The following is a 142,326-nucleotide window of genomic DNA, read 5'->3' on the forward strand; positions in this document are numbered from 1 at the left end:
AACCGGGTCTCATAGAGGAAAGAGGGGCCGTGAAGTGCACAAGCGGGTTTTCGGTGCTGCAGGGACCGCAGGGGCTGGAGCGGAGCCCGCAGAGAACCGCTTGGCCTGCGGAGCGCGGGCCCGGGTCCCCTCCCCACTGTTCCGCGGGGCCGCGCGCCGGGGTCGGGCGCCCTCTGGCGGCGCCCCGCGCGCGGTTCGGACCCAGGAGGAGCCGGATGGTGGACGTGCTGGGAACGGCAGGACTGAGCCCAGGCCGACTGAGCCCAGTTCTACTGGCATCAGAAGAAACAGGAAGCTTACAGGAGGAAAATATTTTAGCAAATCACTTTGGTATATTTGTCTCTAGACTAACGCTCTAAAGAAAGCTGAGCGTGGAAGAACTGATGCTTTTGAACTGTGGTGTTGGAGAAGACTCCTTGAGAGTCCCTTGGACTGCAAGGAGATCCAACCAGTCCATCCTAAAGGAAATCAGTCCTGAATATTCATTGGAAGGACTAATGCTGAAGCTGAAGCTCCAATACTTTGGCCACCTGATGCAAAGAAATGACTCACTAGAAAAGATGCTGATGCTGGGAAAGATTGAAGGTGGGAGAAGGGGACAACAGAGGATGAGTTGGTTGGATGGCATCTCAGACTCGATGGACATGGGTTTGAGCAAGCTCCAGGAGTTGGTGATGGACAGGGAGGCCTGGCGTGCTGCAGTCCATGGGGTCACAAAGAGTCGGACACGACTGAGCGACTGAACTGAACTGATATTAACTCAGTTTTAAAATACTTTTAATTTATGATGAAGAAATATTTACATATTGAGGTTTGGGGAAGTCATTCTGGCATATACACGACTTATTAACAACTTGAAATGTATGCTGTCTTGGCTCTCTCTCTCTTGAGTTAACCTGATCAACTCCCCCCTTCCCCACTCCCGGGTCCTCCTGTTTCTGGTGCTCCCTGAGTGCCAGCAGGAAAGACCCAGTGTGGACATGTGTGTCCAGACACCCCACCTCATTCCTCAGCACTTAAAAGAAAGTGAGCTCTGGGACTTCCCTGCAGGTCTAGTGGTTAAGACTTCGCGATTTCACTGCAGAGGGCACAGGTTTGATCCCTGGTCTGGGAACTAAGATCTCACATGACTCACTGCCAAAAATTAAACAATAAATTTTTTTTTTTAAAAGAAAAGCCAATAGATACAGGAGATCCTCCTGTCTTCCTGAAGTCAAGGAGAAGTGCTCTGAGCTTCCCAGAATCCCTTTTCCTTAGTGGTTCGGTGCACAGATATAGTAAGGAGTGAAGGTGAAAGATTTCTCCGACTCCCTAAGGTTCCTGGGATCCCGAAGTTCCCGCAGAGCGGATTTGGTTGAACTACAGGAGCACAGAGCTTTGGGAAGATTCTGGGTCCCAGGACAGACCTTCGAGGGGTCTTGTTTCTGATATTCGGAATTAGTTCCAAGAAGGAAGCTATGCAGAGGAAGTGAATCCTTGAGGAGCACGGGAATGTTACAGAAAGCACTGAGCCTTCCTTCCCCCTTAGAGATGGGGAGACTGAGGCAGGGAAGAGGCGAAGAGATGTGGCCAAACCACGCAGCCCAGTTCTGCAAAAATTTACCCAGAGCTGACCAGTCGAAGCACAGAGCCGCCTAAGCAAGGCCAGCCTTGGCATCCCTCAGGAAGAGGGGCGAAGACGTGAGGGCAGAGCCCGGCTCACAGCGACTCCGGGCCGCCTGGCTCCTGACTTGGTGTTACAGACACAGAAATAAGGACCAAAGGAGTCCCGCACAATCCCCACCACCCTCCGCCCCTCACCCGTTGGACAGTCCTCGCTTTGGATCTTCTGTAAACGGGGTGAGGATGCAGCCTTCCAGGGTGTGATGTCTGTCCTGAGCCGGCCCTGTTCTGGGGTGAAGTCCAAAGTCTGGTAGTCGAGGCTCTTCTTAACCCTCCCGGCAAACTTCAGCTGCAGTCAGAATGAGCAGGGCCTCGTGGGGCCACCTGACAAGGGCCTGGAGGAACAAATCTGTGGCCCCTTGCTTAAAACCCAACCCCAGCTCTCTGGCGATTCTGCTGTCTCCATGGATGCCGGGCGGAGAAAAACCGAAAACCAGCAAGTGGGTCCAAGGCCAGCTTGGGAGCCCGTACTGGGTCCAGAGAGGCCCCAGGACCTCCAGTCCAGCTGATGGGAAAGCCACATGCAGCCGGTCAGTCCTGTTTCCAAGTAAAGTCAGAAATACAGATTTTTAAATATTTATTTGTTGCTGCCTGTGGGCTTTCTCTAGTTGCAGGGAGGGGGCCACCCTCTAGCTGCGGTGCTCGGGCTGCTTCCCGAGGTGGCTTCCCGTGTTGCAGCGCATGGGCTGTAGGTGCACAGGCTTCCGGAGTTCAGCACGTGGACTCAGTACTGGTGGCACACGGGCTGAGTGGCCCTGAGGCTTGTGGGGCCTTAGTTCCTCAACCAGGGATCAAACCCACACCCCCCACATGGGAAGGCGGACTCCTGAACACTGGACCACCACGCAAGTCCCGCTCAGTATTATCATTTTGAGCTCTATCCATGGAGTTCCATGTGTTGAGTTTGTTCCTTTTAACTGCCGAGCGGTATCCTATCATCAGTTCAGTTGAGTTGCTCAGTTGTGTCTGGCTCTTTGCAACCCCATGGACTGCAGCACGCCAGGCCTCCCTGTCCATCACCAACTCCCAGAGTTTGCTCACACTCATGTCCATTGAGTCAGTGATGCCATCCAACCGTCTCATCCTCTGCCATCCCCTTCTCCCCTTGCCCTCAATCTTTCCCAGCATCTGAGTCTTTTCAAATAAGTCAGCTCTTCACATCAGGTGGCCAAAGTATTGGAGTTTCTGCTTCAGCATCAGTCCTTCCAGTGAATATTCAGGACTGATCTCCTTTAGGATGGACTGGTTGGATCTCCTTACAGTCCAAGGGACTCTCAAGAGTCTTCTCCAACACCACAGTTCAAAAGCATCAGTTCTGAAGGAAGCACTAAATTCCATCAGAACGGTGGACAGTTTGTTGTCCAGTTCACCTGTGGTGGACACTGGATTGTTCTCCCTTTTGTTCTCTTGTTGTTGAGTCACTCAGTTCTGTCTGACTCTTTTAGGCCCTGTGGACTCCAGCACACCAGGCCTCCCTGTCCATCCCCAACTCCCAGAGCTTGCTCAAACTCATGTCCATTGAGTCGGTGGCGCCATCCAACCATCTCACCCTCTGCCGCCCCCTTCTCCTCCTGCCCTCGATCTTTCCCAGCGTCAGGGTCTTTTGTTTCCTTATCTGTTACATGAAGCGTCCTTGAACATCCATGTACACGTCTCTGTATGTCTGTGAGGTTTTGTTTCTCTTGGGTAAATCCTAGGAGTGGAATGGTTGGGTCATGTGGAAGGCTTATGTTTAACTTCTTAAGGGACGCCCATTGTTTTCCAAAGTGCATGTATGTTTACCATCCCACCAGCCATGTATGAGGGTTCCTATTTATCCATATCCCTGACAACAATTGGGATGATCAGTTGTCTTTTTTTTTTAAGGGAGTCTTTGGTATTTATCTTCTTGATTTTTAGGTGTTTGGCTGTGCTGGGTCTTGGCTGTTTCACAGCTAACACAAGATCTTTAGCTGTGGCATATGAACTCAGTTGCAGCAGACGGGATCTAGTTTCCTGGCCAGGGATCGAACCCAGGACCCATGAAGTCTTAACCACTGGACCACCAGGGAAATCCCCAGATGGTCGGTCTTTAGTTTTGGCCACGCAGACACGGGTGCAATGCTGCTTCATCGTGAGAACTCATTCCCTAGGCACTCATGTGGCTGTACTTCTCCTCATGGGCTCCTTTGTCATCCCCGCATATTCTTTGGTGAAAGCTTTATTCGAATCTTTTGCCCGTTAAGTGAAAATTGGGTTGTCTGTCTTCTTACTCTCTAGCCATAAGGGTTCTTTTTATATTCGAGATCACACAGTTTCAATGGAGGCAGTATTGCCCCCGAGGGGGTGAAAATTGGTTTTGAGGACGTGAAGAAAATCATACTCTTTTAATGTGGAAAGCATGAACATATGTACAGTACAGAAGCCGTATCTGTGCTATTAAAATTTCATGGGAGCAGTTAGGGGGGTGAAATGCCTGAAAAGGCTCCGTGGAGGAGAGAGGGGTGAAAAAGGCTGAGAAACATTGTTGGAGGTACTTTGTTGGATATTTTGCAAAGAGGAACATTTTTAAATTTGGAATAAGTCCAATTTATCGTTGTGTTTTCTGTGTACTATTCTAGGGCTTCCCAGGTGGCGCTAGTGGTAAAGAATCCGCCTGCCAATGCCAAGGCAATAGAGTGTACTATTCTGTAACAGAAATGTTTGCCTTAGTCACTCAAGGTCACTAAGATTTTCTCCTATGTTTTCTCCTAGAAGTTTCATAGCTTTAACTATTCCATTTAGGTCTATGAACCATCTCATAGACCTAAATAGATTAAATTTTGTATATTGTGTGAGATCAAAATAAAAAAAAAAAAAAAATTCTTGGCATCTGGACGTCCAAACTGATCCAACAGTGTTTGTTGAAGCACTTTTCTGTTGCCGCTGAATTGCTTTGCTTTTCAACCTCTGTCAAGAATCAGTTGGCCAGGATGTCCGTGGTGGCTCAGTGGTAAAGAAGCCACCTGCCAAGGCAGGAGACACAGGTTCGATCCCTGATCCGGGAGGATCCCACGTGCTTCGGAGCAACTAGGCCGTGTGCCACAACTATTGCCCCAGTGCTCTAGAGCCGGGAGCCGCAGCTACTGACGCCTCTGTGCCCTAGAGCCTGTGCTCCACGAGAGAGTCGCCCCACTCTCTGTCGCTAGAGAACAGCCAGCAGAGCCAAAAATAAATAAGTAAATGATTTTTTTTAAAAATCAATTGACTGTAGACGTGTGGGTCTATTTCTGGACTTTCAGTTCTGTTCCAACTAACCAAAATATCTTTAATATACTGTGCAGACCAAAGAGAAGCCGGTCTTCGGTCGGCCTGCTGTGGGCCCTGCCCGTCTCTCTCTGTCTCCCACGCAGACCTCCTTGGCTGCCTCAGCCAGGCACCTTCTGACGCAGCGCCGCAGTTGCACCTGCGTCCTGGCCCCGCACCCTCTACCCTGAGATGACTCCCTCGTTCGTGTCTCCTTCTCTGAGAGGGAGGCCCCTGCTCACAGGCAGCCCTGGCCCCTCTCCGTGGCCTCGCACTGTTGGTTTGGTTTTAGGAAAGCTCAGTGACATCTGCAGGCTTCCTTGGTAGCTCAGCTGGTAAGGAATCCACCTGCAACGCAGGAGACCCTGGTTCGATTCCTGGGTCGGGAAGATCTGCTGGAGAAAGGATAGGCTCCCCATTCCAGTGTTCTTGGACTTCCCTTGTGGCTCAGCTGGTAAAGAATCCGCCTGCAATGAGGGAGACCTGGGTTTGATCCCTGGGTTGGAAGACCCCCTGGAGAAGGGAAAGGCTACCCACTCCAGTATTCTGGCCTGGAGAATTCACGGAAGTAGGAGTGGCAGAATCAGACCTCAATTTTGGGAACCCCGCTTGGGGTGCTTTGTGGAGGTGGTCTGAAGGGAGCAGTGTGGAGGCCCCGGCCAGCACACGGACCCCGCCAGCGATGGTCCCGCCGTCAGAGCCAGCAAGAGCAGCGCCCGCAAGGAGGAAGGGAGCTCTGGTCACCCTCCGTCCTGGCTCTCGGGTGGTGAGCATCGGGGAAGGTAGGAGGTGGGTGTCCTGAGGAGGGGTGCTGGGTGGCTAGTGACCCCCAACGCCCGCTGGAGTAGCAGCACTCCCGAGGCGCTCCCTTGGGGTCAGGCCCTTTGGCCATCAGCTCCCCTCTGGCCAGCAGGGGTCGCAAACTCCTCTGATGATGGCACAGTGGCTCATCCCCAGCCTGGTCCACCCCTGCGTCTACCGACTCCGTGTGTGTTTATTGAGCACCTATAAATCGCCGGCTCGAGGCCAGGTGCTGGGGCGATGCCAGCATCTGACGGTGGGCAGACGTCTCTGCTCTCAGGGCCCCAGGCTGGTGGGGGAGTGAGACAGCAGTCAAGGAGGCACCCCCTGAATGGGTCGCTGTGAGCTGGGGGGTGCTCCGAAGGACAGGATAGGGCAGGGCAGACACAGGGGTCCCAGAGATCAGATGGGACAAGACTTGGACCTGCTTCGGGGACTCCTGGGGGCTTTCCTGGGGACTGATGGCTGGACTGCATGGGAAGGTGCAAAGAAGTTCCAGCAAAAGGCAGACCCGTAGGTCCCGCGGAGGGAAGGAGGAGGGCTCCTGGGGGGCTCTGAAGGGCTGATGAGGGAGGCACAGTGGGATCCCGAGAGCTGGAGAAGGGAGAGGCCTCGGGGTGAGGGCAGGCGCTCCAGCCACACCTTCCCCGGGCCACCAAGCCCTGCACATCGACCTCTTCATGACCTTCGGACTCTGTCTTCTCTCCTTCCTCATTCCCACGGGACAGCCCCAGCCCAGGGCTCCCGCAGCAGCCTCCTTCCCCTCACCGGCCTCCCTGACTCCGGTCCCCGCTGGGTCTTGGTGGCCCTTCTTGCACGCTCACAGCTGAGGTCACACGCTTGCCTGGGACTCCCTGGGCTCTCGGGGCAGCTCTGGGAGGGCAGGAATGATGTGCGACCCACTGGTTCCTGGGTCCTAGGAGAGCGCTGGGGACAAAGTTGCAGATACTATCGTGGTTTGCGACAATAAAGAGGTGATTTTTTTCCCCAAGTCCACAGACCTCCTGAATTCTATCTACCAACCCCAGGATAAAGGGCTTGAGCTCCGTCTGTAATGAGGCATGAATTGGCGCGCTCTGAGCGGAGGGAGCAGCCTCACCGAGAAAGAAGAACGGGCGCCCTGGCCACACTTTCAGCAGGGCCACCTGGAGGGCAGGACAACAGACCAGGCCAGGAAGACAGCTTCACTGACAGCCAGCCGGCCCGGAAGAGCCAGAGGACTGGAGCTTCAGCTTCAGCATCAGTCCTTCCAATGAACACCCAGGACTGATTTCCTTTAGGATGGACTGGTTGGATCTCCTTGCAGTCCAAGGGACTCTCAAGAGTCTTCTCCAACACCACAGTTCAAAAACATCAATTCTTCGGCGCTCAGCTTTCTTTATAGCCCAACTCTCACATCGATACATGACTACTCGAAAAACCATAGCTTTGACTAGATGGACTTTTGTCGGCAAAATAATGTCTCTGCTTTTTAATATGCTGTCTAGGTTGGTCAAAGCTTTTCTTCCAAGGAGCAAGCGTCTTTTACCTTCACCATCTGCAGTGATTTTGGAGCCCAAGAAAATAAAGTCTCTCACTGTTTCCCCATCTATTTGCCATAAAGTGACGGGACCAGATGCCATGATCTTAGTTTTCTGAATGTTGAGTTTTAAGCCAACATTTTTTTACTCTCCTCTTTCACTTTCATCAAGAGGGTCTTTAGTTCTTCTTCACTCTCTGCCATAAGGGTGGTGTCATCAGCATATCTGAGGTTATTGATATTTCTCCTGGCAATCTTGATTCCAGCTTGTGCTTCTTCCAGCCCAGCGTTTCTCATGATGTACTCTGCATAGAAGTTAAATAAGCAGGGTGACAATATACAGCCTGGACATACTCCTTTTCCTATTTGGAACCAGTCTGTTGTTCCATGTCCAGTTCTAGCTGTTGCTTCCTGACCTGCATATAGGTTTCTCAAGAGGCAGGTCAGGTGGTCTGGTATGCCCATCTCTTTCAGAATTTTCCACAGTTGATTGTGATCCACAGAGTCAAAGGCTTTGGCATAATCAATAAAGCAGAAATAGATGATTTTTGGAACTCTTTTGCTTTTTTGATGATCCAGCAGATGTTGGCAATTTGATCTCTGGTTCCTCTGCCTTTTCTAAATCCAGCTTGAACATCTGGAAGTTTTCAGTTCACATACTGTTGAAGCCTGGCTTGGAGAATTTTGAGCATTACTTTGCTGGTGTGTGAGATAAATGCAATTGTGTGATCCTTTGACCATTCTTTGGCATTGCCTTTCTTTGGGATTGGAATGAAAACTGACCTTTTCCAGTCCTGTGACCACTGCTGAGTTTTCCAAATTTGCTGGCATATTGAGTGCAGCACTTTCACAGCATCATATTTTAGGATTTGAAATAGCTCAACTGGAATGCCATCACCTCCACTAGCTTTGTTTGTAGTGATGCTTCTTAAGGCCCACTTGACTTCTCATTCCAGGATGTCTGGCTCTGGGTGAGTGATCACACCAATGTGATTATCTGGGTTGTGAAGATCTTTTTTGTACAATTCTTCTGTGTATTCTTGCCACCGCTTCTTAATATCTTCTGCTTCTGTTAGGTCCTTATAATTTCTGTCCTTTATTGTGCCCATCTTTGCATGAAATGTTCCCTTGGTACCTTGTATTTTCTTGAAGACATCTCTAGTCTTTCCCATTCTGTTGTTTTCCTCTATTTCTTTGCTTTGATCACTGAGGAAGGCTTTCTTATCTCTCCTTGCTATTCTTTGGAACTCTGCATACAAATGGGTATATCTTCTCCTTTGCTTTTCTCTTCTCTTCTTTTCTCAGCTATTTGTAAGCCCTCCTCAGACAACCATTTTGCCTTTCTTTTTCTTGGGGATGGTCTTGATCACTCCCTCCTACACAATGTCATGAATCTCCATCCATAGTTCTTCAGGCACTCTATGAGATCTAATCCCTTGAATCTATTTGTCACTTCCACTGTATAATGGTAAGGGATTTGATTTAGGTCATACCTGAATGGTATAGTGGTTTTCCCTATTTTCTGCTATTTAAGTCTGAATTTGGCAATAAGGAGTTCATGATCTGAGCCACAGTCAGCTCCTGGTCTTGTTTTTACTGACTGTATAGAGCTTTTCCATCTTTGGCTGCAAAGAATATAATAAATCTGATTTTGGTATTGACCAGGCAGTTTGGCACCACCAAAAAAAAAAAAAAAAAGCAGTGTCCCTTCTCCTTCCTCCATCCCAGTCTCCACCCCCAGTGGACCACGACCCATGCTGCGGGTCATCTGGGAGGACAGGGCCATTTGCAGGCATTTGTTGGCCTCAGTGTAATTCTTGCTTTTGGAGGCTCTGTCCACACGGTCCCAAACATGAAGGTAGCCTTATAAAATGTAATCTTTTTTCAAAAACAGATTCTGAAAGGATTTTCTATAATTTTTCATTTGAATTGACTTGGTTCCTTGCCCCTGCCTTTGATGACCTTGGAGCAGATACTTAACCTCTTTGGGCCTCCTGGCTCCTCCCTGAAAGAGCAATAATGGTGTTCCTGAGTCACAGGGTCCAATGTCAACATTTGTAAAATCATAAAACAGTGCCCCGCACGTAGCAGACCTGCAGGCACGTCGGCTAAATAAGATAAAATACCAGCAAGTTTTCATTTCTGATTTCTCATCAATGACCGAATTCTCAGGACTCTTGTTACTTGAGAGTTTTCAATGTAATGAAACTAGCAAAACTTTCATAATTACCGAATCAAAAATAATGATGACATAATGTCACATTCTATAGGTATTTGTTGTTTTTCAGTCGCTCAGTCGTGTCCGACTCTTTGCGACCGCATGGACTGCAGCACGCCAGGCTTCCCTGTCCATCACCAGCTCCCAGAGCTTGTTCAAAGTCGTGTCCACTGAGTCAGTGATGCCATCCACCACCTCATCCTCTGTCACTCCCTTCTCCTCCTTCTCTCAATCTTTCCCAACATCGGGATCTTTTCCAGTGAGTCGACTCTTTGCCTGTAGGCATTTAGTGAAGCATTATTTATTTATTTGGCTGCGCTGGGTCTTCGTTGCAATGCCTGGGTTTAGTTGCCCTCAGGCATGGGGGATCTTAGTTCCCTGACCAGGCATCAGACTTGTGTCCCCTGCATTGGAAGGCAGATTCTTAACCAGTGGACCACCAGGGAAGTCCCAGTAAAGCATCTTTTAAATGTCACCTTTTTTTTTTTTTCCATTTGCAGTAGTACACAATGTTGGTTGTTAATACCAGTTCTATCACCCCAAGGGACAAAGGCTGCATTCATGGGCAAGGGAAGTGACCTCCAGGCAGGAGCTCTGAGAGCCTGGAAGAGGGGGAAAAGCAGGGCAGGCTCTCTAGCTGTCTGCCGGGCTCACCTGACCTGTCCTCCTATCATGTCCGGGCTGGATAGGCCCCAGGGGACATGTAGTTCAGCCTCCATGGACAGACAGGAGCCCGGGGCTCTGGAGCAGAAGGGACTTGCGCAAGTACAAAGTGTGTGGTCCCAGGTCTCCCTCCCAGTGAACGAATTTCTTTCCCTATTTCAATCCTGTCCACATCCAGCACAGCCCACGACCCCTCCCACATCCTTATCCCGGGTACAGTTGTTCTTCCCAGGAACAACCGGCTGCCCGGCAGTTCCAAGAAGAAAGGCTTCTCCTTTCCAAACCTGTCATCAAACGTGCATTCTCCAAGAGGCCTTCCTGCCCCAAACCAGAAAAAAAGGACTCACTAATGCCAGATGGTGTGTGGGTTGCTGTCTCTCCCTTCCTGGCTCCAGGGTTCCAATCCAGACTCCAGGTCCACCTTGCTGTGTGATTTTAAGCGTGACTCAGCCTCTCTGGGTTTCACATGTCTGACTTAGCACAGAAGAGAACACCAGTTGCCTTTCGGGGCTCAGGATAATCCATGTCCACATCCATGAAGCTGCTGACATCAGGCGGCTTCTCAAGTGATGTAGTTAGGTATCTCCCCAACCCCCAACCCTTTCCGGCACTTCCTCTTTCAAAATCGCTGAATTTCTTTCTTCTCCCCAACGTGTCGTCAGCGCCTAATAATAATTTTAAGGTTATCCCTTCTGGGGGAATTTTAACAGAGATCTATTTTTAAAAAGTGGAGTGCTAAAGTTGGAGTTTCTGCCAACAGATGAGGATGAGAAACTATTTCGTGTGTCAGGCGGATGGTGGAAAAGGGGCCAGAGGATGGGAGAGGAGGTGGTTGGACCTTTCCAGGTAGTTCCTCTGTCTTGGTAGCAGGTGAGAAGCACCCCGTGTTGGAGGAGCTGTTGCAGTCTTGATCTGAGGACGGTTGGGTTTGAATTTCCTGATGAAAAAAAAAAAGGCTGAGGAACCGGAATTCCAAGAACCTGAGTCACAAGAAGGGAGAAGTCAGGCTAGGAAGCTGCTGACAACACACTCACATGACTGAAAAAAATCTTAACAGATTCTCAAGGGTGACTGAGAGAGCCTTTGAACCTGCCCCTTGGGCCTTCTGCTCATCCACCCAAGGAGAGGTTATTTATTCCTGATCTACCTACAGAAATTAATTGTCTTTTCTTCTTGGGGACTAAGCAGAAAGGACGAACAATTGGTTTCAACTAGTGAAGAAGAACTAAAGAGCCTCTTGATGAAAGTGAAGGAGGAGAGTAAAAAAAGTTGGCTTAAAGCTCAACATTCAGAAAACTAAGATCATGGCATCCGGTCCCATCACTTCATGGCAAATAGATGGGGAAACAGGGGAAACAGTGGCTAACTCTATTTTTTGGGGCTCCAAAATCACTGCAGATGGTGATTGAAGCCATGAAATTAAAACATGCCTGCTTCTTGGAAGAAAAGCTATGACCAACCTAGCCAGCATATTTAAAAGCAGAGACATTGCTTTGTCAACAAAGGTTCATCTAGTCAAGGCTATGGTTTTTCCAGTAGTCATGTATGGATGTGAGAGTTGGACTATAAAGAAAGCTGAGTGCCAAAGAATTGATGCTTTTGAACTGTGGTGCTGGAGAAGACTCTTGAGAGTCCCTTGGACTGCAAGGAGAGCCAACCAGTCCATCCTAAAGGAAATCAGTCCTGGAAGGACTGATGCTGAAGCTGAAACTCCAATATTTTGGCCTCCTGATGCGAAGAGCTGACTCATTTGAAAAGACCCTGACGCTGGGAAAGACTGAGGGCAGGAGGAGAAGGGGATGACAGAGGATGAGATGGTTGGATGGCATCACTGACTCAATGGACATGAGTTTGTGTAAACTCCGGGAGTTGGTAATGGACAGGGAGGCCTGGCGTGCTGCGGTTCATGGGGTCGCAAAGAGTCGGACACGACTGAGCGACTGAACTGAACTGATAGACTCACAGAACATTGGAAGTCCAGGAGGGTGCTTAGAGATCACCCGGTCCCATGGGCCATTATATGGAGAGTAAACAATGCTCAGAGAACAGGAGGTTGGTGGCCAGGGGCCAGCATCAGGACTGTGGGCTTCTCTGACGACCAGTCCGTGTGAGAAGAGTTCTCTGGGAGCGTTTGTTCCTAACACGGACAGGCTCTTTGAATAAGATCAGCCCCAAATATTGAGAGAGAAAAACATGAACCACCAATGCTATTGTCCCTTGTACACACAAGGATGGTGTTCAGGTCTGCGGGGCACAGATGTCAGGGAACGAAGCAACTGACCTGTGAAAGCAGACTGCCTGTGGTTCATTTTCCTCTGCACTTTGCCTGATCGCTGCTCTAATGTTGTTTGCAAAATAAACCTTGGGGAAAGAAGGGCTTGAGTAGAAAGTTTATATGATTCCCTTCATCTCAGGTTTGCTCACTGCATTGGTTTTCTGTGGCTAACAACAAACTACAGGTTAGAAGTAAGACTGGGGGTGGTGGGGAGGAGACGGGTTAAAATCAAGGTGCAGGGAAGGCTGTGCTCTTTTCTGGAGTCTCTGGCAGAGAATCTGTCTCCTGGCCTTTTCCAGCTTTTAGAAGCTGCCTGCATCCCTTGACTCGTGGCCCCTTCCTTAACCTTCAAGACCAGCAGCACCGCATTCATCTGATCACTTTCCTGTTGTCATCTCTATGACTAGAGCCAGGAAACCTCCAATTTTAGGAACATTTGTGGGGACTTCTCCGGTGGTCCAGTGGCTAAGACTCTTAATGCAGGAGACCTGGGCTCAATCCCTGATCAGGGAACTAGAGAGATCTTGCTGCAACTAAGAGTTCAATTGCCACAACTAAAAGGTCCCATCTGCCACAACTAAGACCCAGCACAGCCAAATAAATGAACAAGAATAAATATATATATATAAGAATGTGTGTGATTGCATTGGGTAAACATGGTTAATTCAGGATACTTTCTCCATCTCAAGATCCTTAACCTAATCACATTTGGGAAGGGTCTCTTACCATGTAGGGCTTCCTGATAGCTCAGTTGGTAAAGAATCTGCCTGCAATGCAGGAGATCCCAGTTTGATTCCTGGGTCGGGAAGATCCGCTGGAGAGGGGATAGGCTACTCACTCCAGTATTCTTCGGCTTCCCTTGTGGCTCAGCTGGTAAAGAATCCACCTGCAATGCAGGAGACCTGGGTTCGATCCCTGGGTTGGGAAGATCCCCCGAAGAAGGGAAAGGCTACCCACTCCAGTATTCTGGCCTGGAGAATGCCATGGACTAGTCCATGGGGTCCCAAAGAGTTGGACACAACTGAGCAACTTTCACTTCACTCCACTTTTACCATATAAAGTAATATATACTCACAAATTCCAGGGATTGGGGTTGGGCATCTTTGGGGACCACTGTTCTGCCTACATATTCTTTTTCCCCTTCAGTGGTCTCTCTAAAAATACATTCAATTCTTTGCAGGAAAGAACATTTCATTGTCATGGGAAATACGGGTACACCAGAATTCTTTCAAGGACTTTAAGTCTTTCTATCTTTAATTCTATTTTACATTCTGCACATATACAGAAAAGTGCATAACTCATCAAGTTACAGTCTGAGTTTTATAAACAGACCACACCAATGTAACCAGCATCCACACCAAGAAACAGGACACGCCCTGGGACCCCAGAAATCCAGTTCATGCCTGCTTCAAGTCCAGGGTATTAGTCAACATTTGTTGACATTAAAAAATTTCCTATGTGGGCAATACTTGGAGTATGATTGAATAAAAAGGAAAGAACCCAAGGGCTGTTCATTTCTTTATTCGATGAGCATTTTCTGGCACCTCTCCTGGGCTGGATGCCAGGGAAAATGGGATGAGCTCATTGGACGAGGGTCGTATGGCACAGAAGCAATAGAGGCAATTGCATGTGTGTGTGTGGTGGGGGGTGAGGGGGTGGGAAGGGAGTTTGAGAAAGAGATAAAAATACAAACGCATTGGCCGGGCCTAAACAGAAGCCTTCCCATAGAATGTAGGCCCTGAAGGTGATCACACAGAGGAGAAGAAAGGATTTCCAGCAAAGGGGTGTCAGCGGGGCAGGTGGGGTCAGGTGGAGTTAGGGGAAACAAAGAAAGAGATGACCATTGGACTTGCCAGCCTGTGAGCCCTTGCTCAGTCATTCCTGTGTCCCATTTCATTTTCTTTTTTAAAAATTTTCTCATAAACATTTTATTTATTATTTTGGCTGCATGGGGTCTGCATTGGTTGTGGTGCTCAGGGGGCTTCTCTTGTTGCAGAACACGGGCCCTAAAACATGGGATCAGTATTTGCGACACATGGGCATAGTTGCCCTGTGGCGTGTGAGATCTTAGGTCCCCCCCATTTCCCATTTTACCAGCCCCAAATCCCAGCAGTCTGGACTCAGAACCAGAACCGTAGCCCTCAGGCCAGTGTCGTCCTTTCAAAGATGGGGAAGCAGCCCCAGGGGAGAAGATAGATATATATATATATACACACACACACACACACACACACACACACACACACACACACACACACACACACACACAGAGCAGATCACTGGCTACATCAATTCTCTTCCTCCACACGCCTCTACAGACCCTCCTGAACCCCACCCTCCCCATGCCTGGTGCGGGCACACAGGGGTCAGACCCCCACCCTGCCACGAGGTGCTCAGGGTGGCACAAACCAGCCGTGAGGCCTGAAGCAGGATCCAGACCATCTACTTCCTCCAGTGCTGTTCCCGCACCCCGCGGTCCCTCACTGCCTCCTCCACCCCCTGCTTCCCACCAGGCCTCTCAGTCATTCTTCATGTGCTCAATTCACGGGGCATCTACTTCGTGGTGGGCCGCGTTCCAGGCACAGGGATACAGTGGTGCAGAAGACAGGCCCCTCCCTCAGCGGGGACATCAGACAATAAACAGAACACAGAGCTCTATAAGGTAGTGTCAGCAGAGGTAAGTGATGTGTGTGAAGAAAAATAAAGACCACCCCGGTGGTCTAGTGGCTGAGACTCTCAGCTCCCAATGCAGGGGACCTGGGTTCGATCCCTGGTCAGGGAACTAGATCCCACATGCGGCAACTAAGAGTTCGAACGCCCCAACGAAAGATACTGCAAGCTGCAACAAAGACTGAAGATCCCACGTGCCGCAGCTAAGACCCGGGGAAGCCAAATAAATAAAGAAAAAATCCAAACAGGATAAAGGGCTTGAGGGGAGGGAAGGTGGTCTTTGAAGTTAGGTGGTTGGGGAGGCTCTTTGAGGAGGTGACACTGGGACCCAAATAAGATGAAGAAGCTTGAGTTGCAAGGGTGGGGGAGAAACTTGATGGGTGTGTGGGCAGAGGCTGGTGTGATGGCAGGGGTATGGAGATGTAGTGAGTGGGATTTAGTGAGTGAGTTTCTCCCTCTCCATGTCCATCTCCCTGCTCCGTAGAAATGGGTCACCAGGGGTGAGGTCAGGGAAGGGCCTCTAGCTGCTTCCTTCCCAGATCTTCCTCTCTCAGTGTAGGCCAGCACAGGGATGGATGCCCACTGGACCTTGGCCTTTATCAGGATCACATGTCCAGCTGATCTCAACTCCCTGCCCCCCCAACTCCCTCAGTTCAGTTCAGTTCGGTTGCTCACTCGTGTCCGACTCTTTGCGACCCCACGGACTGCAGCACGCCAGGCCTCCCTATCCTTCACCAACTCCCGGAGTTTACCCAAACTCATGTCCATTGAGTCGGTGATGCCATCCAACCATCTCATCCTCTGTCATCCCCTTCTCCTCCCGCCTTCAATCTTTCCCAGCATCAGGGTCTTTTCCAATGAGTCAGCTCTTCGCATCAGGTGGCCAAAGTATTGGAGTTTCAGCTTCAGCATCAGTCCTTCCAGTGAACACCCAGGACTGATCTCTTCTAGGATGGACTGGTTGGATTTCCTTGCAGTCTAAGGGACTCTCAAGTCTTCTCCGGCCCCCTTGTACCTAGTTAACACTCAGAGGGAGACCCCATCGCCCCGCTGAGGAAGCAGGCGCCGAGCCTTTCTCAGCACCCGGCACTGTGGCGGGCGGAGGCTGCGGCGGCGGCAGGAAGGGGTTTTCCACCGTCCCCCACCCCCCCTCACCCCGTGAGACCTGTTTATGGGGGAGGGGTGACCTCTTTCTGGGTTCTGAAGAGGAAGTTCCTAGCGGAAACCGGTCCTGAAAACAACTTGACTGAGGAGAGAAGGGTGACAACGGGGAGGGCAAGTGACAAACTCAGTCCCTAGTGGGTGGAGCCGGCCGGGTAGGTCCCCCGCAGCAGGTCACAGGCGGGTGATCCGGGGCGTGGCCTGAGGCGGGGGGCGTGATCTGGGCGAGTCAGGGGTGGGGCCCGGGCTCCAGAGGCGGGGCCTCGGTGGTCAGGGGCGGGGCCTGGAGGATGGTGGCAGGATCTGGGTGGCTGGGGTGTGGCCTGAGGGCGGGCAGGGGCGGTGCTGGGGGAGGGACCCGGGCGGCCTGGGGGCGGGGCCGGGCGGGGCCGGGCGTGGCCGGCGGCTGCCTGGAGGCGCGCAGGCGGTGTGTCAGCGACGCGGAGGTGCGCTGGTCTCGCCGGGCTCGGCGGGCGGCGACGGCGGCGGCGACGCGCACAAAGGCGGATTGTGGCTTCTCTGGTGCTGGCGGCGGGCGGCGCCGGGGCGGGGTCGGCGGGGCGCGCCCGGGGCCCCCGCGGGCACCGCGGCGCGGGCGATGAGTCGGGGCCCGGCATGGCCTCCGCGCGGCCGCCGGGCCGGGCCTGCGCCGCGGTGCCCGCGCCCGCGGGGCTCCGGGCCGGGCCGCCCGCCCTCCCCGCCGCCGTCGCCGTTTCCCCCGAGCCTGCGGGCGGCGCGGAGGCCGAGGAGCGCTCGTTGCAGCACATGCTGCGCGCAATAGCCGAGGAGCGCGGCCGCGTCAGCCTGCGCCGCGAGGTCTGCGGCCTCGGTGAGTGGGGCCGGGCGGGGGCGAGGCCGGGGCCGCGGCGGCGCCGGAGTGTCCGCGCGCGTCTCCGTCTCTGCGCTTGTCTCTGAGTCTCTGCGCGTCTGTCCCCGCGTGCGTCTCGGGGGGGCCCCCTGCGTGTCGTCCCCAGGTCCTCGCGTCCTGGTCGTTCCCGCGCCCCCGCGTCTCTGTCTCTGATTCTGGCCCACGGAGCGGTCCGGCACGCTCGCGTGCCTGCGTGTCTGTCCCCCTCTGGCCGCCCATCCGGGGGTCGGCCCGTCTTTTCCCTCCCTCTCCTCTCCGTGGCTCCGCCGGGCCTCTTCCGTCTCCGAGAAGCCGTCTCCAGGGCCTCCGTGCCGCAGCCAGCAGTGTAGACAGGGCAGGTCTCCGGTGCCCGAAGCCCTCCCCGGGGCCTCCGAGCGGCGGCCGGCAGTGTAGACAGGGCAGGTCCCCGGCGCCCAAGCCCTTCCCGGGGCCTCCGTGCCGCGGCCGGCAGTGTGGACAGGGAAGGTCCCGGGCGCCAGAAGCCCACCCCAGGGCCTCCGTGCGGCGGCCGACAGTGTAGACAGGGCAGGTTCCCGGCGTCCGAAGCCCTTCCCGGGGCCTCCGTCCGGCGGCCGGCGGTGTGGACAGGGCAGGTCCCCAGCGCCCGAAACCCTCCCCGGAGCTTCCATGCCGCGGCCGGCAGTGTGGACAGGGCAGGTCCCCGGCGCCCGAAGCCTTTGTCTCCCCGCGCGGCTCTGCGCCTTCGCTCTGACTGGGGACCTGTTGGACCGTGGGCCCCGAACCCACCCCTGGGCAGAGGGAGGGTGCGGTCGCCCCTCGGGCTGTGACTGTTCTCTGCGGAGGCCCGAGTCCTAGATCGGCCGGTGAGTGGGGGCAGGGGTGTCCCGTATTGTCTACACGGAGCCGGGGGTGGGGGGCTGCAGGCAGGGGTGGGGTCTCCCGGCGCGGCTGGGTGTGAGGTAATGGCTCCTGGTGGATCGTGTTCGGACTGAAGCGCGAGGAGCCCCCCACCCCCACCCCACCCCACCCCACCCCGTAGGGTGGGTTTTGCGGTTTTCTCTCAGCGAAGACCCCTCCCTTCCTCCTGCGGGAATGACTTCATTACCACGTTGTCACCCACCCCCACTCCCCAGTCTGGGCTGGGGATTTCTGAGGGGGCCACGGCAGCTTTTGGAGAAGGGACTGTCCACCTTGGAGATTCTACGGCCCCGCCTTCATACACCGTTGGGGAAACTGGGGCCCAAAGAACCGATATATCCCCCACCCCCAACCCACCTGAGGTCATAAGGCTTCCAGACCCCCTCAGCAGGCCACGCCCTGGAGGCCGGGATGAGGGCGGGGATCAATTTGCATCCTCCTTTTTGTGGGAGGCAGGCTGCCCTGGAATGAAGCTTTGCTCACAGGTGGGGCTGAGGGTAGTGGGGGTGAGGGTGAGGGTATCTACCATGCAGAGCTGGATGAAGACATAGGTTTCTGTGGTCTCTTCTGAAAAGGTGTCACTAGTGAGTTCTGAGTAGAAACGGAAGGATCCTCATTCCTCCATTCAGCAAACATTCGTTGAGCACCTACTCTGTGCCAGGCTGCATGCCCGCCCGGCAGGCTGCCTGTCACCTGGCACGGAGTGAAATGGAAGGGGTCTGAGCGCCCATCTGCTCCAGGCCCCTCCGCCCTGTTTGCTCAGCCGCTCCTGCACCCCTCCCCACTCCCCTGCCCGCCAGTTCCTACGTCCTCTGAGCGTCCTCTGCCCTGTTAGACGGTCCCTGCCCCGAAGGGCCTGCAGCGCTGCCCCATACGAACAGTAATCGTTTGCCCTGGCACCTGGCGTTCACTGAGCACTCAGTATGTGCCAGGCGCTTTGTGCAGGTGCCTTCCATCTGATCCTGACTCCCCGAGAGGAGTGTGATCTCTGTTTGACCGACGAGGAGCCTGAGGTCCAGAGAGGCAAGGGACGAGCCCAGGGACAGCCTGCGAGGAAGTCATACAGCTGGGGTTGACCGTGGTCAGGGCGACCCTGGTGCCTGCCCCCGCCCCCCGATAATCCCAACCGGGCCTCGTTGCACCTGCCGTTGTGCTGCATCTGGGGAGGAGAATCGCGTGTGCGAGGCCAGGGGCACTGGCTGATGGTCACACTTCTCACCTCTAGTTCCCCTTCACACACAAGGTCTCCCCATCCTACCACCCGCAGCCCCTCAGAACTCAGTCCCTGTGCTCCGGTGCTCTGCGCTTTTATCCCTGCTGTTTTCTGCTCCCGGGGCCACCTGCCCCGCACACTCACCAGCCCTATAGACAGCTGCAGGTCTGGCTTTGGTCCTCAGCGCTGATGCTGCCACCCAGGGGCCCTTCCTCCGCCCCTGTCCCGCTGCCTGGACGCTCTTTGTACCAGACTCATGTCCCGTGGGTCATTGGACTGCTGTGGCTCTGTGATGCTGTCTCCTCAGTTAGCAGGTGACCCCTCCAGGGCCTTGCCCACATCTGGGTCCCCCCCCACCCCCAGTGCCCAGCATGTGCAGAGCAGGTGCCCGGTGCTCGTTCAGCAAATGAAGGAAAGGATTACTTTCTGGACTGGGGAGTGAAGGGCGTGGGTGGCAAGGAAGTTAGGATCTTCAACTTGTAGAAGGGCTCATGTTGCCCATCTCTTGCAGCTTTCAGATGAGAGGTGTGATGTTCAGAGAGGGGCAAGCTAAACAGTGACTTCATGCCCAAGCAGAGCTAGGACGGAACGACTGGCCTGAGCACCTGGGCGTGAGCCCAGAACGCCCTCCCCAAAGCACTTTGTTCATCCGGTTGCTCGAATCATCCTCTCATTTCCACTTGCAGCTGGGACAACCTGTTACAGTTATGAATTAACTTAAATCTCCCAGATTGTTGTTGACTCAATGCGTAGGCTGTTCAGAACCATGCCATGCCTTCTGAGGTTGTTTTGAAGGTATGCAGAGCCTCTGGGGGAGACCCTTGAACTTGGATGAGATATTATTGTTTCTGAGTCAGTGTCTGTTTATGAGATGGGAGAAATTGACTACCCTCCCCACCCCAAGCCCCGCCCTGGTCACTCTTCACATCATTGCTTGGCTGCTATGATGAAAGGCACCTTGGAGACCCAAACAAGATTTCTGAATCTTGTCCACTGTATCCTCTGCAGCGGAAGCATTTTTCTGAACACTCGCTCTGTGCCAGATGGGGGGATCAGCTTGGATCCCTCCCGCATGGGGCAGGGGACAGGTGAGTGGGGAAAGAGAGCCAGGTACTCAGGTGAACTCTGTGGAATCAGCCAGGCCTCTGGTCACTCTGAGCGGGGCTCTGGTCTTTTATCTGCAGGGAACTGCCGGTGCTTCCAGGGGACAGGTGAGCCAAGCTGGCGGTCAGGGTAGCTTGTGCAGGGACCAAGAATCTCTGAGCTGGGAAGAGTGAGGTGGTCCAGTGCCCAGATGTTGTGTGATGCTGACATCTGGACCAACGGTGGAGATAGCCTGATGCTTCCTCTCGGGGCTTGGGCCTTCTAATGGGCCCTGGATGTCAGCCCACGCACGCTGTGTGGACAGGCTCCCTTTAACATGGGCATCATGCCACTGGCATGTGGTCAAGTCATACGGACACAACCTGGGTGTGAGTTGTGGAGGGGTGCTGTGAGGGGAGGGGCCTCCTCACACTGCTTTTTTTTGGTGCCCTGCCTAGGCTGAGCATTATGTATTTTTTTAATCTATTTTATTTTATTGGCTTTTTTTTTTTTTAAATGGCCGAAGCCAGCCTGTGGGATCTTAATTCCCCAGCCAGGAGTTGAACCCGCACCCTCGGCAGTGAAAGTGCAGAGTCCTAACCCCTGGACCACGAGGAAGTTCCCAGGGCTGAGCATTTTGGAGCTGCTTGTTCCTGGGCTCTCAGCACCGTTTTGGTGGCCTAGGGAGTTTTCTCTTTCTCTGGAGTGCTGCGCGACCAAACGGAGTCTTTCCCTTTCATCATGTCCTTTTATCCTCAAAATAATTCTCTTAAGGTTCAGTTCAGTTCAGTTGCTCAGTCGTGTCCGACTCTTTGCGACCCCATGAATCTCAGCACGCCAGGCCTCCCTGTCCATCACAAACTCCCGGAGTTTACTCAAACTCATGCCCATCGAGTTGGTGATGCCATCCAGCCATCTCATCCTCTGTCGTCCCCTTCTCCTCCTGCCCGCAATCCCTCCCAGCATCAGGGTCTTTTCCAACGAGTCAACTCTTCGCATGAGGTGGCCAAAGTATTGGAGTTTCAGCTTCAGCATCAGTCCTTGCAATGAACACCCAGGACTTATGTCCTTTAGGATGGACTGATTGGATCTCCTTGCAGTCCAAGGGACTCTCAAGAGTCTTCTCCAACACCATAGTTCAAAAGCATCAATTCTTTGGCACTCAGCTTTCTTCACAGTCCAACTCTCACATCCATACATGACCACTGGAAAGACCATAGCCTTGACTAGACGGACCTTTGTTGGCAAAGTAATGTCTCTGCTTTGTAATATGCTGTCTAGTTTGATCATAACTTTCCTTCCAAGGAGTACGCGTCTTTTAACTTCATGGTTGCAGTCACCATCTGCAGTGGGGATTATCAAACTCCTCTTTGTCCTGGTGGAGAAACACAGGTGCAGAGGTGAAGTAACGTGCCCCAGTCTCGTGGTCAGTAAGCGGCAGAAGAATCTGCCTGAACCCCAGCTCTTAGCGGAGGTGAAGGCCCACACCTGTCCTTAGGTGCACGTGACCCGAGGTAGGCGTGCATAGCTGCCTGCCGCCTGGTGGCCTAGGGGCGGGCCCAGGTCGATGTGGGAGAGGTGGTGAGGGTCACAAAGAAGGTACCCCCCTCCGCTGATGGGGGCGGGGCCTCTGAGAGGGGGGCCTGAGGCGGGCAGGACTTGCCAGGCCGGAGTGGGAATGCTTGAAGGGCGGCCGCGGGAGTTGAGGCCAGAGCTGCGTTTGGGGATCCGGATGCCTGGCTGGGACTCGGGTGTTCCCGGGGCTGGCCTCAGGCCACTCTGTGGGTGTTTGACTTGAGGACCAGCCGGCACTTAGAGAAGCTGTTAGTCCTGGGGGTGGGGACTCAGCTCGTCTGCCGTGTGCCAGCCCCGCTGGGCCTTCACTTCTGTCTCCTGTGGAGGCAGCTTCTGCTGTTACCCCACTTGACAGAGGAGGAAATCAGGCTTCAGAGAGGAAAGTGACTGACTCCCCCAGGGTCACGCAGCTGGGAGCTAGCAGAGCTGGGGTTCTCGGGGTTCCAGCCAAGCCCAGTCAGGCGCCAGGAGCCATCCTGCAGAGAGTTGGTGGCATGGGGCCGTCAGAGGGCCCAGGGGGCAGCTGCCTTCCCGCGGGCCTCACCTCTGCGCCAGACACCTGCACCCACCACCGCCCCGTCGGGAGGGTCCTCGCACGCTCCGCTGGGTCTCTGTCTGGCCGGTGCTGTCGTGTCAGGCAGGGGATGTCCGTGGGAGGTGTGGCTGGAGGGGAAGACGGTGGGGCCTGTGCCTGCCACCCCTTGGGGCCTCTGTGTCCTCATCCGTGGAGTGGGGCCGGCAGGGTCTGGAGGGTCGAGGGAATCGTCTGGGAAAGGATGGGAGGCGTGGGGCCCCTAGGAGCTGCGGCAGGACTGGGCCCCACGCCGCCCCGGCACAGGCTGGCCCTCGTGGCACAGACCTCTGGCTGTGGAGTTGGGGCGGGACCTGAGCTCCGCAGTTGATGGCTTTGCCGTGGCCGTGGCTGGTTTCCCCAGGGGTCCCTGGGTGCCACCCCCAGCGCCAGGGTTGGCTGAGTGCCTGGGGAGGAAGTGTGGCCGTTGGAATGGGAGGGGGCCTCTCCCGGTTCCTGCGCCTATTTTTAAGGCCTGTGGGTTCCGGCCTCCACCGTTTCTGGAGCTGGAGTGGCCCCGGGCGGCTGCCGGTGGGTCCTCTGTCAAGGTCGGGACGCTGCCTCCTTTCAGAGAACCCCGAAGATGCGGGCCTTCACTCTCTAAGGAGACTGAGGCTCAGGGCTGCAGAGATTCTTGGCAGAGCCAGAGGGCGGTCAGCTGTGTTGGCACCCACCGCCCTCCCCTGCCCGGGGCGGGAGTGCCTGCTCTGCCCCTGCCCCGAGGCCTCTCACGCGGTGCACCCTCTCCTTGAGGCACTGACTCCTTATTTACATCTGCCTTGATACCAGCCAAGCCACCAGGCTGCTGAAGAGAAGCCCCGGGTGGGACACTTGTTAAAAAAAAAAGCAAAAAACAGCCTCAGAAACCCCCAAACAAAAATTTTTTTTCCAATTAAAAAACGTTACATGCACAATATAGAAACTGGAAAATATAAGAGAATGGAAAAAAAAAATCACTCTTAGTTCCAGTTACACAGAGACATGTGGCATCACCGGCTCAGTGGACGTGAGTGTGAGCGAGCTCTGGGAGTTGGTGGTGGACAGGGCAGCCTGGCGTGCTGCAGGCCATGGCGTCGCAAAGTTGGACCCGACTGAGCCGCTGAACTGAACTGGACTGACACTATTAACTGCAAAGTCTCCATTTCCAAGCTTTTTAAAGCCCCTTAACGGATGCTTGACATTCTACACATAAAGTTTCTTCATCATGCTTTCTCACTTAGAATTCCTAAAACATGTTCCATGTTGTTCAGACTCGAAGCATTATTTAAATGACTGCAGGGTAATTGAGTGGATGTGCCATAATTTACTTAATTGGTCTTGTCTTGTGGGAAACTTAGTTTGGATCCAGTTTTTCACTTCTATAAACAGCTTGCCACAAGCCTCTTCATCTGTGCGGAGCTTTCTGCAAGCGGAGGATTTCTTTAGGCCTCCAACATGGGAGGCCGTTTCTTGGAGGTTGCCCTGACCCCCGAGGGCCAGCCTGAGGACATGTGTGGATAGGCAGGTGGCAGACAGACGTTTACCAAACTCATGGAGGACTTTCTGAATTGCTGGGGCCGAGCGCTTCCGGGGCAGATGGTAGTGGCAGGTGGGCAGAGGGTGACAGTTTGTGCTGTCCCCGCGTCCCGTCCAGCCCCTTCCCAGACCAGACCCTCGCTGGGTCCCCAGCCCCCAGTGCCGACTGTCCTCGGCCATCGGACATGGTCTCCCCACCAGAGACCTGCCACTCAGCCTGGCCAGGCCTGGGCGGGGGTCAGCCCTTCCCCGCCCCCGCCCCGGGCCATCCCTCACCCCCGCCTCAGGTCCCGGCTGGGCTGCACTGCGTCCCAGTGGCTGCCACCCCTGACCACGTCTGCCGCTCACACCCTGAAAGACTCCTCGGGGCAGCCAAGTCAGAGTGCAAGACCCTTTGTGACCTGGGCCCGCTTGCAGCTGCACCCCCGGCTGTGTGAATCTCCTGGGGGCAGGGGGCTCCTCATGGGGAGCCTCACCTCTCACTTCCTGCCCTTTCCCGACCTCTGGAGGGGTCGGCTGCCCCTCTCCCCACCCTGTTCTTGGCACCTGTGGGGATGTCCGCCCCCGGGCCTGTGATGCAGTCTTCTGTGTGGCCGCTTCCCTCACCTCCCCTGCAGGGCCACTGGGCTGGCTCCGGGGCCCCTGTGCCAGCTCATGGCAGAGCAGGCCCAGGGCAGGGGGCTGGGGGCAGTGAGAGGGCGGGGTGGGTGTGGGGGAGGGGAAGGCGGGGGAGGGGTGTGCATGTATCTAGTGTATCTCGCAGTGGGGGAGGGGTTGGTGGCTTGGTGTCTGTTGAGTGAAGACAGGGGTCATTCTTAGGAAGCAGCCCTTGTGTAGGGCAGTCAAGGTGTGGGGCGTCCTCCCCGGGCAGAGACAGAGCAGAGAAGGTTGAAGGGTTGAATGCTGTGTCACTTTGGGGAGGTCACCACTGTTCTCCGATCCCCCGGAGGAGTAGGACTGCTTACTGCCCTGCGCCCACCTCAGGCAGACGTTGGCCTGCAGACCTGGAGCACAGAGAGGGTCACTGAGGCCTCTCGGGGCAGGTTTCGGCCCCGGTCAAGTCCAGGGGGCCCCGTGGGACTTGCTGTGGGAGGGCCCGTCCCCCACCCAGCCCTCGCTTTCCTCTTGGGTAAAACGGGGAGGGGGGGTGGACTGGACCACTGTCGACAGCCCGTGGTTCTGGGACACTTGGTCACCAGTGCACACGCCTCTAAAACCGAGCCACTGGCGGAAGCAGGCCGGTCCCCCCGTGCTTTGGGGCGCAGCGTGCCGCTGTGGTTCAGGATGAGGGAAATGAGATTGGGAGAAGCAGACGCAGGAGGAGCCACGCAGCCCACCCCAAGCTGGATGTAAGAACCAGGCTGCCCCACCACCCAGGGCTGCCGCTCCGAGCCTCCCAGCTCAGCCTGCAGGTCCGTCCTTCTTATCCCCGTCATGTGGAGGCTGGTGCTGCCTCGGGTGGTCCCCAAGGCTGTGCCCCTTCCAGGAGCTGGGGCCCTGGGTTTCAGGCTCCCCCTTGACCTGCGGAGTGGGGCTGGTCAGCTCCTGGGAGTCCTCGTCCCACCCCGGCTCCCTGCAGCAGACCCCGAAGAGTCAGGGGTCAGCCTAGAGGCTGACCGGAGAGTCTGTGCAGGGAGCAGGGGTCGTCCCAGCGGGGCTCTGTGTCAGGAGCCCCTCTCCAAGTCTGGGGAGGCCGCTTCCCTCCCCAGAGCAGCCACTGCTCCGTCACTGCGACCCAGCCCTGGGTTGTCCCCATAGCAGCCCCCTGGCGAAGGGGGTGTCACCCCTGCTGGCGGACGAAGGTGGTGGGGCTCAGAGAGGCCCTTGGTCAGGGTCCCAAGTAGTCCATGTGGGTTCTGCACCCAGGCCTCCTGGAGGCTGTGTCTGTGCCTGTCACACGTGGACATCCGTTTCTCCAAAGGCATTTGTGCCTTTTCTTCCCCGTGGCCCCACCCTGGTCTAGTGTATGAAGAAGAACCCTGGCCGCTGCTTTTCACAGTGAAGGACCTCTTAGAAGAAGTGAGAGTGAAGGAGGGAAATGAAAGGGGAGGACGGCCTGGGAGGGGCGTTCCTGGGGAGGAAGCCGGGGCTGAGGGCTGGCTGGAATTGCACAAGGCGCCCGTCTCCCCAGACCCTGGGAAGGAGGAGAAATGAGAGGCGCCGCCCCTGGGGGGGGGGAGATGTGTTTGGCGGGGGAACTCTGTGGGCGACATTGAAGGTAGAACATCTGAAGCGCCCGTGTCTGTTGACTCTGCCCAGGGCCTGGAAGGGGGAGGTGGGCAGGCCTCCAGTCCTAGCTTCTCCCAGCGGGTCATCAGCTTTGCATCCTAACACGTTGGAAGCGCTTAGTCAACCTCAGCCTGCACCCTGAAGCCTGCAGGAGCGGCTGCTGGGGCGCGGCCGTGAGCAGGGCAGGCCTTCTGCTGGGCTCCCTGGGTGCGCTGGCCCAGCTGAGCCGGCTCCCCAGCCCCGAGCCTGGTTTGTGGGCGGGGGTGGGCTCCCACATGGCCTGGGGTTGCTGGGTGGCACCACTGCTGGGGCACAGGTGTGAGCCTCTTGCAGGGCTGGCCTGGGCTTCTGGGATCCCGCCATGTGCCTCGTGCTGTGTGATGCGGTGGGACGGGGGTGGGAGGAGGTGGGATGGTGACCAGGGCAGGTCCCAGGTGACCTCCAGCCGGGCGGGCGGGCGGGAGCTGGGGCAGCCGGGCCACAGCCCATGTCTGGGCTGGGCACCGTGCATGGGTGTCCACGGAAGGTCACTCAGGAGAACGGCCCCTCCTCGTCCTGGAGACCGGTTCATGTGCTGGACAAAGCAGTAAGTCGGGAGTTGGCTTAAGGCCACGTCGGTGCTGGCGATGTGGGGTTTGCACGGGGAGCTACAGTTTTGGCCCGATGAGCGCGCAGGCAGGCTCGAAGCCATTTGGGAGCAGTTAGTGGGGAGCGAGCTGGCCGCAGTCCCCTGACGGTGGCCGCAGGACTGCGGGGTTTGCACGCACTGCTGTTTGGGAGAATCCAGAGGAGTGCTTTTGGGAACTGTGGGGGCTGTGGGAACTCGAGTCCCCCCCGTGAAAGTGACCTTGAGGTCAGGCCTGGGTTTCTCCTCACTGCACCCGGGCCTCAGGTGATGCCCAGCACGGGGCAGGTCCGGGTGGGGGTCGAACCCCACCTGGAGCTGGCCAGTGGGGATTGGGGCCTCCCTGGGGGGGCCCGGGGGTGTAGGAGCCCTTGGAGGATTTCTCAGCACTGCACACCCTGTGGGAAGGGACGGTGGCCTTGGGCTGGGTTTCAAAGCCGACGTGGTGGTGTCCGAGTGAGCCGGAAGCCGGAGTGTGTCACAGCCACACGGCCGCTGGCTCAGCGTGGCTGACTCCCTGTCCGGGCCCTGCCCTGCGCTGGGGGCTCGGCCACTCTGCCAGCGAGCTGCCGGCTCGCGGTGCGGGGACACACACGGGTGTTAGTGTGACGCGGTCCTACCCAGGGCTGAGCGCACGGCTGAGCGCTGGGCTGTGGTTGGCCCTGCCCCTGCCAGCAGGGTGACCTCAGACAGGGGAGTCACACCCGCAGCCTCCACCTCCTCCTCAGCGGAGTGAAGACACCAACAGGGGCTTTAACTGAGTGTTAGTAGCTGAACCGGCCAAGACACATACGCTCTGAGCTTCTGATGACTTTCCAACGCCTCCAGTGTACACACGTATGTAGGATGCTCCCGTCACCTGCCTGGTGAAAACCTGATACTGAAGCCGCAGCTGAGCCCAGAGCCAGCACTTGCTCCTGGCGGCTGCCCGTCTCTCCTCACCGTCTCCTTTTGCACAACATCTGGGTAGAAATCCGGCTCTGACTTCTGCTCCTCGTCTTCTGGGGTCCATTCCTCAGCATGCTAAGTTTTCCCCCTTGTTTTGTTTGTATTTTTTTTCGTTGGTGTGGGGGCATTTGTTATATCTTTCTTTTGTATGTGATTTGCAATGATGTGCTTGCCCAGCTAAGCCTTGAATTGCACTTTAAAAATAAATACTTGTAACAGTGAAAACATTTTTTGATCTTTTGAAGATCACGTGCAGTAAAGTGGCTTACGTGGGTCAGGGGAGGTGCATGGTGGGGGATGCAGATGGTAGGGACAGGCCCCCCGGAGGTGATGGCGAGCTGACCTGCATAAGCCAGGTTGGACTGGGCTCCAGAAGACACTCCATGGTGAGGAGAGCGGTGGCCTGGGCATGCGTAGGGTGTTCAGTCAGGGAAGAAGGTGCGGGGGGCGGCTGGAGCGTGGGGGACCACACCACCCTCTGGAAGGGGTTCTCTGGACGGCCTGGCTCCTCTGGGAGGGCGGCTAGACTTTCCCTGGGTAAGCGAGGAGCCAGGCAGGGGATAGCTCTCCTAGTAAGGCCCCTGAGCATCGCTGAAGCCCCGAGCTTCCTTCGGGCTGCAGCAGAGGACCGGCCGGCCCGTGGGGTGGCTCACGTGGGGCCCGTCTGACCAGCTCTCCATCCAAGTGCCTCATCAGGGCAGCCCCGGCCTCCCAGCCCCGGGCCTCCCGGGGCAGCTGCTTTGTCTTCTCTGCCCCCGGGGAGGGAGCACGGAGAGCCATGCGTTGATGAAAGGCCTATTGAGGGGCCACAGAAGCCTATTCATGCTGCCCTGGCTGCCGGGGGCAGACGCAGCCCAGGGCTGCCCTGGACTCTCCCCAAAGAGGCCAGTTGACCCCCCAGCCTTTGGGAGGGGCCGGGCTGAGCTGGGGCCACCCCCAAGCCAGGCAGCTCTCAGGAGGCCTCATGCGGGGCCCTTGGGCAGGCTGGACCCCCGGCATCCACAGGCGCGGGTCACACCTCCGCCCCTTCCTCCTCTCCACGACAGGGAGGCTCCATCTCAGACCCTTCGGGGCCCCCAGTCCTCTGAGGATCAGCACAGAGCCCCACCCTGCCAGCGGTCGTGTGAGGTCACATCCTCCCCAGCCCTGGCTCCCACCAGCCTCCCGGCCCTTGGCCCCTTCCCCTGTCCCATCCTCTCTCCAGGAGGGCCTTGAATGCTGTTCCCCACCCCCCAAACCTCCCCTCCTCAGGGCCCGCTCCTGACGCCCTGGCCGGGTGCAGCTCTGCGGTGCAGGCTCGGGGAGCTCGGCCTGCCCTCCCCACCCTCCTGACACCGCTGTCCTGAAAGCGACAGGCGTCCCTTCACGGGAGCGCCGAGGTGCTCCAGGGCCGTGGTCCTGTGTCTCAGTGCGGAGGAGAATTCAGAGTGCAGAGTGGCTGATAAGAACGGGTTTACTGGGATAGGACACTTGTGAGGCTTGTGAGTGGGTGGGTGAGAAATGCCAGACCCTGAGAACGCAGTGGGCTACACCTGCCTGTGAAGTGTCAGTCCCTCAGTCTGTCCGACTCTCTGCGACCCCCTGGACTGTAACCCGCCAGGCTCCTCTGTCCATGGGATCCTCCAGGCAGGAACACTGGAGTGGACTGCCATTCCCTTCTCCAGGGGATCTTCCCGACCCAGGGACTGAACCCAGGTCTCCCGCATTGCAGGCAGATTCTTTACCATCTGAACCACTAGGGAAGCCCCACAGTTCTGTCATCAAAGGAGAAAGTGGGGAGGGGGAGAAGACCTTCTATGTCTTTCTTGCGTAGACGTCATGCTTCCATTACCAGCTCCTCCTCCAGGCTGGGCAGGGGAGTTTCCTTGTCCCTACATGGTCAAGCCAGGTCCACAAATGGTTGTTTTTCACGTGTGCGGAGAGCATGTCCTTGGGATCCTTAACTCACTGAGCTCATCGGACAGGATGTAGGTCTCGCGCCACCTCTGTTTCATTGTTCTGGGTCTTGTCGCATGCTTCTGCCGCGTGGTTTGGTTGCTAGGCAAGCCTGCTTGGTTCTGTGGTTAAGCGAGCGTGCTTTCTCAAGTAATGATTAACTTCCAGAGGTCTCCCATATTTTTTCTACTTACAGTCAGTCCCGTATTGGGACTGACTGTTTAATCACCTATTTTGTCCCTTCATTCTGTCCCTATGATTGCCCCCTCCGGGTGTTTTATCCTTTATGCTTAAAAGGGGGTGAGGGTGACGGTCCCTCAGTCATTAGCTACTTCCCGCTGAGATGGGGCAGAGGCCTGCCTGGGGAAGGAGCAAACGGCTGACTTACTGTCCCGTCTCTGCTGGGAGAACTGCCGGTCGGCGTCATTCTGTTAGCATCATCCTTCTCGCTCTCTCAGAAGTTAAGCATTGGAGAATGAGCCTACAAAAAGATGTATATGAGAAGAAATACAGCAATAAACATCAGAAAAGTCATTAAAAAATATTATAATCATGATTTTGAAGATCCAAACCATTTTTTAACCCCGATAGTTTCCAAATCCGGAAGGGGGTCACTTAAGGCCTCAATTTGTTTTTACTTAGGCCCAGAATCTCAGTGTTTTATATTTCAGAGTCTGTTGAGTGTTTTATTTCAGTTATAGGCTTAATCTGTTCCTTTTTTTTTTTTCCTGTTAATAACATTTGGTGATGAGGGTAGCTTTCTTGTCCCTTGAGAGCGTGACCTCTAATTTAGTAAACAAGTAAGTTCCTTTTGTTGAAGAAATAGGACAATCAGGCACACACAGAAAGCAGTGTAGAAACAACCGGCGTTGCTGTTACAGAAAAGGGGTCCCAGGAAAGTGTGCCCCTGTCTCTCCTCAGACTTCCGTTTCATGTTTCCTACAGCTGTTCAGGTTTTCTCTCATTTGGGTTGAAACCAAGGAGGCTGCGCCAGTGTGTATAAGAAATTCTGTCAAGTGGCCCCCCGTTTCTGTGACCAGCGAGGCTCAGCCTCAGTTACACAGATGTGGTCTCTGGGCGGAGCCACTTCTGGCCTTGGGCCCCGTCCGTCTTCTGATTGTGAAACTGCCGATGACCGAGGCGTTCCCTCTGTCGGTGCCCTGCCGACCCCTGGTCAGGGAACTAGGTCCCCTGAGCCGCAACTAAAGATGCCGTTGCCACAGCGAGGACCGGAGACCCCACGGGCTGCAGCTGAGACCTGCCACAGCCACATAAATAAATATATTTTTAAAAAGCCATTTATATCTCCCTTTGCCTTTCCATTCTGTTTGATTTTATTCTGCATCATATGAAACTTACTTGTTAAAAAAAAAAAAGAAAGAAAGAAACTTACTTGTTAAGAAAATTAACCCTCATTTACGAGCTCCGGTGATTTTTCCAGCGTGGTGTTTGTCTTGCCTTTATTTATGGTGTGTAGGACTTTTTGTTTTCTATAGAAATTTTTTATGTAGTTTGACCTATCTATCATTTTTAAAAATTCTTCTTCTTTTTTTTTTTACTATCGTTCTTTTCTTTGACAGCCTTTGTGTTCTGCTTACAAGGGCTTTTCTCTTTCCAAGAGAATCAAAAAACCTCATGCATGGTTTATTTCATTTTCTTATGATTTCACTTTTAGCATCAGAAGTGTTTCTATTTCCAAAATTGGTTTTGGCCTGAGCAGGGGCCCAGCCTCATTCTCTTTCCTCAGCTGGCCAGTCTTTCCAAGGCCGTCTGTTGAAGAACCAGCTTTATCCTACTGACTGAAAGGACAAATCTTTATGTGAACTAAATTACGGTGTGTTTTCATTCTGGTTTTGTGCTTTCTCTTCTGTTCTGTTGATCATTCTAATTGTGCACCAGCACCACCTTGCTTTCCTTAATCACTCAGTTCATCTCCTTCACTTAATTAGCCAATATTTATTGCTTCCTACAAGTCAAATACTGTTCTAGGAGCTGAGTGTACAGCAGTGAACAAAACAAGGAGGGGAGGTGCTCCGTTAAGACCAGATCGGTCCTAGTAAGGCAGGTGCTGGCACTCGAGGGCCCCAGGCCAGCTCCGGCCTGCTGCCCGTTGTTGTGAGGGAACTTCTTGGCACGTCGCCGTGCCCATTTCTTTATGTAGTGCCGTGGGTGATCTTGTAGTTGAGACAGGACCATATGGTGTGCAGAGCCTAAACTATTTTCTGTCTGGACCTTAATAGAAAAAGGTTACTCGCTGCTGTGCTTGGGAAGGACCGAAAGCAAAGGAAACAGATAAAATAGATATGATGCTATACAGTAGGAGTACAGGTGGTTCGGGAAGGCCTCCCTGAGAAGGTAGGCGTTTGAGTAAAGAGCTAAGGGAGGGACTTCCTTGCTGGTCCAGTGGCTAAGACTCCACGCTCCCAATGCCCTCCCTGGTCAGGGAACTAGATCCCACACGCCACAACTGAGTTAGCCTGCTGAGATTAAAAGGTCATTTGAAAAGACCCTGATGCTGGGAAAGACTGAAGGCGGGAGGAGAAGGGGACAACAGAGGATGAGATGGTTGGGTGGCATCACCGACTCAATGGACATGAGTTTGGGTAAACTCCGGGAGTTGGTGATGGACAGGGAGGCCTGGTGTGCTGCAGTCCATGGGGTCGCAAAGGGTTGGACACGACTGAGCGACTGAACTGAACTGAACTGAACTGAACTGACATGCCTCGAAGATCCTGCATGCTGCAAGTAAGAACCGGGGAGGCGAGGAAGGAAGCCTCGAGGAGGATTTTGAGCAGGAAAGTGACAAGAACTGTTTCAAGTCTGGGGACCATTTAGGAAGCTCGGACAGTCACACAGGCAGGAGATGGTGGTGCTTGGCCCTGGCTGGAAGAGTGGTTTGTGGGAAGCAGTTGGATTCCGGATACATTTAAAGATAGGATCAATGAAATGATGCAGAGATGAAGTCAGAGAGTTCTGCAGGAAAACAAAAGACAAACCCACCAAACAATGGTAGAATTGAACAACTTTGTCAGTTAACATGTCTGTCCCAGTAAGAGAGGACTGAAAAGTTTCTGTTGGAATCAGCATCTGGTGAGACAATAGCTAGAGCTGTTTGGGGGTTAAGAGAGGGTTCGGGGTTTTTCTTTAACTTGGGTAATTCTTGAGTATTTTTTTGGGGGGGGATATCTTTTGGTTAGAAGTGAAGAAACTTATCCATGGTAGCTTAGAAAGGGAAAATAAATCTGAAAAAGAATATATTATGTATAGGTATTGGAGAAGGAAATGGCAACCCACTCCAGTACTCCTGCCTGGAAAATTCCATGGATGAAGGAACCTGGCAGGCTATAGTCCATGGGGTCGAAAAGAGTCAGACACGACTGGATGACTTCACTGTCTTTCTTTCTATAGTTCCTTTTGGAGAAGGAAATGGCAACCCACTCCAGTGTTCTTGTCTGGAGAATCCCATGGACAGAGAGGCCTGGTGGGCTACAGTCTGTGGGGTCGCAAAGAGTCGGACACGACTAAGCAACTAATGCACACACACATATATAGGTATCTGAATTACATGTATTTATATAACTGAGTCACTTTACTGTGGACCTGAAATGCTATGTTATAAATCAGCTGTCTTCAGTAGGGACTTCCCTGGTGGTCCAGTGACTGAGACTCTGCCCTCCCGATGCAGGGGGCCCCGGGTTCCATGCCTGGTCAGAGAACTAGATCCCAGGTGTCCCAACTAAAAGTTCACATGCCACAACTAAGATCCCATGCAACCAAATAAGGGCTGGCGCTAGTGGTAAAGAACCTGCCTGCCGGTGCAGGAGACATAGAGATGCTAGTTTGGTCCCTGAGTCAGGAAGGTGCCCTGGAGGAGGGCATGGCAACCCACTCCAGTATTCTTCCCTAGAGAATTCCACTGACAGAGGAGCCAGGCGGGCTACAGTCCATAGGGTTGCAAAGAGTTGGACATGACTCAAGTGACTTAGCATGCATGCACACAGCCAAATAAATATTAAAAAGAAAAGAACACTATACTTCAATTTAAGAAAGTAAAAATAGAAATTTGTTGGCTAACAATCTGTAGAATATTGAAATCTAAGCCTCTGGAAGACTAGGAAAGCCCAACACTAAGAACTTGAGTGGATCTCCTCTCTCTCTCTCTGCGATCTCTCGTCTCTGGCTGTTTCCTCTCTGTCAAGTCCGCCTTCTCCACGTGGCAGGACAGGCATTGTATGATTTGGGTTGATGGTGACGTAAAGGTTTAGTTCTCCTAGTATGTTTCCATATCTGATAGGATTCATGGCCCCACGTCACTTTTTCTGCATTTTCCTGGCTGTTCTTATTTTGAAACATTCTTCTTGGCATTTTCTCTTGGGTCATGTTAAATTAATAGATCAAACTAGGTAGAATTGCCGCCTCTGTGATTTGAATATTCTATTATGATTATGTTTGTTCTGGTGGTCTATGATCAGTGATCTTCCATGTTAACACTGTAAAAAGATTGTGACTTACTGCAGACTCAGATGACGGTTAGCATTTATCTGAAATAAAGGATTTTTAAATGGAGGTATGTTTTCGCTTTCTCAGACATAATGCTATTGTGCACTTGCTAGCCTACAGAATAGTATACACGTAACTTTTAATTCACTGGGAAACCAAACAGTGTGTGATTCGGTTTATTGTGATATTTGCTTTTATTGCCTTGGTCTGGAACCAAACTCCCAACATCTTAAAGGTCTATCTGTAATAGTGTGTTGTGATGATACTGGACAGTTAGAACTAGACATGGAACAACAGACTGGTTCTAATAGGAAAAGGAGTACGTCAAGGCTGTATATTGTCACCCTGCTTATTTAACTTACATGCAGAGTACATCATGAGGAACGCTGGGCTGGAGGAAGCACAAGCTGGAATCAAGATTGCTGGGAGAAATATCAATAACCTCAGATATGCAGATGACACCACCCTGTGGCAGAAAGTGAAGAGGAACTAAAAAGCCTCTTGATGAAAGTGAAAGAGGAGAGTGAAAAACCTGGCTTAAACCTCAACATTCAGAAAACTAAGATCATGGCATCTGGTCTCATCACTTCATGGGAAACAGATGGAGAAACAGTGGAAACAGTGGCTGACTTTATTTTTTTGGGCTCCAAAATCACTGCAGATTGTGACTGCAGCCATGAAATTAAAAGATGCTTACTCCTTGGAAGGAAAGTTATGACCAACCTAGAAAGCATATTACAAAGCAGAGACATTACTTTGCCAACAAAGGTCCGTCTAGTCAAGGCTATGGTTTTTCCAGTGGTCATGTATGGATGTGAGAGTTGGACTGTGAAGAAAGCTGAGTGCCGAAGAACTGATGCTTTTGAACTGTGGTGTTGGAGAAGACTCTTAAGAGTCCCTTGGACTGCAAGGAGATCTAACCAGTCCATCCTAAAGGAGATCAGTCCGGGGTGTTCATTGGAAGGACTGATGCTGAAGCTGAAACTGCAATACTTTGGCCTCCTGATGTGAAGAGCTGACTCATTGGAAAAGACCCTGATGCTGGGAAAGATTGAGGGCAGGAGGAGAAGGGGAAGATAGAGGATGAGATGGTTGGATGGCATCACCGACTCAATGGCCATGAGTTTGAGCAAGCTCCAGGAGTTGGTGATGGACAGGGAGGCCTGGCGTGCTGTGGTTCATGGGGTCGCAAAGAGTCGGACAGGACTGAGCGACTGAACTGTACTGATGTTACTTAGTCTGTCTCTAACTTTTTCTTTTTTAAATATTTATATATTGTCTGTACAGGGTCTTAGTTGCAGCACGTGGGATCTTTGCCCTTCCTTTCGGCCTGCAGCATCTGTAGTTGTAGCGTGTAGAGTCTGCTAGTGCTCCCCTGACCAGGGATTGAACCTGGGCCTCCTGTATTGGGAGCTTGGAGTCTTAGCCACTGGACCACCAGGGAAATCCCCATTTCTAGTTTTTTCTCGTTGAGATACATATCATGTTTAAGGAAGTATTTATTTATTCCTATTTTATAGGAATTTTTAAAAAAATCAAGAATGGGTATTTAATCTTATTGAATGTTCTCCCAGTATCTGTGGATACGATCATGTGTTATTTCTCATTTGAACTATAACTTTATCATGAATATATAAATAGATTTCCTAATATTAGACCATTCTTATATTTCTAAGTTAAATTCTTCTTGGCATACTTTTAACAGATGGCTGGATTCTATTAAATATATTATTTAAGATTTTTATGTTTATGTGGTGAGTTCAGTTAGCCCATAATTTTCTCTCTGTGTTGTTTTTTTTGAGGGGGGGTCAAGGCTGTGCCTCCTTGTTAAAAAGAATTTGCAAGTTTCTCAGGCTCTAAAACCTTGTACGTAGCATTTGAGCTGTCTTTTCTTGAAGATCTGGTAGTGAGTGAGTGATAGTTGTTCATTCATGCCCGACTCTTTGCAACCCCATGGACTGTCTCCTGCCAGGCTCCTCCATCCATGGAATTCTCCAGTCGAGATTACTGGAGTGGGTTGCCATTTCCTTCTCCAGGGGCTCTTCCCGACCCAGGGATCCTGCATTGCAGGAGAGTCTACCATCTGAGCCACCAGGGAAGCCTGTTTTAAGAGACATTTCTAAGTATGAAGACAGGTCAACTGAAAAAGTATCAGCAGGTACATGCTTGACTTTATCTTATAATCTATAAACAATACATTAGAATATGTAGTGAATGCATACAACTTTTCCAAAGGAATACCCAAGACAGAAGTAGAAGATCTGGTAACATCTTTTCAAAAACGTCTCTTGACTCCAGCGCGCTTGTTTAGGGAGTAGCTCTGGGGCAGTTTTCTTTATTGTAATACATGCCCATGATTTCTTTCTTTTTTGGGCTTGCCATGCAGCTTGCAGGATCTTAGTTCCCCGACCAGGGATTGAACCTGTGCTTCCCTGCAGTGGAAGCGAGGAGTCCCAACCACTGGACCACCATGACCATCATTTTTAATGGCTGTAAACTGTTTTAAGTACGAAGTTACCATAGCTTGCTTCACCTATGTGGTTTACTGGTCTGGAGAAGGATTGGGGTTGTTTTCAAGGAATGCCTCTTAAAATCCAGTTCATGACTATTCCAAAACTCTGGTTAGTGAGAGATAGTTCCAAGTTGTTAACAGTAGCAACAGCATGTTCGTCCATTGAGTGTTGAGGAGGCACCTGTTACCATTCTGAGCACCTGGAATTAGCTCCAATCTCCAGGGAGACTGTAGGACAGAGCTCCTGGGGGCTCAGATGTGCAGTGGGAGGGTTTGGAAGCCTGAGTTGGTTTCTTGCTTGCTCACCAGTGACCCTTCAGCGTCCTCATTATATAGTGGCTGGAAAACCCCAGTACTTAAAGAGTAGGAGAGGCTGGGTTTGAGCCTCAGAAGCTCTTGAGCTACTGGATTCCCAGGCTTCTGTGGCCTTATCTTTAAACTGAAGCCTGAGGACTTTTTAAGCTCAGGTTATCCCACCTTATCAGTTAGAAGCAACAGTTAGAACTGGACATGGAACAACAGACTGGCTTCAAATAGGAAAAGGAGTATGTCAAGGCTGTTTATTGTCACTCTGGTTATTTAACTTGTATGCAGAGTACATCATGAGAAATGCTGGGCTGGATGAAGCACAAGCTGGAATCAAGATTGTTGGAAGAAATATCATTAACCTCAGATATGCAGATGACACCACCCTGGTGGCAAAAAGCGAAGAAGAATTAAAGAGCCTCTTGATGAAAGTGAAAGGGGGAAAAAAATAAGTGAAAGGGGAGAGTGAAAAAGTTGGCTTAAAGCTCAACATTCAGAAAATTAAGATCATGGCATCCAGCCCCATTACTTCATGGCAGATAGATGGGGAAACAGTGACAGACTTTATCTTTGGGGGCTGCAAAATCACTGCAGATGGTGACTGCAACCATGAAATTAAAAGACGCTTACCCTTTGGAAGGAAACTTATGACCGACCTAGACAGCATATTACGAAGCAGAGACATTATTTTGCCAACAAAGGTCCATCTAGTCAAGGCTATGATTTTTCCAGTAGTCATGTATAGATATGAGAGTTGGACTATAAAGAAAGCTGAGCACCAAAGAATTGATGCTTTTGAACTGTGGTGTTGGAGAAGACTCTTGAGAGTCCCTTGGACTGCAAGGCGAACTAACCAGTCCATCCTTAAGGAGATCAGTCTTGAATATTCGTTGGAAGGACTGATGTTGAAGCTGAAACTCCAATACTTTGACCACCTGATACGAAGAGCTGACTCATTGGAAAAGACCCTGATGCTGGGAAAGATTGAAGGTGGGAGGAAGGGGATGACAGAGGATGAGATGGTTGGCTGGCATCACTGACTCAATGGACACAAGTTTGAGTAAACTATGGGAGTTGGTGATGGACAGGGAGGCCTGGTGCGCTGCAGTCCATGGGGTCACAAAGAGTCGGACACGACTGACTGACTGAACTGAACTGATCCCACCTTATCAAGTTGCCATGGCGATCTGGAGAGGTCACAGGTGAAAGGACTTTATAAACCGTAATGTGTGCTAAGTCCCTTCAGTCGTTCCCAACTCTGCGACCCCATGGAGCCCGCCAGGCTCCTCTGTCCATGGCATTCTCCAGGCAGGAGTACTGGAGTGGTTTGCCATTCCCTCCTCCAGGGGATTTTCCTGACCCAGGGATCGAACCCTCATGTGTTACGTCTCCCGCATTGGCAGGCGGGTTCTTTACCGCTGGTGCCACCTGGAAGCCCCATAAACTGTAGGGCCCCATAAAGTGCAGGGCAAGCATGAGCCGTCGTCACTGTCAGTACTGTTGAGCTGTTGGCATGGTTACGTACCCCATTCAGTGTCCTGCTGAATGAAGTGGACAATCCGTGGCCAGGCGGCGGGAGAGCATGGAGCTGGGCCTGGGCGGCTCCAGTTCAGTCCTTGCACAGCGGCGTGTCTTCTTCCATGCCCACCCAAAGCCACTAGTCTATAAAGGACTCTCCAGACCTGAAGTTCAAAGACGGTGACTTATGAAAGCAGGTCACTTACTGCAGGCCGTGGGGGAGGCTGGATCCCATAGTCCCATTTGGAGCTGGCAGATTCCAGACTTTGTGATACGGCTCTTCCTCCTTATTCTCTGATTCTGTATTTATGGGTTTAGCTACTCACCTAAATTTCCATCACCACACAGCAGTACCGTGGGTGCCTTGTGGTTAACTGCAGATGTGTGCAAAGCCATGGGAAACTTTGAGTCACCGGGGTGCATGGTCACAGCTGAGGCTGAACAAGGCGACGCCTGCCTCCTTGTCTCAGCTCATCCTTTCTGCGGTCTCTTTGGTTGTTGTTCAGCCGCTCAGTCGTGGCTGCTTCTTTGCGACCCTGTGGATGCAGCACGCCCGGCTTCCCCATCCACCACTGTCTCCCGGAGTTTGCTCACACTCGTGTCCATTGAGTTGGTGATGCCATACGATCGTCTCATCCTCTGGGTCTATTTAGTGCCACGGACTTGCATGTTGTGCTTTTCGGTGGTGATTTTGCTATTTGAAGTGGCCCCCGAGCGTGACGCTGAAGTGTCTAGTCCTGAGCAAAAGAAAGCTGTGAAGGGCCTTATGGAGAACATACATGTTAGATGAGCTTCATCCAGGCACGAGTTAGCGTGCTGGTGGCCTGGAGATCAGTGTTAATGACCCAACTGTATATTACGGTGTTTTTAAACAGAAACACACATACCACAAGATAATGTATAGATCATTTGATGAAAACGCAACCAGAGGCTTGCAGGAGCCCAACCCTGTATTTCTGTAGGAGCAGCGGCTGCATATTTGCCAAGTCAGCGTCTGTGGCCACCTGATAGACGAGAGCTATTAGGAGATTAGGGGAACAGGCGGGAGGACCCCCGCGGGGAAGGCGCCAGCGGGCGCGGAGCTGTCCGTGGTGCTGCTCCATGGACCATGGTCCGCTGCTGCATCTGTGGCTGAGCGGATTCAGGGTCCGGAAGCCTGCTGACCTTGGGCCGGACAGAGCCCTGGAGTTGAGGGAGCTCTGCTGGCCTGGTGGCTCCCAGGGCTTCTGATCCAGGGCACGTCTCGGTGGACAAGCCTTGGGACAGGATGCAGCGAGAAGGGGGCTCACCCGTGAGAGAAAGAGCCAGCACTGATTCCACAGGCCACGCGGGGGGGCAGCCACCCTGTGTCTGTCCACACGGTTAGCACATCGTGGGGTTCAGGGACACTGGCCGGTTGGGGAGTCGTCACCTCATCCGAGCAAGCCACGCTCTGGACAGATACGCAGGGCTGCAGTGCAGAGGCCCCACAGATTCACACGTGGCCAGAACTTTACAGCGTGCAGAGGACTTTCCGTATTGGCCCCCTCCCCACCCCCGACCTCACCACTGGTTCCGGGGCAGTGGCAGGTTAGACCCCTCTGACAGAGGGACTCCCTGGGGTCCCCAGGGGTTCCGAGAACCGGCCACCCGGATGGGGAGGAGCAGAGAGCCAGGACCTGAGCTCAGGTCATCTGGCTGCACAGCCTAACACTGCACTGCGCCTCCCACAGTCTGAGCCCTCACCCTGACCTTGACCTTCCTAGCTCCAGACTTGGACTGTCTCCCCTCCCTCCCTCTTCTCCCTCTGAAGATGATGGGGAGCCCCTTCTCCACCCCCTTCTCCCTCTCTCTCTAATGCACTCTATGACACTCATCAGAAGTCATACATTCCTGGGCAAAAGTGGTGTCACCTTACTATTAAAAATATTAAAAGTGAAAAAAAGTAAGAAGCAAGCATATGTCCTGTGAGGCTCAGCAGCTCCTGCCGCTCAGGCGCACGCGTCCCCGTCAGGCGTGTGTGTCCAGGGCCCCGTGTGCAGGTGTGGTCAGTGTGTGTGCAGCCTTAATTTCTGCTCTTTAACCAGACGTTGTGTTACATGCCTGTCCACGTGTCTACTCATCTTCACAGGCATCCTTTTAACAGCATGATGGCGATCCGGTTTAGTACATACAGCACAGTCTACCTAGATTAAATGTGAGTGATTACCGAATATTAGTTTCTTCTTCTTACTGTTATGACTGCTGCTATGTTATTTGCTGTCATCAGTACATATGGAATGTCTTTGTGCATAAGGCACTTCTTTATTTCCGTTTTTTTCTTTTCCACAAGATAGAGTCACAGAAGAGGGAAGATGCTCGTTTACCTTTCCACAGAGGACACCGTGAGTTTTGTTCTCTCACGACACACGAGAGCTCCCAGTTCAGTGTGATCTTGCCAGCTTTGGCTGTCATAGGTTTTTACCAACTCTACCGGAGTGTGGTGTATGTCAAATAAACTGTCCATGTCAAATAAGCAGGTGGATGAGTTCTGACGGCTGTGAAGGCACCAGCGTCAACACGCGGAACGTTTGGGGCGACTACCAGTCTGCTTTCTGTGCCTTTTCTGGAGCATCCTGTGAATGTGGTCTTTCAGGATGTAGCTTTTTTTTTTCCTTGTATCTGACTTCTCTCGCTCGGCATGGTGGTTCTGAGATTCACCCTCCGTGCTGTGTCGGTCAGTAGTTTGTTCTCCTTGCCGCTAACAGGCCGCTGAGTGGCTGTGTCACATTTCGGATGTGTCTCCCCCTGGTTTCCAGTTTGGGTTTATTCAGGAACAAAGCGTCCGTGACTGTTTGTGCACCAGTGTCTGTGCAGACACGCGCTTTGTGTCTCTTGGGCAAGTACCTGGAAGTGGCTGAATCACTGGGAAACACATATTTAGCTTTACCAAATCTGCCGGTTTTCCTAAGTGATTGTTTTTTCTTTTCTTTCTTTCTGTTTTTGGCCGTGTTGGGTCTTCGTTGCCGTGCGAGAGCTTCCCCTGGTGCGCCAGGCAGGTTCCTCGGTCGTTGCAGGCGCAGGTTTCTCCTTGCAGAGCACGGGCTGCGGCTCGCGGGCTTGCTGGGGTCTTAGTTCCGGGCCGGGACTGACCCCGTGTCCCCTGCATTCACAGGCGGAATTTTAACCACTGGACCACCAGGGAAGTCCCCTGGTATTTTTATAAAAAGCAAATTTGCTTCTTAGAAATGACAACTTGTTCTCTCAGTGTGATTTTTTTTTTAATTGCTAGTGAGATTAATATTTTCCCACATCTTGCCAAGGGGGTATGTTTCTTTTTTGGTAGTGACCTGTTTGGGTATTTTACCCATTTATCTATTGGGGTCTTACATGCATTTTCTTTCTTGACTTGTTATGCTGTGAATTCTTTATATACAGACACTTACTTACTGTGACTTGCCCTGCCCTGGTGTTCATGTTCCCTTTGATTTCAGCTGTGCCTGTCTTGCGCACAAGGGGAATTTTGAGTGTTCAGGGTGGTGGGTGGGTCTTGACTTTTGCGATTTCTCTTCTTGCTTTATACCGAGTGTTCCTGGTCTGGCCTCTGCCTGACTGTCCCACTGTCTGTCCTGCCCGCGTCTGGGTGTGGCGCCCACGGCCACTCTTGGCAATGGTTCTGGCGTCTCACGGGTGAGAGGCGGGGTATGAGGGGCCCCCCGACAGAGTAGTTTTCTTCCTCCTGAGTTTGTCATCGGTCCTGAAATAGTTACGCTGGTGATAACATCTGTGTGATGTCCCAGCCCCTTGCGCCTTTTGGAGGTTAGCGCTGGGTCTCCCCACCCGCACCTGCGGGGCAGGCAGGGGCTGCAGGTGCGCAGGCAGACAGGTGGGGAGGGGAGGGCCCTGTCTGGGTGCCCAGGTGCCTTCTCAGCAGGCCTGGCTGGCGCACCCGCCCGTGGAGTCACCGCTTTGAGCCCTGGGCGAGCTGAGCCAGGGGAGCCTCGGCCCTTGTGTTGTGTGTGGTGGTGGGGCCTCTTGGAAGGTTTTTCTAGGGTCAGGGCCCTGTGACTTAAAGAAAAGGACATGTTCGCATCCTGTGTCCTGCGTGGGGCACCCAGGCCTCGGGTGGACGGCGGCTGGGCCGCATCCATGCTGTGGGCACCTGGGCAAGGCACCCACCTCCCGGAGCTCGTCTCCTGTTGGGACAATCCATTTATTCACGCAGCAGTTATTGAGTGCCTGTTGTGTGCCTGGCTCTGTTCTGGGCACTGCACTCGATGGTCATCCGGGCAGGTCCCTCCTCTTGGGAGGCGTTTGTGTGGTGGGGGACAGTCGTGAAACCCCAGACGTACTTACGGCAGTAAAACACGGTGAGGAGGAAGGGGAGCGCCTCCAGCACGTGTAATGTGGGGCCTGGAGTGGCTCCCTGAAGACGGGAGAGCCCTCTGAGTCGCAGCAGGAATGGCAGGAAGGAGCTGCCTGTGCAAAGGCCCCGGGGCAGGGGGGCGGCATCCCCGGGAGGCCAGCAGGGCTGGTGGGCGGCGAGGGGGGCGCTGTCACGGGGAGTGTTCTCAGAACTTTGGCTTTCATCCTGAATTCCATGGGAAGATTTTAAGGGGGATAGGAGACGACTTTAAATACAGACCCTGTAGCTGTGGTGTGGGGGGCGGACAGGGGGTGGGAGTGGACGGGGCAGTGGACGCATTCCAGGGGAGCTGCCCCTGTCCCCCACCCCGGGAGGGGAAGAACCTGGGTGTGGTGCCCGCCAGGCTCTCTGCTGGGAGTTGCTGGGAGAAGCATCCTGGCCGCGGGCCGGTGGTTCGGGAGCGGCCCGTTGAGGATGGGGGCCCCGGCAAAGGGTGACCTTCGGGCTGGACCCCAGGAGCCCCTGTGTCAGGAGGGAACACGGGCAGGCAGTGTGCTGCTGCCTCCTTCAGTAACAGGGCCGGTGGGCTGTGAAGAAAGCGATCTCTCGGCGTTTACAGCAGGGAAGTGGGACCCCTTGTGCAGACCTGCTGGGCCAGGTCTGGCGGCACCTGGAACCCTGGAGACCACGTTGGCACGTATCTTGTGCCGCCTCCAGCACTCCACTCCTGCACGCAGCCCCCCACCCCACCACCCCCAAACCCAAGGACCCCTCCCTCGTCAGATCCCGGGGCTGTCAGCTGCCTGCTGAGCGCTTTGCATTCATTATCCGGGTCCATCACATTGCATTTTCTGAGAACCTGAGTGTGTGTGCGTGTGTGTGCGTGTGTGTATGTGTGTGTGTGTGTGTGTGTGTGTGTGTGTGTGTGTGTGTGTGTGTGTGTGTGTGTGCGCATGGTCTGACAGGTCTAAGGACTCAGCAGTTTCTAGCTCTGGGATCTTGGGCCCCTTTTTTGACTCCTGAGAGTCAGTTTCTTCTCTTGTGAAACCGGGCAGCAGCAGTAACAGGCTGCGGGCAAAGTTCAGTGAGACAGTCTGCAGGGCTCTGCCTGGGGCTCAATGTGGCAAATGCAGGAAGAACCGTGGCCGTCCACCTGGTGCCGTGGGCACCACCAGGCTCCTTCTGCTTGCAGAGTCAAGAGATCGCCCCGGGGGTATAGCGCTTGAGCCTGACGCGGATGGTGAACTTGACTCACTGCGGCAGGTGGTGGGGTTTGGAGCCCAGACCCACTGCGTGTGGAGACCACAGCGGCTGCCGTAGGCCCCCCGAGGGACCAGGAAGCGGTGGGCGCAGGCAGTCTTGGGGCGTTGAGTCTAGAAGGCGTTCTGCTGGGCGGGGGGCTCAGAAGGAGCTCAGAGTCAACTGCCCCAGGAGCGTTCTTGTTTTCTTAGGAAGAACGTGGCCCCCAGCGTGATTTTGTGCAGGGGGCTGTGGGCTGTGAGGGGCTGCTGCCTGTTGTCACCGTGGCAGGAAGTCTGTCAGTCCGGGGGCCTCTCCTGGCCTTTGCCCCCGAAGCTGACCAGTGACCTTTGTCTTGATCAGGCTCGCCGGCCTGGGCCCCTTGACTCATCAGACTCCCCTCTGTTTTCCTTCCTTGGGAACCAGACAGGGTGTGGGCCTGGGTGGGCTGCGGACCGCGTGGGCGCAGAGGGCGGGAGCCTGTGTCGGAGAACTGATGTAAACAGGCCCAGGGTGTCCAGTCCTCCAGGGCCTGAGCGCTGGGCACCGCCCACCCCCCGGAGGAGCGGGTGTGGGTGCAGGCCAGGGGATCTGACCACCTGTGAGGACATGGGCAGCCCCGTATCCACCCCGAGGGTCCCGTCTCCACGCGTTCCAGAAGACAAGTGTGAGGACTTGGTCACGGTGATGAAGTCGCTTTGGGAGAAGAGGGAAAGAAACCAGCAACAGTTTAGTATCTCGGGTTTCTAAGCAGTAGCTCTGCAGCACATCTTGTGGCTTCATCAGGTCTGTCCAGACGCCCACCTTTTTTAGGTCCCGCGGGCCAGCCACGTCCGCGCTGTCAGTCTGCGTTCACCCCTAGGAAGCTGGGGATCAGAGAGGTCCCCGGGCTGGCCCGCTGTCACACAGCCAAGTGCAGAGCTGGAATGGAAACCCTCAGCCTTCCTACCAGAGCCTGTGGGCTTTTTTCCTCCTTGCGTGAGAAAGAGGACCATAACGATCTAGGTATCAGGAAGAAATATTATCCGTAGTAAGAAGCAGAGTCAGCTCAGCGTGCTGGAAGGCTGCCTGCCTCCTGCCTGCAGCTGAGCCTGGCTGGCAGAGGGGCAGCTGGCCCTTTAAGTCGGGTTCCCGGGGTGGGGGTGGGGAGGGAGGTGCTGGCTGGATGGATCTCCCCTCCTGAGCCCTCGGGGCTCCCCGCCAGACAGCCTGCCCGCGCCTTCCCTCCGAGCTAGGCTTCCCTTCCCCGCGAGATGCTGCTGATTCATCCTCGGGCTGGAGTCCCCGGTGGTGCGGGGCTCCAGGCCGCGCCGCTGGGTGGGGGGCTCGGGGCCTCCTGGGGAGGTGCCCTTGGGCCTCTGCGGGTGCCCCGTGGGGGCTGGGGCGTTAGGGGAAGGGGGCTCCGCACGTCATAGAGGTCTGCAGGGGGCAGGGAAGGGGGGCCAGGGCTCGACCCAGGCCCCTCACAGGTGCCCCCCGCCCTCTGGCTTCCCTGCGCAGGGTGCTTCAAGGACGACCGCATTGTCTTCTGGACCTGGATGTTCTCCACCTATTTCATGGAGAAATGGGCCCCGCGCCAGGACGACATGCTCTTCTACGTGCGCCGGAAGCTGGCGTTCGCGGGCAGCGAGGGCGCCCTGGACGGGCGGAAGGTGAGCGCCCCGCGGGCCACCCCCTCCCTGGGGTCCGCAGGCTTGTGGGGGGGCCTGCAGCCCCCCTCGTGCATGCTGAGAGGGGAATGCGGTGTTCATTCAGCGCCCGCCGGGTGTCAGGAGCTGGGTGGGGGCAGTCACTCAGGTGTCCGGTGGTGGGATGCGCGGGCCTCATGTGGGTATTATTACCAAGCTTCCCCACGACCCCGGAAGGCAGCGATGAGTCTCGCTACAGTGCCTTGGAGGAGACATGTCCAGAGGCTGGGTGGTCTGGCCGGCATCTCATCCTTAGTAAGTAAATGGTAGAGCAAAGACGTTGACCCCGGAGGCTGGGTCCAGCCTGGCCGTGGGCAGGTGACCCGGCTTGGTGATGGTGGTGATGGTGGTGATGCCTGCCAACCCCCGAGCCCTCACCTCACCCACGACACGGGGCTCAGCCTCCTGCCTCTCCATCTCCCATGTCTTCCCAGCAACTGGACAGGGCAGGGGTTATCATCGCCTTTTTACAGAAGAGACAGAAGGCTCGCAGGTGACATGAGTCACCTCAGGTGTTTAACCCACTAAGTTTCAGTGTCAACAAGTTAATAGAACAAGCTTTGCATGTCTTTCAGAAGCTTTATTATTTTGTAAAATGTTGAAACTACCTGTATGCCAAACATGCAAAGTTGTTGTTTTCATTTAAACACAAAAACGCTGCGGGCAGTGGAGACAGGTCTTTGTAGCGTACCTGCCTCAGCGCTTGTGACCCCGGGCTGGGGCTTGGTGGCCGGGGCTTGTGACTTCCCTGCCCTGTACCTGCTCTTTGAGTCTGATCGTGCAAGATGGGTTTTCTGCAAACAGACAGGCCTGGTGCCTGCTGCAAAGGAAACATAGTGACCTGCGTGTCTGCAGCCAAATGGCTGGTCCGGTTGGGCTGTGTGACAGGCGGGAAGACCTGGGGGTGGGCCAGGGTGCTCTGTGACCATCTGGAGTGTGCAGCGGCTGGCCATGTGACCGGGTTGTCACTGGGGCCGGTGGATGCTGGGACCCAGAATTGCATCATGTGGAGCCAACACGGTGTGGGCCACTATTGTGACCAGAGGGAGGGGCGTGGTCAGCGGAGGCCACCGGAGTGAGGCGGGCCTGGAAGGAAGGGAAGGGATGGTCCCGGTGGAGGGGCCGGTGGCCGAGCGGTGGGCCTGATCGTCTGCTGAGGTTTACGTTGCAGATGCCATGTGTTCGTGTGTGTGTGTGCAAAATCTTGGTGGTGGTTTGCGGGCAGTGTGTTGAGACCAGAGGACTGAGTCCACGTGAGATGCGGTCGTGCCTTGAATGTTGGTGTCTGGAGGGGCCCCGGTTCTGGTCAGGGGGGGTTTTCTTAGCCGATCTGGCCTTGACTGCGCCAGTGCGCAGGTGGGGCTGAGGAGGGGTCAGCTCTGCAGGTTCCCCGAGCCTCCAGGCAGGGAGGTGAAAGGAAGCGGCAAGTGCTGGCTCGCTCTCGGGGGGGAGAACCCTGGACTCAGGCCTGAGCGGTTTCGGAGCTGGAGGCCTGAGGCTGTGTGTGAGGGCCTCTGAAGGCTGGGGGGGTGGGCAGCGGTGAGGTCAGTGAGGGGAGCCTGAGTTTGGGAGCGTGTGGCCGTCTCGCTGTGCGCGTGCTGGAACGTTCCATCGCACCCCTGCCCTGAGCCCTCTGCAGGCCCTTCTCTCCCAGCACTGGGAGCACGAGATGACTCAGCCTTGGCCGGGTCCTCAGGGAGCACGCGGCCACCCCGCTGCCCCTGGCCCCGCATAGCCAGTGGCACGTGGAGCGGCTGGTGCTGTGATGGTGGGAGGAATGGGGTGCTGGGGGCCCACAGAGGCAGCGGCGTCTGGCCGCAATGTCCGTCAGAGCGAGGGGATGACGGTGGACAGAGGACATTTGCGGGGAGGGGCCAGCCAGCACACGCACGACAGGCCCCGCCGGGGTGGGTCTGCGGTGTCTGGAAGGCAGCAGGCGGGCCGCGCGCAGGGGAGACCCCACGGGTCTGGAGGTGCGAGGTGGCCGGGGCGGGGGAGGAGGGAGACCACACAGGGGTTCCCGGGCGGCCTCCCTGCCCGCCTCTGCTCGGAAGAGCAGAAAGGAAAGCCCCTGGCCGGCGTGCCGTGGGCGCTGCTGCAGGGCCTGCGCACTGCGGGCTCGCTGCGGCAAGCCAGGCCGCCTCCCGCCCCCTCCTCATCCGGGCCGCGGAGCTGGCACCCGGTTGCCGTGGCAACCCGAGGGCCTCTTGCGCGCTCAGCCGGTGCAGAGGGTGGCTGGCTGGACGGGTGGACGGGCCGCCTGTGGGCTGGGCCAGGATGCTGGGATCCCCCCGCCCTGCTGCGGGGCCCAAGGGACGAACTCGGTGGGAGGCTGGCTTCTTGATGAACCCAGGGTGTGGGGGGGTCGGGTGGCCAGAGAACCCAGGAGGGAGATTGGAGCCCACGCCTGCGTGGGAGGGGCCAGGGAGGAGAAGATGCCCCCACTCGGGGGCGGGGAGGGCAGTGAGGGCCGGGACTCACCTCTGCCTTGGGCCTCGCAGCTGGTGGAGGCCGAGCCGGAGGTAGAGGTGGAGGTGTACCGGCGGGACTCCAAGAAGCTCCCGGGCCTCGGAGACCCCGACATCGACTGGGAGGAGAGCGTCTGCCTGAACCTCATCCTGCAGAAGGTACGGGGCGCCCAGGGCAGGGCTCCTGGCGGTGGGGGCAGGGTGCTCGGAAGGCCCCGGGGAACAGCGAACCCCCGCACTCCCTGTCCCACGTCCCTTCCAGCTGGACTACATGGTGACCTGTGCTGTGTGCACGCGGGCCGACGGCGGCGACATCCACATCCACAGGAAGAGGTCCCAGGTGAGCCCTCGGGGGCCCAGGGCTCATGGGGGCGAGTACCCCTCCCGCTGCCCGGCCCGAGGGGAGGCTGACTCCAGAATTTCCCTGCAGCCCCGGGGGCCTGTGGAGCCCCCCAAACCAGGTCCTCCCTCCCAACGGCTCCTTCCCCAGCGGCTCCTGTGACCCTGTGACCCTGTGACCCGTGCCTTACAACACACCCCACCGCAGTGCGTGGCTCCAGGCCCGGTGTGGGGCACGGTGGGGTCTGACTCGGCCCCCTCCAATCTGCTTTCTTCTAGCAAGTGTTTGCGTCCCCCAGTAAGCACCCCATGGACAGCAAAGGGGAGGAATCCAAGATCAGCTACCCCAACATCTTCTTCATGATCGACAGCTTCGAGGAGGTGGGGGCCCTGTCTCGGTCTGGCTCCCTGAATCAGGGGATGTGACACCCCCAGCCCCTGGCCCCACCCCCCAGGCCTCACACACCTTCAGGAAGGAGGCGGGGGCAGGGCTGGGCTCCCACTCTCCCTGTTTCCTTGACTCAGGGCAAATGAGTTCACCAGGCTGGAGCCTCAGTGTTCTCATCTGTAAAATGGGCGTCAGGGTTGAAAGATCAGAGAGCTCACGCGTGGGAGGAGGCGTCATCAAGTCTTGCAGAGTACCGCCCAGGCAGGAGGGATGGTTATTACCACCCTTGAACCCTAAGTAAGGCCTCCACACCTTGGGGTCCTAGGATGTCCACGATGGGTGGGGCTCCAAAAGTTACAAAACTGGGGCCCCGGGCAGCTCACTCGACTGGGAAATGCATGGTGCTGGGAAGCCAGCTGCGCCCCCTGGCGACCCTGCCGGCTCCTGTCCAGCCACCCTCCTGTTGAGGTCTGGGCCGAGGAGCTATTCTCCCCACCACCCGCAGCGAGGGCCCGGGGGGGGGGGGGGGTGCCCTGGAGGACTCAGGAAGGATGGGGCGTGGGTTGCAGGTCGCTTCTCAGTTTGGTTGGTGTCTTGAGCATCTCAGGTCAGGGGGCTGAGCGCCCTCTTCAGGCTCACACTGCTGGTCCGCCGCAGAGCTGAGATCGAAGCCGGAGTCCGGGCGACCTCAGAGCTCAGCCCGCACAGGCCCCCCACCCCCGCCCCGTGCGCAGTGACTCTCGGGGGCGGCTGTCCAGTCCCCCGCAGGCCATCGCCCCCCGCAGGCAGGCAGGCAGTCTGTCCGTGCGGCTTCTGAGCTGGTGCCCACACACAGGCCGTGACGCCGGGGGCAGGGCTGGGGCGGGGGGACTGTGCACCCGGAGCCGGCAGCCCCCGTGAACTGTTCGACTTCCTGGCGTCCCTCCAGTGGACGCTGGGGTGGGGCGCATCCTCTTCCGGTCCTGGAGTCACTTACGATCTCAGCCCCTTGTAGACGCTGCCCCTGCCCGCGGGTGGGCTGCCCCCTTGCTGTGAGGGTCCCTGTTGAGTGGTGGCAGGCCTGGGGGCCTTGGGCAAAAACCTTTACATCTGTGGCTCAGCGTTCTCACCTGTAAAGGGGGAGTTTCCAAGCAGCCCTCCCTGAGTCAAGGAGTGGGGCGGGGGACTGGGAGCCGGCCGTGCTGGGGGCGGGGGGCAGCCGACCGATGCCATCCCCGCGTCCGCCTCGCGCCCCTCCACCCCAGGTGTTCAGTGACATGACCGTGGGGGAAGGGGAGATGGTCTGCGTGGAGCTGGTGGCCAGTGACAAGACCAACACGTTCCAGGGGGTCATCTTCCAGGGCTCCATCCGCTACGAGGCGCTCAAAAAGGTGTACGACAACCGCGTGAGTGCGGGGTGGGCCGGGCCCGGGGGGTGAGCACCCCACAGCCCCCCTCCGTTCTTGCCCAGCTCCTGCAGCGCCCCCAACGCCCCTTCTAGGCGGCTGGGGCCTGGGTCACGTGGTGATCGTTCCAGGGAAACCCTCCTGGGATTGGTCAGGGCCTGACCGATGGGCCGAGGGGAGGGGAGTCCAGGTGGACGGGTGCCCTCCTGCCGCTGAGCACCGCCCCAGGTGTCCTCTCTCTGGACCCTGGGGCAAGGGACGGGGCGTGGTCTTCAGGCCGAGAGGGCATCAGACAGGGAAGCAAGGGTCCCGGCACCGCCCCGCCTCGTGGGCGAGCCCGGGTCAGCTGGGGCTGGGTCTCTCCGGAGGGGGGCCGTTGGCCCTCGGGCTTCTTGAGGGAGGGTCCCCCTGGCTGCTGGAGTGCCCGGGAGTGGGCACCCCCGCCTGCCTGACTCCGCGTCCCCCGCCCGCCTGCCCGCAGGTGAGCGTGGCAGCCCGCATGGCCCAGAAGATGTCGTTCGGCTTCTACAAGTACAGCAACATGGAGTTTGTGCGCATGAAGGGGCCCCAGGGCAAGGGCCACGCCGAGATGGCGGTCAGCCGTGTGTCCACTGGCGACACGTCCCCCTGTGGGACGGAAGAGGACTCTAGCCCGGCCTCGCCCATGCACGAGCGGGTAAGGCTACACTGCTCGGGGAGGGCCTCGCCCCTCCCTGAGGCCCGCCTTCCCCGCCTCCCCATCCTTCCCGCCCCCGCCCCCAGGCGAGGTAGGTGTCATGGTCCCCACCCCTCTGGGGAGCAGGCCGAGGTTCAGAGAGGGCAGGTGACTGGCCCGGGGTCACACAGCAGGTTAGTGCCTGGGCCCCGAGTGGCCACGGCAGCGGGGCTCAGCCGGCGGGGTCCCAGTGCCCGCCTTGGTGGACCTGCTGGGCGAGGGTGAGCACCCGAGCAGCCTTCCCCGGGGGCGAGATGGGACGACGACCAGCCGGCCGCCCATCCTGCTCCAGGAGGGTCGGCTGGGGCCCCCGGCTCGTCTCTGCCGGGGCCGCTTGCCAACCAGGCTCTGGGCACCGGAACTGCTGACGGCCACCGCAGCTGTGGACGCGTTTGGGCCTTCCTGTCTGCAGACCTGGGCAGCGCCAGGCCTGCCGGGTTCCTTGTGCTGCCCTCTGCCGTGTGGCTCACGTGACAGCACTGGGCCTCTGAGCCCTTTCTAGGCCGCTGTCCTTCCCTGGGGCCGGGAAGCGGAGCTCAGTGGCAGCCTTATTCCCAGAGCCTCTGGGGTTGTGGGCGGGCGGCAGGGCTCAGGCAGGAGAAAATACCCAGCCCATCGGCTGCTTTGCCCCCATTGGGGGCTCCAGAGGAGACTGGGGGCCTTGAAGGAGGAGCGCGCCCTGCCAGGCGTCTCCAGGAGGGGCTGCGGGGTGAGCCGCGGTCCCGGCGCTGCTGCCCGCGTGAGCTGGGGCAGGTCTCTCCTCTCTGAGCCTCAGTTTGCTTGCCCAGAAATGGGGTGAACACACCCGCCTCCTGAGGTATTGGGGACTCAGGAGCCAGGGCATCAGGGGCCCTGCCGGGGGTGGGGCCAGCCGGGGCATCTGCCTGGAGAAGCGGCCCCGAGCGTGTCGGTCCCGCATCCCCGCTGGTGCGCCCGAGGTCAGGGATCTGTAGGATCACCCTCAGCACACACAGCTCCAGGGAGTCAGGTGGCAGTTTTCTTTCTCTTGTTATGTTTTTCTTTTTTTTCCACTTTGAGTTTCCTGCAGTGAATGTGTTTTGTAAGCAGAGCAGAAACAACAAACGCTCTCTTTCTGTGATGATGGGTGAGAATTCTGGGCAGAGGCCTCTGTTGTCTTGGGGACAGAGGTGGCTCATCTCTGCGATAAGGAGCCTGACTCCCACTCGGTCCTCAGGTGCCCACTGAGGCTAATGACCGTGTGCGTGACAGTCCTCATGAAGATGTGGCCTGGGCCTGGGCCTTGGCTGGACAAACCTGGGTGCCACTTCTGGCCTCGTGTTTGCCCAGTGACCACAGAGGGGTTACTGGACCAGCCCGGGCCTTCATCTTTCCGTCTATCAAAGGGGGTGCTGGTCTTTCTCTCCAGGGTGGCCGCGGGGGGCGAAAGAGACAGTGCCTGGGAAAGCCCCTGGCCCGCAGCAGCAGGGGGAGCCTAGGGTCAAGGGGAGGGGCCTGCCAGGGTCACGCGGCTGTCAGCGGCAAAAGCCCTGACCTCCCGGCTCTGCCCGGGGCCCCCCGCCTCTGTGCTCACCCCCCCTTTCCCAGAGGGGTCGTTTGTAACCAGCGCGTGACAAATGCAGACTCTGTGTGTATTATGGTTTCTGGTGTTTTGTTTTTTTATCTTCTAAAAACCTTCCCCGGCTTGTGGGAGGACCGTCTGGAGCCCAGCGGCCGCCGGGACTTGTGGACGTCAGAGCCGTGACGAGGAGGCTGACGGGGCTCCCGAAGTCTCAGTCCCAGCTCGCCTGGTTCCTCAGATTCTTGTTTGCGTGGGGAGGAGGGAGGAGATGGGCCACGTTCCCTCTGCCTGGAACGCCCTTCCCCCCCTTCTTCACCTAGCTAACTCCTACTCGTCCTTCAAGACCCAGCTCAAGCGGCGTCTCCTCCGGGAAGCCTTTCGTGATTTCCCAGGCTGTTGATTCCTTTTGCCTCTGTGCTCCCCTGTATCCTCTGCTTCCTTTTTTTTTTTTTTTTCCTGTCTTTAATAACCAACATTCGGCCTGTGGTTGTCAACTTTTGGGTCTCTCACCCCACCCCGGCAGACTGTGAGCTCCTTGAGGGCAGGGACCCAGGTCATGTGCTTCCCTGAGTGGGTGTGAAGAATGGTTGGTGATGGGCAGTGTGGTTAGAAGAGGAGAGGAGGAGATGGAGGGGTGGACCGCTTGACCACTGCACTTCTGTGGAAGGATGCTGGGGGAGAGGGGACAGGAGAAGAAATTAGAGGGAGAAGACCTGGGGTGCAGCCCTAGCATGGCCACCGTCCGCTGCGTGACCCTGGCCCTGCCAGGGTGGCTGTCCCGCCCCAGCCGGCTCTCACGTCGAGGGTGATCGGGACTGTTCGGTGGATTCGGCGCCTGGAGGGTGCTCGACCCGTGTCAGCAGCCAGGCTTGCTCTGTGCCCCAGTGACCCCTGCCCGGCGGCTGAGGCCCCAGGAGGGCAGCAGGGTTCTTCCCGGGGCGGAGCTGGTGGCCAGCGCCCGCTGAGCCCCAGGCCGGCCGCGCTCTGCAGGCGGGAGATGGGTGGGCACCGGGCCACCCTGGTGACACGCTTCTTGTTCCCAGGTGACCTCCTTCAGCACACCCCCCACCCCCGAGCGGAACAACCGGCCTGCCTTCTTCTCCCCATCCCTCAAGAGGAAGGGGCCCCGGAACCGGATCGCGGAGATGAAGAAGTCTCACTCGGCCAACGACAGCGAGGAGTTCTTCCGGGAGGACGACGGGGGAGGTGACCCTGCTCCCCGATTCCCCCCACCCCCGCGGGGCCTCCTCACTCCCTTCTGCACATTCAGAGAGCCAGGGGGCCGTGTGCCAGCCCGTCCTGGGCGGGGGTGGAGCTCTGGACAGACAGACAGCAGACGGCCACGGAGGGGAGACCCCAGCCGTGGGCGCAGCGTGGCGGGCAGTTGGCACCTGATTTCAGGGGCTCAGAGGGGAGGGCTCTGGTGCATGCACGCGTGTGCTGCGTCCCCTTCTTCTGCGAGGTGCCCTGCGGCCCTGCCGCCCCCAGCGGGGTGTCCCTCAGGGCTCGCCTGCCCTCTGCCCCGAGCCTGGGGGCCCGTCTGTCCGGCGGCCTCCTGGGCGTCTCCGCGGTCCTTGATCTCACCCACTCAGTCCTCAGGGCCTCCCTGCTCCCCTCTCTGCTCCACGTGGGCCCCACCATGGGAGCGGTACCACGGGAGGGCGGGGCCATGTTTATCAGAGGAGCAGCGGGAAGTCGTTCGAGGAGCTTAGAGGGTCCTGATTGGCAGGACCGAGGCAGAGGGCCTGCTGGACGAGACCCTGGCCAGGGCCGGAGACCCTAGCCCCAGCCTTGACCTGCTCTCAAGTGGGCTTGGGCAGCGCCGCCCTCCTGGGCTCTCCAGACCAGCGGGAAGGCGTCCATAGAACCCACCTGCCTCCCCGGGCAGCCCACCGGCTGGGTGATGGTGCTGGGTCATTCCAACCGTACCCCCGCGCCCCTCCAGGGAGAGGACCGGAGCGGGGCAGCCACAGGGCCCGGCACAGCGACGGGCTAGGGCCCCCAGGGGAGGTGCTCCAGGACTGGGGTGGGATCAGGCGGGAAGGCAGAAGGGGGCTGGGCGTCGCGGGCCAGGGAGGGGTCACCTGGGTGGGCGGTGTCCTCCCCGCGTCCCCCGCACCGTGGCCCGGGCCTGACCTGCCTTCTCCGCTGCAGCCGACCTGCACAATGCCACCAACCTGAGGTCTCGCTCCCTGTCGGGCACGGGGCGCTCCCTGGTCGGGTCCTGGCTGAAGCTGAACAGAGCAGACGGGAACTTCCTTCTCTATGCACACCTAACCTACGTCACTTTGCCGCTGCATCGGATTTTAACAGGTGACTCTGACTTTGGGGTGGGACCCCTGGGGGAACCACGGGCCCCTAAACAGTGCTCCTGTGGGCAGTGCTTGGGCACCCACGCCGCCCCCCGGGGAGGGCTTCAGACCCTCGGCACGAGCCTGCTGCTCGAGGGGCAGGCGGCGTTCCTGCTGACGGGCCCGCGGGGCCGTGACTCCAGAGTCAGGCCGCCCGCGTGAGCCCCAAGCCCCGAGTCCTTGCCCGGCGGTGCAGCCGCTCCAGGCGCGCTCGTTGCCCTGTTCCTGTCCGGAGGGAGGGTGAGCCCAGCACCGCAGGTCCCCCAGGGCTGGAAGAGTGCCTTGGGGGCGTCCCTCACAAACGGAGCACCGGGAAGGTCCCCGTGCTCCCTCTGCGAGCCCACAGGGTCACCCCTCCCTGTCTCCTCCATGCCCCCTCCTGCGGCCCTAGACATCCTGGAAGTTCGGCAGAAGCCCATCCTGATGACCTAGCCGTGTGCGGAGCCCGCGCGGAGCCCCCAGCCCTGCCCAGTCCTGGGAGTGCTGCCAAGTGCCTACCTGCCCACCGCCACTGGGGTCTTCCGGGACCACCCAGCGCCGGAGCCGGAGCCAGGCGGGGCCGCCCGACTCCCGGGGCCAGGGCCGACTCCACGAACACCAGCCCAAACTGAAGTGCCTCTTCCTCGTCCCTGCTGGCCCTGCTCCGGCCCCCGCGCCCGCCCACCCGCCACCCTCAGCCTGTCTCTGGGGGAACCCTCTGCACCCCGAGGAGCAGACTCGCCAGGAGGCCGTAGGAGTGAGGGAGCGGCCGGTGGCCAGCCCGCGGACCCGCCCTCACCTCACGGCAGACAGCAGGGAGACCGCCTGGCTGGAGCCACGCCACGTGTCTAGCGCTCGAGGAGAACCGGTTTAAGATGTGGTGACCCTGACCGGATGAGTCAGTCCTTATCGTCTATTCTCCCCAGCTTGCCCCGCCGTCGTCTAGATGGGTTTCCACAGGGAGCACGGCCGTCTGCTGGCTCTGCCCTGGGCTGGGAATACCTCACCCCGCACCCGGCTCCAGACCGGCCCTTGTCCCGCCAGAATGGCCTTTGCTTCCAGCCAAAGAGCATCACCCACATACACACACCTCCAACCTGGAGACGGCCCGTGTGCACCTCGGCTGGCGTGACCGGCACGATTGGGGTCCTGAGGGCAGGAAGGGAGGGGTCGTACCGACAGGAGAAGGGTGGGGTCTCCTGCCGGAAGGGTGGATGGTGCGCCGTGGGGTCGACGGTGCGCCGTGGGGTCGACGTCCTCCCAGGAAGGTTCCAGGCCGAGCCTCTGTCCTCTGGGGCCAGGGCAGGGGCTGGAGCGGCTCGTCTTCCCTGCTTCCCTGGAGCTCGTGTTTCCTTTGACTGGGTGTGCGGGTCCCACCTCTCAGGCCAGTCACTGAGGCAAAGAGGCACTGGCTTTCCGGCTGGTCAGGGCTCCTTCCAGCTCGGACGGAAGGTTTCCACCTGCGGGGATGCGCCGTGCTCCTCTCAGAACCACGAGCCTCCCTGGGAGCGGAAACACCGCTCCTGCCATTCCCCACGGGGTGAGCCGTCAGCGGGGTGTCTGCTGCTCTCTGCGCGTCCTCAGGGGTATCTGAAGGGTCCCTGGGGTGCGGGTGGCGATCCCCCTGGGGGAGGAGGGGGGAAGGAGGAGGGGCTCGCGCTCCAAGGGTTTGCTTCGAGCTCCGGGAAACAGGGGGACTCCTTTGGGGCTTCTCTAGATTTTGTATGCTGTTATTAAAAGCGAGCTACTGCATTTCATTCTGCCTCAGTTTGCCCACCTGTGAATGGGGCTGATACCACCTACCTCACTGAAGTCTCCAGGGTTCCAGCGCACGACCAGGTCAGGGTGAGATGGCCAGTCATTCCGCATAGCTCAGCTCAGGTGTCGGGTCATAGGAATGCTTTTCTGCCCCCCTGCCCCCGCCCACCCCAACCCCATCACCTAGGCCAAGACGGGGAGCAGAGGGGTCAGGGCGAACATTCTCGCCTTCTCTGACAGTGCCCAGCTCACCCACATTTGGCCGCATCTCAGCTCCTTGCATGATTTGACGATCTGACGTCCCAAAGCTGCGTCTTCCAGCCCCAGAGCGCTGGAGTAGAGCTTCAGGGAGCCGGGAGCCGGGCCCAGGGTCCTGAGACGGGGGTTGAGTGTTCCTGGGCGCCTCTCCTTCCTGGTCTTCTGGGGTCTGAAGGCTCTCGGCCCCGACCTTGGGAGAAATGCAGTCCTGACGCATCTCCCGGGGAAGGATGAGGTCGTTCAGCACATGTGCAAGTGCAGGGCCCTCTCCGTTGTCAACGGCGAGGACCCCGAGGAGGGGCCTCCCGCTGGGGCCGGGAGCCATGCCTCGTGGGGTAACTGAGGGCCAACTGCAGGAAGGTTGTGTGCGTGCTGGAGTTAGCGATCACACCTCACCCGTAAAGCACATGAACAGACGCACAGCATGGTTTGGCCGTTTCATATCCAGCGTTGAGATAGTCCCTGGCATACGCAGGCACTGTGCTAGACATGTAGAGACCATCATCACCCCCACCTTAGAGATGAGGAGGCAGCCACAGAGAGGTTAGGGGAACTGCCCGAGACCGAACAGCGAGAGGACCAGCACAGCCCAGGCGCCCGGCCCCCGTGGACGCTGAGCCGCGGCCCCCGCCGCCCCAGGACGGACACAGGAGCCGAGCTTTCTCAGTCTTAAACCCTCCCCAGGGTACTTCTGACACTTGATCCAAACACGCATAGAGGCGTTTGGTCACTAGGCAGTAAGCCGTTACTCTGAGTTTTGCTTTTTTCAGGCCCAAAGGACATCAGTAACAGAGTCACAGAAAGGCCTGTGACAGCTGGAACCGGCCGCCAACGTCCCCGGGCGTCTCGGTGTTGCCACACCTCACTTCCTATAAGGCCATCTTTCATTTTCCAGGAACATGCCTGACTTACGTAACATGGAGGCGGCCAGGGCGTGTGGACATCTCTTAAATGGGAACTGGAATTCAAGTCCGGGGTTCCCTTGAAGAAACCTGTAACCTCTAGGCTTTCTAAGGACGTTATGTCTTGGTCCTGCAGTCAGACCAGGCCGCTGTCTCTGCATCTCCCAGCACCTGAGGGGTCAGGCAGCGTTTAGTCTCCATTCCAGTGTCTGACAGAAGGAATTTTCAGTTGTCTGTGAAAACAACTGAGGCTTCTTACTTCAAACGGATATTATTTAAAACAAATATCATTTAAAACATTAGGTAACAGAGAAGTTGTCCAAGAGAAGCAAAGTATTCTATAGCCAGTCAACTTGGAGATAGCATGGGTTTTCTGGTGAGTCAGAGCCTTGCTAACATTTGGGCTTTTCAAGGACTGTGAGCAAAGCATCAGAAATCAACTAGGTTTCTACCAAAGATGCTAATGACAGAAAGGCATGTTCCTGATGTGATTTTTTCTCCTCCAAAGACTCTAGCTAGAATCAAACCAGGATCTGTTTTTGCTGTTTTAATCACATAAACGAGTCAGTAAACATTTTTGAAGAATGATGTGAAAACATCATTATTTTTTTCTGTTAAATGACATTCCAGAGGAAGTCCCTAAGTAGTTAGTATTGTCTAATGACTGACATTTGAAAAACATTTGACATTATCACAATACAGGCACTTTAAATTGCTGCCCAAATTTTTAAGATTTACAGATAAAACTGTCAACTTTTTAATACACCTTGGTAACAGGTTCCACTCTGAGAATTCTGTTCAGTTTTCCAGTGTAGCTGGAATTTAGTTTCAAAAGCCAAGTGTCTTTTGACAGTACATGGATTATTCCTGTTCAGGCCTTTTCTCTCCTGAGTATCAGAAAGCAGAGCTGTTTCTCTTTGAAAGGTATCCGCCCTAGTGGGACAGACTCCAGCAGGGATGCTATGCTAGCCCCAGAGCTGGAGTGAAGTGGCTTCCGGGGGCATCAGCTGTCCTTCGGGCAGGGCTCCTCTCCGGCCAGAGTCCCGCCCCATCCTCTTGGGAGCTGGGTGCCGGGGGCACCGCGGCTTCTTGCCCTTGTCCTTGCTCACGGGCTGACTGGGCGCTGACGTGGCCCCTGGATGGAAAGGAGCCCTGCGGCCCTTCCTTCGTCTGAGCCCCGGGGAGAGACAGCCCCGGAGGACCCCTGGGGCACCACGCAGAAGCCAAATCACTTGAGCACCGAGTGGCCTGGGGCTGGGTTCAGAGTCCACAGCGGGTAGAGCCTCCAAAGTGGAGGCAGCCGGCCTTTTGGAGGCGTTTGTGTTTACAGTTTTCTACCCTACCCGAGGCAGGCGGGCATCTTTGCGGCTGCGGCTCCAGCCCTGAGCTCAGCAGATCAAACCCACAGCGATGCTCCAGCTCCGCTGTGGGTAACCAGTCTCTCGTTTCCCCACTTCCTGAAGGTTGGGTGATTTAGGTGTAAATAGTAATCTTTTATGGTCTCCAAACGAATTCTATGTGTGACGATATGTAAACCTGCAAAGAAAATCCGTGGAGGTTTTTCACGACTTTGAGGCTCAAATAAAATGATTTCTACAAAATATATTTTAGCAGAAACACCATGACGGCATATTTTGACTGTATTAGGATCTGTCGGTGGTATTCGGGATTAACCATCTTCCACATACAATAGGAATAATTTCTAAGCAGTAATTGTGGTTGGCTGTTAGCTGTGCTTTATGACTTTGCATTTCTTCTGAAAGTTGATTTGCATGTTGGGTATTATTTATTTCTTCTCTATTGAATCTGTACCGTTATTTTTTTTCTCTAAAGGGTGTTTCGGATTAAATATGGATACTACTGCAATGTGTTAACTTACTGATTGAATCTTAATTTTTTCCCCCAGAGATGTCTTAACCTCTGTAGCTTTCATACAAGTTACTCTATTGAATGACAAGAAGGCATGCCCTGGCTTTGGCGGGCCTGGGAGTTAGCCGGGAGGTCTGGAGGCCAGCAGGTGGAATGTGCTCAGATGCTGTATTTGCAGAATGAAATCATAGATATGCTGCAGGTTCGGCTTTCGGCCCCTATACAGCAAAATATAGTCTTTCAGCTATACTGTAAAATTCCCCAAGCTTTTGCTAGAGAACTTCTTAAAAGGCCCTCAGAGAAGTGGGAAAAAGACTGGAATAAAAGTCAGGAGTCTCAAGTTCAAATGCTGGCAGGTTCCCAACAAGCTACTGGTCTTACGGAAGATGGTTTTTGGCTCTGTTGCCTCCTAGCCTGTAGCTGTCAGGTCGACACTGAGAACGTTCACAGCCCCCGCAGGCCAACTCCGCCAGCAGGGTCTGCAGAAGGAAACCGCTCAGGTGGTGGGCTGTTTCCATGGGTAGGTGATCTTCGATGTCATCAGGTGATGGGCAGAAGGTCCAAGACACCACAGAAAGTTACAACAAAAGGTGGGGTGTGGGGGGGGGGGGGGGTCGGGAGGAACACATACAATCAGGAAATGGGATCATCACTTCAAATGACATCTCGCGTAAGGTCATTGCATTAGAAACACGAGCCAGGATCCTCAGAACTGGCGTCACCAAGGGCAGCCTGTACCTAGGAAGATGTGCAGATGGTGCTTGAGGAGGCGGCAGTTTAGTAGGTAAGAGGTGACTTCCTTTTCATCCAGTCAGCCCCCTTTTCTTGTTGACTTTCTTGAGAAAGTCTGTACCCTGGAAGCTGGTAGCTGCATCCGTCCTGCCTGCTCTCGAAGGCTACCTCTCTCCGTTCTCATGCTGACGTAGACGCACTTTAGGAACCGCTGTCACGCCCTGGCTTAGAAAAAGAAAGTTGACTGGAAGGGAAAACCTTGAGGAATTTTCTACCGGGAGGAGGGGTACATGTATAATAATCCATACAGTACCACGGTTCATTGTATATATACACGTTGAATGTGTGAACACGCTGTACTCTGCACTCGATTGTTAAAATGACAGGATGGTTGGAAAACTTGTATGAGGAAGGAAAGTATGTGTTTTGGGGATGATCAGACAAAAGATGTCTTTTCCTTTGCTTACTGCTTCATTCAGTTCTCTCCTGACTTGGCCTCCACGTAAGCCAACAGGCTTATTAACAAGACATTTCTTTCCTGTTTGTGGCTTAAGGAACCTGACTTTAATAAAACAATTAGACTGCTCCATTTGAAACATCATGGTTTTTAGTAAACTAGCGATATTTTTAAAATTAATTTTTATTGGAGTATACTTGCTTTATGGTGTTGTATTTCTGCTGTAAAGAGAATCAGTTGACACGTGCACATATCTACGCTTCATAGATTTCCTTTCCCATTTAGGTCACCACCCATCATTGTAGGGTTCCCTGTGCTAAACAGTAGGTTCTCGTTAGTTACCTATTTTATACGTTGATTATATTGTCAATAAACCACTTTGTTAAAAATATTTTAGACAGTTTCAGAAACCCTTGAAGCTTAGTCCTTTAACGGGCACACACATACCTTCAAGTCACACTGCGCAGGGAGCCCCACGTGGCTGTTCCATCAACAAGCTCCCATCTTCTTGGGGTTTTCTGACCTGTGAAGAACCGCCACCTACCTTCGCAGACGCAGTGAGCTGGACTGAGACATGTACAAAGGCTGGTGTAGTTCCAGGCAACTATGAGGATCACTGTGCCAAAAGGGCATTTTATAGGTTATCTTGAAACAGTCATACAGGAACACAGATGTAGCCCACTGGTCCTCAAATTTGATGTGAGTCTGAAACAGCTGTGAAAATCCAGACGGCTGGTGATAAAATATTCTGGAATTATTGCTAACAGTTGTGATGGGCGTACAGTTCGGTGCATAGACGAAAAACAGCTGGACTGTACACGTTAAAAAGGAGAATTCTCTAAGTATGTGAACGACACCTGCCTCTGCTTCGGCAGGTGCAGGGTGGGTCCCTGAGCGTGATTCTGTCAGGGACCTGGGTGTTGCTGCCGCGGCTCCTGGGCCCACCCTGCAGAACCACTGCTCCAGCCCAGCCATTCAGCTGAGCGCCTCAAACGGCCAGCGTGGCTGCAACGCACTCTTCCTCTTTAGAGTACCTGCACTCTCAGCGTCTTCAGTAGTTTCCATATGTTGCCAGCTCAAGAAAAATATTTTGATGGATAACTTAGTCTTTGTAATAGTTTTCTTTACCAGAGACACCTCTTATAAATAAACTAAGTGAATAACTCAGGAATGTTTTAAAAATATGAACCTTACTCTAAATTACAGTTTACTGTGTTAATGCCTTAGTAGTGATTTCCTAAGTCACCAAAAACAAGGTTACATAGACTCAAAATACATTTTTTTCCTTGATCATTTTGACCCTTAAGTTTCACAATGTTCTCCTGGACACAGATTCCCAAATCCACTTACTTTCTGGAAGAAACCTCACCAAACTCGTTTCTTTGGAAAGTCCACCCAGGAGCCCATGTCTGGAAGGTTTGCTGCAAGCACTGAACAAGGGAATATGTTAAAAGCTTCTAGCACAATGCTTCTCACAATAGCCAATGAAAGGTCCGTTATTCCCCGTCTAACCTGTAAAAACAGGAATCCAACAGAAAGTCCTAAATGGCCTGGAATGGGTCTCATCCAGCACAAGTGATCCCAGGCACCTAGGGATCCAATGACAGGTGGGTCTGGGTCTCTCACCTCCCAGCCAACCCTCCTGCTAGGGGGGCTTCCAGGCATATTTCACATGGCTCCTCCCGCTCCAGCAGGCTGGACGTGCCCTAACACCAGGTGCAGCAGAGGAACATAAAGTGTCAAACACTGATTCTGTTTACTTTCTGTTTATTCACATTTCATGGATTGATACACTTGCTCAAAGGGATCATTCAAAAACTAATACACACCGAGATTACATTGTCTGACAATTCAAGTATTTTAGCTTTAGAAAACAGTTTCCTATGTAAAATAGAAAGCAAACAATTGATCCATTTGATATGCTAACAAGTTTCCCGTCTCAGCTACAACTGGGCCTGCCACACCAGCCACACACACGCGCACACACACACACGTCTGCCACACCAGCGACACACAGAGGCCTTGTGCTCAGAGCACCACACGGGAAGGAGTTGAGACAGGTCCCTCCCTGTCTTCTACTGGTGCTACAGGACAAAGCGGTTTGTACTCAGAGACCTCACTTCCAGAATGAGGATGACTACCAGGGGTTTGGGAGTGAGTCGCTTAGTTTGTAAAAATGCACTGCACTTTCATTTGGATTGTTCGGAACTGTTCTGAAACAGAATAACTGACAAATGCTCAGAAACAATTTGTCAGGCAATTCGCTGACCTTTAAAACTAAACCAAAAAAGCCTTCTCTAAACTTTTAACAGTAAGGTAGAATATTAGTTTTTTCCCCTCTACCCCAGAACAGGTAGATATTTTTTGGCATGCAGCATATCAAAAATATGATTTAGAATTCAAACTGTAAAACAATAATCCTTTTTAAAGAAAACTAGTCCATAAACAGACCTGTTCTTTCATGAAAAACACAATCTAAAGTTTGAAAACTGGACACACATTTTCAGCCTGTAACCTAATAATGAAAACAGCATAATACTCTATTTTTTTTGCTTAATGGGAATGCTCAAAAGGAAGAGATGAACACACAGCAGTTAAAAAAAGGCCATTGGGATATTCAGTATTTGTCAAGATACAACACAATCTGATTTAAAGATATATACACCCTTTAGGCCACATTTATGACACTCACTCTATAGATTCTCAAACCAAAGATAAAAACTTCATCCATATTCAACATTTTAAAGCCTAATTTCTAATAACTTGTTAAAAAATAAATCTAACTAAACCCAAGGGGTAGAATTGAGCTGTTAAACAGTGGGGACAAAAAGGCAAGCCCTCCAGGGGCCCAGGCGCCCCTCCCCCAGTAACATACATGGACTTAAGATTTTACAGTGAAATCAACATACACTTATTAGGCTCTTTTACACTCAGATATAATTAAAGTGGAGACCGGCAAGTTCCTAAAGTACAAGAGTGATTTTAAGACAATACCACTTTTTGACTTACGGTATACATACCACATGTCCCCCTTGTAATTTCCACTTTAACAGTACAGTCTTAGCAAGAATTTGCTGGGAATGTTAGAAAAAAAGAAAGCCACACACACCCAGTAATTTAAAAAGACAAACTTTTTAGGATGGTGGTGGGGAAGAGTTAATCCAATCATGACTTTCATGCCATTTTTGGTGACCATTCCACATCACATGCAAAGGCAAACAAAATAATGCACCAGAGTTCCTATAGATAAAGAAGTCTGTGAGCCTGACTTTCTGGTGGGACAAGGAGCATGTGTGGCTAAGCTAGGACATACTGATGAGGTTTGTTCCCCTAATTTCCTCGTTCTTGTAACAGCTGGATAAACCTGGTGTGAACAGGGCAGGGCCAGTATTAAGTTATCAACCACTTGTTAACTAAAACTCATCTACAACGAACACTCATGAACATTCTCATTTCTAAAAAGTAAAAGAAAGAACAATTGCCACTTCCTCCCCAGGCCTCATGATACAGCTGATTTCAATCACATTCCCTAATAGTGCATGTTATCTACCCAAAGTCACACATGGGGCCAAAGTCTCCCCACAGAATCAGAAAGGTGAGAATGCAGTAGTACAAGAATTTCATGATCAGTGTTGGCCCAACTACTTTACCTCAAGTATTAAAGAGAAATGTATCATAAAATGGTTTCCCTCCTCCCTTTACATCTAAAAATTGTAGTTTTTTTTTTTTATAAAAGCAACTGTACTATCTACAGTAATTTTGACTATCTTTTATGTTCTGAAGAACAGAATATACAAGTGTGAGCCCTCAGGCACAGACCCTGAGCCTATCTGGTACCAGCATTAAATGACTCATGAGGAATGAAAGTGGACATTTAGAACATTAAACCTGACATCTAGTTCGTGTGACCAGAGTCGTCAAAGAACGCTAGTGCTAGTTACCCAAAAGCTATGGAGAAGTAACATGGCTACCTTGGGTGCAACCATGGCTCCATTCCACACGGACATACGGAACATCTTACCCTTAAAAAGTAAATGGAAATTTCAGTATCAAATGTAGAATACACTGGTGTCTAAAAGTTAAAGGCAACGTTTACAAACACAACGTCCTCTTCCATTACCTTATTGCATGTTTCCTGCTTAGTTCACATGGCTCATGTGTAATAAAAGCTCCTATGACTTAAGTTTAGAGTTTAGATCCATAGGATTCATCACGGTACAATTAACTAAGAGCATATTCTTTCCCTTTTGTTGTACGGTTTAACCCTTTTTTCTATAAGCGTTGTGACCACTGTCTGTGGTCTACAAACTACCAAATTTGTGCTTTTAAACCTCTTTCCTGGCAACCCCCCATCCCTTTGTTCTCTAGGGGGATACAGAAGTAAGAGCACCTCAAGAAGGAACCTACAAAACCAAAGAACAAGCTATTCATTCCCTCTTAAAATGAAAGAGCAGCTCTGGAATCCTAGAAGAGCAGCCTGTGGGGTTAAAGGCCAGCGTCCACACGGAAACAGCTGAGATCCCACTGCCGAAGGCAAGCATCCCAGCTGTAAAGTAACGTGGTAAAACAAAGCACAGAGGAACATCTCTGCCCCAGCGCGGCAGCACGGCTCACCCAGACACCAGTCAGCCAAGCCTGCCAGAAGGCCCCTCAGGCAAGCTCCCCTCGGACGCACAGCCGTGAAGCTATGCAGATGGTGGCAGCAGACCCCAAGCCCTGGATCAGAAAAGCCTTTGGGAAATCTAATCGATACCCTGATTTCAGTCCATTAAGAAATCACTTGTGGTTAGTTTAATAAATGAACGTTAAAAATCTTGCAAAATTTTTCTTTCAAATGTATTGTACACATTAGACAGTTCTTAAGAAGGGAGAATGCAGTTTCTTAACACTTATCATTACAGGTTTTATTGGCCTTTTAATATTAATCTTCCTCACAAAAGTTTTAAGTTATCTCTAAGTCCTAGAAGGTCAAAGTAAGAGGAGAAGGAAACTGACTAAGTTCGGGGCGCTGGGGGAAGCAGCGGCTTGGCGACAGCTACTCAGCCGGGCATGCTCAGGCATCCTTCTTCTCCAGCAGAATTTTGTGCAGCTCATCCGCGTCCTCGCTTGTTTTCACCCGAATCAACATGGGAACTGGGGTGGCGGCGTTCTTTTCATCAATGGGCGGGTTTGGAACGCAGACGATGAGCACGTTGTTCTTCCCTGTGCGGGTGCAAGGCATGCTGGGTGCAATCAGGATGTTGAGCAGTATGTTGCCTGCATTTAAACAAAGGGGAAAAGTGCATCAAAATAAATTATTTTCCATGAAACTACACCTTTAATAGGCTAAACATTAAACACTGATGCAACACATACTTAACGGAGCCAAAGGAATGTCACAAAAAGGGCCTGGTTCCCTGACAGACTCCCTGACAGTACGGGGTCCCTGAGAGAGGACCGTGGGGCCTCTGGCAGCATGTGGACTTGGCCCCACTGAGGAAGCCTTCTCCCCAAAGAGTGGTCCAGCTGAGAAACGGCTCTGTCACAGGGGCCAGCACACTCACGGGCAAGAGTGAGAACGCTGTGACTGCACCGCAGGTCAGCCGAGCCCACAGGAAAGGCGCTTCACAGGAGTCTGTTTCAGGGACACAGTCTGGTGTCGCCTGGCACCCACGATCACTTCCCCTCAGACCCCCCACCCAGGCACTACCCCCTCCTTTCAGAGGACTGTTAATGGTAAAGCTGGAGGGTGGACAACAACGAGTTAATGATTCTTTGCTACATAAAAAGGATTCCTTTACAAGGTTAACTCCCCTTGAGAGTCAACTAAACCGTCCGATTCACCTCCAGTTTCTCAGTCACATTTCTAGCACGAAGGAAAATGGAAACACTTCTCTACCTCCTCAGTAGCTTTTTAATACGACGAGGTTTCCTTACGCACTATTACCCCAGCGTTCAACTAAATCTGTAAGTGCTGAGTCAGTACAGGATGAACAATCTCTATTCTATTCCAAAAACACATCAACATACTTGAAAATCTCAAAGACTAAAACCAGCAAAGTAGAGAGCTTTAATATACTATGTAATCATGATTATTTTGTGCCACCTGAAGAAAAAGGTACTCACCTAAATTGGTGTCTGCCCGCACTAACAGCTGCGTCTTCTGATTCGCTGTAGGTTTTAAATGCAGAGTGCCCACACCCTTCTCTTTAAATTCATTTTCTTTCTTGTAAAACAGTTTACACCTAAGGAGGAAAAGAATCAGTATGATCACTCAGTGACATGTCATGAAAGCCACACGATTCTCCAACAGGCCCTGCTCATGCTTGTGTGGAAGCCAGTCAGTAAGTACAGCAGAGGGAGCTTGGAAGAGTCTTCTGTTGACCCAAATCAGGTCTGCCTTACACAAGGCAGGTAAGAGAATCTGATTAGACAGTCTACAGTCTCTCCTTCCTTCTAACTATTACACAGCAGGCCTGATACAATTCTTTACAATGGTTTCTGAAACTATCCTTTCTCGGGTCAGTAAAAAATCACTGCCAAGCACCTTACACCTCCCTGATGTATCATTGGTCCTGAGCTCAAGAGCTGCTCCTGGTGCTTAAAGAACAGGAACATACAGGACAAACACTCTGCCCCTCACCCTCACCTTTTTCCTATTTCTTATTTTTGAATTTTCTTCAGGACTCTTTCATCTCTGTAGGTTATTAATAAACAAGTCAAAACTACTGTGTTCCTTTGATTCACTATGGTTAGAAAAAAAATCTTGGGTTAGAGTCTCTGTGGTCCAGTGGTTAGGACTTGGCACTTTCACTGATGGGGCCAGAGTTCAGTCCCTGGTCAGGAAATTAAGATCCCACAAGCCTTGAGGAGTCGGAAAAAAAAAAACCAATCAACAAAAAAACCTCATTCAAAACAAGCAAAAAATCCCCTAAGTCAGGGTCATTCCCTTACACCATCTGTGTAATTACATTTTAAAACAGGCAAAAGGAATTGGTCTCTTTTTAAAAGTTCTCAAAAATAAACATTTGAAATCCCATGGGATTTGGTGATTTATACTATGAAAACTGCTGACTTACTAAGTCTGAAATTTTTATATTAGAAAAACATATCCAAGGGAAGCTTTAAGGGCACAAATGCTTTTCAGTAAAATCTTTGTTAAAAAGCACAAATTTCATTTAACTGAGAACTAAAAATTTCCCTTCAGCCTTTTTCTGAAAGCAGCAACTCTCATTAAACAAAATCCACCCACATGCCAAACCAGTTTGCATCCCAGGGGGAAGACAGAGTAAAGTAAAGCCAAATCTAGAATCACTGACTTAGATGACTATCTTTGTAGGGAAACGAGGGGAAAAAAGGAAGGAGAAAAAGGGAGAGAACGATGAGGTAGGAGATGAGGACAAGAAAAGAGTTTCTAAAGCATCTGAAAAGCAGCAAGAGCTAAACTAACATGAAAGAGCAAGCTTCACCCAGCAGGAAATTTTTACATCATATTATTTTTAAATAAACAGGCCCAGAATTCTTCCTTGTCCCAATTCTGGGAGCAGGCAGAGCCTGACCCCAGGAGGGGTGCCTGGTAAACTCTGCAGGGACGATGTTGCCCATGGGCTCCAGCCAGAGGCCTGTTTCCACGTCTCTGAAAATAAATTCATCAAGTGGGTTGCCGTGACCACTACTTACTTTTTGGAGTAAAAAGCATCGTCTTCTTTCACTTCAGTAACTACTACTTTCGGTGGCTCATCATTCTCTTCTTCATCTCCACCTTTTGTAAAAACACCACCAATGAGATTCAGAACAAGAGCCTGAAAATGCGATAAAAGAAGTTTGCCCCCCTGCCCCTCACATGAACCTAAAAATTACATGTAAGCTGATACAGAAACTGAAAGCACAATCTAACTGTGTCGGGGGGTCAAGGTGAGGAGGTACTTGCTGGATTTTTGTAGAAAGTCTTAGAACAAAAGTGTCCATGCTTGTATGCAGAGTGCAGGCAGTTACACAGAAAAAGTCAACACTCAGGTGCCCGGTTATACTCAGGTTGCCCACGAAAAGAAAAATCTCACACAGGCTTCTAGCACATGAAATTTCACCCCCCAAATATTCCTGTAACCATTTCTGCATCATGCCAAAGAACGAAGGATCGCAATGGCCAAAGACAGAGAAAATAAGCATTTTACAGGGCACGTTGTCAGAGAAATGAGTCCCAAGCCAAGTGTAAGTAACTGAAGCTGTGTCTGCATCACCACGCATCTGGGCATGCTGGTACAGGGGGTGCCCTCCCGGTCTGAGCCCAAAGCACTATCCTTGACCCCAATGCCCCAATCATAAGGGAGAGTAAAGTCACTGGTGGACACAAATTACGATCCCCTTAAAGAGAAAGCAACTGTATAAAACACAGTGATGAGCAACTAAGAAAAAGAATTTTGCTGCTCAAACAATTCAGGTCACAAGATTTAAATTTTAAGATGGTATGCCTGAGTTAGGCCCTGGGCATTTTGTTATTTTAACAAGTTCTCCAAGTCTTTTCGTGCATAACATGTGATAACCACAGGGTGAGGAATAAGTGCTTTATGGAGGGGTGCCCTGCTGAGATGGAGACTATTTCAATTCAGCATCCTTTCTACAAACAGCAGAGTCCCTGTGACTGTGACACACTCTCTGTCTGTCTTATTTAAGACAGACAAAGGGAAGCTCTTTATTCTCTGCTTTGCCCTGGAGGGCTCTTGCTTGAGGATACAGCTGAAGGCAGGGCAAAGCAACAGGAGGAGGTTTCCCTCCAGGAAGAAAAACAGTATTTATGGCCCACTGGCAACTGCAGTTTTCTTTCTCAAAACTCAATATGCTAATACCTGGGGAATGCACTTTTAACTGCTTTTAAGCCTCTATACAGACACTACTTGTTCATGACCACCATGGGGTGAAGAGGGATAATGACACAACCCCTATTTGGAGATGTTCAAGCTGGATTTAGAAAAGGCAGAGGAACCAGAGATCAAATTGCCAAGATCAGTTGGATCATCGAAAAAGCAAGAGAGTTCCAGAAAAACATCTACTCCTGCTTTATTGACTATGCCAAAGCCTTTGACTGTGTGGATCACAACAAACTGTGGAAAATTCTTAAAGAGATGGGAATACCAGACCTCTTGACCTACCTCCTGAGAAATCTGGATGCAGGTCAAGAAGCAAGAGTTAGAACTGGACATGGAACAACAGACTGGTCCCAAACTGGGAAAGGAGAATGTCAAGGCTGTATATTGTCACTCTGCTTATTTATGTTATATGCAGAGTACATCATGAGAAATGGACTGGATGATGCACAAGCTGGAATCAAGATTGCCGGGAGAAATATCAATAAACTCAATACGCAGGTGACACCACCCTTATGGCAGAAAGCGAAGAATTAAAGAGCCTCTTGATGAAAGTGAAAGAGGAGAGCGAAAAAGTTGGCTTAAAGCTCAACATTCAGAAAACTAAGATCATGGCATCCAGTCCCATCACTTCATGGGGAAGTGGGGAATAGTGAAATAGATGGGGAAACAGTGAAAATAGTGACAGACTTTATTTTCTTGGGCTCCAAAATCACTGCAGATGGTGACTGCAGTCATAAAATTAAAAGACACATACTCCTTGGAAGAAAAGTTATGACCAACTCAGACAGCATATTAAAAAGCAGAGACATTACTTTGCCAGCAAAGGTCCGTCTAGTTAAAGCTATGGTTTTTCAAGCGGTCATGTATGGACGTGAGAGTTGGACTATAAATAAAGCTGAGCGCCGAAGAACTGATGCTTTTGAACTGTGGTGTTGGAGAAGACTCTTGAGAGTCCCTTGGACAGCAAGGCGATCCAACCAGTCCATGCTAAAGGAAATCAGTCCCGAATATTCATTGGAAGGACTGATGCTGAAGCTGAAGCTCCAATACTTTGGCCACATGATGGGAAGAACTGATTCATCTGAAAAGACCCTGATGCTGGGAAAGATTGAAGGTGGGAGGAGAAGGGGACGACAGAGGATGAATTGGTTGAATGGCATCACCGACTCAATGAAACGGAGTTTGAGTAAACTCCAGCAGTTGGTGATGGACAGGGAAGCCTGCCTGGCGTGCTGCAGTCCGTGGGGTTGCAAAGAGTCGGATGCAACTGAACTGACTGAAGAACAATGGAGAGAGTGGAGGGGCTGGGATGACGGCCTGGTCTGGGGCACTAACAAGACAGACCACGAACACTTGTAGAAAGGCGGCTACAACCCAGACGTGTCAGTTTGTTCCACAAGGTTATGAAGTCTGTTGTTGCTGTTGTCCTTCAGTCACCAAATCGCATCCAGCCCTTTGCCACCTCACAGACTGAAGCACGCCAGGCCTTCCCGCCCCTCACCATCTCCTGGAGTTCGTCCAAGTTCATGTCTAGGAAGTCTACCTATTTTATTTATAGTAATGTTTTGCTATGTGAATTTATAAGCAAATCTCTTAAAACAATTCAGTGAACATCCATGATGAGTTTTTTTCAATAAAATAAATTTTCAAAAAATCTTGTTTTTTTTCTTAATGTAAAGGCATGTATTTGATGGGTTTTCAAAGTTCCTGTGCCAGATGTTTTTCTATTATTTTTATACTCATAATCCTTATAATAATCCTATAAAATAGGTCTTACTCCATTTTATGAATAAGCAATCAGAGAAATTAACCAGCTCTACCCAGGATCACACATGCATCTAGGCACTAATGGAGTCTGGACATGAATCCAGACCCATCTTACTCACAAGACTACACTTTTCCCACTAAACACAAAACTCACATGAACCTAAAACAGACCTCAAGCACTGAACTGTTTACCTTTGCATTCGTTGCCGCCACTTTCTGCTTGGCTCTCCGATGTTTTAGTGGAAAATGGTGAAGAAACTGGTTTACTCTGGGTAGTATCTTTGCCAAATAAACTGGAATTTCCAGAAGAAAATGAAAATCCAGTCAAGGGGCCCGAATTTAAGGAGCCCAAAACAGAACTATCAATTTTCTTGCCAAAATTAAACGAGGCACTTGTGGCTCCTAGTGATGGGTCCTTGCTCTTTTCAGACACAGTTTCCACCTTCTGTTCAGACGTATCCTCCGTTTTGTTGACATGAAACAAAAATGGTGACTCTGGTTGTAATTTTGTTGAACCAAATAGAGAAGGAGGCTGTGCGTCAACTGATATTTTGCTGGCTTCACTTTCAGAATCACTGTTGCCGCTGCTCCCGTGCTGCTGTTCGATGCTTGCCAAGTACTTCTCGTAGTCTTTGAAGATCGGTGTGAGGTCGCAGAGCGGGTTTGTGTCCACGTGCTTCACGATCCAATCCCGCACAGAGCGGTTTAAGGCTGCCAGCTGCTTGTGATAGGCATTCCCATGGCGGGCAGCACCAGAGGAGGGAGGCTGCTGACTGTCACCGGTAGTTTTAGGAGTTGCAATCTTTTTATCGACCAAGGAGGTAGGGCCGTTTATAGCAGTAGATCCTATGGGAAATTACATGTTTAAGAATTTATTCAGAAGCTGATTTAATTAAGCCATTCAGATTTTCGTACTGCTCTGCCTTCCCATTTTCTTTTATCGTATCCCATTTTTGTTACAGTTCAAGATGCGTACATATAGTATTCAAAAACTAGTTATTACAAAAATCAAATCAAACATTTTACATGTATACATGAATGTGTGTGTGTGTATATATATATATATACACACACATTTTTTTCACATGCTTGCATTAAACCTGTCATTTTAAAATAATCTTTTCCTTCAAAAGGATGCCCATTTCACCTAAAACTGTCAAAATAGTTAGTATAAAACTTAACCCCCAAGATTGTAGGAACATATATTAATGCAGTTAAAATCTTAACAGGAAGTGCTTATTTTAATCACACTAAACACTGCCTAATTTAAATGAAACAGTATACACTCTTAGAATAATTTGCTAAGTATGATTCAATGAGTCAGGATCACTTCCAAGAATCAAAGATTTTAACCCACAAGTCCATTCTCTGTTGCTAATTCCAAGATTCTTGAGTAATTTCCTCAAAGCAGGATGAGGCAGTCAACATGTCCTGGGCAAACTAAACCACTCCTGGGAATGTAGGTGTGTGATACAGAGGAAATTCTTGGTACATTATAATGAATGAGGTGGAGGGATGGGAGGCCTTCACCTAGGGTCCACTAAGCTTCTCTTTCTCTTCTGATCCTTATGTCAATTCTGAGGTCATATTCATTTCACAGCTGAAGGAAGATTTGGAAGCTCAAAGGTTAAGGAACTTTACCAAGGTCACACAGAGCTGGTAGGTAACTGGCAGAACTGAGAACAGAACCCAGGCTGTTTTGGCCTGAGCTCTGCTCACTCTGTAATTAGCCAAAAGCTCCCTAATTTCCGTCCCTTTCATCATTACCATGTTCTTGCTCCTACAGCCGCAGAACCCAGAGAAAAGCTCTTCCCTCCCAAAATTGCAAAGTTAGTTTTTATAGATTATCCTTCCACAGTAAGACGGGGAAGAAGTGCCTACTCACCGAAGGTGGCCTTGGTCTCAGTTGCTGCCCTTGTGCTGGAGAAGGAAGGGGCACTAGTTATGCTGTTTCCGTTCGACAGTCCTTCCAGAGGCTTCCCTCCAGCACCATTACCAAATCCAGAAAACCCTCCTCCTCCAGAAGATGCAACCAAACCTTTAAATCCTTTAAAGGCCCCTCCACCATCAGACTGAAAAATAAGGAAAGAGCACACACTAGATAACTCTTTTTGTTTCCAAATAAGCAAGCAAATGGCAGTATTCTCTTGGCTAAATAGTACCAACAACCCTCATGCAACCAGCATGAAAGGAACTGCCAGAACAAGCAGAGACAACATGGATTTTACTCATGATCAGAGATTTGCAATCTGAAACTGCCTTCCTATAACAGGAAGGATAGATGGAATCAGAATGAAATACTTTTTTAAAACCTATTTATGATATAAAAGGTTAAAAAGACTAATTCAAATAAATTAATGGACTCACCAGCAGCTACAGAACTATAAATAAAACATTCTCAACACAACCAAACCCCAAATGAAAGACTTTTCACATACTATTCAAAGACCAAGTGCCTAAGGAAGTTATAGAAACATCAAGCTAGGTTCACTAAAAGTATTTTACCCATTACTTACAATTTCCTAGGAACTTCTGGAGCTTTCAACCTGTGTTCAAGGTACCGAACGCTGATGCTTTGGGCATGTCTGGCGCGCTTCACGAAACCCCGAAGCTGCTCTCTGCACTGAGGGCCGCACCGGTTCCGCCTCTTCACTGTCACCCGCACACAACGGCTGGCCTGCCCCTCCTCGAGCCTATCTGCCCAGGCACCTCGTCCTCCTCACAAGTTCCCGCTCTCAGGCCTCTTGCCAGTAGCCTGCATGGCTTCGACCTCCTGGACGGGAAACTTACCAGAGCTGCACCCTTCTCCCGATTCCTGTTCTGAGTGGCCAACCAGAATACCTAGCGGTCTCCTAGAGAACTCCATGTGGATGTACCACAGGCCCTGAAATACTTTTCCTAAGACAAAATCAATAACTTCCTCATGAAGTCCCTTCCCCCCTATATCTTCTCCATGAAAGAGCTATCAACTATTACTTGGCTCAAGACCTACATCCTACCAGTCACCAGTCTTAAGAATGACAGTAGGCCAGAAAAGAACTCAGAATAAAGAAAAACTGAACAAAGCCACCATAGAACATGCAGCCAAGTAAATTTATTCCAAGGATGCCACCCAGACTGTTCAAACAAGCCTCTCCTGCCTGACAAGAGACGTCCAGGTCACCAAGACAGGACTCACGGGTCTGGGATATATTCGAGGGATGAAGAGCTGTTAAACATGGAGTGACTGCTGACTATGGAGACGTGATGTCAGTTCATGAATTATAACTCATATTTTATCTTTTTGAACACAAGAATGAAACATTTTGCCAGGAAACAGCTATGACAAACCTAGACAGCATATTAAAAAACAGAGACATTACTTTGCCAACAAAGGTATGTCTAGTCAAAGCTATGGTTTTTCCAGTAGTCATGTATGGATGTGAGAGTTGGACCATAAAGAAGGCTGAAAGCCAAAGAATTGATGCTTCTGAACTGTGGTGTTAGAGAAGACTCTTGACAGTCCCTTAAACTGCAAGGAGATCAAACCAGTCAACCGTAAAGGAAATCAATTCTGAATATTCATTAGAAGGACTGTTGCTGAAGTTGAAGCTCTAATACTCTGGCCACCTGATACAAAGACCCTGATGCTGGGAAAGACTGAAGGCAGGAGGAGAAGGGGATGACAGAGGACGAGATGGTTGGATGGCATCACTGACTCAATGGACATAAGTTTGAGCAAGCTGTGGAAGATGGGGGAAGGACAGGGAAGTCTGGTATGTTGCAGTCCATGGGATCGCAGAGTCGGACACAACTGAGCAACTGAACAACAACAAACACTAGAAGGAACACCAAAATGGGAAACGCTTTTGTTATTCTCAAACGTATTACCCCACCCACACCTCAATCCTAGGAAACAGGTAAGACTTTGAGAATATCTTACATTTTCCTGTCTTATCCCAACACCCACTTCCCTTGTTTTCCAATTACTATATTCATTTTTCCACTTCATACTATAATACAACTTGAATTTGTCTACATCTACCTCTTATTTCCCCAACTGGATAAGCTCCCTTTAAGGTACAGATGTCACATTTATTATCTTTTATATCTCCCATGGTCTTCACCAAGGGTATGCAAAAGTGAACTAGGCATTTTAAAAAGCATTTATTAAGAACTCAATCAAAAAACGGACAAAAGGTCTAAACAGACATCGCCCCAAAGAAGATATACAGATGATCCAACAGGCATGTAAAAAAATGTTCAACATCGCTAATTATTACAGAAACACAAATCAAAACTACGGTGAGGTATCACTTCACACAGGTCAGAATGGCTACCATCAAAAAGTCTACAATTAATAAATGCTGAAGACATGGAGAAAAACGTGCCTTCCTACACTGCTGGCAGGAATGTAAATGGGTACAGCCACTAAAGGAGAAAAGTATGAATGTTCCTTTAAAAAAGAAAAAAAAACAAAACCAAACAGAACTACCATACAATTTAGTGATCCCACTCCTGGGCATTTATCCAGACAAAATTATAATTCAAAGATACATGCACCCCAAAATTCACTGCAGCACTATTTACAATAGTCAACACGTGGAAGCAACCAAAATGCCCACTGACAGATGAACGGATAAAGATGATGATGTGCTGTGTGCTCTGTCTCGCTGACTCTTTGTGACCCCATGGACTGTAGCCCATCAGGCTCCCCTGTCCATGGAATTCTCCAGGCAAGAATACTGGAGTGGGTTGCCATTTCCTTCTCCAATGATAAACCATTATATATTTTTAAAAGCCATTCTTGATAGATTACATAAAAGATATATTTTTTTAAAAAAGCACTTATTGATCTGATTGCTCCCAGAGGTGGAAATACTCTACAACTCAGAAATCAAATTAGTGTTTAGAACCAGAAGCTGTAAGGAAACACTCACTTCGAATCCAACATTTCTACGCTTTGCTTTCTTTATGGCTCTATTCTTCAAGACCTCCTCACTGGCCACCGAAAATGTTCCCACCTGCAGGAGTATACAAATTAAAGAGCAATAAGAAAAGGGCAAAAAGGTAAAATGCTGAATTTCTAAAAAGCTAGACCAAGACAAACTGATCAATAACATCTGGGTTCTAAGTACTGTTAATACTGATAACACAAATTATGGAGAGCATATATTAAACTAAAGTTTATGTCTCTTATCTGTCTTATGAATTTCATTGCTAGTCAGGTGAATCAGAAATGTTTCAGAAACTACAAATCCAGACTTTGAACCACAATTCAGAGAGAAGAGTGTATACATCAACTTTCTAAGAAGACTAAGACCATCAAAACCTTGGCACAAAACTGTTCACGATCAATTCTTTAAATATTTCAAATATATTCAAAGACATTACCCAGATGCCAAAGCTAGCATCTTACTACTATGGTTTTCAAAAACTAAGTTCATAATACACATTATTTTAAAGAACAGCTCTGCCCATTTGCCCATGATCCAGAAGACCTCTGAGGGACCTGGGACTCTAAGTGACCTGTTGGAAATTTGCCGAAAATGTTTGGCTTTACTTTACCCTTTCTTTTACCTTGGAGAAATGGCATAGAATACTTGCTGTAAAAAGTTCTCTTATATACTTATTTCAGATAATGTTAAACTGTGGAATCTCTGTACCCACAAAAGGGATCATCTGACTACGCCTGACTCAAATGTAATGTCCTTCCACACACGTTTCATTAGAATCTATATCCAAATGCAAGTTCTTTCATTTCTGAAATATTTTAATGTCAGAACAAATCATTATGTGGTAGGCCCGGAATGTGACTGTAGCCTAAAACATGGAAAAAACTGAGTTACCAAAGACATGCTTAAAAAGTACCAAGTCAGTCAGAGTTGTTCAAAACACTTCTTTATAAGCCCATACTTGTGATTTTGGTTTCCTTAAAAATATTAGTACATATATTTGTAAAGGAAAAATATTAGTACTAGAAAATAGATTGAGAAAGAAAGAAAACAGCAATCGAAGAATCATCTTGGAAATGCTTTTGCAAACTATTTAAAATATATATGTATATTTTTTAACTTAGCACACTTCTTTTAACTTGAAAGGCTAACTTGGTTCAGGCTTGCTCAGTGAACTGGCCTGGGAGTATCAAACTGCTGATGAGGCATTTCAGAAATGCAGCTGTGTTTTATTCTTTTTAAGAGAAAAATTAAAAGGTTTCCTCAGGGAAGACCATTTTTATTTTCTTAGGAAAGAAACCAGGCCATCTAAATTCTATTCCTGTTAACCCAGCTGGGGGTGGAGAGTGTCTCAGATCTTCAATATGAAATAAAACAGGACTCTTAGAAGCAGTACAGTAAGGGAGGCAAACTCAATCTTCTAAAATCTAAAACTGCTGAGTACGCCAAGCTAAGACAGTGCTGGTAAAACACTTTTCAAGTTTAGTTTATAACTAGATCATTTACTCAGCCTTCAATCTGGACTAAAACCATGGGCTGAGCGTGCTCAATGAAATGCTATATGAAATTCAGGAGGAAGATGATTCTACAAAGGAGTATTGAAGGAACAGTTGCTAATCAAAAAGCACACCCATCAATTTCTATACTTAGCATAGATCATAAGAAACCATATCATTTCCAGTTCAGGATGCTCTGAAAAAGGCCTTTTATTTTTACCACAGTCTTCACGAGGAATCACAAAACAAATTTAAATTTGGAAGCAGCAGGAAATCATTCTTAGGGAAAGCACTTTTTACCTCTTCGGCTTCGTCTTCTTGATCCCAATTCCTATCTGTCAATTCCTTCTCGGCGATTCTTTTGGCCATTTTTTTGAACCTAAAAGTAAAAAGATTAGAAGTAGTAAGCTTTTGTTGTTGTTAAGTCGCTCAGTAGTGTCCAACTCTTTGCAACCTCTTGGACAATAGCCTGCCAGGTTCCTCTGTCCATGGGATTTCCCAGGCAAGAATACAGGAGAGGGGTGCCATTTCCTTCTCTAGAGGATCCCAACCTAGGGTCAAACGTCAAACCCATGTCTCCTGCACTGGCAAGCGGGTTCCTTACCAATGAGCCACCAGGCAGCCAGTAATAAGTCTGCTTTTCCAAAACATGATTTAACTCTTACAACGAATTTTAAAAATTTACTTTAGCATGAAATGAGATAAAAACATCCCTGATACCAGTGGGCACTTCTTTAATGAGAACGGTATAACACTGGTTAGGCTCCCAGTGTCACAAATCCAACAAAAATTACAGGAGAAGGCAGCGAGGTCTTCTAAGACACAGTGAAAAACAATAAAACAACTCCATTTGGGAAAAAAATGCTAATGAAACACTGATTTTTTAAAAATCAGAAATCTACAGAACTGCCTAATAATCAACAAATGCTCAATTAACTCCATGCAAATTACATTTATACATAGCCTGGCTATAGGCAAGACATTTTTAGTATTTACAATTCTCTTAAGGATATTTAGTAAAGTTTGACCTTAGTTAAGAATGTGAATGAGGCATTATGTTCACAAGATGGTCTCTGACTTCAAGGGTTCATCTTGCGAGTTTTCAAGTTTACGATGGCGGGAAAGCAACACTCGTTAAGTAGACACCTTCCTTTAGATTTTGACTTTTTCTCAGGCCAGCAATATGAGGTATGATATTCTCCTGTGATCCCAGGCAGTGGCAACAAGCCACAGCTCCCAGCCAGCCAGCCAAGCCACCACAATCAAGGATACACTTACAACCATTCTGTACCCATATAACTATTCTGGTTTTCATTTTCCGTATAGTATTCAAAAAATTACATGAGATACCCAACACTACTATAAAACAGTCTTTGTGTCAGTTGATTCTGCCCAACGGTAGGCTAATGTCTGAGCACTTTTAAGGTAGGCTGGGCTATGATCTTCAGTAGGTTTGACGTACTAAATGCATTTTCGACTTACAGTATTTTCAACTTATCATGGGTTTATTGTGACATAATCCCAACATACATTGATGAAGATAGTTCAAAATATGATTAACATGAATGTTAACATTCTTGGAATTCTTAATTCTTCAAAAACAAGCCATCAGCAGCAGAAACCAACGTAACATTGTAAAGCAATTGGCATCCAATTAAAAAATAAATTTAAAACAAACTAACAAAAAAATCGCAAAAAAAGAAAAAGACACCATCAGCTCAACTTCTATTCAAGGCTTGTTATTTAGTTGCTAAGCTGTGTCTGACTCCATGTATTCATCCCTTAAAATTTCCAATTTATTTTCTGACCCTAAGATGTGTATCTGTTGCTATTAAAAACAGAAACAATCAATGGAAAGCGCCACTGTGACCGCTGTGCTTGGCTCTTCCCTAACTTACCAATTAAATAGGCCGCATATCTCCTTACCTTGCCCAGACCAATTAGCCTGGAACACTAGCCAGGGTTCCTGAAAACCAGCCTAGCTTCCTTCCTAGTCCTTCCCCACTCTTATTTGCCCTCAAGACCACAACCCACCAGAGAAGTTTCTAGAAGCTCATGGTCATTAAGACACAAACTTATACATCACTCACCGGGCACAGTAAGATCTGTAAAATAAAACTCAAAGCCAGCATTCCAAAGTCCTCCAAAATCCTATCCCCTGGTAGGATAATCCCATAGAAATTTTCAGCTTTTAATAAGCTTCTAATAATCTCTGAATTTTTCTTTTACCAAGTGCTTTTTTCTGATTACAGAATAAATGGCTTTAAAGTCCCAGATTCTAAAACATACATGAGAATTAACATAATTTTGTCATTACTTGAAAATCTTTCTTAATGCCTTCGTCCCAAACACTTGGTCAAGTTTTGCTATTAATCTTGTCATTCAGAAAACAAACAAGGTACCCTTCAGCATAAATTCTTAGTAAACTTGAACTGTTCAGAGGCCAGGCCTGTGTGTGGCTTCTTTTGGGCCATTTTCCCATTCAGTAACTAACACCTCCACCAGAGGGCAGAAGAGAGGAGAAACTTAAACAGTCATTTTTTTGCTATTAACTTAATAACCTAACTAGTTATTAACAGGCAAAAAGGAGTGGAGCTGAAAGTGCAAAAACTTTATTAAGTGTTAAAATTGTAACACCTAACCCACAGCCACTACTAAAGACAACTGGCATAGTCAAATAACCTAAATTAATATACCAATTCACTTCCTATCCATATTTATCCAATCTCCATTTTTATCAAATCAACGAATAATCAGAGGGCAGGTATCTTTGTTTCACTCATTCAGGTACCTCAAAACCCGCCCCCCTCCACATGATAGATGGTCTAGAATCAGAGATCTGAGACACTGCAAGTTTGAGAAAAATACCACAAAATGCTAGCATCCAGTTTTGCCATGTTGTTGTTGAAGACCTTGGGCAAATTATTTCATTTTTGTGCCTCAATTTATTTACTTCACAACAGGGAAGTGCTGTGAGATAAACGAAAAGCTTAGCTTAGAACGGTGCCTGAACAGAGGAAGGACTCAATATATCTTATCGAAGAGAAAAGTTCTGTCAGAAACAAAGGCTTTCCCTCCCTAACTTAAAGGCTGTAGTGGGGAAAAACAAAATTAACTTGAATTATGAATCGGGCTCTAAATAATACTTTACCAAATCCATATTTTATTTCAAAGCATGGTACTTCAGACAGTAACATTTCTTTGAAAAAGGAAAAAAGTGCCGGTAAAGTACTTAGAACAAAGTCTAGCACCTAGTCTTTAAGTGTTAAGAACTAAGAACGTAAAAAAAAGGTGGGCGTGTGGTTTAGAAAGCACCAAATCATGAAATGATTACGAGGTATGAAGCATACCTTGAGACAGGAAAATCGAAAACTTTCGGTAATTGGGGGAAACTTTATTTGTGCCGGATACAGGGAATTCTGTGATCTCTGCCACCGGGGGCTGCCCCGACCTTGGGGTGTAACTTCAGTCCACGTCGGTTTACTCCAAGACGGAAACAGATTGGAACATACTTGACAGCGTGGTCCCCCGAGGAAAAACGGAACATGGGGCCGGCCCTCGGAGACTGAAACGCTCGAGGAAAACGAAAATCTCGAACATTGCTTCTTAATCGAACAGAGTCAAGTGATCAGTGGGCTGTGGCTGCAGTACCGGAGGAGGGTAGTGGAGGGAGCGGAGAGAGACGAGTACCGGGAGGAACCGCGAGGAAATACACCCAGGACGCCTCGCCAGGACGGCCCCTTCCCTCTCCGGCTCCCGCCTCCGCCGGGGCCGCAGGGGCCCCGCGCCCGGGCCCAGCCTTCCCCAAGTCGGACACCGCAGCCCCGACAGGCCGGCCCCGAGCCCGGCCTCACAAACACCCCGCCGGGTTGCGTCGCGGCTGACACCGCGCCCCACCCTCCTCCGCTCCCTCAAGCGCCCGGTCCCCATCCGGCGCCCCGCACCCCGCTCCACCCTCCTCGGGCTCCCCGTTTCAGGCCCGGGTCCGGCACCCGGGGCCCGGCTTCCTTCTTTACCCGGCGCCCGCCCCTTCCGTGCCGCCCAGTCAGCCCGCCCCTCACCTCTCCGGTGGCTGCAGCGGCCCTCGCTGGGATGTGAGCGCGGCGATGCCGGGGTGCGCAGCGGAGAGCAGGTGCGAGGTCGCGGCCGCGGCACTCGGGTCTGAAGCGGCGCGCGGTCGTTTCTTCTGTGCTGAGAGCCTCGAAGGATTCGGTGATCAGCAACCCCTGAGTCTCAAACACCATGTCCTTCGGGGGGGGAGGGTCTCGTTTCTCTGCGTTGAGCAGTGAGGGGAGGTAAGCCGTCCGTTCAGCAGGAGACGGCTAACAGAACAGCGCCCAACACACCTAAGGCCGCCATTTTGTAACTCGAATCGAGCCTTCACGACTAATTCGAAAAAAAAAGGGAGGAAAGAAACGCCCGCGTCCAGCTACTGCGCAAGCGCGCCGGAGCCTCGGTTGGCAGCACCACCCACGGCGGCGGCCGGGCCTCTCGCTGCGCATGCGCCTAACTGCTTTGAAAAAACCGTCGACGTAGGCGCGTCTCTCGTTTCACGCATGCGCGCGCAAGCGCACGTCCCATGCTCTGGCTCCGGCGGAAGTCGGCGCCGGGGGGCGGGGCTTGTGCGCGTCGGCCGCGTGTGGGACGCCGTCCGCGTAGGAGGCGGTCGTGCGCGGTTGGCTGCTGGTTGTGGGCGCAGCCGGGGTTCCGGAGGCCGGTGGGAGAGCGGAGTCTGTAGGGAAGCGTGGCGGGCGCTCGTGGTGTCGGGATCTGGTGCTGGAGGGCGGAGAAGGGAGCGGTCGTGACCTCCGGAGGCTTGAGTGAACTCGGGTAGCGTCACGTCAGGAGCTCGGTACCTCAGCCGTGGAAGAGAGCTGCCCCGTGGGCCGGCCACTTGCCTGCGACGCGCCGGCCGCGGATGCTCGGAAGGCCTTGGACTCAAGGAACCCGGGAGGGAAGGTCGCGGGCGTGGATGAGAGAAGCGGACCGTCCACTGTTCCGTGGCTAGCTGTATTTCCTTTCCGCGGTGCGTGCCATAGAGGCGAAGTCACTTGCCATTTTGCATATATAGTCGGTATCAACGAAGATGAAGTCTGCAAACGCGTTTTTTAAACTGTGGGACGAATACGAATGTCCAGGGTCAGTATGTGTATTCGTGTGCTTTTGCTTGAGTACTGTAGCATAGCATCTCAAGATACCACGTACAGTAATGAAGTGAAAGTCGCTCAGTCGTGTCCAACTCTTTGCGACCCCTTGGACGGTACGGTCCATGGAACTCTACAGGCTAGAATACTGGAGTGTGTAGCCTTTCCCTTCTCCAGGGGATCTTCCCAAGCCAGGGATCGAACCCAGGTCTCCTGCATTGCAGGCAGATTCTTTACCAGCTGAGCCACAAGGGAAGCCCAAGAATGCTGGAGTGGGTAGTTTCCCTTCTCCAGCAGATCTTCCCGACCCAGGAATCGAAATGGGGTCTCCTGCATTGCAGGCGGATTCTTTACCAGCAGACCCAATAGACGGCAGCGCACCAGGCTCCTGCGTCCCTGGGATTCTTCAGGCAAGAATACTGGAGTGGGTTGCCATTACCTTTCCAGACAGAGCTATGAGAGAATGAATAAAGCTGTACAAAGCAATTTAAACGCTCCTTGCCTTACAGTTAATAGGTCGCTGTGGGAATTAGATCCGTTACTAATTAGCAAAAATTGCTTCAGAAAAGGAACGTTCTTAGAGCAACGGTTCTTAACCTTTTTTTTTTTTTTTTCCTCCAGGCAGGGTTTATGATTATACTTGTGTGAAATGCCGGCTTCCTTGGTAGCTCAGCTGGTAAAGAATCTGCCTGCAATGCGGGAGACCCCAGTTGGATTCGCGGGTCGGGAAGATCCCCTGGAGAAGGGATAGGCTACCCACTCCAGTATTCTGGCCTGGAGAATTCCATGGACTGGGGAATCACAGAGAGTTGGACACAAAATGTGTGAAATGAAAATATCTCCTGCGTTTTTGATAAACAGGAACTGTAAGAAACGAAGTGAATGAGAAACAGGATTGGTTCCAGATGGCTGAGGTGCATATGAAAGGAGTGAATTCAGTGATACCTGGTCTTTGATGTTCAGACTGCCTGATCCCTTTGTTGCAAACTTGTGTATAGCCTGACTTTCCCTTCTGCCTCTTTGGAGCAGTTTTCTCAGAGCTACTGAGATGCTGTCTTCTGGACTGGGAGTCCAAAATATTCCCACCAAATAAAATAACTCTCTGCTTTCAGGGTGTGGCTATATTTTTTTAGTCCACACTTGGAAGTGCAAAGAAAGTTTGCGTACATTCATGCAGAATCAGAAGGGTGGGAACATTCTTGGTGGCCAGTGAGGAAGTCTTGAAGAATAGAGCCATAAAGAAAGCAAAGCTGTAGAAATGTTGGGTTTGAATTGAAGTGTTTTCTTATAGTTTCTGGTACTAAACACTAATATGATTTCTGAGTTGTAGAGTATTTCCACCTCTGGGAGCAATCAGATCAATAAATGCTTAAAAAAAAATTGTCCTTTTATGTAATCTATCAGGAATGCTTTTTAAATGTATGTATACAGTAAGTTCTTGGTTGGTTATCTCTTGTATATAGTAGTGTTGTGTATATGTTAATCACAAACTCCTAACTTACGCCCCCGCCTCCACATTTCCCCTTCCTAACCCTTGTTTGTTTCCTATGTCTGTGAGTCTATTTCTGTTTCTGTTTGTATCATTTTTGTAGATTCCATATATCAGCAATATCATATTTGTTTTAGCTGGCTTACCTCAGTATGATCATTTCTAGGTCCATCCATGTTGCTGCACATGGCATTATTTCATTCTTTTTTTTTTTTTTTTTCTTTTTCTTTTTGTGAAGTCGCTCAGTCATGCCCGACTCCTAGCGACCCCATGGACTGTAGCCTACCAGGCTCCTCCATTCATGGGATTTTCCAGGCAAGAGTACTGGAGTGGGTTGCCATTGCCTTCTCCCTTTTTTTTTTTTTTAGTTCTACCACTTTATTGCTACCAACCCATTTCCCTCCACCCTTGTGCACACATGCTCAGTCATGTAATCCCATGGACTTCAGCCCGCCAGACTCCTCTGTCCATGGACTTTTCCAGGCAAGAATACTGGAGTGGGTTGCCATTTCCTTCTCCCTATTTCATTCCTTTTTATGGCTGAGTAATATTCCATGGTGTGTGTGTGTGTGTGTGTGTACACCACATCTTTATCCGTGTCTTCCCTAGTGGCTCAGAGGTAAAGAATCCACCTGCAATGCAGGAGATGTGGGTTCTATCCTTGGGTCGGAAAGATCCCCTGGAGAAGGAAATGGCAACCCACTCCAGTATACTTGTGTGGAAAAATCCCATGAACAGAGGAGCCTGGCAGGGTACAGTCGGTAAGGTTGCAAAGAGTTGGACATTGAGCTTGCAAGAACATCATGTAGGGAACCAATTTGCATATAATTTTAGGATGTTTATGAACCATCCCTAAAAGCCTATTCATGGACTGGTGTGTAAAGACTGCTTATCTAGATACAAGGATTACACGTTCAGTTCAGTTGCTCAGTCATGTCCAACTCTGTGACCCCATGGACTGCAGCACACCAGGCCTCCCTGTCCCATCACCAACTACCGGAGTTTGCTCAGACTCACGTCCATTGAGTTGGTGATGCCATCCAACCATCTCATCCTCTGTCATCCCCTTCTCCTCCCGCCTTCCATCTTTCCCAGCATCAGGGGCTTTTCCAGGTGAGTCAGTTCTTAACATCAGGTGGCCAAAGTATTAGAGTTTCAGCTTCAGCATCAGTCCTTCCAATGAATATTCAGGACTGATTTCCTTAGTATGGACTGGTTGGATCTCCTTGCTGTCCAAGGGACTCTCAGGAGTCTTCAACACCACAGTTCAAAAACATCAATTCCTTGGCGCTCAGCTTTCTTTATAGTCCAACTCTCACATCCATACATGACTGCTGGAAAAACCATAGCTTTGACTACACAGACCTTTGTTGGCAAAGTAATGTCTCTGCTTTTTAATATGCTGTCTGGGTTGGTCATAATTTTCCTTCCAAGGAGTAAGCATCTTTTAATTTCATGGCTGCAGTCAGCACCTGCAGTGATTTTGGAGTCCAAAAACAAAGTCTGTCACTGTTTACCCATCTATTTGCCGTGAAGTGATGGGACCACATGTCATGATCTTAGTTTTCTGAATATTGAGTTTTAAGCCAATTTTTTTCAGTCTCCTCTTTCACTTTCATCAAGAGGCTCTTTAGTTCTTCACTTTCTGCCATTAGTGTGGTGTCATCTGCATATCTGAGGTTATTGATATTTCTCCCGGCAATCTTGATTCCAACTTGTTCTTCATCCAGTCCAGCATTTCTCATGATGTACTCTGCATATAAGTTAAATAAGCAGGGTGACAATATACAGCCTTGACATGCTCCTTTCCCTATTTGGAACCAGTCTGTTGTTCCATATCCAGTTCTAACTGTTGCTTCTTGACCTGCATATAGGTTTCTCAAGAGTCAGGTGGTCTGGTATTCCCATCTCTTGAAGAATTTTCCACAGTTTGTTGTGATCCCCACAGTCAAAGGCTTTGGCATAGTCAGTAAAGCAGAGGTAGATGTTTTTATGGAACTCTTGCTTTTTCAGTGATCCAATGGATGTTGACAATTTGATCTCTGGTTCCTCTGCCTTTCCTAAATCCAGCTTGAACATGTGAAATTTCATGATTCACATACTGTTGAAGCCTGGCTTGGAGAATTTTGAGCATTACTTTGCTAGCGTGTGAGATGAGTGCAATTGTGTGGTAGTTTGAACATTCTTTGGCATTGCCTTTCTTTGGGATTGGAATGAAAACTGACCTTGTCCAGTCCTGTGGCCACTGCTGAGTTTTCCAAATTTGCTGGCATATTGAGTGCAGCACTTTCACAGCATCATCTTTTAGAATTTGAAATAGCTCAACTGGAATTTCATCACCTCCTTTAGCTTTGTTCGTAGTGATGCTTCCTAAGGCTCACCTGACTTCACACTCCAGGATGTCTATATCTAGGTGAGTGATCACACCATCGTGATTATCTGGTTTGTGAAGATCTTTTTGTACAGTTCTTCTGTGTATTCTTGCCATCTCTTCTTAATATCTTCTGCTTCTGTTAGGTCCATACAGTTTCTGTCCTTTATTGCGCCCATCTTTGCATGAAATGTTCCCATGCTATCTCTAATTTTCTTGAAGAAATCTCTAGTCTTTCCCATTCTATTGTTTTCCTCTATTTCTTTGCATTGATCACTGAGGAAGGCGTTCTTATCTCTCCTTGCTATTCTCTGGAACTCTGCATTCAAATGGGTATATCTTTCCTTTTCTCCTTTGCCTTTAGCGTCTCTTCTTTTCACAGCTATTTGTAAGGCCTCTTCAGACAACCATTTTGCCTTTTTGCATTTCTTTTTCTTGGGGATGGTCTTAATCCCTGCCTCCTGTACAGTGTCATGAACCTCCGTCCATAGTTTTTCAGGCACTCTGTCTATCAGATCTAGTTCCTTAAATCTATTTGTCACTTCCACTTTATAATGATAAGGGGTTTGATTTAGGTCATACCTGATTGGTCTAGTGGTTTTCCCTATTTTCTTCAATTCAAGTCTGAATTTGGCAATAAGGAGTTCGTGATCTGAGCCACAGTCAGCTTCCAGTCTTGGCATTTGCTGACTGTATAGAGCGTCTCCATCTTTGGCTGCAAAGAATATAATCAATCTGATTTCAGTATTGACCATCTGGTGACGTCCACATGTAGAGTCTTGTGTTGTTGGAAAAGGGTGTTTGCTATGACCAGTGCGTTCTCTTGGCAAAACTACTAGCCTTTGCCCTGCTTCATTTTGTATTCCAAGGCCAAATTTGCTGTTACTACAGGTTTTTTTTGACTTCCTACTTTGCATTCCAGTCTCCTATAATGAAAAGGGCACCTTTTTGGGGTTAATTCTAGAAGGTCTTATAGGTCTTCATAGAACCGTTCAACTTCAGCTTCTTCAGCATTACTGGTCGGGGCATAGACTTGGATTTTTGTGATACTGAATGATTTGCCTTGGAAGCGAACAGATCATTCTGATGTTTTTGAAATTGCATCCAAGTACTGCATTTTGGACTATTGTTGACTTTGATGGCTACTCCATTTCTTCTAAAGGATTCTTGCCCACAGTAGTAGATATGATGGTCATCTGAGTTAAATTCACCCATTCCAGTCCATTTTAGTTAGCTGATTGCTAAAATGTCAATGTTCACTCTTGACCACTTCTAATTTGCCTTGATTCATGGACCTAACATTCCAGGTTCCTATGCAATACTGCTCTTTACAGCATTGGACTTTACTTTTTTTTTTTTTGGACTTTACTTCTATCACCAGTTGCATCCCCAACTAGGTGCTGTTTTTGCTTTGGCTCCATCCCTTCATTCGTTCTTGAGTTATTTCTCCACTGATCTCCAGTAGCATATTGGGCACCTACTGACCTGGGGAGTTCATCTTTTAGTGTCCTATCTTTTTGCCTTTTCATACTGTTCATGGGGTTCTCAAGGCAAGAATGCTGAAATGGATTGCCATTCCCTTCTCCAGTGGACGACATTTTGTCAGAACTCTCCACCGTGACCTTTTCATCTCAGGTGGCCCTACACAGCATGGCTCATAGCTTTATTGAGTTAGACAAGGCTGTGCTCCATGTGATCAGATTGGTTAGTTTTCTGCAATTGTGGTTTTCAGTCTGCCCTCTGATGGAGAAGGATAAGAGGCTTATGGAAGCTTCCTGATGGGAGAGACTGACTGAGGGGGAAACTGGGTCTTGTTCTGATGGGCGGGGCCATGCTCAGTAAACCTTTAACCTAATTTTCTGTTGATGGGTGGAGCTGTGTACCCTCCCTGTTGTTTACCTGGGTTAAACTCTGGTGGAGGTAATGAAGATCATGGCGGCCTCCGTCAAAAGGTCCCAGGCAGGCACTGCCGCACCCAGTGCCCCTGACCTCGCAGCAGGCCACCACCAACCCACGCCTCCCCCAGAGACTCCTGCCCCCCGCCCCCGGGCCTGTCTGGGTCAGTCTCTCGCGGGGTCACTGCCCCTTTCTCCTGGGTCCTGGTGCACGAGGTTCTGTTTGTGCCTTCAAAGAGTCTATTTTCCCAGTCCTGTGTGAGTTCTGGCAGCTCCATGGTGGGGTTAATGGCGACCTCCTTGAAGAGGGCTTATGCCTTACCCAGGTCTGCTGCACCCAGCGCCCCTGCCCCTGAGGCAGGCCACTGCTGACCCGTACCTCCACAGGAGACACTCAAACACAGTTCTGTTTCCATCTCCAGAGGCATGCTCTTTAAGTGTTTTTATGAACAAAAAGAGAACTTATAATACAGACCCTTTAGGATGCTACATGACTAGGCAAAGCCATCCAGTTGGTTAGCGGCAGAGCTAGGGCCACAGCCCAGGTCTCCTTTCCAGCCCAGCGTGCCTTTTCACCTGTCCTTTCAGCGGTCACTGAACGCCTACTGCCAGAAATGCCACAGATATTACAAGTGGCTCTTCATCTCTTCCAGCTGTCTCAGGTCAGCTTTCCTGCTCATCATAGCTGCCGCTGCTGCTGCTGCTAAGTCACTTCACTCATGTCTGACTATGTGACCCCATAGACGGCAGCCCAGCAGGCTCCCCTGTCCCTGGGATTCTCCAGGCAAGAACACTGGAGTGGGTTGCCATTTCCTTCTCCAGTGCATGAAAGGAAAAGGAAAAGTGGAGTTGCTGAGTCGTGTCTGACTCTTAGTGACTCCATGGGCTGCAGCCCACCAGGCTCCTCCGTCCATGGGATTCTCCAGGCTCATCATAGTGGCTCTTCTAAATCCTTATCACTTAAACCTCTAGCCACATGTTTTCCTATTCAGCCTTCCTATCTCCAGCCTCCCCTCCTGCCTAACCATCCTTAGCACGTAATATGCACACAACAATAAGTGAGTGTGTGTATATTACCAAGTGAGTGAACCCTTCTTTTTCTTCATTGAGAGAAACATTATACTGGAGATTTCTGGGTCCTTTCTGACTATTAGCTTGTGAATTTTCCTGTTTGATTCTGTCTGTGAAGCTCATTCATTCCAAACTTTCTAGTGCCTTAGAAATTGAATGGTAATTTTCTTCACATGAAAGTATAATTACTAGTCAACTTGCTGTATGTAATATTTTCATCCTTACCATATAGAGGCTCCAGCTTAGGTAGTACTCTGCTTTCTTGCAGTCAGCACTGAAATGTGGCTAGTTAAAATCACAACTTTTATTCTTGCTGTAATCCCAGTGTTTATCTTGTAAGGCTAAGCAGACTGGTACATTTACTTCTTAATTACACATTATAGTATGAGGTAATTGACGCATTTTAATGTAAATAACAAAGATTCATGCATATAATAGCGCGACAGTGCTTTAGCTGACTTGCACATTACCACGGTGGATTTGAGTGCTTAGTAGAATGACAGCTTTAAACGGGCTGTGATTCCGGAGGAGACTGGAGACAGTCTGTATGCAACCCCTACCTTCACTGAATCTGGATATATCCATTTGTCTCTCATTTTATAAAACAGTCTTCCAAAAGCATTAGCTAGTTTTTTTTCTGGAATCTACCTCTCAAAAATCTCTTTGCATTTGCTTAACCTCTGAGAATTTTTGTGGTTGCCAGGTTAGATCACTTTCATCTTTATGTTAAGTAAATAAGTAACCAGATACATTGGTTTACCTTTACCTAATTCAAAATGACAGTGTAGTCATGCATTATTTTCTGCTGCTTAAGTTCCATGGTGGAAAGCAGCATTGAGTCAGCTTTGCCACCGTGATCAAGTTGTAAATGTCTCAGATAATTCAAGCCTAGAAAATTGCAAGATAATATCTGTTGATTTCAGGCTGTGTTCTGGCCTCTGTTTTAGGTTGAAAACCTTGAGATTAGAATCATTGTCTGGACTCACCAGAAAACATTCAACAATAGGAAGCAAACAGGACCAAATACACCGTGCTCCTAAGAGTAAGGAATTGTAAAAGGAAGCATCTGTCGATCATCAGCCCGGCAGAGGGGCTACTGGCAGGCAGAGGTATTGCTGAAGACCCCAACCAATAGAAACGGGCCCCTGCTTTATGCCTGAAGTGACCTCTTTGAATCCAGAAATGCATTTGCACCTTCCTCCTTGTTTTGGATCATTCATTGACTAGTATCTGTGCTCTGTCCTGGACTATCTTTTTACCTCAAGAATAGGAAAAAAAAAAAAAAAAGGACAGATGGGCAGATAGCATCAGTCAGTTCAGTCGCTCAATCGTGTCCGACTCTTTGCGACCCCATGGACTGCAGCACACCAGGTCTCCCTGTCCATCACCAACTTACTCAAACTCATGTCCATTGAGTCGGTGATGCCATCCAACCATCTCATCCTCTGTCGTCACCTTCTCCTCCCGGCTTCAATCTTTCCCAGCATCAGGGTCTTTTCTAGTGAGTCAGTTCTTCTCATCAGGTGGCCAAAGTAGATAGCATGGGATGCTGAAAAGAATGTCATGTACCACTTTTCTCATCCTGCCCTTCAGTTCTTCATGAGTTTGGTGTTGAATGCTGATAAAATGATCCTGGTTGGTCAGGAGAAGATATGTAGTAAACGCAGCAGAATGAAGAATTTGACGTTATGACCACCAGACCACAGAGCGTGGAATCTTTAAATAGTTGTGCCACCAGAATTCACAGAGTTCTTGGAAGATTCACTTTTCCCCAGACCTGATCTGAGAGCCAGAAGTCTGGTGGGTGATGCGTGTACGTAGGCACCAAGAGTCTTGTTTTTTCCCAAGATTCTTCTTTCCCAAATTTGAACCTAGTGGAAAGTCCACTTCCTGTAGTTGTTGGGCGGGCAATGGTTATCCAGCCCAGCGAGGGAACGAAGATGAATCAAACAGTAAATATGGTGATTAAGAGCAAGTTTGGAGTTAATTGTCCTGAGTTTGATTGTTGGATGTGGTGTTTACCAGTTGAATAAGCTGTTGAACTCTGAGCTCAGTTTCCTCATCTGTTCCGTTCAGTCACTCGGTCGTGTCTGACTCTTTGCGACCCCATGGACTACAACACGCCAGGCCTCCCTGTCCATCACTGACTCCCGGAGCTTGCTCAAAATCATGTCCATCGCGTCGGTGATGCCATCCAACCGTCTCATCCTCTGTTGTCCCCCTCTCCTCCTGCCTTCAATCTTTCCCAGCATCAGGGTCTTTTCTAATGAGTCAGTTCTTCGCATCAGGTGTCCACAGTATTGGTTTCAGCTTTAGCATCAGTCCTTCCAATGAATATTCAGGACTGATTTCCTTTAGGATTGACTGGTTTGATCTTGCAGTCCAAGGGATGCATCTTCATCTCTAACCTGAAGGTAATAGTACCGTCATGGACCTGTGAGCTTTAAAGGAGAATGTTTGATATAAAGCACACAGTAAGGGCTCAGTAAATGGATTCTTATTAAGACAGTAGCTTCTGTTTTTAAGTCTTTTGGAGGTTTTCCTTCTCAACCACCATGAAAGAACTTTATTTTTTTTCTGATAGGATTCTTGTCTCAAAAGATTTTGTTTACTATTGTAGATTGTATTTGTGAAATGTTAATTCAGTTTGCCTTTACTAATCAAAAATGTAACCAGTGCAGAGGTTTCTGCCTCCTCAGCACAACTAATATCATCTCACTGGGTTCTTGTTGTTTCAGCTAAAAACAAAGAACTGCGCTTTTATGGCTGGAGCAATTTTATGGTGAGTTAGATTTATGATTTCTAGTGGGCTCTTTGAAACGTTGCTTAAGGGTCAGAAATCCCTGTTCCTTTTCATAGGTTCTAGACTAGATCTTTCTCAGTTTCAGCACAGTTGATTCAAAACAAAAAATTAATGTTAAACTGAATTCAACTGGATTTTCTCCAGACTGAGCAATGCCCGACTGACTTTGTCCTGGAGGTTGTAGCCCACTGACTTGTGTTTTCATATTTCAGGCTTCAGTGCAAAAGAAAACCTAATGGTTAAATTTTCTAGAGCTGTTATTTTTTTCTTGAGGTTTTACAGTCTCAAAAAGCAGAAACAATATGTAGTAGGTTAAGAAAAAACTGTTGTGCTACTATGCATTATATAAAGTAGCATGCTGTTAGCTTTTTTTCTGGGAGCAAAATTAGCTGATGAAAATTAAATAGTAAACCCATCAAGAGACCTCATGGGGCCATTATGACAGATGCAAATTATAATGTTCCGAGGAGCAAGAAACACCGCAAGCAGAAGTGATGAAGAAAATATCCACAGCACTGGGGCTAAATGCCCTCCAAGCAAGAGTGGATCTTGTTAAGTGGAGAGGAAGTGGGGTGGTGATGAAACTGTGAGCAGAGCACTTGTTCAGTTCTTAAGTCCTGTCCAACTCTTCTGCGACCCCATGGACTGTAGCCCACCAGGCTCCTCCGTCCATGGGATTTCCCAGGCAAGAACACTGGAGCGGGCTGCCGTTTCCTCCTCCAGGGGATCTTCCCAACCCAGGGATCGAGTCATGGCTCCACACTGCGAGTGGATTCTTTACCACTGAGCCACCGGGGAAGCCCGAGCAGAGCACACAGAGGCGTAAGAAAGCGATTAAGGTTTCTGGTCTCAGAGAAGAAAGAGTGGAAACAAGACAAGAGCAGATGTCTTTCAAGAGATCTGACTTGTTCTATTCCCCTCCAAGTCTAAGGAACACGATCCTTGTCTCCTCGGTTGCTTGTGCCTATAAGTGGTTAACAGTTTTCAAGGGCTGCTGTGAGCGGGCACCATTCTAGATGACAGAGTCCAGTGACTGGACTGCCCTTAAGGACGCGTGGGACTAACCTAACAGGAACACTATTTGTGAGATGTGCCCACATGTGCCCGCACAAGATGTGCCCTTAACTGGCCCACACTCCTCGTGCGCGTGGCTCTGTCCTTGCTGCTCCGTGTTGACCCACTTGCTGCTTCACGCATCGATCCCTCTCCTGCTTCCTGTTGAGTCTGGCCCTCTCTAACTCTTAGCCCTCTTCCTGCCTGTCCACCCCTTCCCTGCCTCCCCTACCTCCCTTGCCGAACACTTTTTCTCCAGGTTTGTGACTTTAACGAACGCTTTCAGCAAGGAAGAGGAGAGTAGACATGGGTACGCATTTAGCAATGTCCAAGTGCCCAAACACGACATGACTATCATATGGTCTTAGGTTGCATTAGTTGCATATAACATTTAAAACAAGGGAGGTGGTCCTACTCTGAGAAATTGAGGCCATGGTTGGAGTAGGTCCAAGGTGGGGGGCAGCACAGGGGGCTCTGCAGACAGGCTCTGTGACCTTGAGTCAGATACGTGACTTCTCTGTTGTGTCGGGGTAGGGGGGCCATAGCTGGCGTGTTAGACTAAGAACGTGCAGAGGAGGACCAACCGAATGCGGAGACACAAGCCTCCCACGTGGGGGTCAGCAGTGAGCTCCCTCAGCATCCCAGCTCCCACTCTGGGAAGGTGAAAACACGGGGTTGTTTTGACTGAAGGCACGGTTTCAATACACTCACACAAAGGAAGCCAGGTCACTAGATTTACTACTTCTAGGTCCTGGAAATGGGGTTGCGGAGCATGATGAGTGAGTGGGGAAAGAGCAGCCCCCCTCCCCTCCACCCCCGCCATCCCAGGTCACAGTGAATAGCATGTAGACAACAGGATTTATCAGTTCAGTTCAGTCGCTCAGTCGTGTCCGACTCTTTGTGACCCCATGGACTGCAGCACGCCAGGCTTCCCTGTCCATCACCAACTCCCGGGGCTTACTCAAACTCATGTCCATTGAGTCGGTGATGCCATCCAACCATCTCACCCTCTGTCGTCCCCTTCTCCTCCTGCCCCCAATCTTTCCCAGGACCTATAAGGTTGCTTATGACTTTGCAGGCTCGACTCTAAGTGGTTATTTTAAAAGGTGCCCCCCAGGAAAAGCAAAGCGGGAACTTAGGGCGGACATCCTGAGCTCAGGCCCTTATCTAACTGTCCAGACTCTGGGTGTGAGCGGGGTGCTCACACCCACCACTGAAGCCTGCAAGCCTAGAGCCTGTGCTCTGCAACCAGAGAGGCCACGGCCGTGAGAGGCTCGCGCACTGTGATGAAGAGGAACCCCGCCAGCTGCAGCCAGAGAAAAGCCAGCACTGCACCAAGAACCCAGCACAGCTAAAAATAAAAAGAATGAACTTTAGGAAATTACAAAGTGGGCGACAAGGCTACTCACCTACCTCATGAGCTTGTGGAAGATTTAACTGAAGTAGTAGCATTGAGGTGCTTGGACCAGGTCCTGGCATGTCTGTACGCAATACAAATTGGTTATAATTCATCAACCCTGGGAATCATTCTTTAGGGAAGCCTACAGACAAAATGCAGCAGGTTTAGGGGGTGTGACTATAAAGGCAAGCAAACAAACCACGTCCTCTAAGTGAGGGCTGAAGGGATCAGGAATGTTGAGGCTAGAAAAGAGACAATGCAGAGGATGGAAAAGCTTTTCACTTGTTTGGAGAAAGTGTGTATCATGTTTATTTTTTGTATTCTGTATGGCTCCTAAGAAAGGATCTTGCAATAGTTCTAAAGGAAATGAGGAAGGCACTGGGAGTTGAGAAACTAGTTTCATAATCAGAAAGATCAGAGTCTGTCACCTGCTAACGGTATGACCTTGGAGGTTTACGCAATTGTTTTGAACTTCAGTTTATATATCTGTAAAATGGAAATAATAATAATGCTTTCTACTGATGTTTTGAATGAAAGAGGTGATGGGATGGTTCATGGTAAGGCAGAAGGGTTTTGTTAGGTGAATTTATGGTCCAAGATCTGACCTTCAACTTTATAGGTCTAAACTTTTATTAACTTGCCCAGGATGATTTTGGTGACAGAATGACTTTAATATATCTCTTTCAGGGTTATAGTAGGTTGAGCAGGGCCCCCAAAAGGTAAATCCATGTTCGAACGCCTGAAACCTGTGAATGTGATCTTATTTGGAAAAAGGGTCTTTACAGATGTAATTAAAGACTTTGAGATATACTCCTGGACTTTCAGGGTGGGCTGTAAATGCCATGACAGGTGTCTTTATCAGAGGGAGGAAGAGAGGATGGAGGAAGAGAATGGAGTGATGCAGTTACAGGCTGAGGAATACCCAGAGCGACCAGGTGCTGGAGAAGCAGGAAGGATCCTCCACTAGAGGCTTTGGAGGGAGCATGACCTTACTGCAGTCTGGATTTCTGGCCTCCACAATTTATTCTGCAAGAGAATAAATTTCTCTCATTGTAAGTCTCCCTTCTTGTGATAATTTGTTATATCAGTCTCAGGAAACTAATACAGTCACTGGATAAAGTCTCCTTGATTAGAGAAAGCTAGTCAACGTAAAAAATAAATTTAAGAAAACAATTCATTGAAAGAAGTGTTGTTAGTGAGAAAAGCCAGATAAGCTGGCTTTGGAAAAGAAACTTTTGCCCTGTGAATTCACCCCCATCCAGGTGAAGAGATGAGGGCCCTGGAGGATATAGTCATCCTGGTTCCTACAGGAATGAGCTGTTCTGAGGGGCAGGGGTGCTCCTGGTGGCTCAGATGGTAAAGAATCCACCTGCAGTGTGGGAGACCCGGGTTCGATCCCTGGGTTGGGAAGATCCCCTGGAGAAGGGAAAGGCTACCCATTCCAGTATTCTTGCCTGGAGAATCCCATGGACAGAGGAGCCTGGTGGGGTGGCAAAGAGTTGGACACGACTCAGCAACTAACACACAGCATGCTATCGCCACACTCTTGGAGCTTCACCAGCACATCATCAAATATGATTTCTTAACAAAGGGATCTGAGACGTGATATAGAGTTATTCAGATTGATTATATTCTTTGCAGCTAAAGATGAGAAGCTCTATACAGTCAGCAAAAATGAAACCGGGAGCTGACCATGGCTCAGATTATAAACTCCTCATTGCAAAATTCAGGTTTAAATTGAAGAAAGTAGGGAAAACCACTAGACCATTCAGGTATGACCTAAATCAAATCCCTAATGATTATACAGTGGAGGTGATGAATAGATTCAAGGGATTAGATCTGGTAGAGTACCTGAAGAATTATGGATGAAGTTTTGTAACATTGTATAGGAGGCAGTGATGAAAACCATCCCAAAGAAAAAGAAATACAAGAAGGCAAAATGGTTGTCTGAGGAGGCCTTACAAATAGCTGTGACAAGAAGGGAAGCGAAAGGCAAAGGAGAAAAAGAGAGATATACCCAAGTGAATGCAGAGTTCCAGAGAATAGCAAGGAGAGATGAGGAGTCCTTCTTAAATGAACAATGCAAAGAAATAGAGGAAAATAATAGAATGGGAAAGACTATAGATCTCTTCAAGAAAATTAGAGATACCAAGGGAATATTTCATGCAAGGATGGGCTCGATAAAGGACAGAAATGGTATGGACCTAACAGAAGCAGAAGATATTAAGAAAAGGTGGCAAGAATACACAGAAGAGCAATACAGAAAAGATCTTAATGGCCTGGATAACCATGGTGGTGTGATCACTCATGTAGAACCAGACATCCTGGAGTGTGAAGTCAAGTGGGCCTTAGGAAGCACCACTATGAACAAAACTAGTGGAGGTGATGGAATTCCAGCTGAGTAATTTCAAACCCTAAAAGATGATGCTGTGAAAGTGCTGCAGTCAATATGCCAGCAAATTTGGAAAACTCAGCAGTGGCCACAGGACTGGAAAAGGTCAGTTTTCATTCCAATCCCAAAGAAAGGCCATGCCAAAGAATGCTCCTTTCTTGCCTCTTCTGGTTTCTGGTGGTCCCGGCACTCCTGAGCTGTGACCTCATCACTGCTGTCTCTGCCTCTGTCCTCACGTGGGCTCTGTGTGTCTGCTCCCCGCCTTCTCTCCGCTCCTGTGAGGACACTCATCTGTGATGGCTTTCAGGACCCACGCAGGTAGTCTGTCTGGATTATCTTCATCTCTAAATCCTTAATTTAGTCACATTTGCAAAGACCTCTTTTCTAGATAAAGAAAGTGAAAGCCACTCAGTCGTGTCCAACTCTTTGCGGACTGTACAGTCCATGGAATTCTTCAGGCCAGAATACTGGAGTAGGTTGCTTTTCCCTTCTCCAGGAGATCTTCCCAAGGGATCAAAGCCAGGTCTCCTGCATTGCAGGAGGATCCTTTACCAACTTAACTATCAGGTTTCTAGATGAAGTAATACTTAAAAATTCCGGAGGATAAGACTTAGTATCTTTGGCTGGTCATTATTCAGCTGGGCCCAAGAGGCAGAATGTATTCCCATTATGTTTTTGTTTGTTTTTCTTTTGTGCTTATATTTTCAAATGAATCAATATTTAAAGATATAAAAATATACAGAGAACAATGTTCTATTTTTAAAAAATGTAAATACTGAAAGCCACAAAATGTCTTTCAGTCCATGTTTTCCCCTGTTTCTTACCTTCCCTTCTTATCCAAATTCTCCTTTATTCTTTCAAATCTCATCTCACCTAGTAAGTCTCTAATAAGTCTTCCCTGAGAGCTCTAGCTTTTGCTGGACGTGTCTTCAGAATCCCACAGAACTATCATTTTTTATTTTTTTAATTTTTTTGGCCTTGCTGCTCAGCATGTGGGATCTTAGTTCCCTGACCAGGGATCGAACATGTGACCCCTGCAGTGGAACCCCAGAGTCTTAACCACTGGACCGCCAGGAAAGGCTCACCATAGCACATCATGCTTTTTTTTCGTCATCTTCCTCTGCATGGTCTGGCATTGAAAGTGCAAGTTTGCACATATATGAACATGAATGTGTGATCTTCCCACATACAAATAAAATCCTGGAACACTGGTTTCCAACTCTGCGATCTTCTGCTCTCTAGAGCTCTTAAAGGTGTGGTAATGTGTTTAGCACAGTTTCACACAGTCAGGGGCATAGCTAGAGATGTGAAAATGAATGAGACGTGGTCCCTATTTACAGGGGATTCAGAAGAAGGAGGGAGATATAGTCACATAACCACAGAAATTTCAATACATTTATGTAAGTGCTATGAGAGAGACACACTCAGCGTGTCTGTGTACCTAGGAGGAGGCACTTCACAACTGTTCTGTTTACAAAGTTTATCACTTGTCACATATCTGCCCCCCAATGTCTTCACAGTTAAGATGTCAAATTTTCCTCTTGAGATTTTATCAACTTAATATGGTGATTCTAGATGTTGCCTGCTGATCAGAGTTGATATATTGTCTTTGATTTTTAGAAATCAGGAATTTGTAAGTTGATAAATGTAACTTGGCAGGTGAAATCTTTCAAAACCTAGGAGTCCATTGCAGGGGGGATGAACAAATGACGTACAAGGAGTCACCTTTCTCGTGGGCAGTGTCTTAAACATGCGTGTGTTGTACATACGATAGCTGTTCATTACAGGCGAACGGTACTCCTCTCCCTGCTCCCTGAATTCAGATGTTAAAGTCCTGGCCCCCATTGCTCAGAACGCGGCCGCGCTGGAGATGGGGTCTTTGTCGTTGTTCAGTGGCTCAGCCGTGTCCGACTCTGTGCGACCCCGTGGACTGTAGCCCCCCAGGCTCCTCTGTCCCTGGGATTTCCCAGGCAAGAGTACTGGAGGGGGTTGCTACTTCCTTCTCCAGGGGGTCTTCCCGACTCAGGGATCGAGCCCACGTCTCTGGTGCCTCCTGCATTGACAGCTGGATTCTTTAACAACAGCGCCACCTGGGAACCTCCCGTCTACTCAGGCTGCCGTAAGAAAGCAAGCTGAGTGACTTCAATGACAGACATCTGTTTTCTCATATTCCAGAGGTTTGGAGTCCCAGATGAAACTCTAGCGGGGTCAGTTCTCTTTCGGGCTGGCATTATAGATGGCTGCTTTCTCACGAAGTGCTCACACGGCATTTCCTTGGTGTGTGGTGTGCGAGGAGAGAGGGAGAGAAAGGAAGAAAGAGATGGCTCTCTGGTGTCTCTTAAAGCAGTGGTTCCCCAATTTTTTTTGGCACCAGGGACCAGTTTTCTGGAAGACAGTTTTTCCATGGACAAAGGGATGATTCGAGTGCATTACATTTATTGTGCACTTTATTATTATTACGTTGCGACATATAATGAGGTAATTACAAACTCACCATAATGCAGAATCAGTGGGAGCCCTGAGCTTGTTTTCCTGCAACTAGATGGTCCCATCTGGCGATGATGGAGAGACAGTGGCCATTGCTCCCCAGTGCTAGCATCACCTCCTCAGCTCCACCTGAGATCATTAGGCATTACATTCTCGAAAGGAGCGCTCAACCTAGATCCCTTGCACCCTCAGTTCACAGAAGGATTCTTGCACCTATGAGAATCTAATGCTGCCGCTGACCTAATAGGAGGCAGAGCTCAGACAGTAATGTGAGCAGTGAGGAGGGGCTGTAAACACAGATGAACTTTGCTCGCTTCCTCACCTGGGCTCCTTCTGTGTGGCCGGGTTCCTAACAGGTCCGTGGTCTGGGGTTGGGAATCCTTGCCTCAAAGGACACTAATCCTATCAGATCAAGCCCCCACCCTTATCTCATTTAACCTTAATTACTTCTGTATAGGGCTTCCCAGGTGGCTCAGATGGTAAGCTGTCTGCCTGCAGTGCGGGAGACCCAGGCTTAATCCCTGGGTCGGGAAGATCCCCTGGAGAAGGAAATGGCAACCCACTCCAGTATTCTTGCCTGGAAAATTCCATGGACAGAGGAGCCTGGTAGGCTACAGTCCGTGGGGTCACAAAGAGTCGGACACGACTGAGTGACTTCACTTTCACTTCTGTATAAGCCTATCTCCAAGGACAGTCACCTTGGGGTTTAGGGCTTCAACAGGACATGTGCATCTGGGGCTTGGGGGCACAACTCAGTCCACAACATGTGGCCCATCCAGGCTTAAAGTAATTTGAGAATAAAAGGCTCAAAAGATGGTTAGTGAACACGAGTCTTTGTCTAGATATGATCTGTAGACAGTTCTATTTTAATAAAAAGAATATTTTGAATAAAATGTGGATATAGGATATTGAACACAAGTGGAATGAGATAATCTGAAGTTGTGTGTGTACGTTATTATGTGCAGAATACTTGCACTGTGCTGTATTAGGTAAAGATACTACAATCCTTGGAACCTTTCCCAGAAGAACATGTTGCGTTTCAAATATCTGTTAATAGCAATAAGCCACCCAATCTATGATTTCACTTAATTATTTCTATCATTGCTTTGTACTTTAGGTTCTTTTCTTGCCAGCAAACCTCACATTTGGCATAGGCTTCCAAATGCAAAATAAAATTTTAATATTCATGATTGGATAACTTTCATAGGAAAAGAGCGTCTCAGAGCGAGTTCTTAAGACAGAACCTAAAGGTGGGTAGGGTTTCCCAGGTGATGATAATGGTAAAGAACCCACCTGCCAATGCAGGAGACATAAGAGACGTGGGTTCAATCCCTGGGTCGGGAAGATCCCCTAGAGAAGGAAATGGCAACCCACTCCAGTATTCTTGCCTGGAGAATCCCATGGACAGAAGAGCCTGGCGGGCTGCAGTCCATGGGATCACAAAGAGTCGGATACGACTGAAGGGATTTGGCACAGAAGTGGATAAACTACTAGTAGAAGTTCCACATTACAGAGAATGATGATATTCTGATTATCATGTCACTTTTGAGGTTTTTTTAAAATGAAGAATGATCAGAATACTTTTATTTTTTTTAATTGCTCTGTGTGGTGTGTGGCATCTTAGCTCCCCAACCAGGGATCAAACCAGCACCCCTGCATTGGAAGGCAGAGTATTCACCACTGGACCACCAGAGAAGTCCCACTTTTGAGTTCTTTTACAGTAAGAAAGCAACATTGTGAGAGAGGGATCATGGAGAGATGAGGAGTTAAAGAAACTAAACAGGACACATAAAGCCTTGTACTGAGAATTGTGAGAACTTAATAGTGAGACAAACTAGGTTGCAGTCTACACAGATTCTGCACAGATTCTGCGTGGAGATAAAATCCGGACAGCTGTATAGTTTGATGACTATGATTTTCAGATGAAATATATACCTGGGTATGGCTTCCCAGGTGGCTCCATCCCTGGGTTGGGAAGATGCCCTGGAGGAGGAAATGGCAACCCACTCCAGTATTCTTGCCTGGGAAATCCCATGAACAGAGAAGCTGGTGAGTTGTAGTCCACAATGTCACAAAGAGTTGGACACGGCTGAGTGACTGAGCACACACATACACGCAAATATCTGGGTGAAATATAATGTAAGTATACTGGAGACATGGTGCATATGATTTTCACAAGAAAAAACTGAAGAGGGTGTCAGAGGTCGATGTGATAGTTACAACTTTCTCTTAGCCCTCCCATACAGTACCAGGTGATGAAGTTCGTTCAAGGATAATTCTGGCTGGAGAAATTAATATACTCATTGTTCATTAAAAATACGAACCTTTATACTGCACCCTAGAAGCCACTTCTAGAATAATGTTGATACACAGGGGGAAATCTCACATATTTCTACTTCACACATTTCTCACTTCTAGAATAGTGGACTAAGGGCTTCCAAAAATCAACTCTTTTTTAAATTTTTAAGAAATATTTATTTATTTGGCTGCATCACATCTTAGCTGTGGCACATGGGCTCTCTAGTTGCAGCACATGAGCTTAGTTGCTCTGTGGAATATGGGATCTAAGTTCATCGATCGAACACATGTATCCCGCATTGCAAGGTGACTCTTAACCACTGGACCACTAGGGAAATCCTCAGAAACCAACTGTTTTATAAAAGCAGCTAGACCAAAGTACATGACGCAAAAAACAACAGGATTGAAGGCAGAAAAAGACAATTCAACAATAAAGGTTGAAGACTTAGATATCCCACTTTCAATAGTGGATGAGTAGGCAGATGATCACCAAGAAAATAGATGACGTAAACAACCCTTTAAACCAACTGAAACTAACAGACATCTGTAGAACACTCCACTCAACCAAAACAGAGGGCACATTCTACTCAGTCGCACGTGGAGCGTTCCCAGCACATATGTTAGGCTATAAAATAAGCCGCACAAAGTTGAAAGGATTGAAATCACATGAAGTATGTTCTCCAACCACAGTGGAATGAAATAAGAAATCAATAACAGATGGAAATTTGGGGGGTTAAAACATGAAATTTAAACATCACACTCATAAATAATGAATAGACAAAGATAATTGCACAAGAAATTGGAAAATACTTACGAGATGAATGAAAATGAAGCCAATATACCAGAACTTAAGAAAAACAGCAAATGCAAACTTAGAAGGAAATCTCTATTACAAAGAAGAAAGATCTTAAAAACATCTTATGGAAATCACATTTAAAGTTCCTGAAGTTATACCACTCTAATTTTTTTCTTTGGATGCGTGGGGTCTTAGTTGCAGCCCATGAGATCCTCTGTCTTCTTTGGGGCCAGGGAGCTCTTAATTGCAACATGTGGAATCTAGTTCCCTGACCAGGGATCGAACCTGCACCCCCTAAATTGGGAGCATGGAGTCCTAGACACTGGACCACCAGGGAAGTCTCACCCTTGGGTTTTAAATGAAGTTGGTTTTTGTCTGGTTTGCAGCCTCAGTGGTTTTAGAAGTCTGTTCCATTCATTCGGGTGATGAGGCCCTTGCATATACTAACTGTATTGTTCTCTCTGCTACAGGAATATCCACGTGAGCTTCTCCGACATGGGCATAGTTAGCACTCAGCTGGGGGACGCGGGGGCCCAGGGGCAGCTTCCAGCCACCGCGAGTGTCTCACCTGAAGTCTCTTTCTTCCTGCCCCTCATCCGCTGGGGAGTGGGGCTCCCTCCTCTTCGGCTTTGCGACTGGCCTGAGTGTGGCTGCGACCTGTGTGAGACTGACAGCAGCAAAGGCCTGGAAAGCTCGGGGTGGGGACAGCTTTTGCTCATTCAGCTCCTTGTGGAGCTGACTTGGGCGTATTCCGCTCCTTGCCCTGAGGGCTTCCCAGGTGGCTTAGTGGTAAAGAATCCGTCTGCCAATGCAGGACATGCAGGAGATGTGAGTTTGATCCCTGGGTTGAGAAGATCCCTTGGAGGAGGAAATAGCAACCCACTCCAGTATTCTTGCCTGGGAAATCTCGTGGACCAAGGAGCCTGGCGGGCTGCAGTCCACGGGGTCGCAAAGAGTCAGACACAACCGAGCAACTGAGCCTGCACGCTTCTCCTTGTCCCCACCCAGGCCTCTTACACGTGTAACTTGAACCACGGGTGTTTGTTTCCTCAGCAACTGCCTGAGCGCCTGGAGCCTAATGTTTGAGGAGCATTGGATATATTTGAACCAGCCCTGTGACCTGGGTCAACTCATTATTTTATATCCCTGGGCTTCCTTCCATCATCTTTTCTGCCAAGTAGAGACCTACCTTGAACTGGATGCTCTCCTCAAGGTGACTTTAACTCCAAAGTTCTCATCTTCAACGTGTGAATGTCACATCCTAATAGCTTCATCAACAACTCTTTCCATCCCCCCACCCCAAAGACAGCTGTCAGCACAGCCCAGGGTTTGGGGAGATGAATCTAGTCTTACAAGACACAAATCATTTCTCCCATTCTCATTTCTTTCATATCTAAGATGATAATGATTGTTAGCATTTAATGATTTGTTGACCTGAAGGAGGTACCCAAGACTACTTTCAGGTTCAAAATTCTCTAGAAGGATTTGCAAATTCAGAAAGCTTTTATACTGATGGTCACATTAATTACCGTGAAAAGACACAGATCAGCATCAGCAGAGTTAAGAGGTCCAGAGGGCAGAGTCCAGAGGGGCCCTGGTGTGGGACTCGCAGCTGCCCTCTCCCGTGGAGTCCTGTGGGCAGAGCTCCATTCCCCCAGGAGTGAAGATGGAGAGAAGAGGGTGAATTTGATGTATATTTAATCTGATTTGAGGATGTGTGCGTGTTAAGTTGCTTTAGTTGTGTCTGACTCTTTGTGACCCTATGGACCACAGCCCGCCAGGCTCCTTTGTCCATGGGGATTCTCCAGGCGAGAATACTGGAGTGGGTTGCCATGTCCTCCTCCAGGGGATCTTCCCAACCCAGGGACTGAACCCGCTTCTCCTGCAGCTCCTGCATTGGCAGGCCGATTCTTTACCACTAGCGCCACCTGGGCAGCCCTATAAGAATTGGCTAAACGTGAGCATTGATCAAATTTTAGGGGTCACGTGACAGGAGAGTCAAGGATGACTCCCAGTTTTCCTGCTTATGAGAGAGGGAATGTTGGAGGGGGCCTGGGTCTGGGGCAGGAAGGGGAAGGATGGAGACAGTGAGTTCGGTTTTGAATATATTGGTATGAGGTAACTGTGATATGCCTGTGTGGGTCTGAAGTTCACAGAAGAGGTTGGAACTGGGAATCATAAGTGTTCAAAGAGTTATCAAAGCCTTGTGAGTGGATGAAATTGCCTGGCGGTGGAATTTAGAGTGGGAAGGCACGTTCTTGAGGAGTTCCATGGTATTAAAAATCACTAGAAGATGGAAAGCCAGCCTGGAGACTGAGGACACTCAGCCAGAAATACAGGAAGAAAACTAGGGGAATATGTCAGTGTTTCAAGAGAGAGGGGATGGTTAGGGGTGTTGACTGTGCTGAAAGGCTAAGTAAAATGAAGATGGTATTAATACAATGCCCATTGGATCTAGCAAAATCACTGGTCATTGTTGGCCCTGCAGTCAGCCGTTTTGGAGAAAGGAAGGTTGAGCAGAAGCCCTCTGGATGGTCTGAGAAATGAGGAGCAGACACATTGTGGACCGCTTGACAGAGGCTGGGCTGAGAACAGAAAGTCAGAGATCAGGAGAGAACTGAACCAGGTAACGGGGCGGAGGGGTGGTTGTTAAAATGTTTATCTTTAAAAGTAGAGGGGCTCTGAGCATGTTCAAGTACAGAGTGGAAGGATCTAAGAAGAGGCTGAAAACAAAGAAAGAGTGACAATGTTAGAATGTGGTTCTTGAGAAGGAGCGCCCGAAGCCAGGGCGCAAGGGGAGGCTTAACCCAGGAGAGCAGGAGGGAGGGAGCAGAGGATGGTCGCAGGCATGGGAGGGCCCGAGTGGTCACAGTCCCCTCCCTAATGCCACGGGAGGTGCCCCTTTTCTGCTCAGTTCAACTCCACAAACACTCTTTGAAATGCTGGCTTGTGCCAGACGCAAGGTTACTAGCTGGTGATGGGAGAGCGAATCTGAGACTCTCACGGGGTCAGTGAGAAGTGGGGGAGACAGGTGACCATGATCAGAGGTGACGTTTAGGGAGCAGGGACCAGGCTTGTTAACTGACATCGTAGCACTTAGATCTCACGACAGCTCAGGGAGTGAACAGCGGTGTGACTCTGTCCTAACAGATGAAGGATGGGAAGCCCAGAGAAATTAAATGACTCATCCTCAGTTAAAAGAAACTGTGGGACTGAAATGAAAACCCAGAAAACTCCCCCTAGACGCTGTGCTCCTCGTGACAACATCACATGCTGGCTCTTGCCCCTAAACCACATTGCAGGAGAGCAACTGACCAAGTTTCCGGGCACCCGGCTATTTCTGGTTTTCCAGGGCAATCCTGGTTTAATGTCATCCTCATCTTTTCCGCAAAGGCAATTCATTAACTTTCCTTCTGGCATCTCTTCAGATGGCACGTTCGTACTCAGCGATCATAATCCAGCCTGTTAACCCACTGCTGCTTCTGCAAAGCTGGTCTCTGTATGTATTAATCCCTCTTGGTTTTTTTTTTTTTTAATTATAGCTCTTTTCTACATCCCAAACTGGGGCACACAGGACTTATTTTAATTTAGGAATCTGTGTGGGAATCTTACAAAAGGCTCACGTGGGTGGGTGGCGGGTAGGGCTTCTCCGGTGGTTCAGTGGTAAAAAAAAAAAATCCACCTGCCAATGCTGGAGACATGGGTTTGATCCCTGGTCCAGGAAGATCCCACATGCCACAGAGCAAATAAGCCCGTGTGCCCCAACGCCTGAGCCCATGCTCTAGACACGAGTATGGAGCCCACGCTCTGTACCCACTGAAGCCCGTGTGCCCCAGAGCCTGCGCTGGGAGAAGCCACCGCCGTGAGAAGCACACACGCTGCAACAAGGACCCAGCACAGCTCAAATTAATAAATAAAAATTTATTTTAAAAAAAGGCTCACAGAGATGATATGAGACTCTAATCTGCAGCCCAAACCTCTGCCCTGAACGCCAGCTCCGTATACCCAGTGGCTTACCCAGCGTCTCTGGATGTCACCTTTCAAAGCCTGAACCTTCAAAGTCTGACTTCTTCCTTGGACACCACGTCCTTGTCTGCTGCCCCCTGCAGTCTGCCCGTCATTAACCCTCAGATAATGGTATCTCTGTAACTCCACTCTCCGTCTCGATTTATTTTTTATTTTTTAAATTGTATGGAAGTATAGTTGATTTACAACGTTGTGTTACTTTCCGCTGTATGGCAAAATGACTCAGACATAATATATATATTCTTTTCTGTTATGGCTTTTCACTGGCTATTAAATGCGGTTCCCTGTGCCTTACAGAAGCTTGCTGTTTATCCATCCTACATGTAGGACTCTGCATCTGCTAATCCAAACTCCCTGTTCTTCCCTCCCCTGCACCCCGCTCCTTTGGCAATGCCAAGTCTGCTCTCCATGTCTGTGAGCCTGTTTCTCTTTCATAGATAGGTTCATTCGTGTGGTATTTCAGATTCCATATATATAAGTGATATCATGGTATTTGTCAGTCTCTTTTAAAATAGATTTTGCTTTATTTTGTATTTATTTTATATATATATATATATATAATTTTTTTGTTTTTTGGTCATGCCATGTGGTGTGCAAGCTCTTAGTTCCCAGACCAGGGATTGAACCCGTGCCTCCTGCATTGGGAGCATGGAGTCTTAACCACTGGACCACCAGGGAAGTCCCGGTACATAATTTCAACATGACTTAATCCCGGGGTGTTAACTTTGATCACCTGGTTTAGGTGGTAGCTTCACATTTCCACTCTGAATTTACTGTTTTCCTCTTCCAATGTTCTTCTTTGGGACAGAGTCAAGTTCATCCTCAGGGGGCAGGACAGGCAATGAAGTGCCACTTCTTTGTGGGGAGAGTATCTTACATGTTGTTTGGAATTCTTCTGAGAGGAAGATTTGTCTCTTCTCCTTTTATGTGTTCAGTCATTTATTCACATCATTGTGCACTCGTGTGGATTTTATCCCTTTGTTATAATCCCGTTCAGTCACTCAGTCGTATCCAATTCTTTGCGACCCCATGGACTGCAGCACACCAGGCCTGGGTATTCATTTTCTAATGAGTCAGCTCTTCACATCAGGTGGCCAGAGTATCGGAGCTTCAGCTTCAGCATCAGTTCTTCCAATGACTAATAATCCAACATCACACCTTTCTTTTGTTTTACTTGTCCCATTTTTCCCCCTAGCACTTCTTTTCTTTCTGACACTACAAGATGCTCCAAGCTTACCTTGTATTTTCCCTGTCCAAGCCCTAGAGTCAAACATATCTCCATATTGTAACATTTTACAAACAAAAGTATGCTAAGTATTCTCTTAGCATACTTTTTAAAAAATAATTTCTTGATAGTTTTGAACAAATAGAACATCAACCTGAATTGTACTGAATGTTTAAATATGAAAGAGTGGAGAGTGACACATAGATTGTGTTGATGGGTTTTTATCCTTATGAAAAAAGAGAATTATCTGTTTATATTAATATGTGTTGTTATTCAGTTCAGTTCAGTTCAGGCTCAGTCGTGTCTGACTCTTTGCTACCCCGTGAATCACAGCATGCCAGGCCTCCCTGTCCATCACCAACTCCCGGAGCTTGCTCAAACTCATGTCCATCGAGTCGGTGATACCATCCAACCATCTCATCCTCTGTCATCCCCTTCTCCTCCTGCCTTCAATCTTTCCCAGCGTTAGGGTCTTTTCCAATGAGTCAACCCTTCTGGCATGAGGTGGCCAGAGTACCGGAGCTTCAGCTTCAGCATCAGTCCTTCCAATGAATACCCAGGACTGAGCTCCTTTAGGATGGACTGGTTGGATCTCCTTGCTGTCCAGGGGACTCTCAAGAGTCTTCTCCAACACCACAGTTCAAAAGAATTTACCTTATTTTAAATATAATATTTAAATAACAGAAGCTGTTTCCTGCTTGGGTATGTGGAAGTATATTCTGAAGTATACTGTCCCTTAGCGCAGGTTTGCTAACTTTAATTTTCAAAAGCGTTTGGTGCTTTTAAGACCTTTTGGTCTTTTAATACCGAAGACCACAGTTCAACACTGATATTTTGAAGTATGGACTCCTAAAAAAGTCCAGACTAGAATTCACTGAGAACCCTGAACGTGAGAATCAGCTTCTTTAATTAAATTAGGGAAACCAGCTACCGTCTCTTCCCTATTCTATCATCTCTGGAACCTCTTCCTTGCTTCTCAACTTCCTCTATTTTCCATCTTTATTTCTGTGTATATTGTATCCCGTGTAATTTCTTTAGGTCTGTCAGCCAGTTCACTAGTTATTTCTCGACCTATGTCTAGCCAGCTGTTTAACATGTTGATGTTTTTAATTTCAAGTTCTATGCTTTTTATTTCTATAAGTTTTGTTTCTTTTTTAAATCTGCCTGGTCTTTTTCTGCAGAGTTTCTCATTTTGTATTCAGATGTTCCATTTTCTCTTTAAATATGTTAGATAGATTTACTTTCTGTTGTGTATCTGATTATTTTCAAAATCTGGAGGCTTTGCTAGTCTGCTTTATATTGTATCTGCTCACTCACTCATGGAGACTTACGTCTTTGTGTGTGTGTGTGTGTGTGTTGACCAAAAGTTACAATCCCGGAAACAGTGTCAGTGGGAATTATTTGAGGACATGCTTGAGGGTGAAGATTTTAGTTTGATTCTGTCAGGCTCCTGGGACCACTTTGGATCAAATTCTCAGTTTAAGGTTTTTCTGCACCCGAGTGTGTGCTAAGTCGCTTCAGTCGTAGCCCGCCAGGCTCCTCTGTCCATGGGATTCTCCAGGCAAAAATCCTGGAGTGGGTTGTCGTGTCCTCCTCCAAGGGATCTTCCCAACCCAGGGATTGAACCCACATCTCTTACATCTCCTGCATTGGCAGGCGGGTTCTTTACCCCTAGTGCCACCTAGGAAGGTGGTGTTAACAGAAGTCACGTACGTGCGTGAAGACCAGTTTGCAGCTACGAGTTTCCAGGGCTGCCGTTTCCCCCTGCACCCAGAGTTGAAACGGAGACAGACTCATTTCCTCACTGACCCCTTTCAGGGCAGGCTCATCCTACCTCACCCTTGCAGTGGTTTCCGATGCAAACGCCCACCTGCGTGCCCCTGAGACTCATCTTCTACAGCTGAAGCTCTTGGTTCCCATCCTCTGTGGTTGACAGAGGATGCCTCTGGGCTGGTTCTCCTTCCAGCATCCCTGCTCCCACTTTGCCTTTGGCATTGAGAATTTCCTTTTCTTTTTCACAAGCTCGGTCATGCATTTAAGAGGACACTGTTTACATTTAATCTAGAACGTTAGAATTTTTCGTGGGAGAGCGTCAGTATGACTTTTTGCTGAACTAGAAGCCTGTTGCAGAGCTCCTCCATCCTCTTAGCTGCAAGGGGATACGTGCTTCTCTTTCCTCATACTTGAGCCTTCTTTTATGACCATGGTGGCCCCAGTGGTAAAGATCTGCCTGCCACTGCAGGAGACGCAATGGACACAGGTTTGATCCCTGGGTCAGGAAGATCCCCTGGAGGAGAACTTGGCAACCATTCCAGTATTACTGTCTGGAAAATTCCATGGAAAGAGGAGCTTGGTGGGCTACAGTCCCTGGGGTCACAAAGAGTCAGACACGATTTAGCGACTGAGCAGACACATTACGACCACACCTCTCACTCCAACAAACAGCTGTTTGCTTTCATACAATTTCACATCGAGGAAGCGGAGGGGGAAAAAAAGGAATGAAGTTCTGTCTCCTCCTCCTTTGCCAACTTAGAATATAAACACTCCAAGAGTGGGCACTTCCGTAGGAATGCTTTGTATAGTAAGTAGCTGCTGTTTTTAAAAAAATATTATTTTTACTTATTTACTTAGCTGTGCTGGGAATTCGCAGCATGCAGGATCTAGTTCTCTGATCAGGAATCAAACCTGGGCCTCCTGCATTGAGAATGCGGAGTCTTAGCCACTGGCCACCAGGGAAGTCCCTGAGTAATTGCTCTTAATCATGAACTCTCATGTGTTTCCACAGATCTGTATGACGAACTGGCTAGTTACTACCTTTAGATCGGCTTTAGATGGCTGAGTGCTGAAGAATTGATGCTTTCGAACTGTGGTGTTGGAGAAGACTCTGGAGAGTCCCTGGGACTGCAAGGAGATCCAACCAGTCCATCCTAAAGGAGATCAGTCCTGAGTGTTCATTGGAAGGACTGATGTTGAAGCTGAAACTCCAATATTTTGTCCACCTGATGTGAAGAGCTGACTCACTGGAAAAGACCCTGATGCTGGGAAAGATTGAAGGCGGGAGGAGAAGGGGATGACAGAGGATGAGATGGTTGGATGGCATCACTAATTCAATGGACATAAGTTTCAGCAAACTCTGGGAGACAGTGAAGGACAGGGAAGCCTGGTGTGCTGCGGTCCATGGGGATGCAAAGAGTCAGACACGACTTAGCACCTGAACAACAACCGGATGGGTTTGGAGCTGAGCTGGCTATTTAAAGTCATCCCTGATTGACTCTTTGTATATTAAAAGGCATGCTTTGGTTGAATAGCATAAGAAATTTTGCTTAAAGTGGGATACTTTTGGCATTGTGCAGCTATATGTAGATTTAACCAGCACAAGGTAACTAGGGGAAGCCTCTGGTATTATCTTAGTGGGCAAAGCAATGACTCTTTCACAATTATATATTTGCGTGTGTGAAAGTTGCTCAGTCATGTCCAGCTGTTTGTGACCCCATGGACTGTATAGTCCATGGAATTCTCCAGGCCAGAATACTGGAGTGGGTAGGTGTTCCCTTCTCCAGGAGATCTTCCCAACCCAGGTCTCCTGCATTGCAGGCGGATTCTTTACTGTCTGAGCCACCAAGGAAGCCCCAGTTTGTATGTTTAACAGTTAGCAAATGTCCATCACCCAGAGAAGCGACAGGTAAAGCCGTATTTCCTGGCCTCTGAGAAGCTGCCTTTGCCTGCTGCCTTTCAGCCCGAATGGGCGGATAACCACGTCAGGCTCACTGGTCCGGCAGGAAGATGCTTTTGCTAAAGTCTGGTCTAGCAGAAGGATGACAGAGTGGTTGACATGCTTCACTATCCTAGGAGAACAGCTACTCATCACTCCTCTTATTTCTGGCAATAGTTACCTCCCCTGGTTCCTTTCAGCAGTAAGGGAGTGCTCCCAGAGCGGAAGGCGACGCCGCAGCTTTGGACACTTCTCTGCATCATCTTTCTGGAAAGCACTGCCAGTATTTAGTTTGCTCCTGTCACCCAGAGCAGGGATGCTCATCTAAAGTGAGCAAGGGCGTGTTTCTCCCCAAGCCTTCCTTCCTTGTGCCTCGGAGACTATGGGGGAGCCCAAAGGGTCCCATGGGCAACAGATCCCAGAATTATTTAGGAAATAAGGACTGGAGATGAAGTAAATGCTTTCCAAAGCTTTGCAACTCTCTCTCGCCAACCTACAAAGGACCGTTGGAGAGCTTCAAAATGAGGAAGTATAAGAAAATAAAGACTGAGATCAGACTGAGGGGGAGCAGTCACAGAGTGAACGATCATCTTTCATCTTTGGAATCCTTTAAAGCTGTGCATTGCCCTGGTCAGCGCCAAAGATTCCAAGGAAAAGGTGCCCAGTGGTCAGTTGTGTTAAGAATCTCTAAAAATGGAGGCTATGCTTTGAGTTTAAAAAACTGTTGAACAGAATGATGATCTTTGTGTTATTTCATGAAATCTGAGACCTCTTAGACCTCCTTGCAAGCAGAGCTGTCTTCACAATAACAAGTTCATCAGTGGAGATGGGAGTCAGACGGAGCTTCCGCTGTTTGTCACTTTCCACTAGTCCGAGCGAGGCTCATTCATCAAGCAGCTCCTTTGTGTGCCCCTGGTCCCGAGTTGTCATTTCTTCCTCCCTCCCCACCCCGTGTGTCTGCGTGGTGAAAGCACCCTGGAGCTGCCTTTTCACCGGGCAGCGCTTGCAGTCTTAATTAACGCGCCCAGGTCTGTCAGGAAGCACCGTGTCCCGTGGCATGTGGTAACATTGATATGGATCGCAGTCTAATTTCGAGCCGCTAAATGTCAGGAGAGTAGAGGCCACCCCGTCTCTGGACCTGGACTTTGAAGGCAGGTCTCGTTGCTAGGCTCCTCATCCCCTCCACCGGCTCCCACGGAGTCGAAGGGAAACAGCCCGCAGCTGGAAGAAGTCTTCGCACACCAGGGCAGCTTCCTTTCACGTCCCTGGACAATGGGTGAAAGCAGCTATTGTCAGCAGCTCCCAAGGTAGCCGTTCTTCCTGGGCAGAAATAAGAGGATGAATCATTTGAACAGGATCTTGAAATATGAGTAAATATCATCAAATATGGAAAGGGGTATTTTCAGGGGGTTCCACTCCTGGCTACGAAGAATCGTTAAGACAGACCAACTTTCCTACCATGAGCTATCATTTAAGAGCCAGATAAATTACCAAAGACACCTGTTTGAAGGCATTGGTGAGTAACCAAGGCAACCGGAATGTAGCCACTTCTGCCTTCGGGGCATTGATGCTCCAAGATGTGGAGCCAGAAGTAGCGCAGAAGCGCCGCCCAGGGTTCCTGGCAGTCTCAAGGTGCTGGGGACACAATGAAGCCCACTGCCACAACGCAGTGAGGACACTGATGAAACACTGAGAGTGGAGACACGCTTTCCAGTCCCAGTTGATCACCTGGTGGTGGTTTGGTCGGCAAGTCGTGTCCGACTCTTGAGAGTCCTTGAACTGTAGCTTGCCGGGCTCCTCTGTCCATGGGATTCTCCAGCAAGTATACTGGAGTAGGTTGCCATTTCCTTCTCCAGGGGATCTTCCCGACTCAGGAATCAAACCCAGGTCTCCTGCATTGCAGGCAGATTCTTTACCGACTGAGTTATGAGGGAAGCCCCAGTTTATCACTTAATTCACAATAAATGAGAAATAAAACTGTTTAATAAAGTGCTTGCTCAGCAGACCATGCCTTCCCCTCCTTCAACAGACAAACCTGCTCCTCATCAGAAAGTTCTTGCTGAGTGTGAAACCAGATTCTCAGGGGGGTGGAGTTGCATGTTTCTGGTCGGAGGCAGTCAGCCTAACGCGAGGGCTGGTCGCTTTGTGACTGGCAGCTTGAACCCTGGAGCAGGCACCCTGTCCCTGGACAGCACCAGACAGACACTGTTTTTGTTTGTTTTTTGTTTGTTCTTTTTTTTAACTGTAAGAGCAGGCACAAAGTCTATTATTAGAGATATAGCATGCAACAAGAGGGAGAAACAGTTTATTTTTAATATTTATTTTTATTTCAGTATTTGGCTACACTGGGTCTTAGCTGTGGCACGTGGGGTCTTCAATCATCACTGCAGCATGTTTCCTGACCAGAGACTGAAGCCAGGCCCCCTGCACTGGGAGCTTGGAGACCTAGCCACTGACCACTAGGGAAGCCCCCCATGTAGGCACTGTTGATTCGACTCTTTGGTCTCCCCTTTCCTCTCTTTCCTATGATCACCATTCTTTTAGTTTGCACAGAATTCCTTCAATCAGGGTAAAATATGATTAATTTGGTTTCTGCTCACTGGCTTACACTCACGTTCCAGTCCTGGGGTGTGCTGGAGCCAGCTCCTACTGGCTTGGAAGAACTGACTATGCTTGCCTCTTCCCAACTCTGCAGCCAGTTATGTTGAGTCAATAGCTCGAACTGGCTGTGGCGGAGCATTTCCACCATGGAAGCTGTAAATCCTACACGTCAGGACTTCTTCCCAGAGAGCCCGTTGTTAAACACTGACCAGCACACCACTGCCCAGACCTCTTCATCCGAGTCTGGGGCATATTCCAAACTCTTGGGTCTCACATTTCTGTAAATTCTCTGATTACTCTTGCAAATCATTCACATTGTCATCATCCAAGAGTTCAAGTACATCTCTGAACCAGTGAACCAGTGAAGTTGCTCAGTTGTGTCCGACTCTTTGCGATCCCATGGATTATAGCCTACCAGGCTCCTCCATCCATGGAATTTTCCAGGCAAGAGTACTGGAGTGGGTTGCCATTTCCTTCTTCAATCTCTGAAAGCAGCCTCATTCCTCTTATCTCTAGATTCCAGAGGGGAATATTTCACTTTTGCCCCAAATACTAGAGAAGGAAACCCACCCGCATTATTCTTGCCTGGGAAATTCCATGGACAGAGGAGCCTGGTGGGCTACAGTTCATAGGGTTGCAAAGAGTTGGACATGACTTAGCGACTAAGCAACGACAACCACCAGCAGAAGGCTGGACTGTGAAGAGCCGTGAAGAGCAGCCTAAGATGAGTGACAAGGAGAACTAAGCTTGGACGCTGTTGTACCGCCCCGTGAATGGTGGCTACTGAGGCCTGCCTGGGCGCACACTCGTCTGCCACCCAGACTGTCATTTCATCCTAGAGCCACCTCGTTCCACCACCTGGGGAAACGATCTCCCAGAATTACTGATGAGTCTCGAGGACTCTCAGAATGCCACACTTCAGTCCATTGCATACTTCTCTTTCCACACCTGTCTTCCAATTAGTCAATGTTTGGGGGGGCCCTTGAATCCCAGGAGATAGTCTTAGAAACAGACCCTCAGGTCTGTTATGCCAAAACTAAGTCATGTCAATCATCCAGAGGACAGAAAGTCCATGGTCATGGAATGACAACTTAATGGTTGATGAGAAGAATTCATGGTTTTATTGTATTTATTTATACACAAGCATCTCAGGTGATTGTTGTTATTAATATACATCCAAAGTCTATTTCTTATAACCTGAGATTTTCCCCTGTTAAGCCCTATAATGACTGTACCCTGAGCAAGTAAGCTTTTGTTTTGCTTTGTTTTGCCTCAGAGTGTAGCCTAAATTACAGTTCTGATTGCCCTGTAAATAGCATCTTCCTTGAGTAATTATCTCAGTAACCGCAGGTGGTTGTGGTTGATCCCAAAAATTTCCCTTGTGAGACAGAGTCTGTCCATGCTTCCCATTAAGTCATGGAGACCAAACCTAAGAGTGAGGTTGCATACTTATTCAATATTTACTCAGGGTGAGTTCACAGCAGCAAAGAGAGCTGAGAAAAATAAACAGCCATCAGCGCAGAAGAACCTCATTAAATCAGCTGATGGGAGCTGTAGCTTCTCACATTTACTGTGACATGATGGTGTATAACTCAGGATTCTCCTAGAAGGCCTCCAGAAAACAGACTTAAAAAAAAAAAAAAAAAAAAACGAAGATGCAGAGCTTAAATATTCAAATTTGTTGTTGTTCAGTCTCTCAGTCATGTCCGACTCTTTGCAACCCCATGAACTGCGGCACGTCAGGGTTCCCTGTTCTTCACCATCTCCCAGAGCTTGCTCAAACTCAAGTCCATTGAGTTGGTGATGCCATCCAACCATCTCATCCTCTGTTGTCCCCTTCTCCTCCTACCTTCAGTCTTTCCCAGCATCAGGGTCTTTTCTAATGAGTCTGCTCTTCACAGTAAATATTCATATACTTTCTTTTAAAATAATATCTACCTGTGCAGCCCTTTAAGCTTTTCCAAAGATTCTTCATCTGTGTTATTTTATTGAAATTCTTATAACAACACTGTGAGGGGGTGAGGTGTGCAAACTATGTCATACCTCTCTCTTCTCACAGCTGCAGAAGGGGACACTGAGGTTCCAAGAATAATGATGCTGGCCAAAGTGACCCAGCAGTGGAATCACAGTAATTCAGGTTCAAGATTCTCGGCTGGGCATCTATTGTGCTGACCACAGGCTCACGGCCATTTGTTTTGAAGGTGAAACGTACTTAACTATAGGGGGATGTTTACTTTTGATTAAGATGTTTAAGTGGACTTCTCTGGTGGCTCAGACGGTAAAGAATTTGCATGCAATGCAGAAGACTTGGGTTCAATCTCTGGGTTGGAGAGATCCCCTGGAGGAGGAAATGGAAACCCACTCCAGTATTCTTGCCTGGAGAATCCCATGGACAGAGAGAGGAGCCTGGCGGACTATAGTCTATAGTCCATGGGGTCGCAGAGAGTCGGACACGACAGAGTGACTAAGAGTTTCACTTTCAGAAGTAGCAAAAAGAGGTGTGGTTGGAATTCGGGTCCTGATATTGAGGCTAGTGTTGGCGCCGGTCTCCGCAGTGGCTCTGCTGGACCCGCCCCTGGAATTCATCCTCTGTCTGGGCCCCGCCCACTCTGGCCACGTGACTCACTTCAACCAATACAACGCGCACAGGGGATGCTGCGCTAATTCTGGGGCTAAGCCTTCCTTAACGGTGTTTTTGCACTTTGGGGAGCCCTGAGCTGCCGTGGTAAAGGTCCAGTTACCTGGAGAGATCACATGAAGAGGTTACACTGAGAGGGAGAAGGCCTGAGGCTACACGGGGAGAGAAAGAGAGACAGATGGACAGAGAGAGGAGAGGCAGGGAGCCCCTGCGGAGCCCTCTCCATCATTCCAGTTGTCCCAGCCTTGGGACAGGGGTTGCTGACCCAGAGCCTCAGTTCTGAATGACCTGAAGCTCATGATACACAAATTCCCACTCGACTAGTGTCTTTTCTGCAGAAAGGTAATATATTCCTCCGGGTTGTCATGATTTCTTTTCTGTTTTGATAAATTGGTGCAGCCACTATTAAACGTTGAGTTTTATTTATGTTTGGCTGTGCTGGGCCTTTGTTGCTGCGAGAACATTTCTCTAGTTGCGGCGCGCAGGCTTCTCGTTGTAGTGGCTTCTCTTGTTGCGGAGCACAGGTTCTAGGGTGCATGGGGCTTCAGAAGCTGCAGCTTCCCGGCTCTAGAGCCCAGGCTCAGGAGCTATGGTACACGGGCTTAGTTGCCCCGCGGAGTGTGGGATCTTCCTGGATCAGAGATCGAACCCGTGTCTCCCGCCTTGGCAGGTGGATTCTTCACCACCGAACCACCAGGGAAGCCCTGTCACTATTTCTCAAGTAGCTCTATTGGTAATCAAGACTCAGTTGTGGACATGTAGGGAATGACTGTGGCCTCTCTCCTCAAGTTTATATTCTCACCAGGAATATTTAAAAGTGACAGTAGGAGTTAGACAACAGTCTCAGTTGAACAACGATAGACGGTAACAGCACAAGCTGGGTCCCAGGACAGGACATGATGAACTCATCAATGGCAGGTCACAGTGCAGAGAACAAGGAAGCGACTTTGGGCTGAGCTTGTTTGGGGAAGCTTCACCCAGAAGAGGACAATTTTTAAAAATTTTTGGTCACACCATTCGGCATGCTGGATCTTAGTTTCCTGACCATGGTTCGAATCCGTGCCCCCTGAATGGGTGTGGATCTTAACTACTGGACCACCAGGGAAGTTCCAAGAGGATGTGACCTTGCTGCCCTGTCACCAGTGGTAACAGCGTGCCAGACTCAGCGCAGCAACCAGGCCCCTGGTCAGCAGGCTGAGGTCCCTTAAGCTCGACAGCTGGACTGATATGGTTATGGTGGGAATCAATGTCCAGAGTGATTTATACTTTCCATCCCCCAGACCAATTGCTTTGTATTTCTTAGCATTACCTGATGAATCTGTGTGCTAATTAGTAGCTGTTACTTCATTCTCAGCAGCTTAACCTGCTGCCAGAAATTCTGACGGAGCTAAAAATGAAAGATTGCCAAGAGACACTAATTACATCTCAAGGGACAGGCCCAAGATATTTAGATTATCTTTTCTCCTCCTTTATTGCCTTCCCCTGGTGAGTAAGTTTGCTCTAATCACTTTTGAAGGGAGCAAGTTACATCACAACTCCAGCACCTTGGGGTTTGTACGTGTAAGGGCTAAGAGGAGGATTCGATTCTTTAGCAGAGTGGTTGGCAGTCTTTGAAATGAGGTGTGTCCAGGCCATTTGCTGGCTGCACATTTGCACAAAGGATAAAATAGGGCAGATGGTGGGATGAGACATCACTTTGCCAACAATAGTTCGTCTAGTCAAAGCAATAGTTTTTCCAGTACTTATGTATGGATGTGAGAGCTGGACCAGAAAGAAGGCTGGGCACCAAAGAATTGATGCTTTCTAACTGTGGTGTTGGAGAAGACTGTTGAGAGTCCCTTGGACTGCAAGGAGATCAAACCAGTCCATCCTAAAGGAGATCTACTCTGAATATTCATTGGAAGGACTGATGCTGAAGCTGAAACTCCAATACTTTGGCCACCTGATGTAAAGAGCTGACTCATTTGAAAAGACCCTGATGCTGGGAAAGATTGAAGGCAGGAGGAGAAGGGGATGACAGTGGATGAGACAGTGGGATGGCATCACTGACTTGATGAACGTGACTTTGAGCCAACTCCGGGAGACAGTGAGGGACAGGGAAGACTGGTGTGCTGCAGTCCACGGGGTGGCAGAGAGTCAGGCATGACTGAGCGACTGAACTACAGGATGAGTGCTTACTTTGCAGCCCCTGATTCAGGGCGTGGACTCTTGTAATCTGAAATGAAGGGATTAAGGCGGGCAACAGTACATGAGGTCGTAAGAACGGGACATGACTGAGCGACTAAACCACCACCAAGGTGGTAGAAACAATTCATGTCCAGCAAAACCTCGGAAGGCGCTGCCTTTGGTGCATGGCGAGCCAGCTTCTCTACCAGGACCCCAGGGTGTCGGTATCCGAGAACTTCCCACCGTACATGTGGCCACAATTAACATTCAAGTTGATAGTTAAAGATTAAAGACCTTGGGTGTGTCGCCTTCAAAATAACGCACTACATGAGAGTTAAGTTGTATCTGGGGAAAAATGAGGATGGCAGCCCAGGAGACAGCACCTCAGATAGCTCTAAGATGCTGCTCCAAAGAGGCTGGAGGAAAGACAGTGTACATGTGATTTTAGTGAAGGGAGTTACATTCAATTGAGCACGCATTTTTTTGCAGAAAGTTTCTGCTAGTGTCATGAAGCTTCTGCGAGGCACTAGAAACAGTCATCACCATGAAGGATTTTAGTGCTTTTCTAGATATGAAGAGATATAAGAACCGGGCTCATAAAATCAGTTCCTGAGAATATCTAACTATCTGAAGACCTGTCCTGCCAGTTTTTCCCTGGCTTGAATACCTCATTTCTGCTATTCGCCCTAAACTCCTTTCAGAGGGTATTGGAGGTCAGCAGCTGCAGAGTAGCACATGACTTAATCCCTGTGGAGGTAGATTTGTGCTCAGCTGCTCCGTTATGTCGGACTCTGTGACCCCATAGACTGTAGCCTGCCAGGCTCCTCTGTCTACAGGATTTTTCAGGCAAGAATATTGGAGTGGGTTGCCACTTCCTTCTCCAGGGAAGCCTGTACTATGTGGTTCCTTCCAAATAAAGCAAAAGCTCAGGGACTGCCCTGGATCTCCAAATATCCAGAGTGACTGTCCGTCCTCCCCAGCTGGCCCACCTGACAAGTACTGAAGGGCAGGACTTAGGTTACATGGTGTAACCTTCTAGCGTCTGAGGGGTTTGCCACTTAAACTATTATTACATCTGGGACCCAGCGAAAAACCGAACACTGATATCTGGTGTATGATTCATTGCCCAACAAACCTTATTTGAGCACCACGATACTTAAGTAACTGACATTTTGCTGTTGAGAACTGAATATAGGAAAGGCTTATTCCTGCCCTCCAGGAACTTCCTGTCAAAGACATGAATAAGAACAGAAAGCCTCCAGAACAGCTACTAGAATTGGTTTTCAGTCACTAAGTCCTGTCTGAGTCTTTGAGACCCCATGGACTGCAGCATGCTAGGCTTCCCTGTCTTTCACAATCTCCCGGAGCTTGCTCAAACGCATATCCATTGAGTTGGTGGTGCTATCTAACCATCTCATCCTCACCAGGGTCTTTTCCAATGAGTCAGCTCTTTGTACCAGGTAGCCTAAGTTTTGGAGCTTCGGCTTCAACGTCAGTCCTTCCAATGAGTACACAGGGTTGATTTTCTTTAGGTTTGACTGAGTTGATCTCCTTGCTGTTCAAGGGACTCTCAAGAATCTTCTCCAGCACCACAATTTGAAAGCATCAATTCTTTGGTGCTCAGCCTTCTTTATGGTCCAACTCTCACACCAACTCTCACATGACTGCTGGAAAGACCATAGCTTTGACGCTGTCTAGGTTTGTCATAGCCTTCCTTCTAAGAAGCAAGCGTCTTCTAATTTTACGGCTTCAGTCACCATGCTGAGTGATTTTGGAGCCCCAGAAGAGAAAATCTGTCACTGCCCACTGAATCGGCGGGCCCTGATCCAGCAAGACTGGAGCCCTTATAAGAACAGGGGACACAGAGAGGAGGCCGTGGGGAGGCAGCGTTTCTTCCCGGCTCGGTGAGCTTTCCCCAGCATCTCTGTGGAGCCTGGCATCAAGAACACACCACCAAGTACCCCAGGAAATGCCCATACTCACCTGTGGGTAGGGAAGACCCGGGAACTGAAGTCAGTATGCTGGGGGACGAGGTATGGTTTAAACTCTGTGTATCAATAAGCAGAATATATGGAATATTAGGAGATTAGAGTTGATAGAAGTTTTGGAAGTTGATGTGTTTTAGAAGTGTAATTATCTCATCACGTGGATTATGTCTTTGATCCAGAAGTACTCAATAATTTGCATAGAACTCAAAATGCATAGAACAGGTTAATGAGAAGAATGTGTGTGTGTGTGTGTGTATGATATTAAGCTACACCATAAAATATGTTGAGGCAATTTTTTCATTTTTGGTCACACCACTCGGCTTGCAGGATCTTACTTCTTTGACCGGGGATTGAACCTGGGCCCACGGCAATGGCAGCCCAAGTCCTAACCACTGGAGCAGCAGAGAATTCCCATGTTGAGACAATTTTTGAACAGTAGCCTATTTAAAAAGATACACATACACACACATATAATCAGGAATTTGATAAAATGATAAGATTTCATCAACAACCACCCGACGTTCAGCAACCATTCATTAACGGTTTGCTCTGTGCCCAGCACTGCTCTGGGCGTTGGGAGTGCGGTGGAGACTGAGGCAGAGAGGGCGCCTGTCTTCATGAAACTTTTGTTCTAGGCAGAGCAGAGAGACAGCCAACAAATAAGTAAAGAATGGACAGGCTGTAGTGATAAGTGCTGTAGCGGTTATAAGACTTGGTCAGCTCTTGGCTACTTCATTCACTGGACAAATATTTATTGAGCTCTGACTATATGCCAGGTACTGCCCTGGGCCTTGGTGACCTGGTGGAGACGGGACAGAACAGCTCCCTGACCTCGTGGGGATGCGGCAAACCCAAGAGTAGGTGTAACAGCTGCAGATGACCAGCTGCTGCGAAGGAAGGAAGTGGGGTGATTACCTTGGAGCAATAGAAGGAGTGGCTTGGAAGGGGTGGATGGAGGGGTGGACAACTTAGATGCTTCTCAGAGCAAGGGCGTCGTGTGCTGTCCTAGCTCCCGGACCAGGGATCCAAGCCACATCCAGGAGTCTTAACCACTGGACCACCAGGGACGCCCCCGGCTCCTCTGCTTTTAACCCTCACTGGCTGGTGGCAGACAGGCAGAACTTCAAGCCTCTTTTCTGGTTGGTGGGTGCTCCCTGGGGCCCCTGCCTCGCCACAGAAGGCTTTGTGAAGACAGTCTCTGAGTATTTGATGGCCTCCCAGGCTGACCACAGTGGTTCCTGAGCAACGGTTCTAACACATACTCAGCCCATGGAAGAGGTGTGCGCTATTTACTCCACGGGTGGGCCCCGGGGGGCTAATTGCCTTCATTGTATAAATCCACGCTTAGAGAAGGTGGGCGCTCGCCGATTATTCACTCAGCCGGCTGAAATGCTTCTCTGTGGCTGTTAGCGTCAATGGTGAAAATCACACACACCACTTTGTAAAGTAGGCGATTTTTTTTCACCCGATAGATCATAATAGCTCTCCAGAGTTGTTAAGGCCTAAGCAGTCCATTGAGAGCTTGTGGAGCTGGTGGCGGGGCGGTGGGGGGAAGTCGGGGAGTGAGAAAGGGCGTCTCATCTTTTCACTCCTTCCAGAGAGCCGGCACAAGACAAACTGGCAGGCTTTTTTTTTTTTTTTTTTTAATTTTGGCTGTGCTGCATGGCCGGTGGGATCTTAATTCTCCAACCAGGGATCGAACCTGCGCTCCCTGTATTGAGAGCCTGGAATCTTAGCCACTGGACCACCAGGAAAGTCTTCTTTTTTGGGGGGGTACTTTGGTGGCAAGCACTTTTACTGGCACTCCAGTCTTAACTCCGTCTGCACTTCAGGGGCTGGTAAATATCACTGGTCCTTTTCTGCATTTCCACGCACAGCTCTCTGGCTGGCGCCTGACTCCCGCTCTTTCTCAGTAAACCCTTTGTACTGTGTGTCGAGAACAGGAAGGGCCGTACATCGTTGAGGCCTGCAGCCAGTTCCCTCTGCTTTGAGGTCCAACTCAAGACCCATCTCTGTGAAATACCCTCATCCTCAAGGCTCCACTTTCCTCTGAATCCTGAGGATGGTGAGGGTGCCAACAGTGGAGACAAGGATGATGGTTGCGACAAGGATGACGACAGCCAGCACCCGCTGGGCCCTCTGTGAGAGCCTGGAACCACTGAGCCCTAAATCCTCTGTCCGTGCTAGTCAACGTAATAGTAACACAACAGCGCACCAAGCTGCGTAATGTTGTTCCCGTTAATTAGACCAGGAAGCAGGACAGGCTAAGTGACCGCCCTGGCCACACGGCTACTCAGACGCAGAGTGAGGATCTCCATCCAGGCCACAGGCTTTAGAAACTCAGTCTTGAACCCTGCCGGCAGGCTGCGTCGCTGAGGTCACGGGTCCTGGTCTTGCCCTTGTTCCTCTGCTGGGATTATCAGCTAACCGGCTCCACTACTGTGCCTCCTTCACTTCTCAAAGCCGAGTCATCTTAGTCTTTGTAGTCCCGAGGTGTACGCAGTAAGTGCTCAATTAGCATCAATCAGCTGGCCAAGACTCTGACGGGCAGATGGTGAAAGGCTTTCATTTCACAGAAGCAGGCCCTCAGCTGGCTCTTTCATCCTAAGGCGGAACACCGTGGCCCTGACCCAGGCCCCGGGGGTGTCAGAAATCCAGAGATGCCTGGTTGAGGGGGGACAGAGAGAAGGGACACTCCCAGGGGAGCATGGGCAGGAGGGGCTGGTCCTGGGAGGAGAACTCTGGGGGTGGGGAAGAGGCGAGACCCAGTCTCCAAGGTCTGGTGGGAAGCTGCAGGGCTGGCGGGACCCCTGCAGAGTCCAGTCCGGTCTGGGTCAGCTGGCCGGGCTGTTAGCCTGACTTGTCCTCAGGTGTCAGCAGCCTGGAGGGCAGGAGGAGCCCTGGGGGCAGGAGACCAGGTAAGATGGCTCGAGGAGGCGGCCAGGCCGCCCACCCAGCTTTTGAAAGCAGTAGGCCGCACCTAGTAGGACGCAGGGGTGCTTTGGAGCTCCGGTCTTAGGGCAGAGCCCAGGCAACGGCTCCGACTCCCAGGTGGACTACAGGAGGCGCAGAGGGGCCCTGGCCCCCGCCCTCTGATGGGCTGTGGGAGGCAGGTCAGCCACAGTGCCTGGCGCAACGAAGTAGGTGCTTGGGACTTGCTGAATGAATGCACGAGTGAATGGGCCAGAGCCGCGCTCTTCTGCACGAAGCAGTTCCACGCTGTCGTCCTGAACGTGGGGGCGGGAAAGGAAGGACTGTGTTCACATGACTCAGCGGTGGCCTGCAGCGGACCTGGGGGTCCACAAGGGTCTTTCTCAAAGGGTGACCTATGGGCCGACCGCCCTGGAATGTGGGAGGGGCCCAGGAATCTGCTGTAGCAAAGTCTGTAGGTGATTCTTGTATGGAAGACGGGGCCTGATGATTAAGAGAAAAAGCAAAACAGAGAATGAAGTGTTCCTGTGAACTCAGAGCAAAACAATGGCTTCGGTCTAAGATGGCTCAGGGTGACTGAGTAACGCGATGCTCTCTTTTTAAAAAAATACTTATTTGGCTGTCTTGGGTCTTACTTGCAGCACCTGGGAGGTTTGGTTGTGGCACATGGACTCTCTAGTTGGGGCGAAAAGGCTCAGTAGTTGGGGTGCGAGGTCTTAGTTGCTCGATGGGATGTGGGATCTTAGGTCCCTGACCAGAACCCACGGCCCTTTCATTGGAAGGCAGGTTCTTAACCACTGGACCACCGGGGAAGTGCCAAACCTTGCTTTTTTTTTTTTAAGTAAACAATTGTATATATTAAAGAAGTATAGCTCCATGTCTTGATATGTATATGAGGAGTGAGATCATTATTATAGTCAAGCTAATGAACATATCCATCCATCTCGTAACACATTTAGCAGTTTTTGTAGCAAGACACCTGGAGTCTACTATCCTAGCAGATTTCCAGTATGTCATTCAGTGTTGTTAACTATAGTCACCATGCTATACGTCAGACCTCAAGATACTGTGGACAGTGAATACTAACACATTAGCTATATCAACAAACACATTTCAACAGCATCAGCTGGACAGTTAAAGTCAACGAACTCTGAAAACAAATTTTTATGAGGCCATATTTGTACAAGTGTGTTTTTTAAGAAATTTTTTATTAGAGTATAGTTGATTTTACAATGTTGTGTTGGTTTCAGGTGTAGAGCAAAGTGAATCAGTTATAAGTATACATGTAGCCACTTTAATTGTTTTGGAGAGTAGCACTGACATATATACACCAAGGTGTGTGAAATAGACAGCCAGCAGGAAGCTGTTGTATAGCTCAGGGAGCCCAGCTTGATGGCCTGGGGTGGGGTGGTGGGGGCGCGGGGTGGGAGGGGGGGCTCGAGGGGGCGGGGACCGTGTAGACATAGAGCTAATTCCCTTTGTTGTACAGCATAAACTAACACAACGATGTAAAGCCATTATGCTTCTATAAAAAATAAATTAAAAAAGATTCTTTTCCGTGTAGGTCATCAGCTAGTTGTCCATGTTTAATTCTTTAAAGAACGGCTACACCTAACTCTCTTTCTCCCTTCTCAGTAAAATGCATAGATTAAATGTAAGTTCCTATCTTTCGTCACCTCTCACCTCCTTGGTGACAGTTCTGTGGCCACCTCCACCCGCCGGGCCCCTCATCTGAGCCCTTCTCTCTGTGTCCAAAACTCCAGTCGCCTTGAACCGAGTCAGTTTGGTCCTTCCCGGCGTCCCAGAACTCTGGCTCATACCTCTCCTTGTCACTAGATGGCGCACGAGAGTAATTTTTTTTTTTTTTCTTCCCCCTGGAGAGAAAGACCTTGTTTGTATCCTTCTCTTTGGGGTGGACAGTCCCCATGCCAGGGGTGGGGGCTTGCTCTGCAGTGTCCCCTGTCTAGGGTCATGCTGACCAGAAAGTTGACAACATTTTTGAGCATCTAATGTCTTTAGCTGGAGAAGCCATCACGGGGCGGCTGGCAGATGGCCTGGAGGGAACTCTGAGAGTCACACAATATGCACAGCGGAATCAAAAGTCAGGGGCATCCATGCACCCCCTGGCTTTGGCTTTTAGCCCAGACGGCCTCAGTGGGTGGACCTGGTGGGAGCTGGAGGGGGGGGGCGGTGGGTGAGCAGGAGAGCCGCTTGGGGGTGGGGGGAAGAGGAGGGTAGGTGGGTAAGGTAGACAGCCTCCATTTGTCTCTTCCGGCGCCTAAACCGAATACCTAAGCCTGGGGTCTTAAATAACTGACATGTGTTTCTCACGTCTGCTCGTGTGAGATCAGGGTGTGAGCAGGGCTGGGTTCTCCTCTTGGCTTGAAGACAGCCGCCTTCTTGCTGTATCCCATCATGGCATCTGTCTGCAAGCCAAGAATGAAGTCTGTCCTTCCACCCTCCCTGTCTGCCTTCCTTCCTCTCCCTCCTTCGTTCCTCTCTTCAGTCTCTCCAAACTCAGCAGAGTATATACGTTAAATATATGTGCAGTTAATATGTCCAGATTGGGGTCTATATCAATTATATTTCAAAAAGCTGTTAAAAACTGTATTTTTGACATTTTTTTGTTTGCTCTGCTTTCTCTCCTCTTGCACTTGTGGCTTTATACATTTTAAAAATACTTACCATTTCGAGGTATGATTTATGTACAGTAACCTGCACCTGTTTAAATGATAGGATTTGATGAGTTTTGATAGATGTCTGCACTTGTGAAACTGCTACTGCACCAAAGAGGCAGAACATTTCTACCCAGGTGTCCTGGTCCCTCCCTCTCCTCTCTGCCCTCCACTCTCTGCCTTCTGTCACTAAAAAGTTTGTTTGCATTTTTTAGAGTTGCATGCAAACAGGTTCTTAGAAGTTAAACACACACCCAAGTGCCTACCTAGTAAACTACAACAAGAGCTCTTTTGTGTCCGGGTTCTTCCACTCAGCAGGATGATTTTGAGATTCATTCATGATTTTGTATCAGTAATCTTTTAGCATCTGAGTGTGATTCCGGTGTATGGACATACCATGATTTGATTATCCTTTTGCCCATTGGTGGACCCTTAGGTCGTTTTCAGTTTGGGGCTATAAAGCCGCTCTAAACGTTCGTGTGCAAGTCTGTGTGAACAGACGCTTCCATTTCTCTCAGGTTAGTGCCTAGACGTGAAAGTCCTGGGTGGTTTGGGGGGTGTGTTTAACAAGATACTGCCGAGCAGCTCTGTCCTACACTCCCACCAGCCATGTGTGAGTGATTGACTTCTGCTACATTCTCTCCAAATTGTGGTGTTGGATCTTACATTTAAATAAAAATTTTAGTCATTCTCACGTATGGATGGCATCACGGACTCAATGGACATGAATCTGAGGGAACTCCAGGAGACAGTGAGGGATAGGGAAGCCTGGCTTGCTGCAGCCCATGTTATCGTTCAGAGTCGGATGTGACTTAGCAACTGAACAACAACCACAAATGTGTGTGTAGCGGTATGATTACTACTGTGATCTAAATTTGCATTTCTCTGATGACTAATGTTGTTGAGCGTCTTTTCCTGTGTCTATTCATACATGTTCTCTTGTGAAGTCGTGAACTTTTTCCTGATCCCTTTAACTGGTTGTACCGTTTTTTCCCCTTAAATTCCCATGACGAGGTACAAGCGAAAGGGTTACACTAGACAAGAACTGTCTCAGAGGCAGGAAGCGGTTCCTATCACCCGTGTGTGTCTTGCTCTGCCCTGTACAACCGTCCTGTAGGAGTTCTATGAGGTTGTTTTTAGCTGTGTGACGGTGTCCCCAGCTCCCAAGACTCCACGCTGCTCGGGAAGCGTGGGAAAGGCTGACCCTTCACTCTCCCAACTGAATAGACACACTAAGAAAATCGCTCTCTCTCCGCTGAGGTGAGCATGAACATTAGCCAAAGCCATTCCGAGCTCCCTACATCTCTGGAGCCAGCTGGGGAGAGAAGAGTAACGTATCTGGAAGACAAATGACATGTAAAGATCTGAAAGGAGATGGAGGAATGGACAAAGAAGATGTGGTTTACACACAATATAAACACAGTGGAATATCACTCAGCCATGAAAATGAAATCATGCCATTTGCAGCAACGTAGATGGATCTAGAGATTATCATACTAAGTGAAGTAAGTCAGACAGAGACCAATATCACACGGTGTTGCTTATGTGTGGAATCTAAAAAAAAATGGTACAAATGAACCTATTTTTAAAAGCAGAGATAGAGTCACAGATGTAGAAAACGAGTTTATCGTTGCCAGGGGATTGGGGGGAGACATAAACTGGGACCCTGGGATTGACATGCACAGTACTACACATGAACAGAAACGGATGGGGGCCTACCGCAAAGCACACGGGACTCCGCTCGGTCCTCTGTCATGACCTATGTGAGAAGGGAGTCTGAAAGAGGGCATATGAGTCTGACCGATTCACCCTTCTCTACAGCAGAAGCTAACACAACATGGTAAATCAACTACACGCCAATACATTAAAAAAAAAGAAGATCCAAAAGGAAATGCCCATGGCCTATTTGTTCTTAACTTCACAAGATCTAAGCATTGATCATATTAGTATTTGAGGGTCCTGTGATGGTGATGCTACAGGGCCCTGCCCCACGGGGCCCTGCTTACAACCTGAACTTTATGATTAATAATTTTTCAAAACATTTTCATGAAGCTGATCCAGCTACAGTAAAAACCACTATTATTCAACATCGTGGCAAAGTGCTGTTTTTGCTACAGATGAATAACTGAAGACTGCTCCTTTTTGGGCTAAAGCCCTTGCTTCCAGTTTAACTTTTAATTTTTATTCAAACCTTTTTTCTTTTTTATACAGTTTTAAAAGGTTATTCCATTTACAGTTATTACAAAATATTGGCTGCATTCACCGTGTTGCACAATATGTTCCTATAGCCTATCTTACACCCAATAGTTTGTGTCTCCCGCCCCTCTATCCCTATGTAGCCCCTCCCCTTCATATTGGTATCCACTAGCTTGTTCTGTATATCTGTGAGTCTGCTGCTTTTTGTTCCATTTACTAGTTTGTTGTGTTTTTTAAAATTCCACATGTAAGTGATATTGTACAGTATTTTTCCCTCTCTGTCTGACTTATTTCACCTAGCATAATTCCCTCTGAGTCTATCCACGTTGCTGCAAATGGCAAAATTTCATTCTTTTATAATGGCTGAGTAATACTCCATTGTGTGTATATACCACATATTCTTTATCCATTCATCTGTCAACAGACATCTAGGTTGCTTCTACATCTCAGCAGTTATAAATAATGCTGCTGTGAACACTCAATGGGGTATGTGTGTCTTTACAAATTAGTGTTTTCATTTCTTTCAGATATATACCCAGGAGTGGACTTGCTGGGTCATACGGCAATTCTATTTTTAGTGCTTTAGAAACCTTCGTATGGTTTTCCACAGTAGCCGCACCAACTTCCGTTCCCAACACAGTGTATGAGGGTTCCCTTTTCTCCAGGTTCCCCCAACGCTTGTTATGTGTGTTCCTTTTAACAATAGCCATTCTGACAGGTGTGAGGTGATACCTCCTTGTAGATTTGATTTGCGTTTCCCTGCTGATCAGTGATGCTGAGCATCTGTTCATGAGCCTATTGGTCATTTGCATTTCTCCTTTGGAAAAATATCCATTCCGTTCTTCTGCCCATTTTTAAGATCACTTTTTAAAAAAATCTAGTGACTCATTCCCGGTTGCGCGGGGTCTGTGTTGCCCACGTGGGCTTCCCCTGGTTGCGCTGAGTGGGGGCCGCTCTTGGTTGCAGTGCTCCGGCCGCCCACTGTGCTGGCTTCTCTTGCGGAGCACAGACGCCGGGTTCTGGGGCTCAGGAGTTGTGGCACGCGGGCTTTCGTTGCGCCCCAGCGTGTGGAATCTTCCTGAACCAGGGATCAAACCTGTGTCCCCTGCACGGGTCGGTGGATCCACAGGCGAGTCTCAGGTGGTTTGTGTTTTTGAGGTTGAGTTATATGAGCTGTTTCCATATGTTAATGACAACCCCTTATCTTCATATTATTTGCAAATATTTTCTCCCATCCAGTCGGTTGTCTTTTTGGCTTGCTGATGGCTTCTTTTGCTATGGAAAAGATTTTAAGTTTACTTAGCTACCCCAGTTTAACATTTTATGTGGAAACTGTTCTAAAGCAGAAGATATGCTTCTTCTCATTCTTTTTTTTTTTTTAAATTGTGATAAAATACACATAACCTCAGATTTAGCATTTTAACCATTTGTAAGTGTACAATTCAGTCCATTCACATTGCTGTTCAACCATCCCCACCATCTGTCTCCGGAACTTTTTCATTTTTCCAAAACTCTGTCCCACCCCTGGTACCCAGCATTCTACTTTCCATTGCTATAAATTTGAGGGACCTCATGTAAATGGGAGCATATAGTGTGTTTGTCTTTAGTGGGCGGCTTATTTCACCAAGCATATGTTCTCAAAGTTCATCCTTGTTGTAGCGTGCATCAAAATTCCCTTCCTTTTAGAAGCCACATTTTCTTTATTCATTCATCTGATGAACACGTGGGTTGTTTCCACCTTTGGTGATGGTGAATAATAATGCTATGAACACAGGCTTACAAATAACTAAGTCCTGCTTTCAGTTCTTTTGGGTGTATGTTCATAAGTAGAATTACTGCATCATGTGGTAACTCTTTGCTTAATTTTTTGAGGAATCACCATACTGTTTTCCATATTGGCTCAGCCATTTGACATTCCCGTACTTTCTTTCATTCTTAAACAGAGCGTCCTGGGTAGGATCTGGTCAGCATCCTGGAGTCCTGATCATGCATCTTCTTGAAAAGCCTGAGTAAGCAGGGACTCTCTCCCCCAGACTCAGCTCAGGCATCTCTTCTGTCGAGTGTTTCCTATTCCATTGCCCTCTGCTCATCTCGGATCTCCATCATAACTGTCTGTCTGTAAGTCTGTCTCCCCAGCTTGGGGCCAGGCCAGTTGGAGTCTCTTTATGAGGCTCCCCAGCTGCTGCGCTGTAGGACTCCCAAGGATTTTTTTTTAAACAATAAGGCCCCTATTTCTCTTGTTGTCATTTACAAGTTAAAGAACTTTAAAATTAGAAGGGGGACTTCCCTGGTGAGCCAGGGATTAAGAATCCACCTGTCAATGCAGAGGACACGGGGTTGATCCCTGGTCTGGGAAGTTCCCACAGGCCCAGCGACAACTAAGCCGTGTTCACAGCCACTGAAACCCGAGCACCCTAGAGCCCATGCTCAAGACAAGTCACGGCGATGAGATGCCCGCGCACCGCAGCAGGGAAAAGCCCCTGCGGCCACGCAGACCCCGCACAGCCAGAACGAAAATGAATAAGTAAATCTAAAAAAATTAGAAGGAACCTTAGAAATAAATTTTAATACACTCCCCCCTTCTGTTGATCGGGGAACTGAGGCCAGAGCAGCTAAGCGGCCTGCCAGGGCACCACTCAGCGAGCTTCGGGCTGGCATCTTCGCCGTTCCTCCCAACCCTGCCCTCTTTGATCGCTGTCACCAGCTGGGTTGAGTGGCTTCTCTCCGTAGGAATCCCATGGACAGAGGAGCCTGGCGGGCTACGGTCCATGGCGTCACAAAGAGTCAGACACGACGGAAGTGACTTGGCACGCCCTCCTTCCTTACAACGCGCTGTGAGAACGGATCCCTGCTGCTCCTCCAGCCCTGCTCCCTCAGTGTCCCCTTTGCCTCTGGGCCCTTGCATGCCCGCTTCTTGGAAGGGTCGTCCACCAGCTTCTTGCTTGCCTGATGAGGCACCTCGGGAGAGCTTCTCAGGGCCGACCCCTAGGCCAGACCCCTGCCGCGGAAGGGAGACAGCTAGTTTGGTCAGCATCACTGTGCAGTGAGGGGCTGGACACACGGCCCCAGAGCCTTGTCAGCATCTGATCTGCCACCCGATTCCAGTTTAGGGGACACACACTGGGCCAGACCTGCACCTGCCCTGGTGGGGAGACAGACTTACAGACAGACAGTTATGATGGAGACCAGAGATGAGCAGAGGGCAGTGGAATAGGAAACTCTCGATGGAAAGGAGATGCCCGAGCTGAGTCTGGGGGTGCAGGCAGGAGCCACCCGGAGGAGAGAGTTCCTTTTCCAGTGATCCGTCTTGCTCTAGGTCTTAACACCTGTGAGAAAGATGAAATGCCTGGCTCCTAGCTCTTCTAGCTCAGTGCACAGCCTCCACGACTCGGAGGACCAGTTAGCTGGTCGCTGGCACCTGGGATTCTGCGAAGGTGCTCAGCAGTATCTCTCAGGGTGGATCTGGACATTTGGCCGTATTCATGGTGTGAGTGGTGCTGGTGGGTGGGTAGTGCCTCTTTCATGTTGTTCACAGGAAAGAAGAGATCACTACCGCCACTAGCATTCAAATGCCTCCCCTTCTGCCATGACGCGGATCTCTGAGAACAGCGAGCGGGAGAAAGTGGAGCTGCAGAAAGAGCAGGATTGGCCTGGAGAATAGTGGCCCACAGCACAGTCCTAAGCATGTCAAGGGGCCCTGCGGGTTTAAGGAGAACAAGTCCCGTTCGCTTCGCTTGGGGTGGTTGCCAGCACCAGGCAGAGCCGCGGATGGGGCTGAGCGCTCATTGAAAGATTCTGTTCTTAAAGACTGTGTGTGCGCGCTCAGTTGTGTCCAACTCTCTGTGACCCCGTGGACTGTACCCCCCCAGGCTCCTCTGTCCATGGGATTCTCCAGCAAGAATACTGGAGTGGGTTGCCACTTCCTCCTCCAGGGGATCTTCCCGACCCAGGGATCGAACTCAAGTCTCTTGCCTTTCCTGCTTTGGCAGGCAGGTTCTTTACCACTAGCGCCACCTGGACTGTGCTTTGCTTAAAGGCATAAACAAGGACTTAGATTTTACCGAGCAGGAGAATCTTGGCTCCAAAACAAGAAGTGAACGTTCTAGTATTAGAACACATGCATCGTGTGTGTGTATGTGCGTGTGTGTGTGTGTATAAAGTCACTAAAGAGCTTGGGGCAGGGTAGATGGACATTTTCTTTGGATCAAATAATGAAGGATCATGGATGGTTCTTCAGTGAGACTATTATTCATGGCTCGTTGTGAATAAATGTTTACAATTTTCTTTTCAGAGTTTGGATCCAGTCATTCTGAGAAAATCCTTTTGTCATCGCACAAAGCCTGGGATTAAAGACTCCATCCGCGGATTATTTTCTGCATATGGCTGGACCGGATTATGGTGCCAGAGGGGGTGAGCCAAGTAAACAACACTTTCTCCAGGATGCGGCTCCGATGAGGGGGGTGTGTGCTGAGGCTGCTGCATGTTGGTCCACGGGGCCTGGACCACTGGTTTTGCTCTGATCTCTGGTGTTTAGCAGAGAGAGCAGATGGCTTTTCAAATCCTTCTCCTGCTCCCATTCTCACTACTAAGCTTCAAATAGTCTTAATCCCTATAATTGGATTAAGGCAACCTGGGATTTCTAGAGGCCCTAGGTGCCTACCAGAAGCAAAAGTAAATCCTCTGTGGAGGAATACATCATTTTAGCCCTCAAATTATTTCTATAATTTTTCATACAGAATGATCGAGTCTGACACTCAATCAAAAATAACACAGCATCAAGGAAGGAAGACCATATGATCAAATCCCAAGAGAAACAATAAGCAATAGAAACAGATTCACAAAGATTCCAGGTAATGGAAAGAACAGACAGAAAGTTTTAAAATAACCATGTTTTGAATGTGTTTGAAGACTTAAGAGAAATGAATGTTAGATCACTAGAAACTGTAAGAAAGAATAAAATTGAAATTCTGGTTCTGAAAACAACCCCAATTCCCTATCTATACAGCAACTGAGATTAAAAATGAAACGGTTTAACAGCAGGATGGACGTTGCCAAAGAGAGATTTGGTGAATTGAAAAATAGGTCATACCCAGAATAAAGGATGGAGAGTCAAAAGAACGGGATATACATAAAAAAAAGAAATTCTACTCCAGGAAGAAAAGCACATCCAGAAATATAAGAAAAATGCAGAACACCGAGGATTTCACAAAGAGAAGTAACAACAACTGACTTCTCTACAGGCACAGTGGAAACCAGAGGACCACAGGATTGATATCTAAGGTGCTACAAGAAAATAAGTGTCAGTCTAAACCAATATCTTTGAATATAACCTTCAAGAATGATGGTAAAATAAAGATGTTTTCAAACATACAGAAACTGAGATAATTTGTCAGCAGAAAATATTAAAGAAAATACAAGAAGGTGAGACTTGAAAAAGAACAGTGATGCTGATGAACCCGTGGTGATGCTGAAAAGGAAAAAAGGCACGAATCCCCAGTGTCGGGAATGAAAACGGGGATCGCAGAGGCTATGATGAACAAAGTGCCAATAAATGTGAGCATGTAGAAGAAAAATTCCTAGAAACATACAGTTTATCAAAATTGACAGACGAAGAAATAGAAAATATGAATAATCCTTTAAACAATTTGCAATTCAAGTCCTCTAGGTAAAGAAAATATTATGCTCAGAAAACTTTCATAACCAAATATAAGAAGAAATAAAGTCAGTATTTCACTGATATCTTTCTGAGGGTTGTCACACCCAGTCTGAACGATTCAGTAGTGATTAGAATTAAGTTCATGTTTCTTAGTTTGGTGTACAAAGCTTAAGATTTGACTTCTGTTTACTTTTTTTTTAAGTGCTTTTTTTTTACTTTTTAAAAATTTTTTAATTAACTTAAAAAAATTTTCTTTTTACTTTTTTTTTTACTTTTTACTTTTTTTAAAGTGCTTCTTGTTTATTTACTTTAAAATATTTAGTCACTTATTTTTATTTTATTTTATTTATTTATTTTTTACTCACTTAATTTTAGTATTTATTCATTTGACTGTGTCCTGTGGGATCTTTCATTGCAGCGCACTGACCCTCTAGTTGTCGTGTGTAGGCTCAGTTGCTCTGCAGCATGTGGGATCTTCCCGGACCCGGGATCAAACCTGTGACCCTGCATTGGCAGATGGATTCTTTACCGCTGAGCCAGCATGGAAGCCCTGGACTTTAGCCTTAATGTGGCGGGGTAGGCTGTGTTCTGTAAATAAACTTCAGGCAAACCAGGTAAGAAAGATTTGTACATCTGGGCTGAACCCTCCACACCTGCGGACAGGTGACATGAGCCGCGTGGGCTGTCTGAAATCGTCTGGGAGGCACACCACAGGAAGGAGCACTCAGGTTAAAATAATGCGAATCTTTATCTTATTTAACCCAGCACTTCCAAAATATTATCCAGTCAACATGTAATCCACACAGAAATGATGAAGGAGATACGTTACATTCTCTCTGTCGTGCTTGCTAAGTCCTGCAACGCGGCAGTGGTTGGCGACAAAGGCGTCTCGGACCCAGCTGCTACTAGGTGGGAAGACAGAACACAGAAGCGAAAGTCCACGCACGGACGGGGGCGTCCAGCCCCAGGCCAAACACCGGCGACACCTGTCCCCAGGGAGCCAGCGTCACGAGCCTTGTGGGCGACTCGGAGGCGTGGCTGGGCGCGTGGGCAGTGCTGCAGGCCCCCCTTGGACCTGGGGACCGAAGTCCCTGAGTTCTTGTCTTGTTTACTCAACCAGCACTCGCTGGGCACTACTGATGCAAAACACTCCGTGCTCCAGACTCGCGTGTCAGCGGTCCTTCCTTGTTAGATGCTGAGTCTCTAGTTTTGTCTCTTCCACTCTCCTGCTACGATGGTCCTATATGTAGCTTCCTTTCTGTATTCTTTTTAAACCGAAGTATAGTTGACTTATAGTGTTGTGCTAATTACTGTTGTCCAGTAAAGTGACTCACTTTTATATATATATATATATAGTTTTTTATATTCTTTTACATTATGGTTTATCACAGAATAATAAATATAGTTCCTTGTGCTATACAGAAGGATCTTACTGTCTACTCATCCTACACGTGATCGTTTAGACCTGCTTATCCCAAACTCCCCGTCTGTTTCTCTACCCTCCCCCTTCCCCTTGGCAACCACTAGCCTGTGCCCTGTCTGTGCGTCTGCTTCGGTTTCATCGACATGTTCATTTGTGTGTATTTCAGATTCCACATGTATGTGGTATCATGTATTTGTCTTCCTCTTTCTGACTTCCCTTAATACGGTCATCTCTAGGCCCACCCATGTTATCGTGAATAGCATCATGCCATTCTTTTTTATGGCTGAGTAGTATTCTACTTGAGGATCAAAATGAGTAAATATATCTAAAGTGCCAGAACATACCTGGTGCATAGTAAGTGCTTTAAAATACCAGTTAATATGTCTCAGTCAAATTAACAGCATCTCCTTAGAGACAGACTCTGCTCTAGGTGGGGAGGGGGTGCATGCATCAGGGAACCAACCACCTCCCGGGGCCTGAGGGCTGCTGTGGGAACCAGCTTGAGCCAGCTCGTCTTGGCTGCTCCTCCTCACTGTCCTCCCTGGAGGTGGGCCCTTCCCGGGGCCCTCCGCTTCCCGAACTGCTCCACAGCTGCCCAGGTGCCCTGGCTGGAAGGCTCCCGACACCACCCCCTTACCTGCTCCCTGGCCGGTCTGCCCCAGCTCTGTGACAATATGGTGTCCTTCACCTCTCCCCATCCTTCCCTCCCACTGTTAGTGTCTTAGTATAAGGACCTCAGCATCTGTAAGGATCCTGTTAAAGGTCTGTCTAGTCAAAGCTATGATTTTTTCAGTAGTCATGTATGGATGTGAGAACGACCATAAAGAAGGCTGAATGCCGCAGAATTGATGCTTGCAAACTGTGGTGCTGGAGAAGACTCCTGAGAGTCCGTTGGACAGCAAGGAGATCAAGCCAGTCATTCCTAAAGGAGATCAACCCTGAATATTCATTGGAAGGACTGAGGCTGAAGCTGAAGCTCCAAAACTTTGGACCCCCTGATTTGAAGAACCAACTCATCGAAAAAGACCCTGATCCTGGGAAAGATTGAAGGTTGGAGGAGAACGGGGCAGAGGAAGAGATAGTTAGATAGCATCACCAACTTAATGGACATGAATTTGAGCAAACTCCGGGAGACAGTGAAGGACAGAAGAGCCTAGCGTGCTGCAGCCCATGGGGTTGCGAAGAGTCGGACACAACTTAGTGACTGAACAACAACAAATCTGTAAGGACCCCACTGTGTGTAAGGTCTCCATCATCTGCAAGGACCCTATCATCTGTAAGAACCCCATCAAGCCTTGCCTAGACTAGTTCAGCAGCCTCCCAGCTGGTCTGATCACCCCATCCCTCTGCCAATCCTTGTTCTGGAAGAAACTTTCTTAACCACAAATTCTCTCTGTCTGCAGGAGAAACAACAGCCCCACTCTCGTCTGCAAGGTGCGGGCAGCCCTCCACGTGGCTCCTCTGCCCATCCTGCCCTGGCCGTGGCCGTGCCCGCCTGCCCTTGGGGAGGGAGGACCAAGGCACTAAGGTGTTCTCAGGGGGGCTGAGTGCCTCGGTCAGCTCTGCGCATCACAGGACCCTCAAACTCGGGGGCTCAAATCAGCTGCTCCTTTGTCCTATGGCTCAGCAGGGTGGTTCCATTCTTGGGGTCTTTTCACGCGTCGGCAGAAAGCCCCGGGAGCATGCAGTTTTGCTGGCTGTGTCTGTCTCTCCCCCACCCCTTGGGCCTAGACTGGACCCCTGGGCCGACTCCCCCCGCTCTCCACGTGCTTAGCCTGGGCAGGCTGGCCCGGGCTTCCTCCTGGGAGTGACACTCCCTCCCTGTCTGATTCTTTGCAAAGTGGTTATTGAAAATTTTAGAGGCAGATACCACGGGAGCCTGTGAGTCAATTCTTAGAACAGGACGTGATCATCTCTTCTGGGAAGAAGTGTTTGCAGCCACTGCTGATTCCTGACTGAGTCACAGGCGCCTTTATCAGAGGTGGGAGAGCACGGCTTAGGTGCCCGTGAGCTGGGTGAGTGCGTCTGCTTCTTAACCTTCACCATCCACAGCCCCGTGCTCACTGCACCCTTTGGATGAGCCAGTGGGCTGGGAAGGAAGCTTGGAGCCAACGTGACTAATAATTTCTAAATTCTCTAGGTGGCAGTTATAGGGAATAAAGAGAAAGGTGTAATTTCAAAACTTTCTAACAGCATTGCTCTGGGTATCTCTGGTTATCTTCTTAGCTCATTTTAAGAGCTCTAACTGTGTGCCAGGCAGGGCTGGGTTTTTTAGAAACATGATTTTATTTACTTCTACACAGCCTTGTGAGACTGACATGACTATTCACTCTGGGGCTCAGAGAGGTCACGTGATTTGTCCAAAATCACACAGCTAGAATCAGTTAAGCCTAGATGGGAGCTCACGTCCAACTCCAAAGCCAGGTCCTTCGACCTCCATACATTCCATAACTGAATGCCCTTTATCTTCCACCCGGAGCTGGGAAGAATCCGTTTATTTTCTGAGAATAGAGAATGTCAGGGAGTCAGTTCACAGGACTGGGTGCTTGCCATGGGATCTGTCTGGCTATAGGCACTGGAGAGAAGGCTCTCAGGACAGGCGATGCCCTCCAGAAGCCGAAGTTAGACTCGGGGAAAGGAGATACATACTTGGACAAAGAAGATACCTGCAGATGCTGCTCTGTGCCTAAAGAAAAGGGAAGTAAGTCTTGGCACAGAGCATTCCTGGGTGGGTCAGCGGCCTGGGGAAAGGCCTCTGAAGGATGGATGTGTGAGCAGGGGTCTGAGTAACAACCTGGAGACAGCCAGGCGGCGGGAGGGCAGTGTTGCCAGCAGGAGAAAGTGTGCAAAACGGCCCCTCCCTGTCCGCTCCCCTCCCGCCTCCCTGCTGTTCCTCCCCATCCTGTGTGCCCGTTCCTCTGGCCCAGGCCTGCACTGTCCCAGCATTTCCCATCATCGCACACACACCATTGCCCATCCTGAAGCCCAAACCAGTGGACCCTCCTGGACTCCTCCTTGCCCCTCATCCCTGAAACAGAATCCACTGTGTCCTGTGGGTTCTGGCTCCGCCTGGTTCCTGACTCCCCGAGTCCTCCTCTCCCCAACTCCCTGCTGGCATCTTTGTCCAAGCCACCGCCTCTTGCCTGGGCCTGCCAGCCTGGGTCCTGGGCTCAGGCTGTGTCCTCCCAAGGTCCTCTTCGAAGCATGAACTTGGTCCTATCACCCCTGCTGGACACCCTCCCATTCTTTTCTCTAACTTAGGAGAAGGTCCGAGTCCTACCTGTGCCCGTGAAGCCTCAGTCCCTGCTCCCGGCTACCTCGCCACACTCAGCCCACCCCGCTGTTGTCCTCATCAACAAGCTTTCGCGTCTCTGTGGTCCGACTGCGCCTCAAACAGGCCCCGCTGCCCCCTCCCTCGGGCCTTGGAGCTGGCTGAGCCCCCGCCCCTCCCGCGTGCCCTTCCTCCTGGCCTTCCGTCTGGTCCTCAGCTTTTGTCTTGAAAGCTGCTCCCCAGGAGGCTTCCTTGCTCCCAAGTGAAACTCCCCCCAGAATGCAAGCGTGGGCTCTCTCTCTTTCCTGATGTTGGTTGGTTTGTTATCAGGACCCCCAGCTCCCCATTAAACCCTAGGCCCCACGAGAGCGGGACCCCAGCCAGCATAATTCTCTAACACATCCTGGCATTTATGCATTAGTAGCTTAGTCATGTCCGCCAGGCTCCTCTGCCCATGGGAGTCTCCAGGCAAGAAGACTGGAGTGGTTGCCACTTGCTCCTCCAGGGGACCTTCCTGACCCAGGGACGGAACCCGTGTCTCTTATCTCTCCTGCACTGGTAGGTGGGTTCTTTACCGCCAGCACCACCGGGGCAGCCCTCTGTCTGTATATCACTCAGCCACAAAAACAGGATGAAATCTTGTCATCAGCGACAGCAGGGGTGGACCCAGAGGGCGTGATGGTGAGTGGGATAAGACAGAGAGAGAGTGCTGTGTGATTTCCATTATGTGTGCAAGCTAACAGCAAAACAAGTGAGCAAGGATTACAAAACAAACAGACTCATGGATAGGACAAACAAGTGGCTGCCAGACGGAAGGACGGAAGGGGGTATGAAAAGGGGACAAAAAGGGGAACCACGTGAGGTAACAAATGCTAGGTAGCTGAGTCTCGTGATCACGTCACCATTTTTATTTATATGAAACCTTAATATAAAGGTTGTCGGGGTGTCCACCTTAAATATATATAGTTTTTGCAATTAAAGCTCAGTGAAGCTGAAAAAAGATTCTGAGCCGGTGAATCACACAGACCTGGCTGAATCTTGGCTTCTGTCCTCACCAGTGGTGTGACCTTGGGCCAGCCACCATCGCGAGACTCAGTTTCCTAAGCTGAAAAGCAGGGGCAACAGTCACCTCCTTACAGGGTGACTTACAGGTGGTTACAGGGGTCGCGTGTGCGACTGCGTGTAGAGAGGTTTGCACAGTCCTTGACACGCAGTAAGTTCCTCTATAGGACGGCTGCTGTTCTTTCATTATGCTTGTTGTGACGGGGAGGAGGACGATCAGGGTCTGGAAATACTTGGCTCGTATTTTTAACGCACGCCCATGATGTGTTACGTATCTTGTTCTCTTTCTCACTTTCTCACCTACCCTGATGTTCGTTTCCGTCCACCCGTGAATACATCTCATCTGGCTGCTTTCCAGATGCTGAGTCATCCCCAGGATGTGCGTCCACTGTGCCCCCTCCCAGCCTCGGGTGGCCTTGACCCTGTGAGAACTCCGAAGACACATGTCCTCCGAGGGGACTGGCTGCATCTCGGGCTAATACTTCTTTAACCGGAGACTCGGAGGTGTGAACTTTCCTTGGGGGTAGGTGGTGGAGCCCACCTCCCCCAGCACTGCCTGAAACCTTCTGTGTTCATTCTCTCCAACCCGTGGCCTTTTCCAGTTTCTGCCCGTGTAAAGGTGTGACGTGAACACTCTGTTATTGTAGTCTTTTTGATTACCAAGTCTTTTGAGCATCTTTTCCTCGCCTTGTTGAAGGCTTGGGTTTCCTCTTCTGGAAATCCACGCTGTTTTCTGCAGGGTGGTTGTCTTGCTGAGCTCTACATCTTTTTCAATGGACTAAATTATTCTTTTGATTTATTTTCTTCTTATGTTTTGGCATCTGGATATTGTCTTCAGTCTCAAAAACATTCCACAAGCCATGAAAGCTCACAGGTCTTTTGGAACGGTGCTGTTATTGCTGCTAGGATATATTTAACAGGCAACATTTATTGAGCACTTATAAGGTGGTGTTCTACGTGCTCGTATCACTCAGCCCTCAAGGCTCCACGATGAGGTAGGTGCTCTTACTATTACCTCTTATAATTGTTATCATTCCCCCTGCACCACTTTCCAGATGTGGCACGAGGCACAGTTCCTCACCAAGGCCGCCATGGTGAGCAGAGTGAAGCCCCCGCCCAAGGGTGTCCTCACCTTAACCCCTAGACTTGTGCATATGCTGCTTTCCATAGCAAAAGGGACTTTGCAGGCGTGATTCAGTTAAGCATCTTGAGATGGAGAGATGATCCTGAATTATCCAGGTGGATCCAGTGTCATCACAAGAGTCCTTACAGGGGGTGGAGGGAAGCAGGAGGATCAGAGAGACAGAGAAGAAGATGTGCTGAGAGAGACAGAGAGGGAGAGAAAGGAAGGTTGGAAGATAGACAATTCTACGATTCTGGCTTTAAGAACAGCAAGAGTGGACTTCCCTGGTGGTCCAGTGGCTGAGACTCTGGGCTCCTAATTCTGCGGGACTCAGTTTGATCTCTGGTCAGGGAACTAGATCCCACATGCTGCAACTAAAGATCTTGCATGCTGTAACCAAGACCCAGCGCAATCAAATCAATAAATAAATACAAATGGAAAAGAATCTGCCTGCAATGCTGGACACCCGGGTTTGATCCCTGGGTCAGGA

General features: G+C 49.9%; 2 protein-coding genes across 2 annotated transcripts; one reads left to right on the plus strand and one right to left on the minus strand.

The window, feature by feature from the left end:
• Positions 1-16,858: 16,858 nt before the first annotated feature.
• KIAA0930 (KIAA0930 ortholog) lies at positions 16,859-60,366 on the plus strand. Its single transcript, XM_043882592.1, has 10 exons — positions 16,859-17,062; positions 45,574-45,725; positions 48,263-48,388; positions 48,492-48,569; positions 48,848-48,949; positions 50,201-50,341; positions 50,823-51,017; positions 53,640-53,802; positions 54,751-54,909; positions 55,339-60,366. The coding sequence occupies exons 1-10, from the start codon at positions 16,999-17,001 to the stop codon at positions 55,377-55,379; spliced, it is 1,221 nt and encodes a 406-aa protein (XP_043738527.1). The 5' UTR covers positions 16,859-16,998; the 3' UTR covers positions 55,380-60,366.
• Positions 60,367-62,652: 2,286 nt separating this feature from the next.
• On the minus strand, positions 62,653-82,452 carry NUP50 (nucleoporin 50). Its single transcript, XM_043882591.1, has 8 exons — positions 82,007-82,452; positions 78,246-78,324; positions 76,435-76,518; positions 73,401-73,587; positions 71,708-72,361; positions 68,562-68,643; positions 67,008-67,126; positions 62,653-66,158 (listed from the first exon to the last, which is right to left on the minus strand). The coding sequence occupies exons 2-8, from the start codon at positions 78,312-78,314 to the stop codon at positions 65,956-65,958; spliced, it is 1,398 nt and encodes a 465-aa protein (XP_043738526.1). The 5' UTR covers positions 78,315-78,324; positions 82,007-82,452; the 3' UTR covers positions 62,653-65,955.
• Between the last annotated feature and the right edge of the window lie 59,874 nt (positions 82,453-142,326).

The sequence above is a fragment of the Cervus elaphus genome, chromosome 22 (assembly GCF_910594005.1).
Source record: "Cervus elaphus chromosome 22, mCerEla1.1, whole genome shotgun sequence".
Lineage (NCBI taxonomy): Eukaryota > Metazoa > Chordata > Mammalia > Artiodactyla > Cervidae > Cervus > Cervus elaphus.

Coding starts and splice junctions, on each gene's coding strand:
- KIAA0930 (XM_043882592.1), top strand. CDS start 16,999: ATGCTGCGCGCAATAGCCGAGGAGCGCGGCCGCGTCAGCCTGCGCCGC. Junction 48,389..48,491: donor TGAACCTCATCCTGCAGAAG/GTACGGGGCGCC, acceptor CGTCCCTTCCAG/CTGGACTACATGGTGACCTG. Junction 48,570..48,847: donor TCCACAGGAAGAGGTCCCAG/GTGAGCCCTCGG, acceptor GCTTTCTTCTAG/CAAGTGTTTGCGTCCCCCAG.
- NUP50 (XM_043882591.1), bottom strand. CDS start 78,314: ATGGCCAAAAGAATCGCCGAGAAGGAATTGACAGATAGGAATTGGGAT. Junction 73,588..76,434: donor GTAGAAATGTTGGATTCGAA/GTGAGTGTTTCC, acceptor CTTATTTTTCAG/TCTGATGGTGGAGGGGCCTT. Junction 67,127..68,561: donor GATGCTTTTTACTCCAAAAA/GTAAGTAGTGGT, acceptor TTTCCTCCTTAG/GTGTAAACTGTTTTACAAGA.